Source organism: Engystomops pustulosus, chromosome 9 (genome assembly GCF_040894005.1).
Source record: "Engystomops pustulosus chromosome 9, aEngPut4.maternal, whole genome shotgun sequence".
In the NCBI taxonomy this organism is placed as follows: Eukaryota; Metazoa; Chordata; class Amphibia; order Anura; family Leptodactylidae; genus Engystomops; species Engystomops pustulosus.
This window is the reverse complement of record NC_092419.1, coordinates 10,250,907-10,357,152: the sequence shown is the minus strand read 5'-3', so window position 1 is coordinate 10,357,152 and position 106,246 is coordinate 10,250,907. Positions and strand designations below refer to the sequence as shown.

Here is a 106,246-nt window from a genome sequence, read left to right as displayed (position 1 = left end):
GCACCCTGGTGTCATGTGTAGGCAGTAATGGGGTCCGCACCCTGGTGTTATGTGTAGGCAGTAATGGGGGTCTGCACCCTGGTGTCATGTGTAGGCAGTAATTGGGTCCGCACCCTGGTGTCATGTGTAGGCAGTAATGGGGTCCGCACCCTGGTGTCATGTGTAGGCAGTAATGGGGTCCTCACCCTGGTGTCATGTGTAGGCAGTAATGGGGTCCGCACCCTGGTGTCATGTGTAGGCAGTAATTGGGTCCGCACCCTGGTGTCATGTGTAGGCAGTAATGGGGTCCGCACCCTGGTGTCATGTGTAGATAGTAATGGGGTCCGCACCCTGGTGTCATGTGTAGGTAGTAATGGGGTCCGCACCCTGGTGTCATGTGTAGATAGTAATGGGGTCCGCACCCTGGTGTCATGTGTAGGCAGTTATGGGGTCCGCTCCCTGGTGTCATGTGTAGGCAGTAATGGGGTCCGCACTCTGGTGTCATGTGTAGGCAGTAATGGGTTCCGCACCCTGGTGTCATGTGTAGGCAGTAATGGGGTCCGCACCCTGGTGTCATGTGTAGGCAGTAATGGTGTCCGCACCATGGGGTCATGTGTAGGCAGTAATGGGGTCCGCACCCTGGTGTCATGTGTAGGCAGTAATGGGGTCCGCACCCTGGTGTCATGTGTAGGCAGTAATGGGGTCCGCACCCTGGTGTCATGTGTAGGTAGTAATGGGGTCCGCACCCTGGTGTCATGTGTAGGTAGTAATGGGGTCCGCACCATGGGGTCATGTGTAGGTAGTAATGGGGTCCGCACCCTGGTGTCATGTGTAGGCAGTAATGGGGTCCGCACCCTGGTGTCATGTGTAGGCAGTAATGGGGTCCGCACCCTGGTGTCATGTGTAGGCAGTAATGGGGTCCGCACCCGGGTGTCATGTGTAAGCAGTAATGGGGTCCGCACCCTGGTGTTATGTGTAGGTAGTAATGGGGTCCGCACCCTGGTGTCATGTTTAGATAGTAATGGGGTCCGCACCCTGGTGCCATGTGTAGGTAGTAATAGGGTCCGCACCCTGGTGTCATGTGTAGGCAGTAATGGGGTCCGCACCCTTGTGTCATGTGTAGGCAGTAATGGGGTCCGCACCCTGGTGTCATGTGTAGGCAGTAATGCGGTCCGCACCCTGGTGTCATGTGTAGGCAGTAATGGGGTCCGCACCCTGGTGTCATGTGTAGGTAGTAATGGGGTCCGCACCCTGGTGTCATGTGTAGATAGTAATGGGGTCCGCACCCTGGCGTCATGTGTAGGCAGTAATGGGGTCCGCACCCTGGCGTAATGTGTAGGCAGTAATGGGGTCCGCACCCTGGTGTCATGTGTAAGCAGTAATGGGGTCCGCACCCTGGTGTCATGTGTAGGCAGTAATAGGGTCCGCACCCTGGTGTCATGTGTAGGTAGTAATGGGGTCCGCACCCTGGTGTCATGTGTAGGCAGTAATGGGGTCCGCACCCTGGTGTCATGTGTAGGCAGTAATGGGGTCCGCACCCTGGTGTCATGTGTAGGCAGTAATGGGGTCCGCACCCTGGGGTCATGTGTAGGCAGTAATAATGGGGTCCGCAGAGGCCTCGGGGGAGCTGCTACACTGAGAAGCTCCCATTAACCAATCGTTAATGAACATCCAAGATTTGGTTGAACTCCAATTAACCAGGCTGAATTTTTTTCCGGATTCCTGGTCGGGGCAGTAAACACAATTGTTTTTAGAGGAAAATGGGAATTACAGGAAATCAGCTGCTTGGGATTATCAGGTTTAAGATGATTGCGCAATTGCTCCTAAAACAAAGGTGAATGGGCCGGTCACATACACGGACTAATAAGCGGCTGCGAAAGCCCCGGCCATGATCCAACGGGAAAACGGCGCTTAACCCCTTCATGACCAGGCCTGGTTTTGCTATATGGACAGCAGGAATTTTTAGAATCTTCATTGAATCATAACTCTACTCATTTTTCATCATTGTATCTACACGAGGGCTTGTTTTTTTGTGGCTATTAATAAGCAGTATTTTCCAATCACAACATTTTACGGTAAATACATAATTTATTCATTAACCGTTATAAATATATATAAATATAATTAGTTTTTTTCACTGTAAACTTATGCTGCTCAATATTCTACATTTGACGTGTGATCTTAATTCTTTGGGCCAGTACAATTCCGGTCATCCCAGATTTGATGTTTTTTTTCATGAATTTTTAATACAAATAAAAATGAGGCAAAAATATATACCGTACTATTTTTTTATTTCACAAGACGTGACAATTTAAAAAAAAAAAATGTATATTTTACTATTGAAGAATTTTAGGGGGGGGGGGGGATAAGTAAAATTTTTTCAATAGAACAATTTTATGGACCATCATTTACACATTAGATTTGTAGAAGTTTAATTTCTGCCAAACTGATGAATGTGACCTCCAGGACATGCCGTGAGCTTGTTAGGGGAAAAAGGCAAGGGACAGGTTTTCTTTACATTTACTATAAAATTGTTGCCTTGAAAAACTTGACTTGTCCCACAATAAAACAAGCCCTCGCACTGCAAGACCGCAAGAGGTAAAACATAAATTACATAAAGAAACGCCTTGGAATTTGTGGGGAAAAACAAAAATGTATTTTTTTGCAGTATTTAAAATTTTTGGTTCAAATCTATCAAATCTAGGAAAAAACGACACTAAATTAACATAAAACTGCAAAAAAAAAAAAAATTAAAAAAAAATTATTTTGCATCCTCATTCCCTAATGTAGTAAGTTAGGGAATGGGGATGCAAAAGAATTTTTTTTTTTTTTTATTTATTTATTTTTTTGCAGTTTTATGATGTTAATTTAGTTTAGTTTTTAAAAACTATTTTCTTTTAGAATTAATATTATTACATTTACCAAACTTTTTAATACTTTTGCTTGACCGATAAGCATAAACGCATGGGTAGCCATGGGAGCTTTCTTAAAGGGATTGTACCAAGTTTGCATGTTATCCCCGATCTACATGATAGGAGATAACAACATGATTGGTGAGGGAACCCCTAACAATCACGAGAACGGGACCCTCATTTTCTGGGTTACTGGGGGACCATTTCTCACTAATGGGTGGAAAGTTAAGTTGAGCATGTGTCCTGCCGCTCCATTCAAAAGTATAGAAGTGTCAGATATAGCTGAGCACAGTGCTTAGTTATCTCCGGAACTCACGTATGCAGTGAATAAGGACACCAGAGATACCCCAGCATTATGCTCAGCAATTTCTGACAACCCCATACAGTTGAATGGAACGGCAATGACATCTACTAGACCTGCTATTCCACTCGCTAGGAAAGAGGACTTCCAGATTCCGGATTGTGGGGTCCGTTCTCATGATCATTGGGGTCTGTTTTGGTGATTAGTGGGGGCCCACCATCAGATTGTTATAACCCATTTACATAGAGAGTGGCAATATAATGGGTGGGGTCTGACTGCTGGGACCCCCTACTGATCCTACAGACCCCCAATGATTGATAACAATAAAAATGTGTACAAGCCCTTTAAGGCCATGGCCATCATACCAACCTATCAGCACGCAGGAATTGTTACTCCCTCTTCCTAACCCCTTTATGCCACTAAACCGTGGCATCTTTGAAGTACAGTTTTGCCCATATATGGGAAGACCTGAAAAAAAATGGGGCAAAAAGCTAAATATGGCAGAAAGATGACAAAATAATCACAACCCTGATAAATCCCTCCCCCGCTATGAAAGTTCCTTTTGGTCTGTTTTGATTTGCCCTCTACCCTTATAATCATGGCGGTCAGACTAAAGCTCAGCGGTGTCACGCCGTACGTGCAAGTATCACCATTGTGGAAAGTTTTAGAAATCCCATTCACCGTTTTTTAAGATTAAAGGGGTTGTTCGGAAGTTGTAAAATCACGGCTGCTTTCTTCCAAAAAACAGCGCCACCCCTGAGCACAGGTTAGTGTGCGGTACTGCAAAAACAGTTACATTCAGTAATGTTGCAATACCAGCACTAACCATGGTCAGACGTGGCGCTGTTTATGGAAGAAAGCAGCCATGTTTTTCATCCTCCGGACAACCCCTTTAAATCAGTTCTAGGCAGCCTAAAAGTTTGACACCAAGTGCTTATTTATGCGAATGTAATATCAATTAGTAACTCAGGATCCCGGGAAAGCTGGATGGCCATTATTGCTGGCGTTGTATTCCATAATACTATGTTATATTTAGCATTTATTTATGAAGTGACTGTTAACTTTACGACATGCTGCAAAGCTTCGAGCGTTATATTCGTATTAAGTGACCCCCACAACCGATGGCGCTGCCCTTCTACGCCTTGTTGCCGGTCAGAATTACACGGCGCTGGCGCTGCCCTCGACCCCCCTGAACCCCTCCGTCCCTATACGTTAGTTTGACTTATCTAATTTAGCAAATGTCTCAATCCTCTTATGCTCTGTGCTCCCCCAGCAGATTGGTAACTGAATTAGGAGGGATTACCCATCCCGGCAACATGACAAATAGGTTCTGCAATAAAGGATGACAGATGCCTGGGAGACGCAGGGGATTCTGGGTAACCACTTTTAATTAAGGAAACAAACTCTTCAAAAAAATAGAAAAAATAACAGTTTGTTTATGAGGTTGTTTTTTTCTCCGTTCATCACTGAAAAAACCCCTACAATTAATTACATTCTTCTACATTCCGATGGCGGAATTTTATATTATTTCCCTGGGATCAGAACTGTAATGGATACAATCACAAGGAGAGGCCAATGTCAGGCAGCTGCAGCAAAAGCCAAAAATACTTATCACGTATCAGACGTTACATTGCACATAGAGTGATGCGGATAAGGAAATTGCTGAACTAGAAGTTGCTGAACTTGTAATATGAAGAAAGATGGAAACTCAGGGTTAATTAGTTTGGGGAAAAAGACAAATTATGGTCCATCTAATGCTAATGTACAAATACATGAATGGACATCTCTGTAATAATCTCATTAATAATAATAATCATATAGGGCAGCATGGTGGCTCAGTGGTTAGCACTACATCCTTGCAGCATGGTGGCTCAGTGGTTAGGACTACAGCCTTGCAGCACGATGGCTCAGTGGTAAGCACTACAGCCTTGCAGCGCGGCGGCTCAGTGGTTAGCACTACATCCTTGCAGCGCGGTGGCTCAGTGGTTAGCACTACAGCCTTGCAGCACGGTGGCTCAGTGGTTAGCACTACAGCCTTGCAGCACGGTGGCTCAGTGGTTAGCACTACAGCCCTGCAGCACGGTGGCTCAGTGGTTAGCACTACAGCCTTGCAGCGCGGTGGCTCAGTGGTTAGCACTACATCCTTGCAGCGCGGTGGCTCAGTGGTTAGCACGACTGCCTTGCAGTGCTGGAGTCCTGGGTTCAAGTCCCACCAAGGTCAACATCTGCAAAGAGTTTGTATGTTCTCTCTGTGTTTGTGTGGATTTCCTCCGGGTCCTCCGGTTTCCTCCCACACTCCAAAACATACTGGTAGGTTGATTAGACTGTGAGCCCCATTGGGGACAGGGACTGATTTGGCAAGTCCTGTGCAGCGCTGTGTGATATATAAATAAAGGAATTATAATTATAATAATCTCGTTCTTACAGTAAGAGAAGTGACAGCGTACAACCTAAGAGAGGAAGGAAAGGAAGATGTTTTCGTTATTTCTAAGTAATTATAAAAGTGGAGCTTCCCATCTGGTGCTGCGTGAACTGAATTATTGGAAAATCAGGGTGTGGACAGAATAGGTCCTCAGTGTTAGATCGTGGGGGGCACCGCACACCGGATTCCCGCTGATCAGATGATTCTAGCCGCCTCCAGATGCCACATGATCGCGCCGCCACAATATGTTACTGGGTTATGCCACGACAAAAAAAGTGTCAATTTTACAGGATAGAGGATTTGTCTGATCTCTAGGACCCCCAATATTTTTAGAATGGGGGCCCACAAGTCCCCCCCATGTAAATAGAGTGCAAGTGTGAATACATAACAGCGCTCCATTCTTTGTTATGCAGACTGTCAATGCTTTATTTTAACCAAACACGTCTTACACAATCATCCATGTAAATTCTGCTCAGCTCCACCTGCTCTATAACATGCTGACTACAGACAGGGCTGGATTAAGGGTGGTGGGTGCCCTTGGGCGCAAACTGGTGGGGGCCCTTTCAACAATGTTTTTGGAAGTATATAGCCTGCCAGCCTCTTTATATAGTCTTTCAGCTCCTGTAGTATATAGCCTGTCAGCCCCCTGTGGTATATAGCCAGCCAGACCCCTGTAGTATATAGCCAGCCAGCCCCCTGTAGTATATAGCCTGCCAGCCCCCTGTAGTATATCGCCAGCCAGACCCCTGTAGTATATAGCCAGCCAGACCCCTGTAGTATAAAGCCAGCCAGACCCCTGTGGTATATAGCCTGCCAGCCCCCTGTAGTATATAGCCAGCCAGACCCCTGTACTATATAGCCACCAGCCCCCTTTAGAATATAGACTGCCACCCCCTGTAGTATATAGCCTGCCAGCCCCCTGTAGTATATAGCCTGCCAGCCCCCAGTAGTATATAGCCTGCCAGCCCCCAGTAGTATATAGCCTGCCAGCACCCTGTAGTATATAGCCTGCCAGCACCCTGTAGAATATAGCCAGCCGCAGTAGTAAACAGCCACCAGCCCCCTGTAGAATACAGCCACCAACCCTTTGTAGAATATAGCCTACTAGCCCCTGTAGTATACAGCCACCAGCCCTCTGTAGAATATAGCCTACTAGCCCCTGTAGTATACAGCCACCAGCCCTCTGTAGTATACAGCCACCAGCCCTCTGTAGTATACAGTCACCAGCCCTCTGTAGTATACAGTCACCAGCCCTCTGTAGTATACAGTCACCAGCCCTCTGTAGTATACAGCCACCAGCCCTCTGTAGTATACAGCCACCAGCCCCCTGTAGTATACAGCCACCAGCCCCCTGTAGTATACAGCCACCAGCCCCCTGTAGTATACAGCCACCAGCCCTCTGTAGTATACAGCCACCAGCCCTCTGTAGAATACAGCCACCAGCCCCCTGTAGAATACAGCCACCAGCCCCCTGTAGTATATAGCCAGCCGGCCCCCAGTAGTATACAGCCACCAGCCCCCTGTAGTATATAGCCTGCCAGTCCCCTGTAGTATATAGCCTGCCAGTCCCCTGTAGTATATAGCCAGCCGGCCCACAGTATTATACAGCCACCAGCCCCCTGTAATATACAGCCACCAGCCCCCTGTAATATACAGCCACCAGCCCCCTGTAGTATACAGCCACCAGCCCCCTGTAGTATACAGCCACCAGCCCCCCTGTAGTATACAGCCACCAGCCCCCTGTAGTATACAGCCACCAGCCCCCTATAGAATACAGCCACCAGCCCTCTGTAGTATATAGCCATCAGCCCCATGTAGAATACAGCCACCAGCCCCCTGTACTATACAGCTACCAGCCCCCTGTAGAATACAGCCACCAGCCCTCTGTAGTATACAGCCACCAGCCCTCTGTAGTATACAGCCACCAGCCCCCTGTAGTATACAGCCACCAGCCCCCTGTAGTATACAGCCACCAGCCCCCTGTAGTATACAGCCACCAGCCCCCTGTAGTATACAGCCACCAGCCCCCTGTAGTATACAGCCACCAGCCCCCCTGTAGTATACAGCCACCAGCCCCCTGTAGTATACAGCCACCAGCCCCATGTAGAATACAGCCACCAGCCCCCTGTACTATACAGCCACCAGCCCCCTGTAGAATACAGCCACCAGCCCTCTGTAGTATACAGCCACCAGCCCTCTGTACTATACAGCCACCAGCCCCCTGTACTATACAGCCACCAGCCCCCTGTAGAATACAGCCACCAGCCCCCTGTACTATACAGCCACCAGCCCTCTGTAGTATACAGTCACCAGCCCCCTGTAGTATACAGCCACCAGCCCCCTGTACTATACAGCCACCAGCCCCCTGTAGAATACAGCCACCAGCCCCCTGTAGAATACAGCCACCAGCCCTCTGTAGTATACAGCCACCAGCCCCCTGTAGAATACAGCCTGCCAGCCCCCTGTAGTATACAGCCACCAGCCCTCTGTAGTATACAGCCACCAGCCCTCTGTAGTATACAGCCACCAGCCCTCTGTAGAATACAGCCACCAGCCCCCTGTAGTATACAGCCACCAGCCCCCTGTAGTATACAGCTAGCCAGCCCCTAGCAGCATACAGACAGCCAGTTCCCAGTAGTTCACAGCCACCAGCCCCCTGTAGTATACAGCCACCAGCCCCATGTAGAATACAGCCACCAGCCCCCCTATAGTATACAGCCACCAGCTCCCTGTACTATACAGCCACCAGCCCCCTGTAGTATACAGCCACCAGCCCCCTGTACTATACAGCCACCAGCCCCCTGTAGTATACAGCTAGCCAGCCCCCTGTAGTATAAAGCCATCAGCCCCATGTAGTATACAGCCACCAGCCCCCCTATAGTATACAGCCACCAGCCCCCTGTAGTATACAGCTAGCCAGCCCCCTGTAGTATACAGCCACCAGCCCCCTGTAGTATACAGCCACCAGCCCCCTGTAGTATACAGCCACCAGCCCTCTGTAGTATACAGCCACCAGCCCTCTGTAGAATACAGCCACCAGCCCCCTGTAGAATACAGCCACCAGCCCGCTGTAGTATATAGCCAGCCGGCCCCCAGTAGTATACAGCCACCAGCCCCCTGTAGTATATAGCCTGCCAGTCCCATGTAGAATACAGCCACCAGCCCCCCTATAGTATACAGCCACCAACCCCCTGTACTATACAGCCACCAGCCCCCTGTACTATACAGCCACCAGCCCCCTGTAGTATATAGCTAGCCAGCCCCCTGTAGTATAAAGCCATCAGCCCCATGTAGTATACAGCCACCAGCCCCCCTACAGCTAGCTATATACTACAGGGGGCTGGTGGCTGTATAGTACAGGGGGCTGGTGGCTGTATAGTACATGGGGCTGGTGGCTGTATAGTCAGCCACCAGCCCCATGTACTATACAGCCACCAGCCCCCTGTACTATACAGCCACCAGCCCCCCTATAGTATACAGCCACCAGCCCCCTGTACTATACAGCCACCAGCCCCCTGTACTATACAGCCACCAGCCCCCTGTAGTATATAGCTAGCCAGCCCCCTGTAGTATAAAGCCATCAGCCCCATGTAGTATACAGCCACCAGCCCCCCTATAGTATACAGCCACCAGCCCCCTGTAGTATACAGCTAGCCAGCCCCCTGTAGTATAAAGCCATCAGCCCCATGTAGAATACAGCCACCAGCCCCCCTATGGTATACAGCCACCAGCCCCCTGTACTATACAGCCATTAGCCCTCTGTAGTATACAGCCACCAGCCCCCTGTAGTATACAGCCACCAGCCCCATGTAGAATATAGCCACCAGCCCCCTGTAGTATACAGCCACCAGCCCCCTGTAGTATACAGCCACCAGCCCCCTGTAGTATACAGCCACCAGCCCTCTGTAGAATACAGCCACCAGCCCCCTGTAGTATACAGCCACCAGCCCTCTGTAGTATACAGCCACCAGCCCCCTGTAGTATACAGCCACCAGCCCCATGTAGAATATAGCCACCAGCCCCGGTAGTATACAACACCCAGTAGTTTACAGCCAGCCCCCTGTAGAAAATAGCCACAAAATAATAAACTTTATACTTACCTCACCTTCCCTTCCAGTGATCCCACGATGCTGCAGGCTCTTCCTTGTTCTTCGGGCGGCCGCCGGCCTCTCAAGACACAGGTGCCATCGCTGTGGGAGATCGCCGATGCACTGTTTCGGCGGCAGCATGTAGTGATTGGATGCCGACAACGTGACATCATCACTCGCCGCCGGCGTCCCATCACAACCTGCTGCCACCGAAACATCGACGATCTCCCCCAGCGATGGCAGCTGTGTCTCCATGACAGTTTTTTGTGGCTTTTGATCAAAACTCGCTAAATTCACTAAAGATTGTAATGAACATCTACCACCAGGATCAATCCCCCTGTGGCAAATTCTGCTCTTCTTTTAGCTTCTTATGCCCTAGTTTAAAAAAAAAAAGGGTTTCAGATTATGCAAATGAGCCAGAAGGGCTCCTGGTAGAATTAATATCCATGGAACCCCTCAGGCTGATTTGCATAATTTCTAAAGTGTGCCTGGTTTATAATCCTTCATCCTGGTGGTAGATTTCCTTTAAGTGAGATCTATGGAAAAGGAAAAATTCCTAAGACACATCTGAACTGCAGAAAAGCCGAAAAACAAAAAAGCCACAAGCAAAGAGCCAAAACTAAGATACATGTGCCCTTATGTGCAATCTGCTCTGCTCCTCCTGCTCTATAATATGCTTAACGTGACAGATTGGGAAACATTTACTAAGAACCGTGTAAGTCATAGTAAGGCTTGCGAGTGTGATGCGATGAAAACGCATTAAACTTGCAACGCGTGCTGCTCGAATCGCACGGCCCGAACGCTGCAAGCCGGAACAGAACTGACATGCTGAGTTCAGTTCCGGTTTGCAGCGTTCGGGCCATGCGATCCAAGCAGCACGCGTTGCGAGTGTGGAAGGGGCCTAAGTCTGTACTATGTGCAGTTACCTTTGTATAGTGCAGGGGGTGCCAGATACAGGATTTCTGGCGCACATTCTTCATGAATCTGGCGCCCCCACTGCACTGCCCCGACAGAGTGCACCACCTTTTTTGTGGTGCACCTTTAACATGGGGCGTGCAAATCAATTCTGTCCGAATTTACATGTTGAAAGTGGCGCATGGTCGAACGGCCTCTAATTTGTGTTGCATGAAGCAAAGTGCAGCTGCGCCACAAAACGGTTGCGTGCGACAGATATGTGGCGCGGACACTTCTTAAATACCTGTGCAAGCAGTTTGCACCTAAAAGAAAATCGTACGGAAAACTGGTGAAAAGCCCTTAGTAAATGCGCCCCAGTGTCTTTAAAAACTGAATCACTGTTATGAACGGCTTTAAGTAAAATAACGTCTATTTCATATATTTAGCACCTTTTCTAATATTTAATAAAATTAATAAATAACAGGAATTAAAACAATTACAATTCTGTCCGTATACATATACAGAGAAGACCCGATCCAGCGTCCAGCGTGTGCCATATTATACATTGTACGGCCATTGTGTGCCATATTATACATTGTATGGTCATTGTGTGTCATATTATACATTGTATGGCCATTGTGTATAATATTATACATTGTATGGCCATTGTGTGACATATTATACATTGTATGGCCATTGTGTGACATATTATACATTGTATGGCCATTGTGTATCATATTATACATTGTATGGCCATTGTGTGACATATTATACATTGTATGGCCATTGTGTGACATATTATACATTGTATGGCCATTGTGTGTCATATTATACATTGTATGGCCACTGTGTGACATATTATACATTGTATGGTCATTGTGTGACATATTATACATTGTATGGCCATTGTGTATCATATTATACATTGTATGGCCATTGTGTGACATATTATACATTGTATGGCCATTGTGTGACATATTATACATTGTATGGCCATTGTGTGACATATTATACATTGTATGGCCATTGTGTATCATATTATACATTGTATGGCCATTGTGTGACATATTATACATTGTATGGCCATTGTGTGACATATTATACATTGTATGGCCATTGTGTGTCATATTATACATTGTATGGCCACTGTGTGACATATTATACATTGTATGGCCATTGTGTGACATATTATACATTGTATGGTCATTGTGTATCATATTATACATTGTATGGCCATTGTGTGTCATATTATACATTGTATGGCCATTGTGTGACATATTATACATTGTATGGCCATTGTGTGTCATATTATACATTGTATGGCCATTGTGTATCATATTATACATTGTATGGCCATTGTGTGACATATTATACATTGTATGGCCATTGTGTGACATATTATACATTGTATGGCCATTGTGTGACATATTATACATTGTATGGCCATTGTGTATCATATTATACATTGTATGGCCATTGTGTGACATATTATACATTGTATGGCCATTGTGTGACATATTATACATTGTATGGCCATTGTGTGTCATATTATACATTGTATGGCCACTGTGTGACATATTATACATTGTATGGCCATTGTGTGACATATTATACATTGTATGGTCATTGTGTATCATATTATACATTGTATGGCCATTGTGTGTCATATTATACATTGTACGGCCACTGTGTGACATATTATACATTGTATGGCCATTGTGTGACATATTATACATTGTATGGCCATTGTGTGACATATTATACATTGTAAGGCCATTGTGTATCATATTATACATTGTATGGCCATTGTGTGACATATTATACATTGCATGGTCATTGTGTGTCATATTATACATTGTATGGCCATTGTGTGTCATATTATACATTGTATGGCCATTGTGTGACATATTATACATTGTATGGCCATTGTGTGTCATATTATACATTGTATGGCCATTGTGTGACATATTATACATTGTATGGCCATTGCGTATCATATTATACATTGTACGGCCATTGTGTGACATATTATACATTGTAAGGCCATTGTGTATCATATTATACATTGTATGGCCATTGTGTGACATATTATACATTGTATGGGCATTGTGTGACATATTATACATTGTATGGCCATTGTGTGTCATATTATACATTGTATGGCCATTGTGTGACATATTATACATTGTAAGGCCATTGTGTATCATATTATACATTGTATGGCCATTGTGTGACATATTATACATTGTATGGCCATTGTGTGTCATATTATACATTGTATGGCCATTGGGTATCATATTATACATTGTATGGCCACTGTGTGACATATTATACATTGTATGGCCATTGTGTGTCATATTATTCATTGTATGGCCATTGTGTATCATATTATACATTGTATGGCCATTGTGTGTCATATTATACATTGTATGGCCATTGTGTGTCATATTATACATTGTATGGCCATTGTGTGTCATATTATACATTGTATGGCCATTGTGTATCATATTATACATTGTATGGCCATTGTGTGTCATATTATACATTGTAAGGCCATTGTGTGTCATATTATACATTGTATGGCCATTGTGTGACATATTATACATTGTATGGCCATTGTGTGACATATTATACATTGTATGGCCATTGTGTGACATATTATACATTGTATGGTCATTGTGTGACATATTATACATTGTATGGTCATTGTGTGACATATTATACATTGTATGGTCATTGTGTGACATATTATACATTGTATGGCCATTGTGTGTCATATTATACATTGTATGGCCATTGTGTATCATATTATACATTGTATGGCCACTGTGTGACATATTATACATTGTATGGCCATTGTGTGACATATTATACATTGTATGGCCATTGTGTGTCATATTATACATTGTATGGCCATTGCGTATCATATTATACATTTGTATGGCCATTGTGTGTCATATTATACATTGTATGGCCATTGTGTATCATATTATACATTGCATGGTCATTGTGTGTCATATTATACATTGTATGGCCATTGTGTGACATATTATACATTGTATGGCCATTGTGTGTCATATTATACATTGTATGGCCATTGTGTGACATATTATACATTGTATGGGCATTGTGTGACATATTATACATTGTATGGCCATTGTGTGTCATATTATACATTGTATGGCCATTGTGTGACATATTATACATTGTAAGGCCATTGTGTATCATATTATACATTGTATGGCCATTGTGTGACATATTATACATTGTATGGCCATTGTGTGACATATTATACATTGTATGGCCATTGTGTGACATATTATACATTGTATGGCCATTGTGTATCATATTATACATTGTATGGCCACTGTGTGACATATTATACATTGTATGGCCATTGTGTGTCATATTATTCATTGTATGGCCATTGTGTATCATATTATACATTGTATGGCCATTGTGTGTCATATTATACATTGTATGGCCATTGTGTGTCATATTATACATTGTATGGCCATTGTGTATCATATTATACATTGTATGGCCATTGTGTGTCATATTATACATTGTAAGGCCATTGTGTGTCATATTATACATTGTATGGGCATTGTGTGACATATTATACATTGTATGGCCATTGTGTGACATATTTTACATTGTATGGCCATTGTGTGACATATTATACATTGTATGGTCATTGTGTGACATATTATACATTGTATGGTCATTGTGTGACATATTATACATTGTATGGTCATTGTGTGACATATTATACATTGTATGGCCATTGTGTGTCATATTATACATTGTATGGCCATTGCGTATCATATTATACATTGTATGGCCATTGTGTGTCATATTATACATTGTATGGCCATTGCGTATCATATTATACATTGTATGGCCATTGTGTGTCATATTATACATTGTATGGCCATTGCGTATCATATTATACATTGTACGGCCATTATGTGACATATTATACATTGTATGGCCATTGTGTGTCATATTATACATTGTACGGCCATTGTGTGACATATTATACATTGTATGGCCATTGCGTATCATATTATACATTGTACGGCCATTGTGTGACATATTATACATTGTATGGCCATTGTGTATCATATTATACATTGTATGGTCATTGTGTGTCATATTATACATTGTATGGTCATTGTGTGTCATATTATACATTGTACGGCCATTGTGTGACATATTATACATTGTATGGTCATTGTGTGTCATATTATACATTGTACGGCCATTGTGTGACATATTATACATTGTATGGCCATTGCGTATCATATTATACATTGTACGGCCATTGTGTGACATATTATACATTGTATGGCCATTGTGTATCATATTATACATTGTATGGTCATTCTCTCTCCATCTCTCCAGGATCATTCCCATCACATTGGACACAGATGATAGAAATCCATATGTTTTGTGTGAATATATCGGATATGGTGGCGGTGTAGAGGGCGGACGCCGCGCCCGGGCAGGTGGGGAGGAGGTAGAACTAATCTCTGAACCTGTCAGCAAGTTTAAAACTGGTGCAGGGCAGGCGGACAGATTGGGATATGTAATCTTTTATTATCCCCGGGGACAGATGGAGCCATGAACAGGGAAACCTTGAGGAGGTGTAGCAAGACGCTGGCTGTATAATCCCCTGGGGGGGCTGCGGGGCTAAGCCTGCTTTACTCTGTGTTATTGGAAGGAAGCTCAGGAGCCGGACGCACAGGCAGATGGGCGCAATGGAAAACTTTCCGCCAGTCCATTATCACAACTTCTTTCTGCAGCACAATGCTGACTACAGGCCTATTACATGGAGGGGCGATATCACCAGGCGCCGTCACATATCCCCAGAGTTCATGCATCGTGTATACAGGGGGGTGTACAGCATAGAGAGTGTATGTGCAGCGCCAATCAGCATACATCATACACACCAGTGATGAGGTCTCCATGTATAACTGATCACATGTTATAGAGCAGAAGGAGCTGAGCAGATTGTACATAGTGTCCTATCTGCAGGCAGCATGTTATAGAGCAGGAGGAGCGAAGCAGATTGTACATAGTGTCCTATCTGCAGGCAGCATGTTATAGAGCAGGAGGAGCTGAGCAGATTGTACATAGGGTCCTATCTGCAGGCAGCATATTATAGAGCTGAGCAGATTGTACATAGTGTCCTATCTGCAGGCAGCATCTTATAGAGCAGGAGGAGCTGAGGAGATTGTACATAGTATCCTATATGCTGGCAGCATGTAATAGAGCAGGAGGAGCTGAGCAAATTGTACATAGTGTCCTATCTGCAGGCAGCATGTTATAGAGCAGGAGGAACTGATCAGATTGTACATATTATCCTTTCTGCAGGCAGCATGTTATAGAGCAGGAGGAGCTGATCAGATTGTACATAGTGTCCTATCTGCAGGCAGCATGTTATAGAGCAGGAGGAGCTGAGCAGATTGTACATAGTGTCCTACATGCAGGCAGCATGTTATAGAGCAGGAGGAGCTGAGCAGATTGTACATAGTGTCTTATCGTCAGGCAGCATGTTATAGAGCAGGAGGAGCTGATCAGATTCTACATAGTGTCCTATCTGCAGGCAGCATGTTATGAAGCAGGAGGAGCTGAGCAGATTGTACATAGTGTCCTATCTACAGGCAGCATGTTATAGAGCAGGAGGGGCTGAGCACATTATACATAGTGTCCTATCTGCAGGCAGCATGTTATAGAGCAGGAGGTGCTGAGCAGATTGTACATAGTGTCCTATGAGCAGGCAGCATGTTATAGAGCAGGAGGAGCTGAGCAGATTGTACATAGTGTCCTATCAGCAGGCAGCAAGTTATAGAGCAGGAGGGGCTGAGCACATTGTACATTGTGTCCTATCTGCAGGCAGCATGTTATAGAGCAGGAGCAGCTGAGAATATTGTACATAGTGTCCTATCTGCAGGCAGCAAGTTATAGAGCAGGAGGGGCTGAGCACATTGTACATTGTGTCCTATCTGCAGGCAGCATGTTATAGAGCAGGAGCAGCTGAGAATATTGTACATAGTGTCCTATCTGCAGGCAGCATGTTATAGAGCAGGAGGGGCTGAGCACATTGTACATTGTGTCCTATCTGCAGGCAGCATGTTATAGAGCAGGAGCAGCTGAGAATATTGTACATAGTGTCCTATCTGCAGGCAGCAAGTTATAGAGCAGGAGGGGCTGAGCACATTGTACATTGTGTCCTATCTGCAGGCAGCATGTTATAGAGCAGGAGCAGCTGAGAATATTGTACATAGTGTCCTATCTGCAGGCAGCATGTTATAGAGCAGGAGCAGCTGAGAATATTGTACATAGTGTCCTATCTGCAGGCAGCAGGTTATAGAGCAGGAGGGGCTGAGCACATTGTACATTGTGTCCTATCTGCAGGCAGCATGTTATATAGCAGGAGGAGCTGAGCACATTGTACATAGTGTCCTATCTGCAGGCAGCATGTTACTGGGCCAGAGCAGAATTTACATGAACGTTTATTCTTCTCTGTACCCTTATATCTTGGTCCTGGCAGTGTCTCCTGTAGTAATTATGCCCCTTCTCTCGATCACATCACGTCGGATATTCCTTCCCCCCTATTAGCTGCAGGCGGGTGTCACCCCAGATGCCGGGTGAACGCTATGTTATTGATCTGATGAAAAATCAATATTAGAGCTTGTAAGTAAAGTCCGGGCCTAGCGTCCTCCTGCCCGGGTGTGTAGAGTAACGGTGTAATAGAGAATCCGCAGCATCAGCCGGGGTGGTAATAGCTGTGTATATACTGCCAATACAGGGGGAGATTTATCAGAGGTGTCCAAGACCAAGACTGGTCTAGTTGCCCGTGGTAACCAATCAGAGATGAGCTTTGATCTACCTACAGCAATTTAAAAAATGAAAGCTGAGTTTTGATTGGTTGCCATGGGCAACTAGACCAGTCTTCCTCTCAGGCACCTCTGATAAATCTTCCTATGACTATAATATATATATATTTAGCCTTTTTAGGGCTTATCCTTTACTCCCCTGTATCTTTGCTAATCTTTAATCAGGGTAATATGCAAATTTTCTAAAGAAGCTACTGGGGCGTGGAGTAGCGGGAGCTGAGGCTACACGTTGCGACTACTCCACGCCCCAGTAGCCTCTTTGATCGTCCTACCCAGACATCTTCATCGCACAGCTACAAGGATCTGCACTCACTCCTCTGCGAAGCCGGAGTTCTGCGCATGCGCAAAACACAGGCCAGCGGCTGCGCGATCTCAGCTCCAAAGCCGGAACTACTGCGCATGCGCAGAAATCCGGCTTTACGGATGAGCTCCTTGTATCTGTGCACTGAAGATGTCTGGGTAGGAGGATCAAAGAGGCTACTAGGGCGTAGAGTAGTCGCAACGTGTAACCTCAGCTCCGGTTACTCCACGCCCCAGTAGCTACTTTAGAAAATTTGCATATTACCCTGATTAACGATTAGAAACGATAGAGGGGAGTAAAGGATTAGCCCTAAAAAGGACTATCCTTACATACGTTAGATGCACCTACCACCCGTTCTACCTTAATAGGTAGGTCCGTAGTGGTAGGTTTCCTTTAATATTGTGTCCCTCCTGGTCCCTAATGTACATGCACTGTGTTGTGTAGTAATGGAGGTGGAAAGAGGGCAAATGTCCTGGGAATGCATTGCCATCTAGTGGTGGCCCTCGTGTACTGCATTATGCTCGCAATGTTGGGTATATTTGGTTCATTCCTCTCAAAAGAGTCAAAAACACAAAAATAACCAGAATTCCCTAATTCCCGAAAGCCGGTGACACAAGTGGTGTTTTTTCCCATTGCGTTTTTAATTCAAATCTTAGAGTTCTGCGTTTGGGAGGTGCTTTTTTTTTTTTTGTTCCAAAATCCAAATCCAAATGCTTTTTTTTTACAGACAGATTCAATTAACCCTCTCAGGACCAGGACATTTTAGTTTTTTGCCGTTTCCATTTTTCACTTCCCCAGTCTCCAAAAAAAACCCAAAAAACATCACTTTTTTATATTTCCGTTTACAGAGCGCGAGGCTTGTTTTCTGCCGAACAAATTGTACTTCTGAGTGGCCGCTGTTCATATTCCACGCCGGTTACCGAGAGGATGCAAAAAAAATTCCAAATGAACTTGTACAAAAAAAAAAAAATTTTTTTTTTTAAATGCACGGACACGAATTTTCCAGCTCTCGCTGTCCGCTGCTAATGAAACCTCCCCTTTTTTTTCCCATGGGTCGTTATGATCACAGGAGAACCAAATTTACATAGGTTTTTATTATGTTTTAATAGATTTTAAAAAAATTTAAATGTTTAGAAAAATGTTTTTCTTCATTTCGCCATATACACTCCAATAACATTTTCTTACTACGGTGTATAGAGCTGTGTCAGGAGTCTTTTATTTTTTTTTTTTTTTTTTGCAGGATGAGATATTTTGGATAATTTTGTCGCTACCACTTTAGGGACTGTACAACCCATTCATTTTTACACAATTTTTTTATGTGTTGCAAAATGGCGAAAAAGTGGAGTCCCATACACTCGGTCTCTGTTTGCTGTTATGGGGCTCACCGCCCGTCCAGAGCCCCGCCCCCTTTGCACTAGCCTTGTGTTATGAACGCCCTTAATGCCATTATGACTTATATATTCGGTTAAAGCGCATCGAGCATTGGGTTTCGAAAATAAAAACGCAACAGAATACAATCCACAAGAGTTTAAAACACAAATACGTATCCGGCCTAACGACAGCGGCTCTAGAAATCGTCCTAAATGTAAAACTAGTACAGGCGGTCCCCTACTTAAGGACACCCGACTTACAGACGACCCATAGTTAAAGACGGACCCCTCTGCCCACTGTGACCTCTGGTGACCTCTCTGGATGTTACTATAGTCCCAGGCTGCAATGATCAGCTGTAAGGTGTCTGTAATGAAGCTTTATTGATAATCATTGGTCCCATTACAGAAGAAAAATTTTAAACTCCAATTGTCACTGGGGCAAAAAAATTTTTTGTCTGGACAATTATAAAATATACAGTTTCGACTTACATACAAATTCAACTTAAGTACAAACCTATGGACCCTATCTTGTATGTAACCCGGGGACTGCCTGTAAATGACAGAAATGTATAATATGTTGTAGAGCGCCATCCAGTGGAGGCTACACGATCCTTATTGATAACATGAAGAATAAAGAGAAAAAGGAACTTACAAGATTTAGTTGTGGTCACTTTTGGTGTCCATGATGGATACAGACACAACGGTGGGATCCGATTGCTGGGAAGCTCCTGCTCCGGGAACACACATCTTTATATTATATTACAATATAAAGCATAAAACATAACAATATATAACATGAACCAAACATAATATAAAGTATTTACAATAACTCACCAGCCCCATTCACACCTAGCAAAAACAATAACCTAACACACCCCAAAATAATTCAAAATGCTAAATACCACAACCCCCACCCGACCGATTATCACATCCGAAACCAAACCCATAAACAAAGACAAGACCACACCCACAAATAAACAGAAGCATACATTTACATATATATATCATCATATCCCACACCCATTATATATATACTAACAAACACAGAATACACTGTATACTACACTAAACTAAATCCCTTCCCCTCCCCCTCAGGGACGGGTCTAGAGTCCAAAGTTTGCGTTAAGAAGTCCAGACCAGTGTCCAAGATCAGTTCATAAATCCCAACACCATCACCCCCTCCCAACCTCACACTATGTCCCATAACTACACTATATACACTATATACATTATATACACTATATACACTATATACACTATATACATTATATACACTATATACACTATATACACTATATACACTATATACATTATATACACTATATACACTATATACACTATATACACTGTATACATTATATACACTATATACACTATATACACTATATACACTATATACACTATATACACTATATACACTATATACACTATATACACTATATACATTATATACACTATATACACTATATACACTATATACATTATATACACTATATACACTATATACACTATATACACTGTATACATTATATACACTATATACACTATATACACTATATACACTATATACAACATAACATGATGAAAACATTATACAAAACAAAAGCCGAGCAACATCAATCAATACCAATCCGATTGACCTGAATGTACTTCTGTGCTGTAACATCACAGGCTTTCACTCTGTGCAGGAGCACGTCCCCCCTCCCACTGCGCGAGATTACAGCAGGCAGAGGGAGGGTGGAAGTGCTCCTGCACATTGTAACATCCTGTGAAGATACAGCACGGAGGGGCTCTGGTAACATCCTGTGAAGCTACATCATGGAAGGGCTCTGGTAATGCCAAGCAGGGACTCTGGTAACATCCTGTGAAGCTACAACACAGAGGGGCTCTGGTTATGCCCCACAAAGCCCTTCTGACTCATTAACGTAATTTTAAAAGTTGATCTTAGAAGGAAGGAAGCCATTGATAAGAAATATATACGGTGCCTAGATCTATGGGTAATCATGATAGATTTCCTTGCAGTACACGCACAGCGCCTGCTGGCTGGAAAGTCTGGCCCGGACTCTATCAAACAGAACTGGACGGATTTGCTGAGTTGAGTTCCAGTTGCTTAATGTTTATGGTGATGCCGCACGTGGCGTTTTTTTGGACCGTTTTAAAGCAGCCAAACACATGGTAAACATTCAGGGCGCGGTCACACGTTGCCTTTTGGTTGTGTTTTGAAACGCATTACAACAGCTGAGATGAGGTGATGTCCGTAATTACATAACTGTGAACATTTACGTTGACAAAACGCAGTGTAAACGCGATGTTAACGCATGCATTCACAATGCGTTTATGCTTGCATTATTTACGCTTTGTTAACACATTCGTTAATGTCTCGTTAACGCTGCGTTTTGTAGATGCAAATGTTAATAGTCGTGTAATTAGGCAAATCCCCTCATCTCAGCTGTTGAAGAATGAAGACGCAACAAAAACCCAATGTGTGATCGCGCCCTCAAAAAACGCACACATTTTTAGACGGACTGAAAACCCATGGTCCAAAAAAAGCAGTGACCTGTGGCATCACCCTAGGACTCCAAAGAGACAGTTACCAAAGAGTAGCAGCAAGCAGAGATCTTGAGGATTTGTTACAGAAAATTCTGTCCTAAAGCTGTAACATTGTGGGCGCGTTCACACGTTGCGTTTTGACCTGCGTTTTCATTGCGTTTGAAACAGCTGAGAAGAGGTGATTTGCCTAATTACATCACTGTTAACATTTCCGTTTACAAAACGCAACGTAAACGCGATGTTAATGCATGTGTTTACAACATGTTAACGCATGTTTTGTTAACACATGCGTTAAAATTGTGTTAACAAACGTAAACAGTAATGTAATTAGGCAAATCACCTCTCATCAGCTGTTGTATATGCGTTTCAAACGCAATGAAAACGCGACCAAAACGCATCGTGTGAACGCGCCCTGAATTGAATAAATCAATCATACACATACTTAAAGGGGTATTCCAGGAACATGATCGGGTGCAGGACATGTGACCAGCGGCATCTCCTGTCCGGTGTCTGCTCCGCGCGGTGGAAATTAATGGACTGATTAAAGGGCCTTTAGCATTATAATTCTTCGTTACTGTGTATGTCCGCAGCATTTCTCTGCAACATTGTACATAACAACTAATGACACAGCAGCTTATAGTTTAAGGAAACATTTGTACATGACTTATGCTGATTCCTGGAATATCCCTTTAAGGAACAGAAACTCTGTGCAGTGAAGGGTTAAATCCCGCAGTCATGTGCCTTGTGCTTTGGAAGCAAAACTGAAGCTGAGTATGCAACTTTGGGAGCCAATGAAAAGTTGAGGGGGTCATGTGATAGGAGGGGTCATGTGACTGTGAGGCAGTGTAGTCTAAGGGGGGGGAGCAGGACGCTGGACTCACACTTGGCTTCCATGATGATCGCCCTGAGGCTGCAGCTGCTGCTTGTCCTGCTCCTGGGTGGGGCGGACGGGGGTGAGTACAGCACCCATCACACCCTTCCTCTCTCCGCCAAGCTGTAGAGATAGATATAAAACATGTTATACTTCTGTGTGCAGTCAGATTAGGAGTAACCCCGCTCTGACGGATATTACTGAAGCCTCAAAGTTAATCAACTTCACAAAAAGTTTCAAAACTTTTTCCCCTATAGCGAAAAACTAATGTAGGGCGATGGTCGTAATGGGTTAATTTTTTACCGGGACTAGAAATAACTTTTTAACCCTAAATGTACAAGGCTCGGTCACACTAGGAGGCGTAATATGTGGCTCCCCAATAATCCAGGGGCGGCTTATAGGTTTAGTTTTGGTGTTTGCCTATATCTGTAATCAATTCCTTATTAGGATCCCATAAATGAGAGAGGACCCTCCTAAACCTCCAGGGTCCTGATACAAAATCTATCCTGGGACCCCTCGTTCCACCACCTGCAAGTTATAAGGTGATATAACACAGAGACTTTGGGACCCCTTGGGGTGCAGGGGCCTAAGAGTGACCCCCTACTCCTGCACCTCTTCTGGCTACACCCTGGTGATTATACTGATGCATGTAATATGTCGCCTGCAGGGCAGTGGCGGAGTTCGCTCTGGGTGTTTGGATGCAGATGACTGAGCTTCCTGTTTGTCTTCCTCTTCAGGTCGTATTAGTCACACGAGGAAGCGGCGCAGTCACCTGATTATACACGAGGCGTCTGAGATGAGATAATGAGAGGAGGTCGGACACTTTACCTCATGTTTTTTATAATGTGTGTGTGTGTGGGGGGGGGGGGGGGGGCAGGATATTATATTATTTACTAATATACATCTATTACTAGTTCTGCTCCGCTTTCCTGATGGCCGCAGATGGAGGGTCATGTGATCTCTATCTGTACATGAACAATCACCCTGCTATCTAAGACCAAGGTCCTGGCAGGGTGATTGTTCATGGACATATAGAGTTCACATGACCCTCCATCTGCTGCCATTTTATGGTCAGGAATCTCCGGCTGATGAAGTAAAAGACCGGAGGCGTCACTTAACATATCAGGAAAGCGGAGCAGAACTATTACTAGATGTATATTGGTAACTTACCTCATATCCTGCCCCCTCCACCACCACCACACACATTACAGAAAACACGAGGGAAATCGGCCAACCCCTTTAAGGCCAAAACAGATGACTCTGGTCACGTTCTAGTTGGACTTTACAGACTGACCACAGTGTAAAGGATGGGACTCCAAGCATCATAGTGCTGTATGGTACAAGGAGTCCCTTCTTTCCTGCAATAGTGGCCCCAAACTGTAATCCTGGTGCGGAGCAGCTGCTCTAGTACATTCCGAGTGATTTCCAGCATGTCTCTCTGGTTACTTTCGTCTATGTGTCTTGGTCCGTCATCTACTTGTTTATTTCAGCCTGGAACCAGAGGCAAATCCGAAAAAAAATCCACCAGCTGCGACAGACGGAGAACTTCAAATCCTTCTACAGCCGTCTTGGGTTTCCAAACGGAGCTCCCTCATACGTGCCCCCTATAGAAGGCCTCCTCACGCAGCCCCTCGACCACTTCAACCGCAGGAATAACGACACGTATAGGCAGGTCAGGGAAAACGCTTTACAACTGGCGCCAATGTCATCTTGTGACCGTAAACTAAAATGATGTCTGTCCTGTATTGTTTATATTAGGGCGGCACGGTGGCTGAGTGAGTAGCACTTCTGCCTTGCAGCGCTGGGGTCCGGGGGTTAAAATCCCACCCAGGTCAACATCTGCAAAGAGTTTGTATGTTCTCTCCATGTTTGTGTGGGTTTCCTCCGGGTACTCCGGTTTCCTCCCACACTCCAAAACATACTTTTAGATTGTGAGCCCCATGGGGGACAAGGACCAATTTGCCATGCTTTGTGCAGCGCTGCGTAATCTGTGTGCGCTATATAAATAAATAGTAATAATTATTATTATTATACTTCCATATGGTCCCTTAGACAGGGAATGGTACAGCTGGGTACATGCAATTCCATCTGCCCTCTGTTCGAGTACCCTAGGGGTGCAGAGCTTGAGGACGCCAGTGAGATGGAGGACGAGGAAGGACGTGGGGATAGCATTGCTGGGGCGTGGAGTAGCCATTGCTATTACAGCCCTGAGGGGCTACACCACGCCCCCAGGAGCCTTTGCTGACAATTTCCATATTAGTTGGATAACATTTCGGAAAGTGTTATCAGATTAGGGAAAGATAGTTTAGGTCTTGGGATTTTTGTAGGAACCTAGTATCCGATTCTTGATGGTAGGTTTCTCAAAAAAGTGTGATTTTCTGATGTATGGTATGTTTTACCCATCTGTAGAGATACTGGATAAATGAAGAATTTTGGAAACGCCCCGATGGACCCGTCTTCTTATTTATTGGCGGAGAAAGTGCGGAGTCCGAGTTCTCAGTCCTAGCAGGTTGGTTTCTAGTCCTCATAAATCTCGTTATAGAAATGAATTTCGGGTGTTTTGTGTGCAAACCTTGAGGATGACATCTTCCTGGTTGGAGGTCTTAAAGGGATGTTGGGTCCTTAGACAGTTTTTCTTCTGGATTGAACCACATCACAGCTGCCTGGATCATGGCTGCTTCTGCAATGGTCACACCTGAGGGGTATAGATGTGCAGTACCCAGCACCACCACTACACAGCGTGTGGCGCTGTCTGGTTCTAGGGGTGGATAGTGATAACTGAGCGATGTAGGAAACACTTGAGTGCTACATATTGTCACTTGCTCCACCCGGACTTCACTTAAGTGCAGATTAATGTGTATTTTTTAAAAAAAGTTTCCATTCTCTGTTTCCTGATCCTCTCCGATGTATCACTCACAGGGGAACACGTAGAATTGGCTCAGAAACATCGCGCTCTTCTGGTGGCCCTGGAGCATCGTTATTATGGGGCCAGTATCAATCAGGACGGGTTGACCCTGGAAGCCATCCGGTTCCTGTCCAGTCAGCAGGCGTAAGTAGTCAGACCAGGCGTCTCGTGCATTAGGAGGGTGCTGGGTCGGGTCAGTTCTACCAGAACATTCTTTAAGATCTAATCTTTTTTTCATGTGCATTTCCTAGACTTGCAGACTTGGCTTCTTTCCATCTCTTCATCTCCCAGAAATATAACCTGACCCAGAAGAACACTTGGATCTGCTTTGGAGGTTCCTACCCCGGATCCCTTTCGGCTTGGTTTAGATTGAAGGTGGGTCTTTTCAATGTGGATTTCAATGTGCAACACCCCTGCCAATGCATAGGCAGGCGGCTAGATGCGAGTAGCGCCCTCTCCAGGTCAGGAGCTGTTAAGGAGATTGATCACCTCTCTAGGATGTTTCTACAACTGAGATATTCTGTAATTGCAGCTGTAGATACTGCCTGGCAAGGCAACAGTTAACTGGTGTAAGTAATTATCCAATGATGTGTCTGTTATGCAAGCTGGAAGGTGATTGGATAAGTGCAACCACCTGACAAGGGGAGTATAAAAACCCCTGCTAGGTGAGAGTGAGCAGCAAACCTCCAGTGCTGCCACAGCCATTAATCCCAGGAACTACTAGTGCCTCAGCCCTACTGCCTGGCACACAGGGCAAGTCCGGAGACTTAAGCCCAGAACTGCAGCTTCCACCACTTGGACCCAGTTCCATCTGAACCAGCCCAGCCTGCATCTACTATCAGGCTGCTTGTACCTTTTTCTGTGGACCACTCTCCATGACTCTTCCAGCTTAAGGAATCTGCTGTTACCCGTTTGGCCATTGCCTGCTACTCATTGTTCAATAAAGAACTGTAAGTTGATTTGCATAACGTTGCCTCCATCTGATCCCTGGATACGGCTGTTACTACCACTGGCTTCCCCATCCATCACCCAGGGACTCATCCTACAGACACTCAGGGGTTGCCCCAGGGAGAACCAGTACATCAGCCTCTCCCTCCATATTTCTTGCACACACCACCTGCTGGAGACCTGCCAGGCTGTAGGACAGCCCTCCGGTCCCCACACCAAGAACCGTGACATTGGAGTGCCCTAGGCCGCAACCGCCAGCCACTCCGGTATTCTGGGCCCCGGCTTCCGCTAGGCCCCGGTGGGGGATGTTGCAATTACATCCTCCCTGATATTGGCTTTTTGGTCTTTACTATTCCACGTGACCCCTCATGCACACATGCACGCTCAGCTCTGCCAGGAAATGTTGCTGTACATGTGTTATTACATATCTATCATGTCATCTTCTTTCTATTTTTTGCAGTTCCCACACTTGGTTTATGCGGCTGTGGCCTCCTCGGCCCCGGTCAGAGCGGAGCTGGACTTCACTGATTATAACAAGGTCATTATTTACTTCTTCTATATGGGGCTGGCTGATGTGTCTAGTCATGTATCAAGGCTCCTTTATGGGTCGGATGTGGACTAGGTTGCTACCTGTAGCTTGCACTGAAGAAGAAACCTGATATTAGGCCAGAGGCACACGACCGGGGTCAGTCCTTGAATCGTGCGCTGACCCAATTTTTACAGATCGACCACAGTGCAGAGGACAGGACTCGGAGATATATGATGCAAGGAGTCCCTACTTTTATTCAAAACAGCAGTGCTGAACTGTAATCTTCGTCACAGTACAGTACTGCTGCCTGGACTGGGACTAGACTCACTTTTCCTGATCTAAATTTAGACAATTTTGGTAAATCTGCCACTTGTGTCTGCTTGGAGGATGATTTTCTTGTAGTTTTTTGTGATCAACTTTTTTTTTTTCTCTCCTTACAGGTGGTGGCTGAGAGCTTGTCAGATGCAGTCATTGGGGGATCAACCAAGGTAAGTACAGTCCTCCGTCCCCTATGAACATTACTTACTGACTATATGAACACTTTAAATTTTTTTTTGTATTAATCAATTATATATCTTATAACTTTATAGTACAGTATATGGTTTTTTTTTTCCAACACCCTATAATATGGTAATACAATTCTTACTCCCTACAGCCACCGTACCTATGTCTATATGTGTATACGGTAGATACATATCAACAATATTACTACTGGTATAAAATTTCTATTAAGCTCAAAGATAAATACAAAAAATGAAATATTTTAAGGATTCGGTTTATAGACTCTAGACCAGGGGTCTCAAACTCAATTTACCTGGGGGCCGCTGGAGGTAGATTCTGGGTAAGGCTGGGCCGCATCAAGTTTTCCACACAAAATGCGCTTACAAAATATCATTATTCAGATTCAAATGTCACGGCGTCTCCCAGTGCAAGGAAAGCCCCGAGCGGGGAGACGTGTTTTCTCTATGAACGCGTCCTGTGTACCGAGGGGTCCCAAGCTCCTACCGCACTGAGCCCAGTCAGGGACACTCCATTCCATAAAAACTCCTGTACAAAAATATTTTTTTTTATTTGCCGGCAGCCATCGCTGTGAAAGCACCCGCGATCGGTGCTAGCACTGATCGCGGGTGTTACCGGTAAGCAGTGGCGTAACTAGAGTCCTCTGGGCCCCAGGGCAAAATTCCCAACAGGGCCCCCCCCCCCCAGTATGCATAAAAACATTGAACACCATCCACCAGTAATCAATGTCCCCCCCCACCACCAGAAGCCATAATCAATGTCCCCCCTCACCAGAAGCCATAATTAAAGTCCCCCCTCACCAGAAGCCATAATCAATGTCCCCCCCACCAGTAGCCATAATTAAAGTCCCCCCCAGCAGTAGCTATAATTAATGTCCCCCCCTCCACCAGTAGCCATAATTAAAGTCCCCCCCAGCAGTAGCTATAATTAATGTCCCCCCCTCCACCAGTAGCCATAATTAATGTCCCCCCCACCAGTAGCCATAATTAATGTCCCCCCCAGCAGTAGCCATAATTAATGTCCCCCCCAGCAGTAGCTATAATTAATGTCCCCCCCTCCACCAGTAGCCATAATTAATGTCCCCCCCACCAGTAGCCATAATTAATGTCCCCCCCACCAGTAGCCATAATTAATGTCCCCCCCACCAGTAGCCATAATTAATGTCCCCCCCAGCAGTAGCCATAATTAATGTCCCCCCCAGCAGTAGCTATAATTAATGTCCCCCCCTCCACCAGTAGCCATAATTAATGTCCCCCCCACCAGTAGCCATAATTAATGTCCCCCCCAGCAGTAGCCATAATTAATGTCCCCCCCAGCAGTAGCTATAATTAATGTCCCCCCTCCAGTAGCCATAATTAATGTCCCCCCCCCAGCAGTAGCCGTGATTAATGTCCCCCATAGGTAATATCCCCCCAAATTTCCTAACTTTCACCTATGCCCCCCCCAAATAGAAACAGGGCCCCATATACTTAAGCAAGATAAAAAATAAAACTCTTACCTAGTTATCCCGCTCCTCTTCGCGCTCTCTCTTCTGCAGATCGGCGCAGGCGACGGCTGATGACGCGTCTGCCAGGTCAGGTGCCGGGTCATGGACCTCAGCAGACCCGGCGCAGGCAGACGTGTCGGCGTCTATGGATTCGATGGGTGGGAACGGCCGCTGAGGTGGGTGGGACGGTGGGCGGATCGGGGGCCCGTTCTTATTTTGAATTGGGACAGCTCCGGGCCCTCCCTGATCCAGCGCACGGACCAGATACAGAACAGTCCGTGCGCTGTAACGGGAAGGCCCGCGGCTGTCACAATTTAAAACATCTGCCCGCTGGGCTGCGCCGAGTTATCAGCGCAGCGCAGGGGTCAGGTGCGGGCCTCTGACTGACCATGGGCCCGGTCTCAGTCGCGACCCCTGCGACCGCGATCGGTACGCCACTGCCGGTAAGCCTTTGCTGCAATATGCAGCAAAGACTTACCGGCTGAGCCCTCTCCATGCAGCGCGACCAGGTGGGGGCCACAAAATATTGTCCCGCGGGCCGCGAGTTTGAGACCCCTGCTCTAGACCATGAGTGGCTCTTGATATCCTTGGTCTGACGTCTGTGACGTTCCCAGTAATGTATTCAGTGTAAATACCATGTGTATGTTGGGAGGATTCCTTCTGTATAACGTCAGCTGACGCCTGTAACATAGGTAATGGCTTATCTTATAGGATACACTGGAGACTTTGCACACATCACTCACAGAATTTTACAGGTCTGCAGCTTATCCTTGTATTATTCTATAGCAACACCCCCCCCTTATATAAAGCACAAACTATGTCTTATAGGAAACCTACCATGTGATGTGATGCATTATGAAGCAAACATACCTGAGACTGCTGCAGCTAAACTGATGCAGGATCACATCTTGGTTAATCCCTGAGCTGAGTGGTTTTGCTAAAAAAAAAAAAAAAAAAAAAAAAAACATTCAGATTTATAACATTCAGGGCCCTGGGAAAGCTGGGTCCGGCTGGCTGCCTAGATCAACACATTAGACACGGAGCTTGTAATTACAAATGGAGGTTAGTCAAGCATGACTAATCAACCTGAGCTGGATCACTCATAAACAGCAGCTGGGGGATGGTGCAGCAATTGATTATTCTGTATGGCAGGGAGAAAATTGATTGCATCATCATCTCCTGCAGAGAAAAACTCACAGGCTAGGAGAAACGAGGAAGCAAGCGCTGAAGGTGAAAGAGAAAAGGCAGAGCTTTATTATCCTAATGTTATATCTGTTTTATCACCAAAACCACTCAGCACAGGGATTAACCAAGATATGATCCTGCATCAGTGTAGCTACAGCAGTCTCAGGGTATATTTGCTTCATACTGCATCACATCAAATGGTAGGTTTCCTTTAAAGAGCACCATTCAACACCTTGTATATGTGATGATAAACATACTATGGGGGCTCCTACATATTCAGGGGCATCTGAACATTATAATCCTCTCTACTGTCAGAGAGGAGGTGCTGGAGCAGTGGAGTAGAAGTGAAAGTGTGTTCTTTTACAAGATTATCAAAACACGACCCCCTCCTCTGCTTCAGCACTTCCTCTCTAGCAGTAAAGAGGAATATGATGACCAACTACCAGGTTTTGTATATACGCAAATGTGAGGGCTGGAGAAAATATTCTGAGTGCCCCTGACTCTGTGTAGCAGTCCCTACATTATGGTGTGTCCCTTGCCATATATGTGAGATGGTCCAAGGTCCTATTTAAACAGTGGATCTTGGTGCGGCCATATAGACAAAAGCCGCACAGAAGAGACTTGCATCCTCCTGACATTTGGCTATAACGCGATATCGTCCTATAGATGCTCTATAGGATAAGTGCAATATATAGGATCAATCTTTATGGCCCGTAAAGCTTGTGAGATCCAAGAGTGGGTTGTAGAGAAACGTATTCTGTAGCTTCCCTATACAGGTTCCGTAGGTTTGTTCTTAAGTTGAATTTGTATGTAAGTCGAAACTGTATATTTTTTAAATGTAGATCCAGACAAAAAAATTTTTTTGCCCCAGTGACAATAAGTTTCAAAATTTTTTGCTGTAATTGGACCAAGGATTATCAATAAATCTTCATTACAGACACCTTACAGCTGATCATTGCAGCCTGGGACTATAGTAACATCCAGAGAGGTCACAGGGGGCAGAGGGGGTCTGTCTTTAACTAGGGGTAGTCTGTAAGTTGGGGACTGCCTGTATATAGGATCAGTGCACATAATACCATACCTGTCCGCCATGTTTGAAGTTGTGACCTTCTTGCAGTGTCTGGACAGAGTGAAGGAAAGCTTCCGAATAGTGGACTCCATGCTTCACCCAGGGAACGTCTCCATCCTGGAGAAAGACTTCTCCTCCTGTTCTCCTCTCCGAGCCCCTGAGGATTATGTGGAATTTGTCAATAACCTGGCGGATATATTTATGGGAGCCGTACAATACAACATGGAGTCTCCGGGCAGCGATGTCAGGAAGATCTGTGAGCACATGGTCAATGCCGAATCTGCATACGAGGGGCTGAAGATTGTCAATTCGGTAAGTGCTCCAGTCCCACCAGATGAATGATGATAATGGTGTCGTCGGGTTCGCGTCTGTTATTATGTGTTCTGTCTTCCGGCAGATGTACATGGATTTTATAGGACTGACATGTGTGGAAAACTCGCATGAGAAATCTGTGTCGGATCTGAAGGATACAAAGATCAATCCGGTGGGAGTTGGGGAGCGGCAGTGGTATTACCAGACGTGCACCGAGTTTGGCTACTGTAAGTGACGCATGATGGGGGATAAGGGTCTGGGTTGTAACAACCTCTTTGAATAAGTTTTCCACCTATTACCTGAGCGATCCACAGGCTCCATTGATCAAAGAGAACGGTGTCGGATGATCAGCTCCATCTATTGTATAGTGGTGGACTCTGGGAACTGCAGATTGTGCTTACTGGAATATGAGCTGAGCTAATATGGAGGACCTATCCAATGGATGGGAGGGCCTGCCCAATGGATGGGAGGGCCTGCCCAATGGATGGGAGGGCCTGCCCAATGGATGGGAGGGCCTGCCCAATGGATGGGAGGGCCTGCCCAATGGATGGGAGGGCCTGCCCAATGGATGGGAGGGCCTGCCCAATGGATGGGAGGGCCTGCCCAATGGATGGGAGGGCCTGCCCAATGGATGGGAGGGCCTGCCCAATGGATGGGAGGGCCTGCCCAATGGATGGGAGGGCCTGCCCAATGGATGGGAGGGCCTGCCCAATGGATGGGAGGGCCTGCCCAATGGATGGGAGGGCCTGCCCAATGGATGGGATGAAAAACACCTTTTAAAGGGGGTTGCCCACACAACAAGTTGGTCCCTATCCACAGGATAGAGATGAATGGGGCAGAAACTGCTGTGGATAGGGCCTAAGGGTGGTGGCACAAGTGGCGTTTTGAACCCGTTTTTGGGCCGTTTTTAAGCAGTCTGTTAAAAAAACGCATGCGGTTTTTGAAAACTCTCTTTCGTTTTTGAGTTTTTCCAAATATCTTAATAAAGATAATTGGAAAACTGATAAAAACGGTCAAAATATCCATGCGTTTTTTAACGGACTGCTTTAAACCGCCCAAAACCGGGTTCAAAACGCCACATGTGCCACCACCCTTAGGCCCTATCCACAGGAGTTTCTGCCCCATTCATCTCTATCCTGTGGATAGGGTCCTACGTGTTGTGTGCGCAGTACTGTAAAACAAGATTGTAAACCTCTCCCTGATCGATCACATCTTCGCTCCACAGACCAGACTTGTGAGCAAAGCTCCTGCCCCTTCTCCCCTCTCAATACCTTGAAGACTCAGCTGGATCTCTGCAAAGAAATCTTCCAGATTCCCCCGGAGTCTGTCCGTCAGTCCGTCCAGTTCACCAATGAATTTTATGGAGCCGATCATCCCAAATCCAGCAGGATCATCTTTGTTAATGGTAAGGAAGTCGTACATTTTTAGAATTCAGATTGTGCTGCCCTTTTCTTTTCTATATACTAATATTTTGTCTGGTTTTAAAATTGTTTGTAAAGTTTTTAGATTTTATAAGATCCGTAAACCCATTCCCACCAATGCCCTTTTTATTTTTGTCTGTTTCATTGCTCTCCACCCTTGAAAAGCAATCATATTTTTTTTTTAATAAATTTTGTGTACAGAGCTATATGAAGGCTTAAAGGGGTGTTCTCATTTCGGCAAATTGTTTGTACGATGAAAAATTATAAAATTTTTATACTAATATACTTTCTGTATCAATTCCTCACGGTTTTCTAGATCTCTGCTTGCTGTCATTCTATGAAAGCTTCTATGTTTACTTCCAGTGGACAGAAATGTGACCATGGTCACACAGGTGCACGTCTCGTTATAGCCCTGGTCATGTGATGTCACCCAGGTGCACGGCTTATTATATCCCCTGGTCATGTGATGTCACGCAGGTGCACGGCTTATTATATCCCCTGGTCATGTGATGTCACGCAGGTGCACGGCTTATTATATCCCCTGGTCATGTGATGTCACGCAGGTGCACGGCTTATTATATCCCCTGGTCATGTGATGTCACGCAGGTGCACGGCTCGTTATAGCCCTGGTCATGTGATGTCACGCAGGTGCACGGCTCGTTATAGCCCTGGTCATGTGATGTCACGCAGGTGCACGGCTCGTTATAGCCCCTGGTTATGTAATGTCACACAGGTGCACATCTCGTTATATCACACAGCTCTGATTACTAACAAGCCGTGCTCCTGTGTGATATATAACGAGCCGTGCACCTGTGTGACCATGGTCACATTTCTGTCCACTGGAAGTAAACAATGAGGCTTTCTATATCATGGCAGAAAGCAGAGATCTAGAAAACTGTGAGGAATTGAAACGCGCTACTTACAGATGACCCCTAGTTACAGACGGACCCCTCTGCACCCTGTGACCTCTGGTGACCTCTCTGGATGTTACTATAGTCCCCGGCTGCAATGATCAGCTGTAAGGTGTCTGTAATGAAGCTTTATTCATAATCCTTGGTCCCATTACAGCAAAAAATCATGAAACTCCAATTGTCACTGGGGCAAAAAATGTTTTTTGTCTGAAACTACAATTATAAAATATACAGTTTTGACTTGCATACAAATTCAACTTAAGTACAAACCTATGGACCCTATCTTGTACGTAACCCGGGGACTGCCTGTATAACGTCTAATTATACAAAAAATAATTATTTGCTGAAATGGGAACAAATTGTACTTTTCTAGGGATGGTATTTAATATTCCATCTCGTGTACTGGGGAGTGGGGAATAAAAAAAAAAAATTCCAAATGTGGTGAAATTGGTGAAAAAATGCATTTGCTTTTTAATGTGCGCTCCAAATGAAATCTCTACTTTACTTTATTCTTTGGATCGGTGCGATTACTGGTTTACCAAATTTTATATAAGTTTTACTACGTTATAATAACATTAAAACCTTCTGTACAAAAAAAATTTCTTTGTTTTCGCCATAGTCTGACCACAATAACTTTGGTCTTATTTTGGGAGACAAGATTTTTCATTGCTGCCTTCTTGGGGACTGTATGACTTTTTCATCACTTTTTATTGAATTCTTTGCCAATTCACAACACAAAAAAAGTGCAGTTATGGACATTTTTTAGACGTTTTTAAAAAATTTTTATTATGGGGGTCCACTGCCGGGAACTATGGTTTTTATATTTTGATAGATTGGGACTTTTGGGACACTGCGATACCTAACAACATGTTTATGATTTTGTTTATTTTTATAAATGGGGAAATGGGGGTGATTTGAACCTTTTTTTTTTTTTTTTTTTTTTTTTTTTTACTTTTAACCACAGGATAAGGAAAAACAAAATGGGACCCCCAACTTCTAAAATGATCCGGAGACTGGAGGTCTGGTTCTCCCTCCTTAAGAGTGATGGCACACATGGTGTTTTGAACTAGTTTTTGGGCTGTTTTTGATCAGTCCGTCAAAAAACTCATGCGGTTTTGACCAGTTTCAATTAAGATAAATTCAATTCAGATAAATGTTTCAATTAAGATTGGTCAAACCTGACGGACTGCTTAATAACAGGCCAAAAACGCCACGTGTGCCATCACCCTAATGTGTAGAGCGTGTGTCCTGCAGCTCTGTTCAATAGTATGGGGGTGTAATATGCTGGAGATACCCGAGCGCTGTGCTCAGCAATTTGTGACACTCCCATACTATTGAATGGAGCAGCTATAGGCATGCTTGACCTCACACATTGGTTGCTGGAGGTCTGTTCTCCTCCTGTGGATGGGGGATAACTTGCAAACCTGGTACAACCCCTTCCAATTGTTGTCTCACCTGCAGGAGACGTGGACCCCTGGCATGCCCTCAGCGTCTTGAAGAACCAGTCTCGCTCGGAAATCGCCATCTTTATCAATGGGACCGCCCACTGTGCCAACATGGGTCCTTCCCGCACCTCGGATCCTCCATCCCTGCAGAAGGCACGAGAGGTGAGAATCTCTAACGTTACACCCTTATCTGTCCTATAGAAAACCTCACTCACCGGATGCCCCTTGTGTGTTGCAGGAAATTGCCAGTAAAATTTCGGAATGGCTACGGAGTGCGGAGACCACAGAGTAACACCCAACACCCTCTGCTTCCTGCAGATGAAAGGAGATGCCAAAGATATTTTAAGATGTTAAAAAAACCTGTGTGAACTGTAACCAATGCAAGCGACATGGGACCGGCTTATGTGTAATGCGAGGAGGCGACAATGTGCAATACTGCTGACAAGAGGAGAGCGGCGCCACCTATGCATCAAATTTTGTAAAAATTTTCAATTTCAAAATGTCCTCTTTTTGTATTTACAGCACCTGTGCACCCCCTGTGTCTCCATGGTTACAGACTACGAACAAACCCTGCGTAGTCAGATCCTGCACGCATACTCTCTTCCGTCTACCTCCCTCTGCTGGTCACATGTGGTAGGGTAGGTAAAATGGAGGACTGCAGGATAAGACTACACAAGGTTTTAGAGTAAGTCTGTGGACACGGATACACATTGCTCTGCATGGGAGCTGTGGACGGCAAACGGTAGGAGATTGTTGACATAAACTAAATGCAAAGGTCGCTGCATATTCTTTGTTTAGGGGCATTTGGGGGGGGGGCGGTGGCAAAGGTGAAGATTTTGTTTGTTTTTTGTTTTACTTTTTTAAAAATTTTTACAGCAATTTTCATTGTACAGATTGATGTCAACAACCGAACAACATGATTGTATGAGAATGTGATGACCGAACCTCTGTGTTACAGGATGGACCACCAATCTCAGCCATTGGACCCCCAAGTAATCCTGTCTCCCCTGTGCTGCTGAGTATATAGTATACGCTACCTCCAGCAGCCCCCAATAGTGATGAATGGGTGGGCTATGCACCTATAGGAGCCTGTTCTGGTGATTGGGGACTCTGCACTCAGGCCTCCACAATCATCCCCTTAAAGCCTACCCCTCGGACATGTCCAACCTCTTAAAGGGATCTGTGAGCACAGGTACTAGAAGAACCACTTTGAAAAGATTTTAAAATGTTTTTGTATTTTTATTTTTTTTTTCTATGGTTTTATATGAATAAAAAACTTGTGACGTGCAAATCGGGTCACGAATCAGATTATAAATGTTCTATAGAAATAAATTATTGCTACTTAACAAAGCGTCCTGTGTATTTTCATGTTTCTGTAAAAACGGTGAGTTGGGAGGAAGCGCAACTCTGTGATTGGCTGGGACGTTGTGCCCGAATGCTGACAACTGGCACTGATCGGGCATCCAGAGCTCAGTTCCGATTGTCGGCATTTGGGTCGGACGTTCCAACGAAGGCTGCAAGTTGGAGACGCGATCGCCAATACCCTGGTGGGGGAGGACGGATTTTCAGCTTCTCAATAGGAATGTTTCTACAATTTGACAGCAAGCAGTGATCTAAAACACATGATACATTAGTCACTAAATTATTCTTATACCAGTGATACATGAGTATATAGGGGTCTGTATAGAGCCATCAGTGTACGGCCCATATGGGAATTGTACAGCAGAGTGATCAGCATATACTGCACCCAAAGACCCTATAGGGCAGATTAGGAGAGCCAGTACTTCCTATCGTTATTGCTCTGTGAGGGCTTGGTTTTTTTGATGAGTTGACATTTGCATTGGAAATGCAACTATTGTTTTTCAATAGGGATCACAGTGCAGGTTTTTTGGGCCCCCTGGAAGTAATTTTTTTTTCCCCCTACGCTAATGATCCTAAAGATAGGTAACCAGTATCCGGTAGGGATCTGACACCGGGACCACACATCACGTTGTTATGGCAGCACCAGGGTGTCCGAAACTATACTGGTGGTAGTAGCTCCTATTCAGATGAATAAGCTGGAGTTCACCACTGTGGGCGCTATACAGTGAGGGCACCTCCCCTGGTATAACATGGGCGCTATACAGTGAGGGCACCTCCCCTGGTATAACATGGGCGCTATACAGTGAGGGCACCTCCCCTGGTATAACATGGGCGCTATACAGTGAGGGCACCTCCCCTGGTATAACATGGGCGCTATACAGTGAGGGCACCTCCCCTGGTATAACATGGGCGCTATACAGTGAGGGCACCTCCCCTGGTATTATTACATGGGTGCTATACAGCGAGGGCACCTCCCCTGGTATTATATGGGCGCTATACAGCGAAGACCCCTGGTATTATTATATGGGTGCTATACACTGAGGGCACCTCCCCTGGTATTATTATATGGGTGCTATACAGCGAGGGCACCTCCCCTGGTATTATATGGGCGCTATACAGCGAGGGCCCCTGGTATTTATGTATGGGCGCTATACAGCGAGGGCACCTCCCCTGGTATTATTGTATGGGCACTATACAGCGAGGGCACCTCTCCTGTTATTATTATATGGGTGCTATACAGCGAGGGCACCTCCCCTGGTATTATTATATGGGCGCTATACAGCAAGGGTACCACCCCTGGTGTTACATGGGCGCTATACAGCGAGGGCACCTCTCCTGGTATTATTATACGGGCGCTATACAGCGAGGGCACCTCCCCTGGTATTATTATACGGGCGCTATACAGCGAGGGCACCTCTCCTGGTATTATTATATGGGCACTATACAGCGAGGGCACCTCTCCTGTTATTATTATATGGGTGCTATACAGCGAGGGCACCTCCCCTGGTATTATTATATGGGCGCTATACAGCGAGGGCACCTCTCCTGGTATTATTATATGGGTGCTATACAGCGAGGGCGCCTCTCCTGGTATTATATGGCGCTATACAGTGAGGGCACCTCCCCTAGTATAACATGGGCGCTATACAGTGAGGGCACCTCCCCTGGTATTATTACATGGGCGCTATACAGTGAGGGCACCTCCCCTGGTATTATTGTATGGGCGCTATACAGCAAGGGCCCCTCCCCTGGTATTACATGGGCGCTATACAGCGAGGGCACCTCCCCTGGTATTATTATATGGGCGCTATACAGCGAGGGCACCTCCCCTGGTATTATTATATGGGCGCTATACAGCGAGGGCACCTCTCCTGGTATTATTATATGGGCGCTATACAGCGAGGGCACCTCTCCTGGTATTATTATATGGGCGCTATACAGCGAGGGCACCTCCCCTGGTATTATTATACGGGCGCTATACAGCGAGGGCACCTCTCCTGGTATTATTATATGGGCGCTATACAGCGAGGGCACCTCTCCTGGTATTATTATATGGGCGCTATACAGCGAGGGCACCTCTCCTGGTATTATTATATGGGTGCTATACAGCAAGGGTACCACCCCTGGTGTTACATGGGCGCTATACAGCGAGGGCACCTCTCCTGGTATTATTATATGGGCGCTATACAGCGAGGGCACCTCCCCTGGTATTATTATACGGGCGCTATACAGCGAGGGCACCTCTCCTGGTATTATTATATGGGCGCTATACAGCGAGGGCACCTCTCCTGGTATTATTATATGGGCGCTATACAGCGAGGGCACCTCTCCTGGTATTATTATATGGGTGCTATACAGCAAGGGTACCACCCCTGGTGTTACATGGGCGCTATACAGCGAGGGCACCTCCCCTGGTATTATTATATGGGTGCTATACAGCGAGGGCACCTCTCCTGGTATTATTATATGGGCGCTATACAGTGGGGGCACCTCCCCTGCTATTACATGGGCGCTATACAGCGAGGGCACCTCCCCTGGTATTATTATATGGGTGCTATACAGCGAGGGCACCTCTCCTGGTATTATTATATGGGCGCTATACAGCAAGGGCCCCTCCCCTGGTATTACATGGGCGCTGTACAGCGAGGGCACCTCTCCTGGTATTATTATATGGGCGCTATACAGTGGGGGCACCTCCCCTGCTATTACATGGGCGCTATAGCCCTTGTGTGGGCACATGGATAGGGCACCAGGGCTGAGAAGCCCCCCCGCCATATGTCGCTATTGCCTCTCATTATCTGCGGGGAATATGGCGGCTGTAATGTGGAGAGGTGACACCGTATATATTGTTATACTGAGGGCCCGCCCATCACTATCCTCCCCGGGAATGTAAGCCACGCCCACCTCGGACAGGTTTACCAATCAGCGTTCCGGGGAAGTGAATTGTCATCACGTGGTCTATCTTCAACATGGCGGCGCCCGGGCTGGTAGGTCAATGCTGGGAGATACTTGTGTGTAATGTTTAGGGGCTCCGGCGTATATCCCGGTGTATGTGCGCGCTGCGATAGATAGGAAACGGGGCGCGCGCTGTGATCTGATAGAATTAAGCAAGCCAGGTGCTGGGTTACCGGATAACAGATTCGTCTCTATTCGGTGTACTACGGTAGATAAGCTGCCGACACATTGTATTACCTGTAACAACCAATCAGCGCCCTGCTTTATTTTTGTGACTTGCTTTGCGATAATGTTAGCTGGAACCTGATTGGTTGTTATTGGTTGTTATTGGCAAGTAATAAGTGTTACATGTATTGCCCTACACCCTGTTTAGTGTCTTTAACCCTTTTTAGGTATCGGTGGAGATGTAACAAAAAAATACAGGAGCAAACCGGGTCCCAGCAATCAGATTCGAATTTTATGACCTGAACATTCTCTTTTAAAGAGGTTGGAAATCCTGGCTATTTTCTTCCAAAAACAGCGCCTCCCCTGACCACAGGGTATTGCAGCTCATCTCTATTTGTATCTACACGGCTGAGCTGCAATACGAGCACAGATCATGGTCAGGGGTGGTTTTTTTGGAAAAAAGCGTCTAGGATATTTAAGCCCTTTATCGTTAGTTGTATGTAATTGGACCCTTTAAACAAGGACTCTGACTATCAGAGAACACGGCCTTCTCCATTGGAGTGACATTGGGACACAGCAGCAGGAGACCCCATGAGTCAATGATCCAAATGTTGGTTGTATTAAAGGAAACCTGTCATCAGGAATCTGCCTATTAACCCCTTGCTGCAAATCGACGTAATAGTACGTCGGCACGCTGTAAGGGGTGCATGGAGAGAACTCACCGACTGAGCCCTCGCTATATACACTGGGTGTTTGCTGCATATTGCAGTTATCACCCTTAATCGTTGCTGGCACCAATCATCTTGGCTGCGATCACCCCTCCCAGTGGCATCATCGAGGAGCGACGATCTATCACCATGACAGTCTCGGGTCTTTACAAGACCAAAAGACTTGGCATTTCTGAATATCTGTTACAATGTATCGGTGGCTGTACTGTAATATGACAGTATATAGTGGGATCCATCAGACATCGGGGTGTCTGCAAAATAGTAAAAATAAATAAGTTAAAGGACATCTACCACCAGGATGAAGGATTGGAAACTAAGTACTCTGACATAAACGAAGTACTCTGACATACTGGTGACTGTCCCTTCTGCAAGGATGCGCTTTTCTTTTAGCTTCTTATTCCCTGGTTTTTACAAAAGTAGGCTTTTGATAATATGCAAATAAGCCTGAGGGGCTCCAGGCTCCATAGCTGTTAATGGAGCCTGGAGCCCATCATATTAATTTACATAATTTTTAAAGCAATTTTTTCTTAGAACAAGGGTATAAGACGCTAAAAGAAGAGCTGGTCCTGTGAGAGGGGGCACACACCAGTATGTCAGTGTGCTGAGTTTACAATCCTTCATCCTGGTGGTAGGGCAGCACTGTGGCTTAGTGGTTAGCATTACAGCCTTGCAGCACGGTGGCTTAGTGGTTAGTATTACAGCCTTGCAGCACTGTGGCTTAGTGGTTAGCATTACAGCCTTGCAGCACCGTGGCTTATAGTTAGCATTACAGCCTTGCAGCATGGTGGCTTTGTGGTTAGCACTACAGCCTTGCAGCACAGTGGCTTAATGGTTAGCATTACAGCCTTGCAGCACGGTGGCTTAGTGGTTAGCATTGCAGCCTTGCAGCACTGTGGCTTATGGTTAACACTAAAGCCTTGCAGCACGGTGGCTTAGCGGTTAGCATTACAGCCTTGCAGCACGGTGGCTTAGCGGTTAGCATTACAGCCTTGCAGCACTGTGGCTTATGGTTAGCATTACAGCCTTGCAGCACGGTGGCTCAGTGGTTAGCATTACAGCCTTGCAGCATGGTGGCTAAGTGGTTAGCACTACAGCCTTGCAGTGCTGGGGACCTGGGCTCAAGTCCCAGGGTCAACATCTGCAAAGAGTTTGTATGTTCTCTCCCTGTTTGCATGGGTTTCCTCCAGGTCCTCCGGTTTCCTCCCACACTCCAAAACATGCTGGTAGGTTGATCAGATTGTGACCCCCATGGGAACGGGGACCGATTACCGTGAAGCTCTGTGCAGCGCAATCTGTGCACTATATAAATAATGGAGTTATTGTTATTATTATTATTACTATTATTATTAGATGTCCTTCAATGAAAACAAACAAAAAAACTAAAAGTTCAAATCTCCCCCTTTCCCTAGAACTAATAAAATCATAACCATGTTAGGTATCTCTTATCACCGGATGTATCATAATAGGTGGATTCCTGATGATAGGTTCCCTTTAATCCCTTTAACAAACCTATGACTTCACAGTATGTTCTCACCTGCAGAGCTCCAGAGTGCTGCCCGCCATCAGACGTTACACGACCTCCTCCGCATCCTCTGACACCAAGGAGAAGGTCCTGCAGTATCTGAAGAATAACGTACCCGCAGTTCAGACGATGATGAAGTGGAGCTCCAACTTCAAGCTCTTTACACTTAAGGTTAAGAACAAGTACGTGATCTATAGAATATGGATAATGTCCATCGGCGCCCGGGATGGGAGGAGGGGGTGAAGGCTGCTCGCCCCCGCCCCTCTCCATTGAAATACATGGTGCACAGCGCCGTAATACAGGGGAGAGATAGGACATGTCCTATCTTTTCCCGGGTTCGGAACGGTACCGTTCTATACCGCGCCGTGCACCCATTGCCAGCCTATGGGGGACGTGTATACTTCCCCAAATGGTCGTGTGAATTCTCCCTTAGTAAAACATGGCTGATTTCTTCCTGAAGCAGCGCCACAACCTTCTGCAGGCTCTGTGTGGTATTGCAACGTGACTTTTATTTGGCTGACAAGAGTTGAGCTTCGGTGTCCGACCTTATACAAGAAGCCATGTTTTCTAATACCACACAACTCCTTTACTTCTGATTAACCCATTGTTGCTGAGGTTTTTATTTCTACTGTTTTGGGGACTGTACAACATTTAATCAATTTTTATAAAAAAAATGTTAGGTGAAAAAGTGGAGATTCTGCCATTTGGATGCAATTTACAAAGACGAAAAGTAGAACTGGTGTAAAAGAAATGAAGTTATGTCTATTGAAGTAATCAGTACAGATGTAAAATAAACTTTTTTTTTTTTTTCCCAGACATTATTTTCAGACGGAATCCATGTACGGAAAAAATGCTGCTGCTGCCTACTACACACTGGAGCAGAGGGGAGGCGTGAGGTGCGTCCTGTCTTCCATGGTGACCGGGAGGGCTTACTCTGCACTTTTTATTTAAAGAAATCTACCATTTGTATCTACCATATGTATTGCGAACCAAACATACCTTGAGAATGCTGCAGCGACACTGATGCAGAAACATATCTTGTTTAATTCCTGAACCAAGTGGTTTTGCTAAAAAAACAATGATAAAATTCAGGACCTTCAGAAAGCTTGGTCTTGCTGGCTGCCTAGATAAACACATTACACAGAGCTTCCTAAACTGTCCAGACAGGACTAATTAACCTAAGTTGGATGACTCATACACAGCAGCCAGGGGATGGTGCAGTGATTGATTACTTCTGCCTGTCAGGCACAACACAGTGATTACATCATTCTCTGAAGCAGGTGCATAATTAGGGTAAGAGGAAAAGTACCGGGGCAGCCACAGGAGTGGCAGAGCCTCATTATCATAATTATATGATTGTTTTTCCAGCAAAACCACTCCGTTTAGGGATTAAACAAGATATGTTTCTGCATCAGTGTAGCTACAGCATTCTCAAGGTATGTTTGGTTTATAATGAATAAAAGCAAATGGTAGATTTCCTTTAACTCCTTAAGGACATAACCCTTTTTCATTTTTGCGTTTCCATTTTTCACTCCGCACTGTATATTTTATAATTGTAGCTCCAGACAAAAACATTTTTTTTTGCCCCAGTTTCAAACTTTTTTACTGTAATGGGACCAAGGATTATCAATAAAGCTTCATTACAGACACCTTACAGCTGATCATTGCAGCCTGGGACTATAGTAACATCCAGAGAGGTCACCAGAGGTCACAGTGGGCAGAGGGGTCCATCTGTAACTAGGGGTCGTCTGTAAGTTGGGTGTCCTTAAGTAGGGGACCGCCTTTACTGGAAAAAAAATCCAAATCCAGTGAAATTGCCAAAAAACCCATGTTTGCACTATTTTATATTGGGCCCTTATTTTACATCATTCACAAATGACACCTCCCTTTATTCTTGGGGTCACTAGGTTTTATTATGTTTTAGTAGATTTAAAAAAAATGTTAATCTTTTGTACAAAAATAAATGATTTTTGTTGCCATATTCTGAAGCCATAATGCCATGTGTTGCAAAATGACAAAAAAAGTGGCAATTCAGACATTTTTCAGCGCTATTTTGTGTTACGGGGGTTCACTGCCGGGAATAACCATTTTTATACTTTGATAGATGAGGCATTTTGGGACTCGACAATACCTTACATGTTTATGATTTTATTTTTATTTCAGTTCTAATGAAAGGGGGGTGATTTGTGCTTTTCAGTTTTTATTAATTTTTTTTTTTAAATGTTCTACTGTAAATAGAAATCTACCATTTGATTTGATGCATTATTAACCAAACATACATTGAGAATGCTGTAGCCACACCGATGCAGAAACATATCTTGTTTAATCCCTGATCCGAGTGGTTTTGCTCAGACAACAATTATAAAATTAGAACCTTGGGAGAGCTGGCTGCATACACAGGAGCTGCCTGAACTGTCCAGACAGGACTAATCAACCTGAGCTGGATGACTTGTACACAGCAGCTGGGAGATGGTGCAGCGATTGATTAGTTCGGCCTGTCAGGGACAACACAGTGAATACAGCGTTTTTTGAAGCAGTGCATAATTACGATACCATACAACTTTATTGATCGAGGGATGGGTGGGGGGATTGTTTTGTACAAAGTGTCCAGCATAGTGTTACAGTAAAACGTTACCTAGATATAGCTACATAGAGGGACGTTTGGCACACAAAAATATTTAGCAAATAGACTTTTGGGAGTTGCTCAGCTTGGATGCTACTCTGTGCTTTTCTTAAAGGGGATTTCCCACAAACCAAAATTAGGCCCCATCCATGTTATTGCCGAGCGGTGCGCTCACCAATCTCTGTCAGCTCCATAGAGATTAATGGAGCAGAACCTTCATGCGCCGCTGTCTACTCCATTACTCTGACGGAGCAAAAAGGGGTCAGGCGGTGGTTCATGGGACCTCATTGGACCCCTCATTTTCGTGATCTGTGGAGGTCTCATCACTGAGACCTCCACTGATCAGCAAGTTAGGCCTTATCCTGTGGATAGGGCCTAACTTTTGTTCGTGGGAAATCCCTTTAGGTTACTAGTTAAGTAATTAGTTAGAACAATACATTACAGGATGGTACAACACGACATACTACGGGGCTACAAGCACGTTACACGCTTATAATTATCACAATAGATACAACACGGGTCATGGCTTATATGCCGCTTACCTGAGCTTAGCTCGGTATAGGGATAGCGCTGTGATGCTACTGCCGGTGGATGGCCCCCCGTACCAGCTCTTAAGCTTGCTGCTACTCATGCCACCTTGCCTGCGCTAGGCCTCCCGTCGGCTGTACCTGAACATGAGTATGCGGCTCCTAGTGCTTCAATAGATGTAGCAGTGTTACACTACTAGTGTTATGGGAAACCTCCAATAACGCTAGCAGACACTGCCGCGCTGTAGACTAGAAACGCCGGATCGCTCTCAAAGCGACCTGGTGTATTCATGAGGGGGCGGGATTAGGGGCAGTGACTGCTGGATGACGCTCGGCAGTCACCGCTGGCCTATGGAGTGGGCGGGGCAGTCCAGGGAAGAGGCAGCCCCCTCGGACCGCCCCCTCACGAATACGCCGGACCGCTTTGAGAGCAGTCCGGCATTTCTAGTGTACAGCGCAGCAGTGTCTGTTAGCGTTATCAGAAGTTTCCGATAACGCTAGCATTGTAACACTGCTGGGACTGTTTAGTAAGCAGCTCCTGGTGCCGTTTTTAGGGGTGACCAGTCCTCTTTAAGGCTATCATTGCAGATTTTGGTGCATTAAAAAAAAAGTCTATAGGAGAGTGAAAATCTGCATCAGATTTGCGCCATGATGTGCATTTGATGCAGATTTTTGCTTGGAATGACGTCAGATCAGGCGAAACAAAACGGGTAAAGATAAAAACACATTCCGAAAATCCACATAAAAAAAGCTTGGGTCTCGGCTTTCCCAGTCAAACCTTATATTATGTCATATTTTACCTCCCAGGTTCAAAGGTCAATCTGAGTGGTTCCGACCAAACGAGAAGGGACGCTACACCTGGGACTTTATGCAGCACAAGGATGTTCCTATAGAAAGCCTGGACCTGAGCGGCACCATGGTGACCTACATGGGGCTGACAAACATAGGTGAGGGGTGACATTTAAAGGGAAAGTTTGTATGGTCACTGTGACTTTCAAGAAGACATAGGGGCTTATTTACTAAGGGTCCGCGGATCGCATTTCTGTCGGACTGTTCATGGTTTTTGCGCCAGCTTTCACGCAACAGGGGACAGGCCATCGGACGATCCGACTGATTCGGACTGAGCGCGGGATTTAATATTCAAATTGTGTTGCATCCAATGCACTTACATGCACCAGGAAGAAGAAGGTGAACTCCTGGGATCTGAGCGGGGAAGCAACACATGCAGGATATCGGGCGCATGATCTTAGTGACTCCCCGCACAGCGCATTATACACGGACAATGCACTTACATGCACCAGGAAGAAGAAGGTGAACTCCAGGGACCTGAGCGGGGAAGCGACACATGCAGGATATCGGGGGAACGATCTTAGTGACTCCCCGCACCGCGCAATATACATGGACAATGCACTTACATGCACCAGGAAGAAGAAGGTGAACTCCAGGGACCTGAGCGGGGAAGCGACACATGCAGGATATCGGGTGCATTATCTTAGTGACCTCCCGCACAGCGCATTATACATGGACAATGCACTTACATGCACCAGGAAGAAGAAGGTGAACCCGGGGGACCTGAGCGGGGAAGTGATAGATGCAGGAAATCGGGCGCACGATCTTAGTGAATCGGGGCACAGTGCATTGAAGTCAGACAATGTACTTCAGGTGAACTCCGCCGGACGGGTAAGTAAATGTGCCCATAATGTTTCAGTTCATCTGACTTAAGACCTCTGCTTGCTGTTAGTGAAGGGTGATAAAGTACAGAAATATCGTCAATATTCCATAGTGTAACATTCTTTATTATATTTTTAGACCGTTATAACTGTATTTGTCCTTTAAGATTTTAGGATGTTTGCTTTTGAGATGATTCTTTTTCGAAAGCCAGTCCTAATCTACCAGCATCACAATGATCCAGGCTTATGTGATTCAGATTTTTGATCAGGGTTTGCAACTTTGGCGTCTCCATTCACTGACAGCAAGCAGGTTTCTTGAAAATACAAGGGAAAATAAAAAGTTAATATATAAAATATATAAAAAACGTGTGATTTCTTCCAGAAGGGGCACCACATCTGGTCATAGGATGCGTTCAGAAAGATTGATATGGAAGAGACAGAGGTGCAGTACCGCACCCATCCTGTGGATAAGTGTGGCGCTCTTTCTTGAAGAAAGCAGTCATATTCTGTTGTTCTACATTTTGATCAGTTTTTAGTTGTAGAGGAGGATAGGAGTAATGATGTGTAATGGGTTTTCTAACTTTGTGCCGCACAGATGGACTGCAGGAGCTGCGGGAGCTGAACCTGAGCCGCTGCCATTACATAGATGATTGGGCTTTAGGGCGGCTGCACGTATTTAAGGATTCCTTAGAAGTCTTATCACTGGCTGGATGTCCTCAAGTGACGGAGAGAGGACTGGCCACCCTGCACCATCTACAGTGAGTGCCCCCTGTGTTACGCCTGTCCGCTTCCTGGTGCTCTATAACGTATACTTAGAGAATATCTGTGGCCTGAAGGTTTTAGGATTCGTCCGCTGCACACCCCCGTCAGTTTCACACCAGCGCATCTCCTTGGGCTATCACTTGTCTTCATAGTTCACATTGGACAATGACCAGCAATAGATCTCAGTTTGGCTGATCATCATCCCATGACTGCACAGGGTGGGCCAAATGGGCAGTTGCCTAGGGCCCTCAGCTGCCATGGGGCCTTTACCTTTAGATTCTCTCCAGAAATCCAAAGATTCTCCCAGAAGCAAGACATTGAACAAGTTTGAACTTTTTCAAAGGTGTCTCGTTAACAGTGCCCACATCCGCTACATCCTGCAACTGCTGCTGTAGCAGAGACGTGGCTGCTGACCCTCTGTGTTTAGACAGGGACGGGTTTGGATGAAGAAGGATGAATTTATCATTGTCCTCATTTGAAGGCTGTGACCCTTCCCTATACATGTGCATTACTTTTTATACAGTAAGGAATCAGAAACAGCATCGCTAATATAAAGAGGCAGTGCCTGGTATTACAGCTTAGCTCCTATCACTAGAATAGGCTGAGCTGTAATACAAGACACGGCCATTAGACCAGTGTGGCGCTGTAATACCAGACACGGCCATTAGACCAGTGTGGCGCTGTAATACAAGACACGGCCATTAGACCAGTGTGGCGCTGTAATACAAGACACGGCCATTAGACCAGTGTGGCGCTGTAATACACGACACGGCCATTAGACCAGTGTGGTGCTGTAATACAAGACACAACCATTAGACCAGTGTGGTGCTGTAATACAAGACACGGCCATTAGACCAGTGTGGTGCTGTAATACAAGACACAACCATTAGACCAGTGTGGTGCTGTAATACCAGACACGGCCATTAGACCAGTGTGGCGCTGTAGTACCAGACACGGCCATTAGACCAGTGTGGTGCTGTAATACAAGACACGGCCATTAGACCAGTGTGGCGCTGTAATACCAGACACGGCCATTAGACCAGTGTGGCGCTGTAATACCAGACACGGCCATTAGACCAGTGTGGCGCTGTAATACCAGACACGGCCATTAGACCAGTGTGGCGCTGTAATACCAGACACGGTCATTAGACCAGTGTGGCGCTGTAATACCAGACACGGTCATTAGACCAGTGTGGCGCTGTAATACCAGACACGGTCATTAGACCAGTGTGGCGCTGTAATACCAGACACGGCCATTAGACCAGTGTGGCGCTGTAATACCAGACACGGCCATTAGACCAGTGTGGCGCTGTAATACCAGACACGGCCATTAGACCAGTGTGGCGCTGTAATACCAGACACGGCCATTAGACCAGTGTGGCGCTGTAATACCAGACATGGCCATTAGACCAGTGTGGCGCTGTAATACCAGACATGGCCATTAGACCAGTGTGGCGCTGTAATACCAGACACGGCCATTAGACCAGTGTGGCGCTGTAATACCAGACACGGTCATTAGACCAGTGTGGCGCTGTAATACCAGACACGGCCATTAGACCAGTGTGGCGCTGTAATACCAGACACGGCCATTAGACCAGTGTGGCGCTGTAATACCAGACACGGCCATTAGACCAGTGTGGCGCTGTAATACCAGACACGGTCATTAGACCAGTGTGGCGCTGTAATACCAGACACGGCCATTAGACCAGTGTGGCGCTGTAATACCAGACACGGCCATTAGACCAGTGTGGCGCTGTAATACCAGACACGGCCATTAGACCAGTGTGGCGCTGTAATACCAGACACGGCCATTAGACCAGTGTGGCGCTGTAATACCAGACACGGCCATTAGACCAGTGTGGCGCTGTAATACCAGACACGGCCATTAGACCAGTGTGGCGCTGTAATACCAGACACGGCCATTAGACCAGTGTGGCGCTGTAATACCAGACACGGCCATTAGACCAGTGTGGCGCTGTAATACCAGACACGGCCATTAGACCAGTGTGGCGCTGTAATACCAGACACGGCCATTAGACCAGTGTGGCGCTGTAATACCAGACACGGCCATTAGACCAGTGTGGCGCTGTAATACCAGACACGGCCATTAGACCAGTGTGGCGCTGTAATACCAGACACGGCCATTAGACCAGTGTGGCGCTGTAATACCAGACACGGCCATTAGACCAGTGTGGCGCTGTAATACCAGACACGGTCATTAGACCAGTGTGGCGCTGTAATACCAGACACGGTCATTAGACCAGTGTGGCGCTGTAATACCAGACACGGCCATTAGACCAGTGTGGCGCTGTAATACCAGACATGGCCATTAGACCAGTGTGGCGCTGTAATACACGACACGGCCATTAGACAAGTGTGGTGCTGTAATACCAGACAAGGCCATTAGACCAGTGTGGCGCTGTAATACCAGACACGGCCATTAGACCAGTGTGGCGCTGTAATACCAGACACGGTCATTAGACCAGTGTGGCGCTGTAATACCAGACACGGCCATTAGACCAGTGTGGCGCTGTAATACCAGACACGGCCATTAGACCAGTGTGGCGCTGTAATACACGACACGGCCATTAGACAAGTGTGGCGCTGTAATACCAGACAAGGCCATTAGACCAGTGTGGCGCTGTAATACCAGACACGGCCATTAGACCAGTGTGGCGCTGTAATACCAGACACGGCCATTAGACCAGTGTGGCGCTGTAATACCAGACACGGCCATTAGACCAGTGTGGCGCTGTAATACACGACACGGCCATTAGACCAGTGTGGCGCTGTAATACACGACACGGCCATTAGACCAGTGTGGCGCTGTAATACACGACACGGCCATTAGACCAGTGTGGCGCTGTAATACCAGACACGGCCATTAGACCAGTGTGGCGCTGTAATACCAGACACGGCCATTAGACCAGTGTGGCGCTGTAATACCAGACATGGCCATTAGACCAGTGTGGCGCTGTAATACACGACACGGCCATTAGACCAGTGTGGCGCTGTTATACCAGACACAAGCGTTAGACCAGTGTGGCGCTGTTATACCAGACACAGCCGTTAGACCAGTGTGGCGCTGTAATACACGACACGGCCATTAGACCAGTGTGGCGCTGTAATACACGACACGGCCATTAGACCAGTGTGGCGCTGTGTCTCGGAACTTCCTAAAACAAAAGTGGACAACCCCTTGAACACTGTCGTGTTACTTCAGCTTCCATCTGCTACTTCCGTGGCCTAATGTAAAGTACTTTCCTCAGGAACCTGAAGTATTTGGATCTATCGGACCTGCCGTCTGTCAACAATAAGGGACTGGTGCTGATCCTCCTGGAAGAGGTGCTGCCCGCCTGTAAGATTGTGGGCATCGCTTATACAGATGGGCTACAAGCAGAGGATGCGCCCGCTGCTGAGAGCATGAAATGAGGCTCAGGTGAGGGGGGACATGCATTTTGGGATAACATTTTAAAGACCTGTGGTCACCCATTTTTAAGTTTTTAATGTAGATCTAATTGGGATAATAATAAATGGGGAAGGGCGTCCCCCTTGTTATAGGAGGGGGGCGAGTGATTAAGCTTCACCCATTTTTTGGCCCAGGACATTGTCCAGAAAATATGGCTACGAGGTTTCCAATTGACTCACTTGACTCTGTTGAGCCGTTCCTCCGTTATTCCTCCTAAAAGCTGTTGAATAAATTGACAACTGGGTGTTACCAGTTGGGGGAGTGTCCAAATGCAAATTGCTGTTGACAACTCAATGGACAAGTAAAATGGCGGCACAGCTGTCAGGTCATTTATGAGGTTCCAGTCGGAATAATTGAGGAATGGCTGAATGTATAACAAAATAACAAAGACGCTTTAAAATGTTTTTTCTATCTATCGCATTAGCCGGGAAAGCTGCTCTGTCCTCTAAATTATCTCACAGACGAAGACTACATTCACACTGCCGCTACAGTACAGCGGGCACACGGCGGCGCCGGGGAGAGGAGGAGGGGGGAAGTGCTGCTCACCCCCGACCCTCTCCATAGAGGAACATGGTGCACGGTGCCGTATGCCGGGAAAATTTAGGACATATCATTTCACGGGGTACGGTGCGGCCATTGCCGTATTTAGGCCGTATATACGTTCCCCATACGGCAGTGTGAATGCAGCCTAAATAATTATATGGTGGTAGAGCTGCACTCACACCTCCGCCATTCCTTGCTAGCTTGAAGGCATTGTACCAACTGTGTAGGATATCCCCTATACACAAGATGGGGGGTAACAAGCTGATCGGTAGGGGTCCCAACAGATCACAAGAATGGGACCCCCAGCAATCAGGAAAAAAGAGGTCCAGTTCTCACTAATAGGTGGAGCAGGTCGAGCATCCATACTGCCGCTCCATTCAATTCTATGGAAGTGCTGGAAATTGTATATCTGCCACTCTCATAGACAGTGAATGGGAGCGCCGTAGATACCAGGCGCTGTGCTTAGCAATTTCAACACTCCGTTACAATTAAATGGAGCGGGAGTAGGGGCGCTTGACCTGCCGTTCCACCTATTAGTGAGAACGGGATCCCTGTATTCCAGCATTTATCTTATCCCCCCCGCCTGTGTATAGGGCATCACTTAAATACAGGCAGTCCCCGGGTTACGTACAAGATAGAGTCCATAGATTTGTTCTTAAGTTGAATTTGTATGTAAGTCGAAACTGTATATTCTATAATTGTAGTTCCATTTTTGCCCCAGTGACAATTGGAGTTTCAAAATTTTTTGTTGTAATGGGACCAAGGATTATCCATAAAGCTTCATTACAGACTCCTTACAGCTGATCATTGCAGCCTGGGACTATAGTACCATCCAGAGAGGTCACCAGAGGTCACAGGGTGCAGAGGGGTCCGTCTGTAACTAGGGGTCGTCTGTAAGTCGGGTGTCCTTAAGTAGGGTACAACCCCTATAATATTTATGCCGCCTGATAAGGTGATTTGCATTGTGGGAAGAGTCCTTTTCACTACACTTTGTGCCATAACATAAAAATGAACATATAAATAACTAAGTTCAGGATACATGAGGACGGCGCGGTCATGTGACAGGAAGTGCATGTATGGGAGATCTGTTTATTTCACCACGGTAACCCCACAGGGCGATATTTAATGCTAGCATTTACGTTGCTGCAGGAATGGAATAGAAAGTAAGATGAATGTTAGTATATGGCTGACACAGCGCGGTAACTACAGGTTACATCCTATACATTGGAAAGATGGACATATTTTTATTTATAGTGCAATACAAGCTTTGTTGTCCATAGCAGCCAATCAGAAGGCAGCTTAAATGACACGATCTGCTCTTGGTAAATGTAAGCTGTGTTTTGATTGGTTGCTATGGGCAAACTGGAGTATGGATGTGGTTACGTACTGATCAGTAGGCCCGACGTTCAGAGGGGACAGATAGAAGCCAATGTTCTGGGTCTTACTACAGAGACGACTTGTAGGAAAGGTCCTAGTAAAACTCTTGTTGTCTACGTTGATTATTGAATACATGGAGTCTGATCCAGGACTTGTACCGCCTGCTCAATTTCCTTCTGTGTTATGTTAGGGAGAAGAAGTCACGACAAATATTGGGGAATATGAATAGAGGATCCGACTACACAAAGTGTATTTGTAGTCTGTTGTCATGGGACACGTACATGATCGGTAGCGTTAGAAACACAACCTCCGGATTTCCCTTTTTCGGAGGATGAGATTGTGTCATGTGCAGATATTTGCCAGACATATCATGTGTTTGCATTAAGCCTTAAGGAGGACTCCAACGTAGATGAGCCGGGACAGGGGGTAAATGTATGATCACTGGGGGTCTGACCAACGGGACCACCAGTGATTGGGGGATCACAGCGCTTGAGTGTATATTCACCCAGTGTCCATTTACGTCTGCAGGACGTCCCATTGAAGTGAATGGAGAGCACTCACTTTAGGGGACTACGACTCCCCGCTTCTCCTGATTAATAGGGGTCCACAGGATAGTGTATTATGGCACAACCATCTAAATCCATCCTGATAAACAACTTACTCATAGATGCAGGCACCGAGACTGTGGTATCTTCTTATATGTGTTATCCATGGCCTCCTTCCTTCTAAAAACAACCTTTAAAAACTATGCTAATAAGCGAAAAGGGCTCCAGGAGGCGTTACGAGAGCCTCTCCCTGCTGTAGCTACAATGGCTGTTATACTGTCTTCCCCTTCCCCACTGCCTGCTTGTAATCCTTGCAGGGTAACATCATGTAAAGCTACAGCACAGAGAGCTTATTAGCATGCATAATTATAAAAGTTGATTTTAGAAGGCAGGAGGCCATGGATAACAAATATAAGATTACCATAGTCACGGTGCCTGGATCTATGAGTAATGTCCCTGATTTATCAGGATGGATTTTGATGATGGCTGTTAAGGACTTAAAGGAAATCAATGGTGGGATATTTAGCATTTTATACAGCAGCCATTTTAAAATTATGCTAATTAATCAGGCTCTTCACAGGCCTTACCAGAGCCCCTCCATGCTGTTGCTTCACAAGCACTGTGCAGGAGCACCCCCCCCCCCCCCCCACTGTGTGAGATTACATCAGGCGGAGTGAGGAAGTGCTGTGGGAGCAGAAAAGGAGGGAGAAACAGTGTAACAGCCTTTGAATCTGCAAAACACTGGGGGTTCTGGTAATTATAAAAGTTGATTTTAGAAGAAAGGAGGAGATAGATAAGAAATACTCATAGATTCAGGCACTGTGGCTGTGGTAATCTTCTTGTAAGTGTTCATCATGATGGATTTTGATGGTAGATTTCATTTAACTCTTCTTTTGCACTGCGGCATCTCCTTTTCAGCAGTATCGGTCATCCTGAGCTTCCTGGTTCATGGATAAAGCAACCTTACTGCCCATAAATCAGTTGCACATCAATAGAGTATGAAGATGTATATGCCTTTCAGAGTCTAGGGAAAGCTGAGTGCCAACCCCTAGGGGTTCCGTAATGGCTTCCATTAGGTTCTGCGGTCCCATGCAGAACATTAAATTCTGGAACTGATCACCCAGGTTCATCCTTTGCTGAATAATTTATCTCTGCTGAGACTCTTGGAGAATAAAGTCACTGGTGAGACGGGGAGGAGGAGAGATGGAGGGAGGGGGAGACTGCTGGGTATTGTACTGTACAGGGAGTGGCGAGTCACTGAGCCGATGCTGGAACTATCTGTGCCACATCTGTGTAAGGTAAGTGGCTGTGCCCGCTGCATGGCTGGCCTCCACATTAGGGCAGGAGTCCATTAGGGCCGTGCTATAATGGGATGATGAATATTCCAGTGTATGTAGATGGGATCCGCTGCAGCGCCGGGCTCACCGTGCCAGCTACGAGCCGCCGCTCTCCCCTAGTCATATATCTGAGCCGCTGGGAATTATACTCTACAACTAGAAGAGTCAGGACCGGCCATTAGGGAAATGGTAATTGGCCTGAATTCTTCATAGCAAATGTAAAAAAAGTGACAAAATGATGTGAATTGTTATAGTAGCAGAACTGCAGCTGTGATAGGGTAAGATTATTGTCCGGGACCTGTTGCTGACACATTGTGACGACACACTGTCCTTAAAGATGTTTGGATGTGCCGGTATCAGTCATCTGGGAAGTGATATACATGTAATATTACTAAATCAGCTGTCGGAACCAGAAGTCTTAGTGTCGGACCTCTCTCTGCTATAGATGGATAAATCTACCACCAAAATCCACCATGACAAAGCAGGGACGTTACTCATAGATCCAGGCAGCGGGACTGTGGTATCTTCTTATATTTGTTATCCATGGCCTCCTCCTTTCTATTATCATCTTTTTAAGATTATGCTAATGATCCCGAGGGGCTACCCTAGCCCCTCTGTGATGTGGCTTTAAAGACTGTTACACTGTCTTACCCTTACAGGGTGCCATCGCCTGCCTAATCCTACTCTTGGTGTCCATCCTGTGGCTCTCCACCTGTTGTGAAACTACAACTACCAGCATGCCCTGCAGTTACCAGGTGGTTTCATGGCAGATGAAGAGCCAAAGATTTAAAGGAATTCTGTCACCAGATTTTCCCTACCAGCTCCTGAGGTCAGGTGTGAAATGTCCTTTCTAGAATTCCCTTTTTGGTGAAATCTCACCTATTTACCCATAAAAAATTCTCCTTCAAAAAGCATGTGAAAATCGGCAGACAAAAGTCAAATTTGCCTGAGATGAGTCACTTTTAGAGGTTGCAGGGAGAAGCTCAAATCATTCTCCCGATCATCATTTCTATAGCATCTAGAAACCTGCTGCTTCGTCATATTAGAAAATGTTGTGATTGGAGGGACAGAGTTAAAAACATAGTTGGATATATGTGATCTGCATATAAATCTCGATCTGTAGCTCAGAAAACCACAATCCTGAAAGATTAGATTCTTATCTTTAATATGACGTGAGCATCATGAGTCTAGGTGCTATAGAACTGAAGATAGGGGCATCGGAAGTGACCCTCCCCCTGCAGCCTCTAAACTTGACTCATCTCTGTAAAATGTGACTCTTCTCTGCTTATCGTCCAATGACTTTAGATATTTTTTTATAGGTAAAAAGTGAGATTATACATAAGAGGGAAATTGTGTAAGCACATGGTGGGGGCAGGGTAGTTAAAGGGATCCTGTCACCAGATTGGACCTCATTAGAGACCCCTGTGCTATTTGATATCATGAAATCTAGTGTAACCCTTTCTGTTTATTTCTTGCAGCGTCTCCTGTACCTTCTGCCGGACTAATGATTTATCTGTGTGATATTTTTCCAGCCCGTTCCGCGTTTCGCCATGGTGAGATGCCGGAAGTTCAGCATCTCGGTGATCGCCCTTCTCGCTCTCCTTACCATCAAAATTTTCATTGACTTGAATTACCCTCCTCTCCTCTCCTCTGATCCAACGTCTGTTTCTCCAGAACCTGAAAAGAACCCACTGCCCATGTTGGAGTCTTTACAAGACGATGAGGCGTCCGCCATGACCGCCCTTCAGTCTTTGGCACAGAACTTGAGAAAACTGGTGCCCCCGTCCGGGGCCTTTTGGAACATTGAGCAACTTCAGTTACTGGACTTAAAGAAACCTTGGGCATGGACCTGCAGCAAGTCCACGACCCAGATAAAACGGGTCGAGTCCTATCCAGAACTCTTATTGTCCTTTGTAAGTCAGGATCATTGCCGGAACCATAGGATGATCATCAACCAGCCAGACAAGTGTCCAGGCAATAGGACCTTTCTTCTCCTGGCCATCAAGTCTTCTCCTCAGAACTTTGCCCAGAGACAGGCCGTGAGGGACACGTGGGGGGCGGAGAAGAACTACGAGGGGAAGTACGTGCGATTAGTCTTCCTCCTGGGCACGGTGCCCACACTAGATCTATCACCTCTCCTAGGCTACGAGAACAGCCGCTCGCACGACCTCCTCCAGTGGGACTTTGCAGACACCTTTTTGAACTTGACGTTGAAGGACCAGCTCTTCTTGGGTTGGGCCAAGACTTATTGTGCCAGAGCCACCTACATCCTCAAAGGGGACGACGACGTCTTTGTCCGGACGCCCAACATAGTGCGGGTTCTGTCCTCACTGGGCAGCCATAGGCATCGCACGCTTTATATGGGACACGTCGTAAAGTTGGCCAAACCCTACAGAGACCCTCACAGTAAATACTATATCCCCACATCGTTCTACCTGGGGATGTATCCGCCCTATGCCGGGGGAGGTGGGTACCTGTTTTCTGGCTCTCTCACCCCGTGGCTCTACTTGGTGTCTCATTTTGTGTTTCCGTATCCGATAGATGACGTCTACACGGGAATGTGCTTTATGGCTCTGGGGGTGAAACCAGTCGGACACCCGGGATTTAAGACGTTCAGTATGCCGAGGGAGAAGTCCTCAAGCTGCTCGGAGAAGAGTCTACTATTAGTGCATCAAAAAAGCCCACGAGAAATATTAAAGATGTGGGGGGAGGATTTTGAGACCACGAATCAACAGTGCTAATAGCGGTGCCTTATTACACTCTAAACTGCCCCCCAGTATTCCAGTGCCTCTACTGCCCTGACACCCCCCCCCAGTATTCCCGTGCCTCTGCTGACCTGCCCCTCAAGTACTCCCATACCTCCAGTGACCTATCCCACCCCCAGTATTCCTGTGCCCCTACTGACCTGCCCCCCAAATACTCCCGTACCTCCACTGACCTGCCCCCCTAGTATTCCTGAGCTTCTAATGACCTGCCCCGACCCAGTGTTCTCGTTTCTCTACTGACACACCCCTCCAGTTTTCCCGCTCCTCTAGTGATCCGCCCCTCCAGCATTCCTGCCCCTATAGTGATCCGCCCCTCCAGCATTCCCGCTCCTATAGTGATCCGCCCCTCCAGCATTCCCGCTCCTCTAGTGATCTGCCCCTCCAGCATTCCCGCCCCTATAGTGATCCGCCCCTCCAGCATTCCCATGCCTCTACTGAATTCCACTTCCCCCACCCTAGTCTTCCAGGACCTCTATTGACTTGCTCCTTCCATAGTATTCCCGTGCCTCTGACAACTCCCCCTCCCCCAGTAGTCCCTGTGCCTATACCGACACCCCCCTTCATCATTAGTCCCGTGCCTCTGATGACTGTAGTCCCCGTGCCTATACTGACACCCCCCCAGTAGTCCCCTGAGCCTATACCGACACCCCCTCCAGTAGTCCCATGCCTCTGACAACTCCCCCCCCAGTAGTCCCTGTGCCTATAATAACAGCGCCCCCCCCTCTAGTAGTCCCGTGCCTCTGATGACTTCCCCCAAGTAGTCCCCGTGCCTCTGCTTGTCTTGCGGTATGTGAATGCAGTGGCCATGGCCTCGCACGTGTGATTTCGGGGGCCTGGATGAATGCCCTTTCTAGGGAAAAATAAAAATAGACTATTTATTACAAGGGTTTTATCTATTGTGAACATTCACCGAAAATATATGGATTCACGTCCAATTTTCTGCACTTTTTTTTTTCAATGATCTGTGTTGCTGCATTAATAATTCAGGAATGAGAAAAACTTGGCGGTTTTATATTAAAATGAGCTCCTCGCCCGTCTATGGGTTGTCCTATTAATGCAAATAGGACCGGATTGCATTGCCACACCCACAGACCATAGTTTTCTAATTCTGGACAATCCCTTTAAATTTTGTTTACATTGTTTACATACATGGAGAAAAGGTAAATGTACTGGTTTCTTTTGCCCGAATGAGTTACTTGTGTATCTGTAGATATGGAGATAGATGCCGATGTCTATAGCGGGAGGGAGAGGTGATATATTCCTTGTTACGCACTGAAGAGCTGCCACTGTGGTCCACAATATTCTGAGAATTCCTCGGATATGCTCTGTGCATACAGTGCCGCTCATTATTATAGTGTTAATTAACGGGTTAAAATCCTCAACTCCCAGCAGTGCGGCGCAGGCCCCATAGCGGCTCCGCGGCTCCATTAACTGGTGTGGAGCGCAGTCATTAGAGCGCAATTATAGGGAAACATGGGGAGCGATGGTGGTCAGGCGGCTGGAGACCGGTAATTGGCGGAGACCCGGCGCGGCAGCGCTCACACGTACCGATCCATTACTAAGAGCCATTATACACGGGGGGGGGCAGATAATGGGGTGCAGAGGGTTAAAGCCACTACACAGGAAATAGAGATTACACAAAGGAGAAGGGATCCGAGCTCTTAACCCCTTCTATGCATTGTAGAAGCCAATACCTACATTTTTATTTTTGGTTTATTTTGATGGGGAAAGTGCAGACCTTAGTTAGTTTTTTTTTTTTTTTTGGGGGGGGGGGGGGAATTATGGTTTTACACTAATATAATAATGTGGGGCCAGCACCAACGTTGATATTTCCCAATACTGTGGCTAGGGGATAACAATGTGATCAATGGGGGTCCTGAGAATTATGGTCTCCTCCTCACTAAGGTGGCTGTAACGTATGCATTGTCAACTGAGAAGAGAAGATTTGTCCAATGCATGCGTTAACGCTTGTTAACACTATGTTTATGCACGTGTTTTGTAAACGCGATGGTGACGGCAATGGAATTAGACAAATCTCCTCTTCTCAGCTGCTGTGATGCGCTTGAAAACGCATGCGCTACCGCCACGTGTGACCCCAGACTTGTAGGAGGAAATTAAGCATGCGTCCTGCCACTACATTGAATATTATGGGAAATTGCTGATCACAGCGCTCTGATATCCCTGATAAGAGGGTCAGTGACACCAGAGCGCTGTGCTCTACATTTTCCGGTGCTGCTGCTGTATTGGAGGAATTGGCAATACACATGCTCGACCTGACGCTTCATTCAAATCGGGAGAACAGGACCTACCCCCCGTTGGTTGTCTCAGCAGCCATACCTGGTACAACCCGTCAGGGAGATTTGGGGCACCAAACCAACTGCAGGTCCTTAACCCCCTTCAATCCCAACTTTTTTTTTATCCGTTTTTTTGGAGTTTCCGTTTTTAACTCCTTTCCTACCACAAGCCATAACTTTAAGATTTTTTTTTACATATTTTTTTTGGTTTACAACGCAGTGTAGGAAATGGCCGAGCGCGGGGGGGCCTTAGGCTGTGTTCCTACGTGGCGTTTACATTGTGTTTTCAGACGCAATAAAACGGCTGAGGAGATTTGCCCAATGACATTACAAAATACAAATGTAAACAGCAAACCGTCAATGTTAACACATATATTTGTTAACATATTGCGTTTTATAATAGCAAATGTTAACAGCAACGTTGTTAAGCAAATATCCTCTCCATACGCAATGTGAACGCCACGTGTGAGTGCAGACTGAGGGTGCGTTCACATGTGGGGTTTCGGTTGCGTCAGAATGCGTGCGTTTTCAAAGGTTACCAAACATGTGGCCGCTTTGAAAGCGATTTTCTTCGTTGCAGCCGTGTAAACATTTTCACAGCAATTAAGAAAACCGCTTTCGAAATCAGTCAAACGCTGGGTTACATTTTAAAAAACCGCGTGCGTTCTAATGAAACCAAAACGCCACGTGTGAACACACCCCGAGGGTCTACCATACCTTAAGTTTGGGTTAATTGCTCCTGTAATACCTGGACACATACTGGCAGTGTGAAAGCACCGAAAAGTCTCCAGTAACGAGGCGCACCCATACGTACCCAAGAACGCACCCAAAGACAAGCGTCTGCCCGAAATCATCGAGACATTTATTCAGGTCAATGTCACAATCTCCTCCACCTGTAGTTAGTGTCTCCTATAGAATAAGTTACATTACGGCACCTGTACCGCGCTCAGGACGTCCCCTCCTTCCACATCTTCCCTTTGCTTTAAAACGCCCCCATTATTTACAGCCCCCCCTTACCCCGAAATCAGAAATGTAATCCATAAAAATAAAAAGGCGGAATGAGCGGCCGTGAGGAGGAGGAGCCCCCTCCGGAGTGTGTAACAGGAATCCTCGGGTAACAGCGGATCTCAGCCGCGTCTTAGTGTTCGTAGTTGTCCAGGGGGTAGTGCTCCCCGTAAACCTTTAGATGTTTCCTCAGAGACTCCTCCTGCTTCCTCAGATGTGGCGGCATCTCAGAGTAGACGTCGGAGAACATGTGTTCGATGTTGGGCTTGGGCTTGCGTTCCGCCTGCTCGAAGGCTTCCATTACCTGCGGAGAGAAGCAGACGCCGGTTATAACCCCGTCACTCCGCACCACTCACTCTTCTCTTATGGAATCCGTCACCTGGTTTAACCCCTTTAAAAGAGGCTCCTATTGGTTCTCATAACCGAGCAGAGTCACCTGTCATTACGTGGAGCTGAACACCACCTGCGCCGATCGCTTGCGCCAGCAGGGGCTCCGCATTTCATTTTCTCTGAACTTCTAACAGATTAAGAACATTCAAAGCCTCGACCTCCGACCCGATTCTCAGCGCCGCTCAAAGAATCTACATTAATTTAAAAGGGAACCTACCACCACGAATCTACCTATAAAAGGTAGATCGGGTGGTAGGTGGATCAATAGGACGTGAGGATAGCTCTTTAAAAGGGCTAATCCTCACGTCCACACACAATTTCGATAACTTTTATTATCTTTATATTCAAATTTCCTTATGCGGCTACTGGAGCGTGGAGTAGCCGCATCTGAGGTTACACGAGGCAGCTACTCCACGCCCCGGTAGCCTCTTTTCTCCTCCTACTGACCATCTTCGCTTGTCCGGCGATTCTGCAGTCTGCGCATGCGCAGAACCGCGCCTGCGCGGTCACTGCTCCGAAGCCGGAGCTGAACAGGCATGCGCGGACTGCAGAATCGCCGGACAAGTAGCTGCGCGCCGAAGATGGTGAGTAGGAGGGCCCCAGTAGCCGCATAAGAAAATTTGAATATAAAGATAATAAAAGTTATCGGACCCGTGTGTGGACGTGAGGATTAGCCCTTAAAAGGATCAATAGGACATGAGGATAGCCCACCTACCACCCGATCTACCTTTATAGGTAGATTTGTGGTGGTAGGTGCCCTTTAACATAAGACTCTGGAAACTTTTGCGCAGAAAATCTTATTGCCTTTCTAGATACAAAGTTCAGGCTGTGTTCACACCGCGATTTGTACGTTTAGCACGAACGCCAGGAAGGACCTGATGTGCACAACAATGTGTGGCGGAGGCATCATTGTACGCTGCTATTCCATACAGGGTGTAAGAGGGAACCTGTCAGTTAAACTGACCTAAACATCTAAACAGCAGTAGCACTATCCCTATATTGTTCATCCCCAAACATGTCCAACTGTACAATCTATACATATTCACGTTGTTCCAGCTAAGCCGCACATCCATCTCCTGATGAAGGGGTGAGCTTTCCCATCAACATCAACTCCAGTCACCTCCTTATTCCCCTAAACCTGAGGAATGAGAGCGCTGGCTGTGTGTGACTCGCTGAAGAGAAATCAGCTCCTCTTTCACCCTCCCTCACCAATTATCGAGTCACACACAGCCAGTGTCTCCCTTATTCCGGAGGGGAGAGGGAGGAGAGGAGAGGAGAGGGAGGAGCGGAGAGGAGAGGAGAGGGAGGAGCGGAGAGGAGAGGGAGGAGCGGAGAGGAGAGGAGAGGGAGGAGCGGAAAGGAGAGGAGAGGGAGGAGCGGAGAGGGAGGAGCGGAGAGGAGAGGGAGGAGCGGAGAGGAGAGGAGAGGGAGGAGCGGAGAGGAGAGGAGAGGAGAGGGAGGAGCGGAGAGGAGAGGAGAGGGAGGAGCGGAGAGGAGAGGAGAGGGAGGAGCGGAGAGGAGAGGAGAGGAGAGGGAGGAGCGGAGAGGAGAGGAGAGGGAGGAGCGGAGAGGAGAGGAGAGGGAGGAGCGGAGAGAAGAGGAGAGGGAGGAGCGGAGAGGAGAGGAGAGGGAGGAGCGGAGAGGAGAGGAGAGGGAGGAGCGGAGAGGAGAGGAGAGGGAGGAGCGGAGAGGAGAGGAGAGGGAGGAGCGGAGAGGAGAGGAGAGGGAGGAGCGGAGAGGAGAGGGAGGAGCGGAGAGGAGAGGAGAGGGAGGAGCGGAGAGGAGAGGAGAGGAGAGGGAGGAGCGGAGAGGAGAGGAGAGGGAGGAGCGGAGAGGAGAGGAGAGGGAGGAGCGGAGAGGAGAGGAGAGGGAGGAGCGGAGAGGAGAGGAGAGGAGAGGAGAGGAGAGGGAGGAGCGGAGAGGAGAGGAGAGGGAGGAGCGGAGAGGAGAGGAGAGGGAGGAGCGGAGAGGAGAGGAGAGGGAGGAGCGGAGAGGAGAGGAGAGGGAGGAGCGGAGAGGAGAGGAGAGGGAGGAGCGGAGAGAAGAGGAGAGGGAGGAGCGGAGAGAAGAGGAGAGGGAGGAGCGGAGAGAAGAGGAGAGGGAGGAGCGGAGAGAAGAGGAGAGGGAGGAGCGGAGAGAAGAGGAGAGGGAGGAGCGGAGAGAAGAGGAGAGGGAGGAGCGGAGAGAAGAGGAGAGGGAGGAGCGGAGAGAAGAGGAGAGGGAGGAGCGGAGAGAAGAGGAGAGGGAGGAGCGGAGAGGAGAGGGAGGAGCGGAGAGGAGAGGGAGGAGCGGAGAGGAGAGGGAGGAGCGGAGAGGAGAGGGAGGAGCGGAGAGGAGAGGGAGGAGCGGAGAGGAGAGGGAGGAGCGGAGAGGAGAGGGAGGAGCGGAGAGGAGAGGGAGGAGCGGAGAGGAGAGGGAGGAGCGGAGAGGAGAGGGAGGAGCGGAGAGGGAGGGGCGGAGCGGAGAGGAGAGGGAGGAGCGGAGCGGGAGGAGTGGAGAGGAGAGGGAGGAGTGGAGAGGAGAGGGAGGAGCGGAGAGAAGAGGAGAGGGAGGAGCGGAGAGAAGAGGAGAGGGAGGAGCGGAGAGAAGAGGAAAGGGAGGAGCGGAGAGGAGAGGGAGGAGCGGAGAGGAGAGGGAGGAGCGGAGAGGAGAGGGAGGAGCGGAGAGGAGAGGGAGGAGCGGAGAGGAGAGGGAGGAGCGGAGAGGAGAGGGAGGAGCGGAGAGGGAGGGGCGGAGCGGAGAGGAGAGGGAGGAGCGGAGCGGGAGGAGTGGAGAGGAGAGGGAGGAGTGGAGAGGAGAGGGAGGAGTGGAGAGGAGAGAGTGGAGAGGAGAGGGTAGCAGGAATTTACCAGACTCAGTTTAGAGTAAAAACGATGACGAGACTCCCATAGAGTCATTTGCATAGATCAACTTTACAAACTGACTGGGGAACATGACAAGCATGGGGAGGAACAATATAGGGATAATTGTACCGCTCTATAATAGCAGCTTTAAAAGATATGTTTAGTTAGTGTGGATTCGTTTAACTGACATGTTCTCTTTGAAGTGATGTCACCAGCTTTATTATAAAGAATCTGGGCCTCGTTATCCCTCGTTAGCATCTGGGATGCTGCTTTGGCTACGGCCACCCAGCTTGGTCACGCTCCTTCGCTCTTAAATCTTGCACAGGCACTTACCCTATATGCCCTGGCTTATCTACCTGGCTCTGGGCTTACTGCACTTGCACAAGATTTACACGTTTGTCATCAAACAGGGGAAGACTTGAAATTGGCAAGTCTAAGGTGGCAGAAGAGGGGCAATGCCCCAGGCGTACAAACTAAGGCCCCCTGCACAAGACCGCGCTCAGTCTGTGGAATAGGATCCCGTTTGATGGTCAGATCCCAAGCACAGTGCAGTGGATGGGAATCCTTTAATCATTGTAATTTATGATGCAAGGACTCCCGGACGAACAATAGTGCTGCACTGTGAAGCTGTCACTATGATGTAATGAATCCCATCCACTGCGCTGCGCTTGGTCCGTGGGATCTGATCAAACTGTCATTTTTGATGGACTGAGCACTTACCTCTGCAGGGGACTTACTCATTTGCATATTGATTTAAAGTTATACTTCTGCAAAACGAGCAGCAGACTCTACATACAAAGAGGTCAGGAGGCTGAAAAAAAAAAAAAAAAAAACGGCTGCCGTCTTCCCAAAACAATGGCGCCCCTGACCATGGGTAGTGTGTGATATTGGAGCTCAGCTGCATAGAGATGCATGGAGCAGATTTGCACACACCATGGGCAGACGTGGCGCTGTTTATGGAAGACAGCAGCCATGTTTTTCAACCTCCGGACACCCCCTTTAAATGGAATTGTTAGCTGGGATACAGTGCTGCGCGTTACACAGGCCTCACCATTTTGCGCGACTTCTTCCTCCATATCTTCTCCTGCTCGTCATCCCACCAGCCTTTGTGCATCATGTAATGGCGGAGCCGCGAGATGGGATGGTCCTGCTTGTCCCAGTAGTTGACCTCGTCTACGGAGCGGTAGGCGGAGCTGTCGTCGCTGGTGCTGTGGTGTCCGATCCTTCAGGAATCGGAGAGACGTATTCAGCGTTGTGTACTGCATGGAGGACCCCCCCACCCCCCATACGTCTCATACATTACCTGTACGTCATGGCTTCTATGAGGAAGGGCTGGTTCTCCGCCACGGCTCTTCTTCTCGCCTCCTTGGTGGCGTTGTACACCGCAAAGACGTCGTTACCATCTACACGGATCGACATGATGCCATAACCCGGACCTCGAGCCGCTGAGAGGACAAGACAAGGTTTGCAATGGTCTTCGTTATCACATTTTATAGTATGAAATTAAGAATATCCTTATGAGGATACAGATCTATACACATGCATGCTCAGCTCTTGGCCAGGCATGCGTGTTTTCTCACTAAGATAGCAACAAACCAAAGATTATATAATGTATTTAACTAAAAACCTGCTACAGCTTTTTACTCACTCTCTGTGCAGAGAGATAAGAGCACAGCAGTGTGAGGAGAGGCCCTGAGTTCACTTACAGAATGTGCAACCCTGGAATATATGTTGCACCGTCCTGCTGTTACTAACACACACACATAGGTATGACTGCACAGATCTGCAGGGCCAATACCCAACACTGGCTGCAGAAAGCACAGGAGTGTGAGGACATGCCCTCAGTGCACTTATAGAAGCTACAATCCTGGAATAGTAATGAATTTTTCACAGTCCTGCTGCTACTAATACACACATACGTAGGTATGACTACACAGATCTCCAGGGCTAATACCCAAAACTGACTGCAGAGAGCACAGGAGTGTGAGGACATGCACTCAGTGCACTTATAGACACTACAATCCTGGAATAGTAGTGCATTTTTCACAGTCCTCCTGCTACTAACAACATTCACAAAAAGGTATAACTACACAGATCTCCAGGTACAATACATAGCACTTGCTGCAGTTTTGTAAGGTCCTAACCCCGGACAGGTTCACACTCACCAATGCCGTCCCCGCGGTACTGCTCGGAGGTCGGGGTGGATATGGCGTATCCGTTGTTCCTGCAGAAGAACAGCACGGGACACTCCAGCGTGGCGGAAAAGTTGAAAGCGGCGTGTGCATCTCCTTCACTAGCAGCCCCTTCACCGAAATAGCAGATGACGGCGCGGTCAGCGTTTTCCCGTTTCATGGCGTAGGCCGCGCCCACAGCTGAAGGCGGCAAGATGGCGGAGCGGATATGGGAAACAATGATGCGTCACTGATACAGCGCAAGAAGATCATAATAATAAGCCTTAATGTGGTGTGATGGACCTTGCAGGTCCCTGTATGTCACCTCCTGACCCTGGGGACCAGAAAGTGACCTGCATAACACCCCGTGTCCTCTGCGTGGTCCCCGTGCCCTGTACCTTGTGGGATCTGTGTTGCCAGCGGAGAAGAAATAGTCACAAAGTTCAGATCTCTGGAGCCATAATGGACCGGCATTTGTCTTCCTTTGCCAGGATCTGAGGCGTTACCGTAACACTGCGACATGAACAGATCGAGAGGATAACCCCTGTACATCAGGACGCCTAGAGGGGAAACCAGCACAACACGAGGACAGATTAAAGGGGTTGTCCAGAGAAGGAAAAACATGGCTGCTTTCATCCAAAAAACAGCGCCTCCCCTGACTGTAGGTTGGGTGGGGTATTGCAACTCAGCTCCATTCATCTCTATCCAGCTGCATTGCAATACAAACCATGATCAGGCGTGGTGCTATTTTTGGTAGAAGGCAGCCATTTATTAACATCTGAACAACCCCTTTAAGTATGAATATATTGTATAATCACATTATACATATCGTCTCACCTGCCTCGCGGTACTGCCCGAATACAAGATCTGTGTCTTTCAGGGCGGCGGCGCTGCCCACGTGCGTCCCCTCCTCTCCATAGTTTGTCATATAGAAGGAGATTCTCCCCTACGATAGAGAAGTAATGATTGGTTATGAATCTGAAGTAGGTTTATATAGAGTCTGCAACAACCAAAGAAGGGGGGGGGGGGGGTTCAGTCAAAGTGAGACAAGGATCCCCCTACCTGCCTCTGAGACTCGTACAGGATCCTATCCATGGTGTTGAGTAGCGTCATTGTGTGGTAAAACTTCAGGACTGTCTCCTTAGGGATCTGCAACAAAGCAAAGAGGAAAAAGAATTAATCTGTAGCCACTACTTTATTTCACATTACATGGTTCCCTGCCAGGAGCATGTGGAGAGTCCAGCTACACCCTGCTTGCGCCCCTGTTTCTTCATGCATTCTCTCTTTTCTCCACACCATCCCCTTCCCTCTCCTCCCGGCTCAATGCACATGACAGGGAGGAGAGGAGACCGAGACACAGGCTGCAGCAGCTACTCATCCAGGACTCAACACATGCTGCTGGCAGGGTGCCAGATAATGTGCAATAAAGTTTTATCAAGTACGATTCAGAAGGATTCAGAATCCTGACAAAGGCATAGTCCATGAACCCGTCACAAGCTAAAATGACCTTCTTAGTGACAAGTGCGGATAGGATCCAGGACCTCAGCGCTGAGACCCCCGGAGATAGAGCAGATGGCCGCGGTGCCATGCATACTTCGTGCATGGCACTGTCCTGCTTCATTAATCTCTATGGAGCTGACAAAGATTGCCGAGCACAGCGCTCACCAGATCTCCATCAGCTGCACAGAGATTAATGGAGAAAAACGGTCATGCGCGGCCGTCTGCTCCATTAGTCTGAGGAGCGGCGAGGGGACGGTCAGGTCCCTCATTCTCACGCACTGAGACCCCCATTGATTAGCAAGTTAGGCGCTATCCCGTGGATTGTCTTCGTGGGAAAAACCATTTAAGACCAGGGGGAAAACTTTTCGACCTGTAGAGACTAGCAGAAATCACTGGAGAAACTAAACATTTGGGACTTACGTTTGGGTCTTCACTGGGGTTGATAATCTGCCCCTGACGGTCCATCACCCTGTAGATGGGGATCCCGGAGATGACATTGGGCTGGATGAACTCTAGCGAGTCCACAAACACGGCGGAGGCTCCGGGGAACTGCGGCTTCTCATCCAGGGATGTGAAGTCGCTGCTGGAGCGGGTCCCCTGTCACAGAGAGACATACAGGTAAGTGATAATATTATGTGCATGGCAGGGGGAGAATAGGACATGAAATACATGACAGTCCTAGTCCTCAGTCATCCGGATTTTCTCTCGATAAATGTCGTTCATACAATAAGTCCTATCTTCAGGACTGTACAGTGTTCCCATCTTTTAGATATTTTACACTGATTAACTCTCTATCAAAAGAACAAAACTGATCCCTGTATGACCTCCTGGGGGCGCTGTCCTCCAGATAAAATGTTACCCCCCCCCCCCCCCACTCCTGTCATATAGTGATGGCATTTCTCCATGTACTATAATGCTGCAATATTCTGCACAGTGGATGGTTGGGAGCGACGCTCTGCGGGTACAAGGGACCATATACTGTACATTGTGTACATTGTGTCATTATCTGTGACTATGTATCCAGGCGCATGTAACTGTGTCCACAGCCAAAGAGGAGAAGGAGGAGGAGGAGGAGGAGGAGGAGGAGGAGGAGGAGGAGGAGGAGGAGGAGGAGGAGGGGGGGGGGGGGGGGTGTATGGGGTTGTGGATCAGGAAATTCCTGTCCTCACACCTCCCAGCGAGCGGCCAATCAGGACGGAGATCTGCAGCGAGCCTCCTGCTACCGGCTCTGACCTTCTAGTGATTGGGAGAGCGGCAGCTGCATGTACACAATGTCACCCTGTCACCGGCAGCCACAGACCAGCACCTAATCACCTGCAGATACCGTCCTGGCACTGGCCCATTACCAGGACCTGCTAGTCCAATATCTATGTAATATATAGAGCCCCAGACTTATAAACAGACCCACCCCATCCCATCAGGTCATCAACATCCACCCTGTGACACCCAGCACCCTCACAAATCCAGTGGCACCAAAACTGTGAAGCAGACAGCGCCGTGCACCGTATAGTGTTTGGGCCAAGGTGCTGCTTTCACCACAGAACTTCATGTAATAACAGTAAGGCTCAGTTCACACCTGCGGCCGTTCCCCTTTACGTTATTCAATAGCAGAACAAAATAGCGCAGCAGCCAACTCTTTTTACCGCTATGGAAGAGAAACCCCTTACACAAGTGTGATCTCTGCCCAAGCTGCACCTATATTTTTGGAAAAACTTATCAAATATATCCAAACAGTAGGGATGAAATGTGTGATCACTGGCGGCCAAAGCGCAGGGACCCCCAGCAATCATAATAACAGTAATACATAAGTGCTCCTCATACAAGGAGTAAGGCCTCCTGCACATGATCCTGCACGGAGCCTGGCCCGATCCCATGGACAGGGCAACTTGTACAGAAGGGGAGTCCTTGCATCATATTCCGGTATAATGTAAGACCAGACTGCAGCACTGTAACAGTTAATATATTGACGTCGCTGCAACCCAGATGGCAGGAGAGAAGTCCTTGCATCATATTTTGGAATAATGCAAGGACTCCCCTTCTGTACAAGGTGCCCTGTCCATGGGATCGAGCTGCAGACGATCCTGTGCAGGAGGGCTCATGGTGCTCATGCTCAGCCATAACCAAGATAGCGGAGCCCTGCACCATCTCCACCAGTGCATGGCCATTACTCCAATTATTACACAACTTATCCTGTGGAAATCCATCAACCCTCCAAAGTTAGGAGCCATGATTGGTCACTGGGACCCCCCCCTTCCCTACAGTGAGCAGTGACCCTATTTTTATGGGTCAGTACATTGTAAACTGCAGGGGATGAATCTATCAATTGTCTTAAAGGGGTTTCAGCGAGTTTACTTGTTATTTTGTATCAGCAGGGAAGGGGGATAATAATCTGATGCCCACCTATCACAGGAACTGACCCCAGAATTCCAGAGGAGAGCAGCTCCCATTCTTCCTAATGGATGGAGTGGTAGGTTGAGCATGTGCCCTGCCCCTCCGTTCATTAGTGGGGGGGGGGGGGGGATATTGCAGAGAGGATTAAATGGAGCAGCAGAGACCTCATCCAATCAATAAAAAAAGGGGACCCCTCTTCTCCAGATTGGTGGGGGTCCAAAAGTCAGGCCCCTGACAATCTGAAAATGAATGAAGATTAATATTAGAGAAAGTGATTGTATATGGCAGCCCCTGAGGCAGCCGGACACACTGGTGGGGTCTCCCCTTAGCTCTTGGACCTTGTAGTATATCTAGTAACTTTCTATGATACTCAGGTACTAGAGGCCCTTGTATTGTGATGTATAACTGTATAATCTTGTCTGTGCAATGTACTTATATATCCGCTGCACTTATCCTGTGTGTACTGGATCCTACGATGTGAAGGGGACCCCTGGATGGCAGATGAGGCTCATCATGGACCATGGCCAGAACTTTACCTGCACATGTGCGACTCCTCGCTGGTTCTGATGGAATATATAGCAAGATTATATCTATGTATAGTGAAGCATATACAGTCTTCTCATGTATAGGACCCCCTCTGCCCTCACTATACAAATCACAGGTGTATACACACAGTATATGAAGGTCCTATATGTAGTATATCTCCTATACACACAGCATATGACGGTCCTATATACAGTATATCACTACTTCTATACACACCTGGTATACAACAGCCCTATATATAGTATATGGCCACCTCCTATACACACCTGGTGTACACACAGTATATGAAGGTCCTATATACAGTATATCACTACCTCCTATACACACCTGGTATACAACAGCCCTATATATAGTATATGGCCACCTCCTATACACACCTGTTGTACACACAGTATATGAAGGTCCTATATATAGTATATGGCCACCTCCTATACACACCTGGTGTACACACAGTATATGAAGGTCCTATATATAGTATATGGCCACCTCCTATATACACCTGGTGTACACACAGTATATGAAGGTCCTATATATAGTATATGGCCACCTCCTATATACACCTGGTGTACACACAGTATATGAAGGTCCTATATATAGTATATGGCCACCTCCTATACACACCTGGTGTACACACAGTATATGAAGGTCCTATATATAGTATATGGCCACCTCCTATACACACCTGGTGTACACACAGTATATGACGGCCCTATATATAGTATATCACTACCTCCTATACACACCTGGTATACAACAGCCCTATATATAGTATATGGCCACCTCCTATACACACCTGGTGTACACACAGTATATGAAGGTCCTATATATAGTATATGGCCACCTCCTATACACACCTGTTGTACACACAGTATATGAAGGTCCTATATATAGTATATGGCCACCTCCTATACACACCTGGTGTACACACAGTATATGAAGGTCCTATATATAGTATATGGCCACCTCCTATACACACCTGGTGTACACACAGTATATGACGGCCCTATATATAGTATATCACTACCTCCTATACACACCTGGTATACAACAGCCCTATATATAGTATATGGCCACCTCCTATACACACCTGGTGTACACACAGTATATGAAGGTCCTATATATAGTATATGGCCACCTCCTATACACACCTGGTGTACACACAGTATATGAAGGTCCTATATATAGTATATGGCCACCTCCTATACACACCTGGTGTACACACAGTATATGACGGCCCTATATATAGTATATCACTACCTCCTATACACACCTGGTATACAACAGCCCTATATATAGTATATGGCCACCTCCTATACACACCTGGTGTACACACAGTATATGAAGGTCCTATATATAGTATATGGCCACCTCCTATACACACCTGTTGTACACACAGTATATGAAGGTCCTATATATAGTATATGGCCACCTCCTATACACACCTGGTGTACACACAGTATATGAAGGTCCTATATATAGTATATGGCCACCTCCTATACACACCTGGTGTACACACAGTATATGACGGCCCTATATATAGTATATCACTACCTCCTATACACACCTGGTATACAACAGCCCTATATATAGTATATGGCCACCTCCTATACACACCTGGTGTACACACAGTATATGAAGGTCCTATATATAGTATATGGCCACCTCCTATACACACCTGGTGTACACACAGTATATGAAGGTCCTATATATAGTATATCACTACCTCCTATACACACCTGGTATACAACAGCCCTATATATAGTATATGGCCACCTCCTATACACACCTGGTGTACACACAGTATATGAAGGTCCTATATGTAGTAGATCACCACCTCCTATACACACACCTGTCATAGCCCACCTCCTATATACATGACATGTCCTATCAGGCACCACCTCCATGCATGCAGTGGTCTCCTCACCTGTCTCCCCCCGGTCACTCTCCATCGAGCCGCAGCCCGTATCCTCAACAACGTCCTCAGCGCCGCCATCTTTCCTCGGACTGCCCCGGCTCCCGCCTGCTTACATGTCAGGCCCCCGGCCCGTGCCTGAGGTCCCGCGCTCACATTTGGTCTCCGCAAACATCCCGGCACTTTACCTGCTAATAGAATAACACGGAATTACAGTCACCGCCCGGACACTGTTCTATCCGGCAGTACTTGGGGCAGCCCCGGGGAGTGAAGGCCCCCGGAAGTGGAAGTTGCCCGCACGTGCTGTTTTGGAGGATGATGGAGGTGGCAGAAGAGCCTGGCCTGAGGGAGATCGGGTGTGAGCACAGCCTCCTGAGCCGGCCCGATGGCTCCGCGACCTTCGTGCAGGGTAATAGCCAGTAATATACACCGGTGCGGGGCGCAGAGGAGGCGTGTCCTCCAGCTGCCAATCACATTCCCGCTTTCACTTTTGCAGAAGAGTTGAAAACATAAAAGCGGGAGGCTGATTGGTTGCTGTGGCGTATTGCACAGTCCTATGTGTGCAGCATGTTCTCTGCTCATTACTGGTGAAATACACATTGATTCTGCTCCAATGGCAACTAAATCCCTTAGTATTGGTTCTCATGTACAGCGGCTCCTGTCAGGGTCCAAATCTGCAGAACCTGTGAGTTCCCTAGGGATCCCCTGCCAGATCATGCTGTGGATTCTCTCCACTTCCTTGGGGTTGGAGCCTCACATCCATTTCCATACAGAATTTTTCCCACGATCCAGGCTTTTTACAGTTTGCAAATCTTAGAGCCGTACGTAGGACAGTGGCAGTGATTGGTATTGCAGCTCAGCCCCTTTTATAGGAACAGGACTGCACCGCGGCCTCGTCATGTGCCCAATAATCATGGTGTCCCTAGTATGAACTGAAGAAGTAGAAATCTCTGACCCAACACCGATGATCAGCTGTACCAGGGATAGGTCACCCATAACTATTTCCACAGACAGTTTTTTTCAGTACTTTTCTATGAATCGGTGGGACAAGCAATGTAGGGGGGCCCTGAAGATGTAGGGGGGCCCTGATGATGCAGGGGGCCCCTGATAAGAATTTACTGTAAAGCAGCCAACATTGCAGACAGGTCTCGTGGCAAATGCCTGTGTTCTCATTAGCCTGTAGAGTAATGACGTGCCATGGTGTCGGATCCCTGCAAATCTGATACTGATCATCCGCGCTAAAAATAGGTGATCAGTAAAAAGTATCAGAAAAAGTCAGAAAATCTCTGAGTGAATCTAAACACATACAGTATATAGGTCAAACAAGTCACCTCTCCTGTGTTAATTATGTTCATATGTTAGGATATCACAGAGCAATCAATGGTGAAACTCAATGAAGTCCCTTCTGGGGGGCTGCCCCTGTGATTATCCCACTAGTGAGGTACTACAGGTCCCAGCATTATGGGACGTGTGACAGTGAAGACATACAGAAGACTGTGGTCACAATTTTGCTTCTTCTTGTTCCTGCAGGAGACACGTCAGTACTGGCCGGAGTGTACGGCCCAGCAGAGATTAAAGTCAGCAGGGAGATGCATGACAAGGCCACCATAGAGGTGATGGTGAGGCCAAAGGTCGGGTTACCGGGTGAGTACCTTGATTGCAGGTTTTTGTATGTGGATTGAGTATAACACACATGAATGTGCTTGGTCCTTGAATTTCAGACCATGTGGTGGTTGGATTTGATGGATTGAACACTGTGCCAGGGACCAAACCCTCAGCATGACAGTGCAGCCGGCTGGAGAAGGAGCCACTCACCCCTCCCCTCTAAATAGGGAAGCCGAGGGGCCACACTATAATCTGGGCAGGAATACGAACTGCCCACGCTATTGCGGCGCGGCCGCTTAACCCCGACATGTTTCCGAGAGTCAAAAGTGTCCTCACCGTACCCGCATGCAATGCCGTTTTGGCTGCTAACTCACAGCTGCCACCATGTGAACGTGTGCATGGGGCCTTCTATATGCTGCAAGGCCAAACCCCGGCATAACCCCAGGACAACAGCTCTGAATTGTCCTCATGATTATTGCTCTTGTCCTGTGGGAAGCCGGGACTCCTTGCATCATATATATATATATGATGCTTGGAGTCCTGTCCATGGCACAGTGTTCGGTCCATGAAATCCAGCCAGCATGCAGTGCAGAGTTCACTTACCTAAAATTCTTGTGTGTTTTACAGTAGTTTTTCAGTAAAAAAATGGAATTCTTCCTTAAGGAAAATCAACCACTGAAAAAACACAAAAACACCCAGAAATACTCACCTCCGCTCTTCTTCATTTTGATCCGGTCGATGTCCGTCGGTAGTCTTGACACTCCCTGATCGCTTAGTAAAGAAATTTATAATTAGTAGCACGGAGAGTAGGGACAAGATGTTCCGGGCTGCTAATTATGCATAACCCTGCAGACTAGCGACGGACATCGCCCGGATCAAGATGAAGAAGAGCAGATTTAGGAAAGAGGGTTCCTGATTGGCCAGTTGTCTCCCAATCAGATATCGGTTTGAGAAAGAGTAAAGTATTCGAACTCTCAGAGAGAAATTCAAGGGGTTGTCCAGTCACAACAAGTTACCCAATATCCACATCCATATTGGGGATCACAGCGGTGGGATCTGAGTGGATGAAGATAATGGGGGTCTGTTGGCCCCCAAACTAGTGGACCTGCATGTGGTGTGTACATTCTGCATTGATTCACGTCAGCGCGATAGAGGTGAATAGAGAAGCCGTGAGCATGTGCCTCCAGCTGCTCTATTCATTTGGGGTACAATAAACCCCTCTTGTTAAAGGATATCTACCATCAGGATGAAGGGTTGTAAACCAAGTGCACTGACATACTGGTGTGTTTTGAAAAGTATGCAAAATAATGCAAAATATGTCAACGGAGCCCCTCAGGCTCATTTGCATAATTTTTAAAACCTATATTTCTTAAGGACAAAGGTATAAGAAGCTACAAGAAAAGACAATCCTGCCAGAAGGTGGATTCACCAGCATGTAAGTGTACTTGGTTTACAATCCTTCATCCTGGTGGTAGATGTCCTTTAAGGGACAGCTCCTTTAGCGCTGTGATGGAGGCGTCTCTGCCTCATATCTTTATCTTTTCTTTCCCGATCAGCCATACAAGATAAGAACCATGAGCAGTTGATCCGGGAGACCTGCGAATCCGTCATCCTGGGCACCCTGCACCCCCGGACCTCCATCACCATCGTACTTCAGGTCATCAATGACGGGGGCTCCGTATCCTTCCACCACTATAGTATATGTAATAGCCTCTTCTGACCACTAGGGGGCACATTCTTCACACACATCCCTAATGAGCCTCCCCGCAGTCCTTTCAATTACTTATCAGCCGCCTCTCAGTGTTTTCCCGCAAATGTTTTATTCCTTTTATGTTTTGGGCTATGGGTACACGGATTTCTTCCTGTTGCCCGTCGCTTTCTTGTCTTATCTCGTCTTTATCTTTGGGCTTTGTGCAGAACCAGTCGGCTCAGCCCGATAGCGGAGGAACATGGAGATTACATTCTGTATAGATGGAGATGTCGCCCAATCAGGGCGGCGGTAGATTAGCCACATAATCCCCGCTCGTGGAAATGATGGGAAATTGCTTGCAGTGCGGAGGGGTACGGGGTAATATATTAGGAAATTGCCTCCTTCCAGTCTGAAGCCACTGGGAAAGGTAACGGGGGGCCAAGCGGAGCAGGCGGGTGCTGTGGGTGGATGTAATGGTTTCCTCTATTTCCTCCTTAAATACTTCCCCTTTAATGAGTTCCTATAACTATCACAGAGTTAAAGGGAAACTGTCTCTAGTTTTTACACCATTAAACTAGCAGCTCCTCAGGTCGGGGATGAATTCCCTCCTTTATGTGAAATCTCAACTGTTTATTTATTAAAAAAAAAAAATCTCTTCCAAAGTTAAACGAGTAGAAAAGAGTCACTTTTTGCCAGAGATGAGTCCCTTTTAGAGGCTGGAGGGGGAAGCATTACTTCCGATCTCCATCTCTTTGGCTCTTCAGTACTTAGAATCTCATCTTTCAGATTGAATCAGGCTTGTGGTTCTGTGAGCTACTGACCTCAAAGATAAAGGGAGTCAAAGACATAGTTGCTGCATTGTATTTGGTCACTTTCACACAAACATGTGAAGGACTGTGTTCGCTCTATCTTTTCTTGTGTTTACGGCCTGGCACCATGCCGCGCTATGGGGAAGGGAGGGGTCGGCAGCGCTCATCCCTCCGTCTCTCTGAATGCGTGGTACCCCCAGGGTGGGAACCGAGCACAGAACACGTTCATGTTCTACCAACGTTTAACTGGCTCTATTGTTAGTTCTGTAGATGACAGAGCCAAAAGCCTGATGCCATCTGAAAGACGAGATTCTTATCTTTAAAATTACATCCCAGCGATTGCTGGGTGTCACTGGACTGAAGATAGCGTGCCGTCTGAAGTGCCTCTCGAAGTGACTCATCTCAGGCAAAAAGTAACTCTTCTCAGCTCATCTGGACATGATTTTAGAAGCAGATTTTTGAGGGACTGGTAGTTTAAAGGGATAAGTGCTCGCCGGACGCTTCATTTCCCGATAGGGTATAAAATCGAGTGTTATCATAACTTTTTTAGGGTGCGGACACACATTCAGTTTTTCTGATGCAGTTTTTGATGTCCAAACCAGGAGTATAGTGAAATAGAGGAGGAGCAGCTTCTCTCAGTGATCTCTTCTCACCCATTGTGATCCACACCTGCTTTTGGCTTCAAAAACTGCATCTGAAAACCTGAACGTGTGAACATCCCCTTAAGTTCTGACTCTGTAGGAAAGTCCCTGGTGGCCCGGTGGTGCCTGGAGATGCGCTCTCCAGTAATGGGCTCTGGCAGTAGAAGCCGCCGTCATTTACTCCGTTAAATTGGCAGAAATTAGCAGGTTAATTAGAGGCGCGCAGGTAGACCTGGAATTAAGATGTCACGTTCTCCTGCACCGGGGACGTCTGCGGCTTAAAATAGGATCCGCGTCTCATCTTCTTGTCTACGTCTTTGAGAAGAATCGGGGCTGAACTTCTTGAAAGTGAATTTCTAAAGATCTCCAGAAAAAGCTCTTGGGAGCCGACGCCTCAGGGTTACGATAAGACGATCGCTCTCTCCTTGCAGGTTCTCGCCGGCCAGATATTGGGATTTCTGTGTAGATAGTAGAGTAGGCGGAGAAGCGAGATCATAACACGAAAACTTACCTACAAGATTCAGTGATGTGATGGCGGCTTCTCCAACTTGGTCAGTGTTTATCATCTGAACAGGAGGATTATATATATATATATCACCCACAGGCACCTGAGTGAAGTGACCAAACCAGGGAAGTGTCACTAGGTTTATTTTTTACCAGTTCATCCTAAACACCTGAACATACCTTAAAAATTATAGCGGCACAAACCAGCACAAATGTAGCACTGACGTTTGACACCAGTTTTGTTTGATTCTGTTAATGTGGGGGGGCTGGTTGAACTTTTGACCTTTAATTTTTTGTTCATTTACTCAAAACAAAAGCAGCACCAGCAAAAGTTTGAGTGGCACAAACCAGCACAAACGTGGCAGAATTGTTCAGCACCGGTTTGGTTTGGGCAATGTGGGGGGCGGGGCTGGTTGACCTCTAAGGACCTCTGTAAACTTTTATTAATATCTTAAAAACGATAGCGGCACAAACAAAAATTTCTACTGCGCAAACGTAGCACAAACGTTTGACACCAATTTTGTTTGATTTGAACAAGGAGTGGGGGGGGGGGACTTCACTGAGGTCCCACAGGCCTGTACTAGTAGTAGGCCCTAAAAATATTGTACCGTCTGGAAGCACTAAAAACGAAAACGCAGGACTCGTAGTTGGGAGTTTGGTGAACTCATGAGGAGATTTCTACACAGCCTCAACTCGACCATCTTTGCAGTTTGTCAGTCATCCCTCGTGAATACACCGGACCCCCAAAGTGCTGCATTCATTTGACGCACAGCAAAATGTGTGGTGATTTGTTATAGCCAATAAACCACTTTTCTTTTTGACTACTTTGATAAATTAGGCGTGTATTTGTTGGATCACGTGACCAGGCCTGTTCTGAAGAGATCCAGCCCCCTCAGTCACAGCAGGGTGTACTGAGTGTGACTGAGGGGGCTGGATGTCTTCAGAACAGCAGCATGAATCCAGCTCCCGTCAGATGGTGAAGAGACATTCTGACTCTTAAGACGGCGCTGACCCGTTGTCAGAGTGTAAAGCCGCTGCTTCCCGGTCCCTCTGTTTAGGAAATCCAGGTCCAACCAAGGAGGGGTGAGTTAATAATGTCCCTCAGCAGTGAATATATTCCATGGATAAAGCCTTTATATCCTCATCTTAACATGGTACCACCGCAAAACGGACCTGATTAGCCCCAGAACAGCCATTATTGGGATAGGTTTAGAAAAATTCGGAGCTGATGTAAAAAGCCTTAACTCCCCCCCCCCCCCCCGCCCCTAGATCCTTTCCTGCTTCCTTAATGCAGCCTGTATGGCCATGATGGACGCCGGGCTCCCCATGAACGCCATGTTCTGTGGCGTCACCTGCGCTCTGGACGATGACGGACAACTTATTATTGATCCAAATACCAAAGACCAGAAGGTAAGTCCTTCAATATCTGAGGTGTGACTAGCAAATTGTCACACGACTAATTCCGCGTTACGTTGTTTTACTAGGAAAGCCGCGCGGTTTTGACGTTCGCCATTGAAAGTAGTGAGAAGAAGGTCCTAACGATTTCCTCACGCGGCGCATACTCCCCGGCAGAGGTAAGTATCAGTCTCTACCAGTCCTGTCTGTAGATTGTGGATTGTGGAGCCTCAGCCCGGATTTCTCGGACCGACCACAGTGCGTAGGCCTGGACTTTGTATCATAGGGATATATCATGTAGGGAACAGCAGGGTCTACACTGGGATCTTGATTTAGAAAAAAAAAATAAAAAAATTTTACGGATTGACCATGTGCCGCCGGTTTTAGGCTGCAGTTTATTGGTCGGATATGATTCCACCCTAACCCTTACTATATTGACCATAGTCCAAAATATCACCCCTAGGACTCATCCGGACGAGGCCATAGGCTGGGAGAGGAGGAAGGAGGATGCTCACCCCTCCCCTCTCCATAGAGAAGCGCAGGCGCCATGAGTCCCAAGTCCCCCCCCCCCCCCCCCATATAGTGGCGTTCACAGCTGGTCATGCGAAACCGCAGATAACGTCAGGTGCTAGTTCAGATGTCACAGCTTTGTGTATATTGATAGGAGGACTGTGGAAAGTGCAGTGGAGGTGGATCCTAACACTGCTGTGCTCTCTGCGTTAAACTTCTCTGCCGCTTCTCTGCTGTAGGAGACTGTTGGTTGAATATTACAGCCGCTGGTGAGAGCAGGAGAGGGACCGTTAAGCAGTTCATTGCACAGGGCTCAGAGCACAGCAGTGTGAGGACATGCCCACAATGCAATTCTCAGTAGCAATAGCTTACCCTGTCGGTGTCACACACCGGCGCTGCAGAACCTCTTTATTTTAAGAACTTCTCTGCCGTGTCCGTGAAATATTCAATTCCCTTGTCACTGTCTTGAAAGAAAAGTTTTGACGCTGCTCTGTATTTTTATGCTCCGCAGCTGCTGCGGAACTTCTTCGTAACCAGTGTTTTGGTGCAGAAGACCTTTGTCTATGCCTGGCTGGGTCTGAGGGGCCGGTGGGGGTCCCCCAATGTTTAATGTTCTGGCTGAGGGTGGGCTGTAGGAGGCTGCGGCTGTGCACGGGGCTGAGCCTGCAGTGATGTGCTGGTGTCTGCATTACTGCATGTTCTGCACTGAGGCCCCTGATGCTGCATTATGCTAATATCAATCATTTTGGACACTTGAGCGGCGTCCAGGCCCAGTGACTGATGACGGGCTGGCGCGCTCGCGGTACTGACCAATGGACGGGGGCTGCAGGGCGGACACCGCAACCTCCGCTGCTTCCAGGCTGGAAAACAAGTGCAATGACGACACCTCCAGGACTGGAGCCGCGATGCGGAGAACTTCACTCCTTAATTAATTAATGCAGATACTGAAACACATAAGACGCATGGAGACACCTCCGAGACAGAGCAGACGACTAGTGTAATAGACTTCTAGGCCCAGAGACTGCGCCCCTCTGGAGCTTGGGGGGGGGGGGGTGAGGGGCAGAGACTGCGCCCCTCTGGAGCTTGGGGGGGGGGGTGAGGAGCAGAGACTGCGCCCCTCTGGAGCTGGGGGGGGGGGGGGGTGAGGGGCAGTGACTGCGCCCCTCTGGAGCTGGGGGGGGGGGTGAGGGGCAGTGACTGCGCCCCTCTGGAGCTGGGGGGGGGGGCGAAAGGGGCAAAGACTGCGCCCCTGTGGCGTCTTTGGGTGAGAATAGCGTTCCTGGTGTTGGGTCTGGCCCTCTGCCCGCACACTCATATTCCGGCTTCCTCTGAGCAGTCCATTCCCTCGCCTGCAGGCACTAGTCCCCTCCAGGTGGCCGGCGGATCATCACAATCATCTCGGGGTAATTGACTGGTCCGTCTGTGTCGCTCGTCATTCTCAGGCTGCGCACGGATCTTCCTTCTGCCAGCTCCGCGCTTCATCTTACCGTACAAATTCGCCACTTTTCTCTAATGTGAGCTCAATGGCCGAGTGTCTGCACAGCGAGACGGGGAAGTGGCAGGACGCCCCCGGCCCCTTATCTGGTTATACAGTCCAATCATGGCTCTCGTCACCCGCACCTCACAGCTGAGGCACCAATACCATCACAGGAAACCAGCACTGGCAGCATGTTATAGAGCAGGAGGAGCTGAGCAGATTGTACATAGTGTCCTCTCTGCAGGCAGCATGTTATAGAGCAGGAGGAGCTGAGCAGATTGTACATAGTGTCCTATCTGCAGGCAGCATGTTATAGAGCAGGAGGAGCTGAGCAGATTGTGCATAGTGTCCTATCTGCAGGCAGCATGTAATAGAGCAGGAGGAGCTGAGCAGATTGTGCATAGTGTCCTATCTGCAGGCAGCATGTTATAGAGCAGGAGGAGCTGAGCAGATTGTGCATAGTGTCCTATCTGCAGGCAGCATGTTATCGAGCAGGAGGAGCTGAGCAGATTGTGCATAGTGTCCTATCTGCAGGCAGCATGTTATTGAGTAGGAGGAGCTGAGCAGATTGTACATAGTGTCCTATCTGCAGACAGCATGTTATAGAGCAGGAGGAGCAGAGCTGCATTGTGTTGTTCCTCTGTTATTCTTCCTGGAAATGAATACAATAATGACTGGGTTCCCACACTGTTGGTAGTGATAACTTGTTACTGTAGTGTGTATAGACACACCCAAGACAAATGGTAACACCCAGTTGTCAATGTACTGATTAATTTCCAGGAGGAATAACAGTGGAATTCTAGAAATCTCAAGGAAAAATGCACCAAATTGTGATGGTCTATTAGGAATACACATATGTACTTCGAACCTGTAGCGGTGGTGAAGAGTGCACGGCTCAGCTCACCCGTCACCCCAATACTACACACCTGCTCAGCTCACCCGTCACCCCAATACTACACACCTGCTCAGCTCACCCGTCACCCCAATACTGCACACCTGCTCAGCTCACCCGTCACCCCAATACTACACGCCTGCTCAGCTCACCCGTCAGCCCAATACTACACGCCTGCGCAGCTCACCCGTCACCCCAATATTACACACCTGCGCAGCTCACCCGTCACCCCAATACTACACACCTGCTCAGCTCACCCGTCACCCCATTACTACACACCTGTTTAGCTCACCCGTCACCTCAATACTACACACCTGCGCAGCTCACCCGTCACCCCAATACTACACACCTGCGCAGCTCACCCGTCACCCCAATACTACACACCTGCGCAGCTCACCCGTCACCCCAATACTACACACCTGCGCAGCTCACCCGTCACCCCAATACTACACACCTGCTCAGCTCACCCGTCACCCCAATACTACACACCTGCTCAGCTCACCCGTCACCCCAATACTACACACCTGCTCAGCTCACCCGTCACCCCATTACTACACACCTGCTCAGCTCACCCGTCACCCCATTACTACACACCTGCTCAGCTCACCCGTCACCCCAATACTACACACCTGCTCAGCTCACCCGTCACCCCAATACTACACACCTGCTCAGCTCACCCGTCACCCCAATACTACACACCTGCTCAGCTCACCCGTCACCCCAATACTACACACCTGCGCAGCTCACCCGTCACCCCAATACTACACACCTGCGCAGCTCACCCGTCACCCCAATACTACACACCTGCTCAGCTCACCCGTCGCCCCAATACTACACACCTGCTCAGCTCACCCGTCACCCCAATACTACACACCTGCTCAGCTCACCCGTCACCCCATTACTACACACCTGCGCAGCTCACTCGTCACCCCATTACTACACACCTGCTCAGCTCACCCGTCACCCCAATACTACACACCTGCTCAGCTCACCCGTCACCCCAATACTACACACCTGCTCAGCTCACCCGTCACCCCAATACTACACACCTGCTCAGCTCACCCGTCACCCCAATACTACACACCTGCTCAGCTCACCCGTCACCCCAATACTACACACCTGCTCAGCTCACCCGTCACCCCATTACTACACACCTGCGCAGCTCACTCGTCACCCCATTACTACACACCTGCGCAGCTCACCCGTCACCCCAATACTACACACCTGCTCAACTCACCCGTCACCCCAATACTACACACCTGCTCAGCTCACCCGTCACCCCATTACTACACACCTGCTCAGCTCACCCGTCACCCCAATACTACACACCTGCTCAGCTCACCCGTCACCCCAATACTACACACCTGCTCAGCTCACCCGTCACCCCAATACTACACACCTGCTCAGCTCACCCGTCACCCCAATACTACACACCTGCTCAGCTCACCCGTCACCCCAATACTACACACCTGCTCAGCTCACCCGTCACCCCATTACTACACACCTGCGCAGCTCACTCGTCACCCCATTACTACACACCTGCGCAGCTCACCCGTCACCCCAATACTACACACCTGCTCAACTCACCCGTCACCCCAATACTACACACCTGCTCAGCTCACCCGTCACCCCATTACTACACACCTGCTCAGCTCACCCGTCACCCCAATACTACACACCTGCTCAGCTCACCCGTCACCCCAATACTACACACCTGCTCAGCTCACCCGTCACCCCATTACTACACACCTGCTCAGCCTCCTCCTGCAGCACTGCCCCTTCCTCTCTACTATACATTGTACTGACTTCGTGCGCCCGGCTCTGCTCATCGCTCCTGTTTTTGTAGATTTTGTGCTTCGGGTTGAGCTCCAGCGATGCCGGAAATTGTGGAGATTCCATTCCGGTCACCTCTGCAGATATTCGGGTCCCGGGTGGTGGGAGAGCGATTATTTCTGACGGGCGCTCCTGTATAAATCTCTGGCAGCGGGAGAGGAGCAGATCTTGTCTGATGGCTTCTCTCTGGTGAATACTGATGATACCGCGCTCGCAGCTCCAATGTCACCCTGTGCTGGGGCGGCCGTCTACCATCACTGCCCAATGTTACCCCATAGTGGGAGGGGCATCTGTAACTCCTCCCAGTCATAGGTAGGGGGTAGATTCTTTATGTATATTGTATTACCCCGTATACGGAGGGCACCTGCGTCTCTGCTGTCCTTTGTTGCCCTTTAATAGAAGGGACGGGACTTGTATCTTTTTACCCTATTTTACAAAGAATGTTTGTGTCTTTAGGTTTATCATATTACCCCGTATACAGAGGGACATCGGTGTAATAGCTGTGTTACCCTACAGGAGAGGAGGGCGAGCTGCCCCTTGTTACCCTACAGGAGAGGAGGGCGAGCTGCCCCTTGTTACCCTACAGGAGAGGAGGGCGAGCTGCCCCTTCTTACCCTACAGGAGAGGAGGGCGAGCTGCCCCTTGTTACCCTACAGGAGAGGAGGGCGAGCTGCCCCTTGTTACCCTACAGGAGAGGAGGGCGAGCTGCCCCTTGTTACCCTACAGGAGAGGAGGGCGAGCTGCCCCTTGTTACCCTACAGGAGAGGAGGGCGAGCTGCCCCTTGTTACCCTACAGGAGAGGAGGGCGAGCTGCCCCTTGTTACCCTACAGGAGAGGAGGGGGAGCTGCCCCTTGTTACCCTACAGGAGAGGAGGGCGAGCTGCCCCTTGTTACCCTACAGGAGAGGAGGGCGAGCTGCCCCTTGTTACCCTACAGGAGAGGAGGGGGAGCTGCCCCTTGTTACCCTACAGGAGAGGAGGGGGAGCTGCCCCTTGTTACCCTACAGGAGAGGAGGGGGAGCTGCCCCTTGTTACCCTACAGGAGAGGAGGGGGAGCTGCCCCTTGTTACCCTACAGGAGAGGAGGGCGAGCTGCCCCTTGTTACCCTACGGGAGAGGAGGGGGAGCTGCCCCTTGTTACCCTACAGGAGAGGAGGGCGAGCTGCCCCTTATTACCCTACAGGAGAGGAGGGGGAGCTGCCCCTTATTACCCTACAGGAGAGGAGGGGGAGCTGCCCCTTATTACCCTACAGGAGAGGAGGGGGAGCTGCCCCTTGTTACCCTACAGGAGAGGAGGGGGAGCTGCCCCTTGTTACCCTACAGGAGAGGAGGGCGAGCTGCCCCTTGTTACCCTACAGGAGAGGAGGGCGAGCTGCCCCTTGTTACCCTACAGGAGAGGAGGGGGAGCTGCCCCTTGTTACCCTACAGGAGAGGAGGGGGAGCTGCCCCTTGTTACCCTACAGGAGAGGAGGGGGAGCTGCCCCTTGTTACCCTACAGGAGAGGAGGGGGAGCTGCCCCTTGTTACCCTACAGGAGAGGAGGGGGAGCTGCCCCTTGTTACCCTACAGGAGAGGAGGGGGAGCTGCCCCTTGTTACCCTACAGGAGAGGAGGGGGAGCTACCCCTTGTTACCCTACAGGAGAGGAGGGGGAGCCGCCCCTTGTTACCCTACAGGAGAGGAGGGGGAGCCGCCTTTTGTTACCCTACAGGAGAGGAGGGGGAGCTGCCCCTTGTTACCCTACAGGAGAGGAGGGGGAGCTGCCCCTTGTTACCCTACAGGAGAGGAGGGGGAGCTGCCCCTTGTTACCCTACAGGAGAGGAGGGCGAGCTGCCCCTTGTTACCCTACAGGAGAGGAGGGGGAGCTACCCCTTGTTACCCTACAGGAGAGGAGGGGGAGCTGCCCCTTGTTACCCTACAGGAGAGGAGGGGGAGCTGCCCCTTGTTACCCTACAGGAGAGGAGGGCGAGCTGCCCCTTGTTACCCTACGGGAGAGGAGGGCGAGCTGCCCCTTGTTACCCTACGGGAGAGGAGGGGGAGCTGCCCCTTGTTACCCTACGGGAGAGGAGGGGGAGCTGCCCCTTGTTACCCTACGGGAGAGGAGGGGGAGCTGCCCCTTGTTACCCTACGGGAGAGGAGGGGGAGCTGCCCCTTGTTACCCTACGGGAGAGGAGGGGGAGCTGCCCCTTGTTACCCTACGGGAGAGGAGGGCGAGCTGCCCCTTGTTACCCTACAGGAGAGGAGGGGGAACTATACATCATATTACCCCATTACATACATTACAGAGGGCGGGAAAGCCCCATGACTATTAGTGGGGTCACCTCATAGCTCCATTATGTGACCCTACAATGGGAGGGAGGAGGGATTTACCCAATCTTAGGAGGGATTATATATAGGGATCACTAGTTAGATGGTTTATTTAATTCCTATTATTTTGGGCAGGAGCCGCGTCCTCTGGTCTTATATTCTGTTTCCTTCCTTTCCTCACGGAGTCAGAGACAATTTAATAAAACGATGTTAAGAGAATCATTAAAATTGAACAAATAGCCGCGTCTCCCTCTGGCAGTTCATAAAGTGATGGGGGAGCGGAGCGGAGGAGGGTGCGGGGAGCCGGGGGAGGGTGCAGGGAGCCGGGGGGTTTAATAATGTGTCTTGGCGCGGTGGAGCCGGCGTTCTCTCCTCACCGCTGTCTCTTCTCTCCGCAGCTCCAGCAGTGTATAGCAGCCGCCCAGAACTCAGCCCAAAAAATCTTCCACTTCTATAGGGACTCGGTGAAGAGGCGATACTCCAAATCCTAAAAGAAGACTGAAATTTTTATCCTTGTCTATATTTTATATAGTTTTTTTTACACCCCGTCCATCTGCATTTACAATACGGCAGCCATTATACCCGCTCGTACACATTGCGGTGTTGAGGCGCGAGGTACAGGACGCCTCGGAGCTCTCAGCAGGGCTTTTTTCGGATCGATCTGCAATCATGTGGATACGGAATGAGCTCGCGGTGTAGCGGCCGGCGCGGGGCGGAGATGACGGATCTGTGTGAAGACGTCTTTTCAGGATAAGCCCCCAGGAGGCCGCATGGATTTTTGGTATTTCCCATCATCCTTTGTGTATGAACCTTTATTTTTGTCTGCATTCAGCTAGAGGTGAGATCCCCATAGGATGGAGGTGTAAATAGTCGTCTTGTGTTGTGACGGATTTGTCCAATTTGTAGGATAATAAATAAATATTTTCGCTGTTTTATATCATTTTATTGTCGTTTCGTCTCTTTGCTTAATGGAAAACCTGATGCTGATTCATCAATCACAAAGGTCATGGAAATAGCAGAGGACTTTCCCATGGTTGAAGCGCCGCTGCGTCTCTCCACCGGTTGTGTCGGGGGGGGGGGGGGATTGTAGCTTCGCTCTATCAAAACGAATTGCACTGAACTGCAAAAGGACATAAAACCTGCAAGGATCACACCTATATATACGTCCCCCATAGACGGCAATGGGCGCATATCGCTGTACGAGAGCGCACAAGTGTGACCCCGTACTGTAACGTACCCCATGAAAAGATAGGACACGTCCTATCGTTTCTCAGAATACAGCACCGTGCCCCATGTTTCTCTATGGAGAGGGGCGGGGGTGAGCAGCGCCGACGTGTGTCCGCTGTGCTACGGTGCGGGTTGTACGTGTGACCCTGTATATGTATGATGTATACACATATATACATTCATGCACAGGAAACTGGCCCCATATAAAAGTATACAAAGGGACAGATATTCTGGTCACACTATCTAAACCACTACTGATTTATGATAATAATTCCTTTATATAGCGCACACAGATTACACAGCGCTGCACAGAAATGTTTTGGAGTGTGGGAGGAAACCGGAGGACCAGGAGGAAACCCATGCAAAGATGGAGAGAACATACAAACTCTTTGCAGATGTTGACCCTGGGACTTGAACCCAGGACCCCAGCGCTGCAAGGCTGTAATGCTAACCACTGAGCCACGGTGCTGCAAGGCTGTAATGCTAACCACTGAGCCACCGTGCTGCAAGCCTGTAAAGCTATCCACTAAGTCACCGTGCTGCCTATGATTTAACACTCAAGTCATTGCCTTTAAAGAGAACCCGTCATGCAAAATAACCCCCTAAACTAAATATATTTTCATAAACTGGCATTAGAGAGCATTGCCTCTATCCCTTCATTGTCCCTGTACATGCCTGTAAACCTAAGCAATGAGGTCCTAAAGCTGTATGCAAATGACCTGTGAAATGTCCAATGAAGCATTAGCATATTCAAGCTGTCCACTCTATTCATGAGTGGGAGGCACAGCCACACCCCCAGTGCTTGACTAACAGCCTGTATAATGATGTGAGGCTGTATAATGATGTGCTTCCTGGTGCTGGTGGCCACGTCCCCTGCAGCCTGTGTGTATGAGATACTCCTATACACATGACTGACAGCCTGTATAATGGTGTGAGGCTGTATAATGATGTGCTTCCTGGTGCTGGTGCTGGTGCCCCCTGCAGCCTGTGTGTGCATGTGTGTGTGTGTATAGGAGAGATACAGCAGCTCCAGGCAGCCATGTTACAGCAGAACATGTCAGATTCATGTGTAGCTGATGTCTGTGTCTCTGTGTATTAGGAGGATGCAGCATGTCTGCAGATGCAGCACACACACTAGCAATACTTTACTATACATTACACACAGACATGAGCAGGGGGAGGAGAGGGGAGGGGTGACAGGGGTGACATCACTGCCTCTGACCATGTGACCAGCCTCATTTACATGATAAAGAATAGATGATTTTATAATGAATAATGTATGAAATAACTAGATAAAGGCTGGGATGGGATCCTTGTGAGCTGCTCCAACAGGTAGTAGTGACAGGACTAGTGGCAGAGACCTGATGACAGGTGTCCTTTAATATTCCACTCATAGCAGTACCCGTAATCACATATTAGAGGCCAGGGGGAGTTAAACTGCACCATATTTTAGTATGTAGTAGTATTTTGAAAGTATACACATCCTGTAATTGGCTCCCCCTAGTGGTGGAAGCTAGAATTTTAATTTAATTCTGTATGAAGAATTTGGTGTTTTGCACAGGTTTAACAACATTAAAGACATAATATACACAATATGCATTAGTCACCCCCCCCCCCCTTGCCCAAAACATGGAGTTGAACACACTTGTAAAAATCTATAGCTCTCTAGAAGGCTGTGCAGGATCCTGCATTTTCTCAGTTTCAAGGGTTTCCAGTTTTCGAGAGATGAATGCACCCAAACTTTAGGTTCAGAATCCTCTTTTTGGCAGCTTTACACCCCTAGCAACTGGGCATGGCCGTGATTAATAATAATTCCTTTATATAGCGCACACAGATTACGCAGCGCTGCACAGAGCTTCCCAAATCAGTCCCTGTCCCCAATGGGAATCACAATCTAATCACCTACCAGTATGTTTTGGAGTGTGGGAGGAAACCGGAGGACCCGGAGGAAACCCACGCAAACATGGAGAGAACATACAAACTGTTTGCAGATGTTGAGCCTGGGACTTGAACCCAGGACCCCATCGCTGCAAGGCCGTAATGCTAAGCACTGAGCCACCGTGCCGCAAGGCTGTAATGCTAACCACTGAGCCACCGTGCTGCCCAGATGGATGATCAAAACCATGGCAATTAGCTAGGGACGTAAAGCTGCCTGCTAGGCTGCAACGCGTCTGGGTTAGGTGGAGCTGCAGAACGGAGGGCGCCGATCCTTTAGTTCGGGGGCCGCATATCTTTACAGCTGAGCCAATAACATTAGGCGTTTCATGCACATACAACCTCATTACTTCTGACCTGATGGGACGGTAAGACCCCGAGAGCCATCGGTTACATGTGTAGAGACCCTCTGGAGGGTGCAGTATTTTTTTGCACCATGTGGTGATGCCGGATTGTGACTGTGGCTTTTCTCTCACATTCAGCAGATCTTCACCTCCTTTCTAGATGATGGAAGGAACAATCAGCCGGAGACTGAAGTCATGTGATGGTCTGAGACCCTTTCTACCTATAGAGAAATATCTATCCCGGATCTCCCCAATATTCCCTGCAATGAGGAGCAATCTCATCCAATCTGTAGTGCGGCTCCTCTGACTGTGTACACACAATGCACTCGGTAAATCACTGCTCCTCTCCTGTCACCTCCCTAATAACCTCCTATGAGTTGTGCCGTGTCCTTGCGGGCAGATAATACATTGTCCGTGTTATCTGACTGGAGCGTAATAAGCTGCATTTATTGGTTGTGTCCTGATCTGTGATGTCACCTCTGATATCCATCTGCGGAGCATTCGCCGCCATCACCGAGCACAAGATATAAAATGCAAATCAGGAAATGTTTATTACAAATCATAACAGATGCCTCCGTGCACGGCTTCTCCTTCCCGGCGGGCGCTGCGACGCACCGCTCTCCCGTAGCGTTGTCATGGTCATTTACTATATTACTGTACTGGAAGTGTGAAATGCGTTAGCTACCTGCAGTTTATAGGACAGAAACATTGGAGCTCATTTACTAAGGGTCCGCGGAGCGCGATTCTGTCAGGTTTCCCGAATATTTCCCTTTTGCTCCAAATTGTCCCGGGTTTTTGGCGCACCCGATTGGATTGTGTCGCATCGGCCCCGGCCTTGCATGTGACAGAAATCGGGGCTGTGGCCGTCGGACTACCCAACGGATTCGGACAAACTGTGGAATTTAAAAATAAAATTGTGCCGCAAGATCAAGCACTTACATGCACCGGGAAGAAGAAGGTGAACTCCGGCGGATCTCAGTGCGGAAGCAACACAGGAAGGAAATTGGACGCACGATCTTAGTGAATCGCGGTAGAAACCGAATCTTCGTCGGACAACGCACCGCGGGATTGTGACAGGACCGGGTAAGTAAATGTGCCCCATTGTAGTTTATGTGCATGTACCAACCTCATCCTCATTCGGACTCACGTACATATAATCATGATGCTTTGGATGTTGTCAGTATGTAACATATAGGAATCAAGCTATATGAATTAGAAAGTGGACCAGAATTAGGTTGTGGACCCGATATAGCCAAACCGATTCAGTATTTAAATCATAAAGGGATATGGACTTGGACCACAGCAGGCAGAACCAGTAGAGATGGTCAGTGGCAAAGTCAAGTCAAGAAACGCATCAGAGGTCAGGCAGGGAGTAGTCAGGAACAAGCCGAGGTCGGGGTCAGGCAAGGAGTAATCAAAACAAGCAGAGATTAGATTTTAATTGTGGTCAATGAGACTGACCAACAGGGAGTAGTGAGAGGCGTGCTGAGGATAGGGTTAGGCAGGGTGTAGTCAGGAAGAAGCTGAGGTTAGGGTCAGGTAAGGAGTAATCAGGAGCAAGCAAAGGTTAGACTTTGATTGTAGTCGATAAGACAGAGAGTAGGCTAGCCGAGGTTAGAGTTAGGCAGAGAAAAGTCAGGAGTAAGCAGGCATTAGGGTTAAAGCAGGGAAATGTCAGGGGCAAACCAAGGTTAGGGTCAGGCAGGGTGTTGCCAGGTTTAGGCAGGGAGTAGTAAGGAGCAAGTGGAGATTTATATTTAAATCACTGGCAATGAGAAAAGCCAAAAGTCAGAGGGGCCGTACAGATTCATAGTCTCATCTATGTGGAGTCATTACTGTGCCTACATTAGGACCACAGACAGAGTTGTAGAACAAACCAAGGACAGAAACAGAGGAGACAAACAGCAAGCAGGAGTTAGGAAGCCGGTTATCCTCTAAAGGGAACCTGTCATCAGCAAGTGGCCTAATAAAAATCTACCAGTATACTGTCAAGCAGTGCAACACCTTCTAGTTTTTGCTTTTTTCATGACCCAGTGCGGTGGCATCATCCAGAAAATCAACTTTGAAGTGAGATGTAAACTGGTTGTATAAAGTCAAGGAGGCGGAGAGTTTAACATTAAAGTCAGGGTGGGGAGATCTGAATGCTAATACCTCTGTCATAGAAATCGTAGAGATCTGGTTAGTGAGGTCTCTTGGTCCGGGACCATCAATTACAATGACAGGGGCTTTCTGAGGAAGAGAGAGCTTGACTTCAGTGTTAAACTCTCCGCCTCCTTGACTCTATACAACCAGTTTACATCTGACTTCAAAGTAGATTTTCTGGATGATGCCGCCGCACAGGATCATGAAAGAAACATCATCTAGAAGGTGTTTAACTGCTTGACAACATACTAGTAGTGGCTTATTAGGTCAATTTCTGCTGACAGGTTCCCTTTAAGGTTACCTGCATACTAGAAACCGAAACATATAAAATTTGTAGAAGGAGTTCTTCAGGCTCGCCTGTCCATGTCTTATCTACAAACAGGGGCTGATTGTAATTCTTGTGTAGGTCCATTTGTCTGTTACATGTACTTCTGGAGTATAAGGAAGTATGACTTCAGGATCAGACTACAAAGTTTGTTGTCTGTTACCATGGAGATGCGAAGCCTTTATTGTAGTTGCTTTGGAGCCAAAATGGTTGTATCGGTCAACATGGACTATAAACAAAGAAGATATTGCGAGACCTCAGGCTTCTACCTGGTGGCACCACCGTCCGTGGACCAAGTCCACTGTAAATAAGACCGTGGCCTGATGATGGAACATCACATGACCCCCCGATCCCCGGCTCATATCCCTCTCAGTGCGTTCAGCAGGTAGAAGTGATGTGAGGCGGTAAATGAGAATTGAAGACGTCGCGGTTTGTGACTAATACTCTGTAAATTGCACGCGGTGAAGGAGATTAATATGTCATTATATAATAAAATTACAGCTGAAATACAATCCCCGCAGCCCCGCAGGACGCTCTGACAGGTAAATACAGGGAAGGGATGACGGCTCCCGGCTCCCCGGATACATGAGCCGGCGCTCACTCGCCCTATTACACAGATTATTACAAGGATGCAGGAACCTGTATATAAGGATATGAGGGACCCCTCTAATGATGTGCTGAGGATCTACCGACTGGTGGGTGGGGGCTTATTCACAACTACCCCCTTGCCTTTACGTTGGCGGGGGTGTTACATACCCGTCCTAAAGGTAGGGGCCGGTATATCCAATTATAACCTAGAGATGGAAGAGGAATATCACAATCTAGAGGATGTTCATTATCTAATGAGGAGCAGACACCCCGACAACTGCAATAAAGGACATGGACCCCTCTAATGAGGTGCTGAGGATCTACCGACTGATGGGTGGGGGTCCCAACGGATCACACGGAACCCATGCCCCCTCATAACAGTCACATCATTGTACCGCATGGCAGTGCCAGTCACATCTCCATCCCACATGGCAGTGCCAGTCACATCTCCCTCCCGCATGGTACTGCCAGTCACATCTCCATCCCGCATGGCAGTGCCAGTCACATCTCTGTCTCTCATGGCAGTGCCAGTCACATCTCCGTCCCTCATGGCAGTGTCAATCACATCTCCCTCATGGCAGTGCCAGTCACATCTCCGTCCCGCATGGCAGTGCCAGTTACATCTCTGTCCCTCATGGCAAGGCCAGTCACATCTCCGTCCCTTATGGCAAGGCCAGTCACATCTCCGTCCCTCATGGCAAGGCCAGTTACATCTCTGTCTCTCATGGCAGTGCCAGTCACATCTCCCTCCCTCATGGCAGTGCCAGTCACATCTCCATCCCGCATGGCAGTGCCAGTCACATCTCCCTCCCTCATGGCAGTGCCAGTCACATCTCCCTCCCTCATGGCAGTGCCAGTCACATCTCTGTCTCTCATGGCAAGGCCAGTCACATCTCCGTCCCTCATGGCAAGGCCAGTCACATCTCTGTCTCTCATGGCAGTGCCAGTCACATCTCCGTCCCTCATGGCAGTGCCAGTTACATCTCCGTCCCTCATGGCAAGGCCAGTCACATCTCCGTCCCTCATGGCAAGACCAGTCACATCTCCGTCCCTCATGGCAAGGCCAGTCATATCTCCGTCCCTCATGGCAAGGCCAGTCACATCTCCGTCCCTCATGGCAGTGCCAGTCACATCTCCGTCCCTCATGGCAGTGCCAGTTACATCTCCGTCCCTCATGGCAAGGCCAGTCACATCTCCGTCCCTCATGGCAGTGCCAGTCACATCTCCCTCCCTCATGGCAAGGCCAGTCACATCTCTGTCCCGCATGGCAGTGCCAGTCACATCTCCCTCATGGCAGTGCCAGTCACATCTCCGTCCGGCATGGCAGTGCCAGTCACATCTCCGTCCCTCATGGCAGTGCCAGTTACATCTCCGTCCCTCATGGCAAGGCCAGTAACATCTCCGTCCCTCATGGCAGTGCCAGTCACATCTCCCTCATGGCAGTGCCAGTCACATCTCCCTCATGGCAGTGCCAGTCACATCTCCGTCCCGCATGGCAGTGCCAGTCACATCTCCCTCATGGCAGTGCCAGTCACATCTCCGTCCCGCATGGCAGTGCCAGTCACATCTCCCTCATGGCAGTGCCAGTCACATCTCCGTCCCGCATGGCAGTGCCAGTCACATCTCCCGCATGGCAGTGCCAGTCACATCTCCCTCATGGCAGTGCCAGTCACATCTCCGTCCCGCATGGCAGTGCCAGTCACATCTCCGTCCCTCATGGCAAGGCCAGTCACATCTTCGTCCCTCATGGCAAGACCAGTCACATCTCCCTCCCTCATGGCAGTGCCAGTCACATATCCCTCCCGCATGGCAGTGCCAGTCACATCTCCCTCCCTCATGGCAGTGCCAGTCACATCTCTGTCTCTCATGGCAGTGCCAGTCACATCTCCCTCATGGCAGTGCCAGTCACATCTCCGTCCCGCATGGCAGTGCCAGTCACATATCCCTCCCGCATGGCAGTGCCAGTCACATTTCCGTCCCTCATGGCAGTGCCAGTCACATCTCTGTCTCTCATGGCAGTGCCAGTCACATCTCCCTCATGGCAGTGCCAGTCACATCTCCGTCCCGCATGGCAGTGCCAGTCACATATCCCTCCCGCATGGCAGTGCCAGTCACATTTCCGTCCCTCATGGCAGTGCCAGTCACATCTCCGTCCCTCATGGCAAGGCCAGTCACATCTCCGTCCCTCATGGCAAGGCCAGTCACATCTCCGTCCCTCATGGCAAGGCCAGTCACATCTCCCTCATGGCAGTGCCAGTCACATCTCCCTCATGGCAGTGCCAGTCACATCTCCCTCCCTCATGGCAGTGCCAGTCACATCTCCGTCCCTCATGGCAGTGCCAGTCACATCTCCCTCCCAAATGGCAGTGCCAGTCATATCTCCCTCCCTCATGGCAGTGCCAGTCACATCTCCCTCATGGCAGTGCCAGTCACATCTCCGTCCCTCATGGCAAGGCCAGTCACATCTCCGTCCCTCATGGCAGTGCCAGTCACATCTCCCTCCCAAATGGCAGTGCCAGTCATATCTCCCTCCCTCATGGCAGTGCCAGTCACATCTCCCTCCCTCATGGCAGTGCCAGTCACATCTCCGTCCCTCATGGCAGTGCCAGTCACATCTCCCTCCCTCATGGCAGTGCCAGTCACATCTCCCTCCCTCATGGCAGTGCCAGTCACATCTCTGTCCCTCATGGCAGTGCCAGTCACATCTCCCTCCCGCATGGCAGGGCCAGTCACATCTCCCTCCCTCATGGCAGTGCCAGTCACATCTCCCTCCCTCATGGCAGTGCCAGTCACATCTCTGTCTCTCATGGCAAGGCCAGTCACATCTCCGTCCCTCATGGCAAGGCCAGTCACATCTCTGTCTCTCATGGCAGTGCCAGTCACATCTCCGTCCCTCATGGCAGTGCCAGTCACATCTCCGTCCCTCATGGCAAGGCCAGTCATATCTCCGTCCCTCATGGCAAGGGCAGTCACATCTCCGTCCCTCATGGCAGTGCCAGTTACATCTCCGTCCCTCATGGCAAGGCCAGTCACATCTCCGTCCCTCATGGCAGTGCCAGTCACATCTCCCTCCCTCATGGCAAGGCCAGTCACATCTCCCTCATGGCAGTGCCAGTCACATCTCCGTCCCGCATGGCAGTGCCAGTCACATCTCCCTCATGGCAGTGCCAGTCACATCTCCGTCCCGCATGGCAGTGCCAGTCACATCTCCGTCCCTCATGGCAGTGCCAGTTACATCTCCGTCCCTCATGGCAAGGCCAGTAACATCTCCGTCCCTCATGGCAGTGCCAGTCACATCTCCCTCATGGCAGTGCCAGTCACATCTCCCTCATGGCAGTGCCAGTCACATCTCCGTCCCGCATGGCAGTGCCAGTCACATCTCCCTCATGGCAGTGCCAGTCACATCTCCGTCCCGCATGGAAGTGCCAGTCACATCTCCCTCATGGCAGTGCCAGTCACATCTCCGTCCCGCATGGCAGTGCCAGTCACATCTCCCGCATGGCAGTGCCAGTCACATCTCCCTCATGGCAGTGCCAGTCACATCTCCGTCCCGCATGGCAGTGCCAGTCACATCTCCGTCCCTCATGGCAAGGCCAGTCACATCTCCGTCCCTCATGGCAGTGCCAGTCACATCTCTGTCTCTCATGGCAGTGCCAGTCACATCTCCCTCATGGCAGTGCCAGTCACATCTCTGTCTCTCATGGCAGTGCCAGTCACATCTCCCTCATGGCAGTGCCAGTCACATCTCCGTCCCGCATGGCAGTGCCAGTCACATCTCCCTCCCGCATGGCAGTGCCAGTCACATTTCCGTCCCTCATGGCAGTGCCAGTCACATCTCCGTCCCTCATGGCAAGGCCAGTCACATCTCCGTCCCTCATGGCAAGGCCAGTCACATCTCCGTCCCTCATCGCAAGGCCAGTCACATCTCCCTCATGGCAGTGCCAGTCACATCTCCCTCATGGCAGTGCCAGTCACATCTCCCTCCCTCATGGCAGTGCCAGTCACATCTCCGTCCCTCATGGCAGTGCCAGTCACATCTCCCTCCCAAATGGCAGTGCCAGTCATATCTCCCTCCCTCATGGCAGTGCCAGTCACATCTCCCTCCCTCATGGCAGTGCCAGTCACATCTCCGTCCCTCATGGCAAGGCCAGTCACATCTCCGTCCCTCATGGCAGTGCCAGTCACATCTCCCTCCCAAATGGCAGTGCCAGTCATATCTCCCTCCCTCATGGCAGTGCCAGTCACATCTCCCTCCCTCATGGCAGTGCCAGTCACATCTCCGTCCCTCATGGCAGTGCCAGTCACATCTCCCTCCCTCATGGCAGTGCCAGTCACATCTCCCTCCCTCATGGCAGTGCCAGTCACATCTCCGTCCCTCATGGCAGTGCCAGTCACATCTCCCTCCCTCATGGCAGTGCCAGTCACATCTCCCTCCCTCATGGCAGTGCCAGTCACATCTCTGTCCCTCATGGCAGTGCCAGTCACATCTCCCTCCCGCATGGCAGGGCCAGTCACATCTCCCTCCCGCATGCAGTGCCAGTCACATCTCCCTCCCTCATGGCAGTGCCAGTCACATATCCGTCTCTCATGGCAGTGCCAGTCACATCTCCATCCCTCATGGCAGTGCCAGTCACATCTCTGTCCTTCATGGCAGTGCCAGTCACATCTCCCTCCCGCATGTCAGTGCCAGTCACATCTCTGTCCTTCATGGCAGTGCCAGTCACATCTCCATCCCGCATGGCAGTGCCAGTCACATTTCCATCCCACATGGCAGTGCCAGTTACATCTCCGTCCCTCATGGCAAGGCCAGTCACATCTCCGTCCCTCATGGCAAGGCCAGTCACATCTCCATCCCTCATGGCAAGGCCAGTCACATCTCCGTCCCTCATGGCAGTGCCAGTCACATCTCCCTCCCTCATGGCAGTGCCAGTCACATCTCCGTCCCTCATGGCAGTGCCAGTCACATCTCCCTCCCGCATGGCAGTGCCAGTCACATCTCCGTCCCTCATGGCAAGGCCAGTCACATCTCCGTCCCTCATGGCAGTGCCAGTCACATCTCCCTCCCAAATGGCAGTGCCAGTCATATCTCCCTCCCTAATGGCAGTGCCAGTCACATCTCCGTCCCTTATGGCAGTGCCAGTCACATCTCCCTCCCTCATGGCAGTGCCAGTCACATCTCCCTCCCTCATGGCAGTGCCAGTCACATCTCTGTCCCTCATGGCAGTGCCAGTCACATCTCTGTCCCTCATGGCAAGGCCAGTCACATCTCTGTCCCTCATGGCAGTGCCAGTCACATCTCTGTCCCTCATGGCAGTACCAGTCACATCTCTGTCCCTCATGGCAGTGCCAGTCACATCTCTGTCCCTCATGGCAGTGCCAGTCACATCTCCGTCCCTCATGGCAGTGCCAGTCACATCTCCCTCCCTCATGGCAGTGCCAGTCACATCTCTGTCCCGCATGGCAGTGCCAGTCACATCTCCATCCCACATGGTTGTGCCAGTCACATCTCCCTCCCTCATGGCAGGGCCAGTCACATCTCCCTCCCGCATGCAGTGCCAGTCACATCTCCCTCCCTCATGGCAGTGCCAGTCACATCTCCGTCTCTCATGGCAGTGCCAGTCACATCTCCCTCCCTCATGGCAGTGCCAGTCACATCTCCGTCTCTCATGGCAGTGCCAGTCACATCTCCATCCTGCATGGCAGTGCCAGTCACATCTCTGTCCCTCATGGCAGTGCCGGTCACATCTCCCTCCCGCATGTCAGTGCCAGTCACATCTCTGTCCTTCATGGCAGTGCCAGTCACATTTCCATCCCGCATGGCAGTGCCAGTCACATTTCCATCCCACATGGCAGTGCCAGTCACATCTCCATCCCACATGGCAGTGCCAGTCACATCTCCATCCCGCATGGCAGTGCCAGTCACATTTCCATCCCTCATGGCAGTGCCAGTCACATCTCTGTCCCTAATGGCAGTGCCAGTCACATCTCCGTCCCTCATGGCAGTGCCAGTCACATTTCCATCCCACATGGCAGTGCCAGTCACATCTCTGTCCCTAATGGCAGTGCCAGTCACATCTCCGTCCCTCATGGCAGTGCCAGTCACATCTCTGTCCCTCATGGCAGTGCCAGTCACATCTCCGCCCCGCAGTCCCCTGTGGACTTTGAATGGATAACATGTAGGGTGGGAGAGCGATTTATGTAGGAAGATTGGCGGATTTTCATGTATGCAGCTTGGGCGGCAGTCCCGGGGTCCAAACCTTCTAAGGGACCCATGGCCACCTAAACACCCACCAATTTTTATACTGACAACGACCTGGGGAATACTCCATTGCCAACCAATGGCGATCCAACATATGTAGCGCCCTGGATCAGAGGAGCATGGAACTTTGGACATTAATATTGTTCATTATTACTGTATCTGTATAGAAAGGGTTAATAAACATTGAGAGACATTTTATGATTTCTGCATCTATCTGTCTGAGAAGTCTGTCATTTTCCAGCTATAGCAGAAGTTGTTTTGCAGAGTAAAAACTTGTTTACCAGACAGCTTGAGCTTTAGAATGACAGCTGCTGCCTGGAAAGTTGTTTACCAACAGCTTGAGCTTTAGAATGACAGCTGCTGCCCAGAAACTTGTTTACCAGACATCTTGACCTTTAGAATGACAGCTGCTGCCCGGAAACTTGTTTACCAACAGCTTGAGCTTTAGAATGACAGCTGCTGCCTGGAAACTTGTTTACCAACAGCTTGAGCTTTAGAATGACAGCTGCTGCCCAGAAACTTGTTTACCAGACATCTTGACCTTTAGAATGACAGCTGCTGCCTGGAAAGTTGTTTACCAGACATCTTGACCTTTAGAATGACAGCTGCTGCCTGGAAACTTGTTTACACTTTAGATCCCTAGAATATTATGGACACTCAAGCTAAGTCTATGGGAAAATGCTTTGTCATTGTGTTTATGCAAAATGTAACCACTGCTCCCCTATTAGAAGGTATATAAGGAGAATAGTCCTGGTCCTTAGAGTATGCAGTTAGGGAACCGAATTTGAAGAAGAAGACTGCCAGTCTACCTGAGCAGTCAGAAGAAGAAGCTGAGAAGGGGATACTCTGTGACGAGGGTACCAGCCATATGAGAAAGCTAGTCCAGGCCAGGAGAGCCCCAACACATGGTGACACATCAACCGTGCCTGGTGGGCCAGAATAGTGTTGGGGCTACCCCTAACCGGGGCACTGTGCATACACACAAGAAGCGGCCAATAGTAGTGAAATCAGCCCCTCAGCAAGCTCTGCTCTTATGGTCGAATACAGGTTTTTATGGTTGAATACTGATTAAAAGGGATCCTGTCTCCAGATTTTACCCCTTTAAACAAGCAGACCGCTCAGGTAGGTGACGAAATGTCCTTTCTAGGATTCCTTCTTTTATGTGAATTCTCACCGGTTTACCTTACAAAAATCTCCCCCAAATTCGAGTGAATATGAGCAGAGTAGAGTCATATTTTACCTAAGATGAGTCACGTTTAGAAGCTAAAGAGAGAGAGTCAAATACCCCTATATTCACTTCTATAGCACCTAGAAACATGCTGCTCGTGTTATATTAAAGGTAAGAATCTCAGTTGGGACTTCCATCTATTTCTTTCATACTGGGAATTATCATACGTTGGCATCGTCAGGCAATTATACGCCAGGCAGTTCTTAGTGCAGGCTATAGATAGCTAATCCACCACTGGGCTCAGCTCCCCTGTATCTCTGTAAAGTGACACTACTCCTGCAGCCTCTAAACTTGACTCATCTCAGGCAAAATATGACTCTTCTCTGTTCATTTGCCTATTCTAGAAAGGACACTTTATACCCTACCTGATAATGGGTTAGTGTAATGGGTTAAAACCTGGTGACAGCCCCTTTAAGGAAAACTATGTTTACTATTCTTACTATTAATGAGAGATCCATCATACATTGCAGTCTAATTATAACTAATCCGATTACGATGTATCCTCCGCAGCAGTAACATCATAGGCAGCTGTCACACAACCTCTCATCTGTCTGTCACCCTGCTTCCATATTATCCCACAATTCACTGTTCTGCTCCTTACTGGATATTCCACCTGTTATAGAGGAGCCATATATTATACTATTATTATTATATACTATTATTATATACTGGCGTCACATCTACAGCATTTGTCCATGCATCTCCTTATGTCTCCCGGCATCGGGATCATCATTACATCTACAGAGTCTTCATAGCAATAACAGTCTCGCTATGTTGCCCCATATAACACTTACAAGGGGCTTGTTTTTTGCGGGAGGAGCTGTACTTTCCATTGATACCGTTCCTAGATACTAGTGGTGGTCAGTCCGGCCAAAAAATGTCGCAAATATGAGACAATGTCAAATGATAAATGTCATTTGCGACATTTAGCACATCAGGAATGTAAGATAAATGTGTCTTACTTAAATAAAATAAATGTCCGGCGGACAAAAAGGTCACCAAAAAGGTGCAAAAATTGAAAAGCGCCAAAAAATTATGATAAATGACCCTCTTATGGAGCTTAGGAAGCTTGATAAATCTCCCCCATAATTTTTTGTAAAAACCTGACTGCTTACTTCCAAAAACGGTGCCTGTCTACAGGTTAGGTGTGGTATTGCAGCCGGTCTTACTTGAAGTGAATATGACTAGGCTGCAATACCAGGCACAGCCCATGGGCAGGAGGGGAGCTATCTGTTACCTGCGACCTTTTGTTCAATAAAGAACCGTAAGTTGCACATAGTTGCCTCCGTCTGATCCCTGGATAGGGCTGTTACCACCACGGGCTCCCCATCCATTACTTATCTTACATACACTCAGGGGTTGCCCCAGGGAGAAGCAGTACATCAGCGTCTCCCTCCATCTTTTTTGCACACACCACCTGCTGGAGACCTGCCAGGCTGTAGGACAGTCCTCCGGTCCCCACACCAAGAACCGTGACATTGGCGTGCCCTAGGCCGCAACCGCCAGCCACTCCAGTATTCTGGGCCCCGGCTGCCTCCAGGCCCCAAGAAAAGTCTAGGCCCCGGTGGGGGATGTTGCATAAGTAGCAGAGGGTGGTGTATCTCTATCATTATCCGGCTCTGCTATATCACTATCCGGCTCTGCTATATCACTATCCGGCTCTGCTATGTCATTATACGGCTCTGCTATATCACTATCTGGCTCTGCTATATCACTATCCGGCTCTGCTATATCATTATACGGCTCTGCTATATCACTATCTGGCTCTGCTATATCACTATCCGGCTCTGCTATATCATTATCCGGCTCTGCTATATCACTATCCGGCTCTGCTATATCACTATCCAGCTCTGCTATGTCACTATCCGACTCTGCTATATCACTATCCGGCTCTGCTATATCACTATCCGGCTCTGCTATATCACTATCCGGCTCGGCTATATCATTATCCGGCTCTGCTATATCACTATCCGGCTCTGCTATATCACTATCAGGCTCTTCTATATCATTATCCGGCTCTTCTATATCACTATCTGGCTCTGCTATATCACTATCCGGCTCTGTTATATCACTATCCGGCTCTTCTATATCACTATCCGGCTCTGCTATATCACTATCCGGCTCTGCTATATCACAATCCGGCTCTGCTATATCATTATCCGACTCTGCTATATCACTATCTGGCTCTGCTATATCATTATCCGGCTCTGCTATGTCACTATCCGGCTCTGCTATGTCACTATCCGGCTCTGCTATATCACTATCTGGCTCTGCTATATCACTATCCGGCTCTGCTATATAACTATCCGGCTCTGCTATATAACTATCCGGCTCTGCTATGTCGCCGGTCCTCTGTCAGCAGACATTAGCATACATCTCCATATCAGTCATTATTTTTTAATTGCGCCTCATGTGATCTGAGCGCTGGGGGTCGCGGTATATCCGTGGCGGTAATGTACGAGCCCCTCGCGTGTCACTGCCGCTGCCGGGAAGGATCTGCAGGACTCGTCTTCAATTAAATCTCAGCTGCTGCGTCTCCTCCGGCCGGTGAATTTATTCATTGATGTTAATGCTGTAGTAAATAACCGGGCGGCGAGGACGCGGCGCGTACAAGAGCGAATCTATAGGGGAGGCGGAGGATAGAAAATACCATCAGGCAGGAGGGTCAGACTCTGTTCACACCTACATTTAAAGTAAAATTGCTTTAGTGTTGGGACAGGTCATGACTCCAGTGGTAACCGGAAGACCCCAATGACTAAAAAGGGCGCAGACCCTTGCTGGGACGTGGCTGCTGCACTTGTTTAAAGGGACGGTGTTAGGGATTGGCCTTGGCCATCTGTGAAACCATTACTCTATGGGGCTTATTTACTAAGGGGCTCGCGGCCGCACTTGCGTTGGATTTTCCGACGTTATAAATGACTACATTTATAAGAAATTATCTTCACACAGGAACCTTTTTTTTTAATAATTGAAGAAATGTTTATATATGACAGATTAATCAAACTGAATGTGAGTGCCCAGACGAGAATACCCCTTTAATAGGTAGATCCGTGGTGGTAGGTTTCCTTTAAGGGTTATTATAAAGGGGAGTACACGGGTGTGGGGGGCACAAGAATGGGGTAGTATACCGGGTAGGGTGTCACAGGAAGGAGGTATTACACAGTGTGGGTGGGCAAAAGGAAAGGGGCACGATACACGGTTGTGTATCACCAGAAGGGGGGCATAATGTAGTCTGTGGAGCAGTCATGTTGTGGGCACACTATGGTTTGGGATCGGTATATGTGGACAGTTGGGGTTAGGGCCCGGTCAAGGGTGAAGCTTAGGAACTTCAGCGACCTCCGAACAGTTTGGGGGTACAAGTAAGAAAATGACCTCCAATAATCAGAATAAGCTTCAATTTTTATGAGCATATCAGTATTAGGTGCACCGTGCCGCATTAAGTGCACTTCCCCCGGATACAGATGCCTGTTTGGTTTCCCACGGTGCATAAAAAGACAATTATAATGTATCCAAAATGGCGTCCATTTCCATTATGGGCCCTAAAAGCGGACGCCGCGCCATCTCTATACACAGGTTCCACATCGCTGGGTATACAGTCCCTTACGATATGAGATGTGCGGCGCTGAGCTCAGCCACAATGTAATAATCTCGCACTAATGCCGCTTCACACTTATGCTAATAAGCCCCATATATATATTAAAGACATTTCTCAACATGTCACATCTTATAATTAGAATATCATGCGAGCGATCGGCTCCCGCTACATGAACCGCACATAAATCATAGAGACGATCCAAAAATGCAAACATATTACAATGGGCAAACATTCCCAGATAATGAAAAACGAAGAAACGCGGACGGCGGGCGCACTTTATTTATGACTATTTGCTGATAATACGATGCACGGGAGATTCATCTGTGAAGCAGCCGCTAAACCATCTGGTCTGTCACTAGGACTGATCTATAGGCCGAGGCGGAAACATCTTGTGTCTGGCCGCACTCCCGAAATTAATAAGGAATATTCTACTGGTATCTCCGGCCATTCTCTGCTGTACTGTATATAGAGTATATAGCCTGAGCATGGATAGATAGATGATATTCAACCAAGCAATACATCCTCCACACACAAAAGTCCACATGGAGGGGGCCTCTTTTGGACAAGGGGCCCTGGGAAAATGCCCAGTTTGACACCCCCTAACGCCGGCCCTGACTGAAAGCCATAAGTCCAGTTTTGCAGTTTTCAAAAAGATATGTGGACCCTCCAACAGGACAAGGACCCTAATTATACAGCCAAACGTTCCAATATAATTGTCTACATCAAAGCATATTCAAGTGTGTGCAATGGCAGGACACACCCCCTCCGACTCGATGCTGATGACAGGTAAGAGAACAAAGTTGATTTTATGGGGATTTTATGGAGATGAAACTATTTTTAGCTAAAAGAAGGGTATTTAGTTATTAGGGCTCTACGGGAACCTGTCACTAGATGTATTTGTGAAAAATGTGGTGACAGGTTCCCTTAGGATAGAGCTAGTGAAGAATGGTCAGAACTTCCAGCCTCTAGATGTGTAAAGCTGATGGAAACATCCCACTGTAGAGAAATATAGTTATGCCAAAGCTAGATGTAAATAGTTATACGTTAGATATGAGATACACAGAAATATAGAAAGATACAGCAGATTACAGATAGATATGATCCATAGCAATAATAAGTAAGTAGATGGATGTGACATAGGTGGACAGAGCTTGTGTCATGAGCTCAAATAGGAATTACTAAGGGATGGGGGCTCCACTCAGTCGTAACTATCTCTGTGCCCCCCGGCCTGAGACGTTTACATGAAGACCCCCCTCCAGCAATTCTCCGTTTCACTGAATCTTTACCCTGGATGATGCTGCGACACGAAACTCTGAGGGGTCCCTCGAATTGATTGAAATGGGGTCAGAAGAAAAAAACATAACGCACCCTTATGATTTTGGGACTGATAATTATCACTGACCCCACTAAACTTGTAACCCCTTATTTGCTGGAAATCTTAGTAGCCACCCTAATAGATACTTCTGATGCCTTGTAACAGGCAGCGGGTTGTGAACCCACTGTAATATCTAACTGGTTTGGCTTTGGATCATACCAAGGGCGTTATTCCTGGACCTCTCCGGTATTCCCCCTTTTACTCCTGTGCAGGGATCTGGACTTCACTGCAGAGAAATCCCACTACCTCTTGTGGTGGTCCCAGTGTAGATAGCAGTTGGCCCAGCGGGCAGAGAGACACCGGTACGTGGTACCAAGGGGTGAGGCAAAGCGGGTAGTCAGAGTTACTCCCAAGGTGAATGCAGGCAGTGTACAAGCAGAGTCGGGAACAGGCAGAAGGTCGTGGCAGGCAGCACAGGATCAGGAAACAAGCAGCCGGGGTCAGATACCAGGGAGCACAGAACAGGAACAGAGTCAGAGAACAGGCCGGGGTCACACATGAGAGGACAAATCCAAACAAACACTATTCAGTAGAACCAGCAAGCAAGGAACCTTTGCTCAGGCGCGGGGAGCAGGGCATGCTGGGCAATAAGGGAGGTGCATGCTGACACCTGGGCTTTACCAGAGCCCGCCGCAAAGCAGGATGGTCTTGCTGCGGAGTGGTGCCACCAGGTCGATCCACAGGTGCGACTAGCCCGTGGTGGCAGCCAAGGTCGAAGTACCAATTCAGCGGGCAGTCTCGGAGTCAGGCACAGGCAGATAGTCAGGGCAGGGGGCACAGATGCAAGGTCAATGGTCAGGTCCGAGGTCAACAACAGGAATTCAAGCAAAAGCAGGAACGGGAAT

The 106,246-nt window shown here is 47.9% G+C and overlaps 4 protein-coding genes and 1 long non-coding RNA gene across 14 annotated transcripts; 3 read left to right on the top strand and 2 right to left on the bottom strand.

Annotated features, from left to right (window-relative positions):
• Positions 1-19,824: 19,824 nt before the first annotated feature.
• LOC140076616 (uncharacterized) lies at positions 19,825-31,332 on the bottom strand. Of its 2 annotated transcripts, none has more exons than XR_011849627.1 (3): positions 31,247-31,332; positions 22,604-22,716; positions 19,825-19,900 (listed from the first exon to the last, which is right to left on the bottom strand). It is a non-coding gene; the product is annotated as an uncharacterized lncRNA (long non-coding RNA). The 2 variants fall into 2 exon arrangements; XR_011849628.1 differs by having other exon boundaries at positions 19,831-19,919.
• On the top strand, positions 22,517-36,674 carry PRSS16 (serine protease 16). Its single transcript, XM_072123220.1, has 12 exons — positions 22,517-22,675; positions 24,084-24,265; positions 25,003-25,102; positions 25,513-25,642; positions 25,750-25,873; positions 26,907-26,984; positions 27,416-27,463; positions 31,283-31,546; positions 31,632-31,773; positions 32,772-32,951; positions 35,340-35,485; positions 35,562-36,674. Exons 1-12 carry the CDS (start codon positions 22,615-22,617, stop codon positions 35,613-35,615), a joined length of 1,509 nt encoding a protein of 502 aa, XP_071979321.1. The 5' UTR covers positions 22,517-22,614; the 3' UTR covers positions 35,616-36,674.
• Positions 36,675-39,610: 2,936 nt separating this feature from the next.
• On the top strand, positions 39,611-58,551 carry LOC140076805 (distal membrane-arm assembly complex protein 2-like). Of its 9 annotated transcripts, none has more exons than XM_072123529.1 (7): positions 39,611-39,672; positions 42,074-42,237; positions 42,871-42,951; positions 46,013-46,152; positions 47,471-47,633; positions 50,907-51,076; positions 56,441-56,575. In XM_072123529.1, exons 1-6 carry the CDS (start codon positions 39,655-39,657, stop codon positions 51,067-51,069), a joined length of 729 nt encoding a protein of 242 aa, XP_071979630.1. In that variant the 5' UTR covers positions 39,611-39,654; the 3' UTR covers positions 51,070-51,076; positions 56,441-56,575. The 9 variants fall into 9 exon arrangements, with proteins under 9 accessions (XP_071979630.1, XP_071979629.1, XP_071979627.1 ...); XM_072123528.1 differs by having other exon boundaries at positions 56,387-56,520; XM_072123527.1 differs by lacking the exons at positions 39,611-39,672; positions 42,074-42,237; positions 42,871-42,951; ... (1 more) ...; positions 47,471-47,633; positions 50,907-51,076 and adding exons at positions 52,988-53,117; positions 57,450-58,551 and having other exon boundaries at positions 56,441-57,314.
• A 2,250-nt stretch (positions 58,552-60,801) lies between these two features.
• BCKDHA (branched chain keto acid dehydrogenase E1 subunit alpha) lies at positions 60,802-72,904 on the bottom strand. Its single transcript, XM_072125836.1, has 9 exons — positions 72,738-72,904; positions 68,297-68,473; positions 67,439-67,525; positions 67,214-67,322; positions 66,775-66,936; positions 66,371-66,577; positions 65,509-65,650; positions 65,257-65,428; positions 60,802-61,276 (listed from the first exon to the last, which is right to left on the bottom strand). Exons 1-9 carry the CDS (start codon positions 72,804-72,806, stop codon positions 61,106-61,108), a joined length of 1,296 nt encoding a protein of 431 aa, XP_071981937.1. The 5' UTR covers positions 72,807-72,904; the 3' UTR covers positions 60,802-61,105.
• EXOSC5 (exosome component 5) lies at positions 72,896-87,177 on the top strand. The gene is made up of 6 exons (XM_072125837.1): positions 72,896-73,134; positions 74,256-74,369; positions 75,887-76,008; positions 79,244-79,384; positions 79,459-79,548; positions 86,782-87,177. The coding sequence occupies exons 1-6, from the start codon at positions 73,041-73,043 to the stop codon at positions 86,872-86,874; spliced, it is 654 nt and encodes a 217-aa protein (XP_071981938.1). The 5' UTR covers positions 72,896-73,040; the 3' UTR covers positions 86,875-87,177.
• The last annotated feature ends 19,069 nt before the right edge of the window (positions 87,178-106,246 follow it).

What these genes read in the sequence shown, in the direction of transcription:
- LOC140076805 (XM_072123520.1), top strand. Translation starts at nt 53,079, where the DNA reads ATGTTCTGGGTCTTACTACAGAGACGACTTGTAGGAAAG. An exon ending in AGAGACGACTTGTAGGAAAG is followed by an intron (nt 53,118 to 56,440) that starts GTCCTAGTAAAA and finishes ATATTTTTCCAG; the next exon opens with CCCGTTCCGCGTTTCGCCAT.
- EXOSC5 (XM_072125837.1), top strand. Translation starts at nt 73,041, where the DNA reads ATGATGGAGGTGGCAGAAGAGCCTGGCCTGAGGGAGATCGGGTGTGAG. An exon ending in CTCCGCGACCTTCGTGCAGG is followed by an intron (nt 73,135 to 74,255) that starts GTAATAGCCAGT and finishes TTGTTCCTGCAG; the next exon opens with GAGACACGTCAGTACTGGCC. An exon ending in CAAATACCAAAGACCAGAAG is followed by an intron (nt 79,385 to 79,458) that starts GTAAGTCCTTCA and finishes TTGTTTTACTAG; the next exon opens with GAAAGCCGCGCGGTTTTGAC.
- PRSS16 (XM_072123220.1), top strand. Translation starts at nt 22,615, where the DNA reads ATGATGATCGCCCTGAGGCTGCAGCTGCTGCTTGTCCTGCTCCTGGGT. An exon ending in CGGCTTGGTTTAGATTGAAG is followed by an intron (nt 25,874 to 26,906) that starts GTGGGTCTTTTC and finishes TATTTTTTGCAG; the next exon opens with TTCCCACACTTGGTTTATGC. An exon ending in ACTTCACTGATTATAACAAG is followed by an intron (nt 26,985 to 27,415) that starts GTCATTATTTAC and finishes CTCTCCTTACAG; the next exon opens with GTGGTGGCTGAGAGCTTGTC.
- BCKDHA (XM_072125836.1), bottom strand. Translation starts at nt 72,806, where the DNA reads ATGGCGGCGCTGAGGACGTTGTTGAGGATACGGGCTGCGGCTCGATGG. An exon ending in ACCCCAGTGAAGACCCAAAC is followed by an intron (nt 67,526 to 68,296) that starts GTAAGTCCCAAA and finishes GCTTTGTTGCAG; the next exon opens with ATCCCTAAGGAGACAGTCCT. An exon ending in GGAAGAAGTCGCGCAAAATG is followed by an intron (nt 61,277 to 65,256) that starts GTGAGGCCTGTG and finishes TTCTCTCCGCAG; the next exon opens with GTAATGGAAGCCTTCGAGCA.